The 131,501-nt window shown below is 38.5% G+C and overlaps 2 protein-coding genes across 2 annotated transcripts; one reads left to right on the top strand and one right to left on the bottom strand.

Moving 5' to 3' along the window:
* The first annotated feature begins 3,451 nt into the window (after nucleotides 1–3,451).
* RAB33A (RAB33A, member RAS oncogene family) lies at nucleotides 3,452–13,974 on the top strand. The gene is made up of 2 exons (XM_004437291.3): nucleotides 3,452–4,591; nucleotides 13,388–13,974. Exons 1-2 carry the CDS (start codon nucleotides 4,334–4,336, stop codon nucleotides 13,841–13,843), a joined length of 714 nt encoding a protein of 237 aa, XP_004437348.1. The 5' UTR covers nucleotides 3,452–4,333; the 3' UTR covers nucleotides 13,844–13,974.
* Nucleotides 13,975–29,557: 15,583 nt separating this feature from the next.
* On the bottom strand, nucleotides 29,558–89,892 carry ZNF280C (zinc finger protein 280C). Its single transcript, XM_087426855.1, is given in 21 exon segments — nucleotides 29,558–29,612; nucleotides 29,614–29,685; nucleotides 33,173–33,209; nucleotides 33,356–33,474; nucleotides 36,860–36,922; nucleotides 42,601–42,741; nucleotides 43,211–43,521; nucleotides 48,980–49,111; nucleotides 55,518–55,664; nucleotides 56,444–56,544; nucleotides 57,445–57,602; nucleotides 60,697–60,917; nucleotides 64,839–64,948; nucleotides 65,097–65,267; nucleotides 68,214–68,328; nucleotides 73,425–73,561; nucleotides 73,661–73,726; nucleotides 76,088–76,234; nucleotides 81,106–81,152; nucleotides 81,275–81,320; nucleotides 89,744–89,892. Coding segments are annotated over 19 exon segments (2,334 nt in total). The 5' UTR covers nucleotides 81,137–81,152; nucleotides 81,275–81,320; nucleotides 89,744–89,892.
* Nucleotides 89,893–131,501: the final 41,609 nt, after the last annotated feature.

The raw sequence follows: 131,501 nt of genomic DNA, 5'->3' as shown, positions 1-131,501 counted from the left end.
TCCCAGATTCGGAATGGGCTTCTGTCTTTTATAAATTGCTGACACTTTCCCACCCAACCCCTGTTTCCTGGACAAGTACTCATTCCGCGCTCTCTTTTCCCATATCGCTTTTATATTGTGCAGTTCTGTGTCCTAGATGCTGTACCAGGTGCTGCGAATAGTCTCCTACTATTAGGGCTTCCGTGCTTGAGAGCAGGATCCTGGCAAAAAGAGTTCGTGTTTCACAGACTTTCTGTGAGTGAAATCCTAAGCGGAACTTGCAGAGTTGGAGGAGTAGGATGAGGGGCTGAGTGTAAATAGGTGTTTTGACTCTATCAAATGTAAGCTAAATTGGAAAGAAATTTTTCGCTGTATGCAAAACATAACGTGCCTTGTTCAAGGTTTTGGGTTACATATTCATTTAACAAGTATTTATTGAGCACTTACTACTTGGCCTATACTATGAAAGGGGCTCGGGGGCATCTGAAAAGTATAGGAAGTGGTCATTGTCCAGTTGGGGAGATGACATATACTGGTTATTTAAATAATAAATAATATCTGATGTAGTGCCAGAGCAAGAGAACAGAGTATGGGATGGAATAGCTAAGGAAGGACTTCATGTAAGAAGTGTTACTTGAGCTGTCTTAAAGGATGAGTAGTAAAATTCAAGTAGACAGTGGAGGAGGAGGAATGATATTTCAGATGGTGAATACATTGAGACCAAAGATAATGTTTTCAGTGGTTAAGGACCGTTGACTTTGGATCCTGTCTGCCTCAGGTTGAATCCTGGCTCTGCCACTTGGGCAAGTCACTTAACTGTGCCTCACTTTCCTCATCTACCAATCTCAAAGAGTTGTTATGAAGATTAAATGAACTAATATTTATAAAGTATCTTAGAGGAAGCACCATGCTGTTTAAATTAAAAGGCTTGGAGGTATAAAACAAACAGAACCCAGCACACTTTCAGGGGACAATGGCAGCAAGTAAATAAAGGTAGGTTAATACGGTGGGGCCAGATTTGAACTGGCAAAAGAGTTTGGCCCTAATCTTGTAGATGATAAAGTTATTATTTTTTTTAGTGGATTAGGGATAGAGAATGAAATTACAAAGGCATTATTTGGGAAGTTTAACCCAGGAAACAGACTTTATTGGGTGAAAATGACCTAGGGTTCCCTTACTCATTACGAATAGATTAATATTCAGAAGTGCAGGTGATGGGTGACTTTTTACCCAGGGATGCTTTGGGGGATAAATATTGAAAATATCAATTCCACAATAAGGTAAAAATTATTTATATTTATTTAATATCTTAAAGGTCTTACAGACATGGATATCTATTGCTATTTCTAAAAGCCAATAATAAAGATGGATTGATTAAATACAAAGTTAATCATATCTGTTGGTGAAAGAGGCTTTGGAAAACACTGTCAAAATCATGATGATCAGGTACCTATGAAAACAACCAGCTATATTTGAAAGACATCATTTAATGATTCACAGCTAACACAAAGAACAGGCATTGTACTGACAATTTAATTTATTTTTGCAATAGGTGCAATGAGGTAGTTTCCTTGCCCTTTTAATTAAAAATTATATTTTATCACTTTTTTTGGCAAAAGCAATATACACACATCAAACTAACTTCAAAAATATAAATGGAAGTTCCACAAAATCTCACCCCACAGAGGTAACAAACACTTTTTGTTAGAGCACGGAGCCCATTCTGAGATACCACATTTCCAGAAATCAATGTTTCTACCTTACAAATATATTGTGAGCTCTCAGACTCAGTGACAAGTTTTTGGTGGAAGCATACATATAAATAATCTTACAATGTAGAAGTAATATTTTTTATATCTCTCAAGAAAGTTAGCATTAATTCTGGCTGTGAGTTGGCAAAACTTCTTTCCACTCTACCTACTGGATGTGCCTAATTAATAGTTACTCCCCTCTTTTTTATAGCTATTCTTCTGTAGATAATGACCACCAGGAGCATTAGCTTCAAATACAGAGGAGAATGATGCAGCAAACTATTATCTAGACATCAGCCAATCAAAAAACCAAAATACTGGGTCGGCCCCGTGGCTTAGCGGTTAAGTGCGCGCACTCTGCTTCTGGCGGCCCATGGTTCGGATCCCCAGTGCGCACCGACGCACCGCTTCTCTGGCCATGCTGAGGCCGGATCCCACGTACGGCAACTAGAAGGATGTGCAGCTATAACATACAACTATCTACTGGGGCTTTGGGGGGAAAAAATAAATAAAATTAAAAACAAAACAAAACAAAATACTGTATAATGATGATTGCTATTCACACTGTACAATGATAATTGGTATTCATAATTATGACCTTGGATTAGCCAAATAAGATTAAATCCTTCTCAAAATGGTTTTAATATTGAATAGTATAATCTAGGGTTTTAGAAATGTGTGACCCACATATACGCTAAAAGAGTTAGCTATAAATATATCTGCTAACTTAGCTAAAAGGCTTATTAACTAGAAGACGCCATTTTCCCAGTCATTTTGAGTAACTTGGACTTGGCTGAGCAGTGGCATTCCAATTTGCTTACAGAATTATCACTAATGCACTGAATTGTGTTTCTCACAGTGGGAATGGATTTAGTCACATTTGTCTCTTCTGCAGCTCAGCCTCACACATAAATAAGATGGCAGCTCACATGTGCTGCTGGAATCCCTGACCTTGATGGCATTAGCACATAATTCATATAGCACGTGACTCATATGTCAATGTTGGCATGTGCCAATATTTCCTTAGCCTATGAAATATGCGGGAGGAGAGATAAAGTCTTAAAAGTAAGCATAAAATGGGTGCATTTTATTGTATGTAAATTGTACCCCAGTAAAGTTGATTTCCAACAAATTCTGAACCTGCAAATCACTTTCAGGAGAAGGAATACTGGTCTTGATCAAGATGTGTGATGCTCAGTAAGCTTTGGGAAGCTGCCCCCTAATACGGTAAGAAAGTTCTGTTCATTTATCATCTTCCAAGCATAATCTAGGCTTCTGGCAAATTAGACCCAACCACTTTGTTCTACATTGAGTTTCAGAGGGGTGAACCTTCCTAGGGGTTTCCAATTCCTTTTGAAACTCCACCATTCTGGAAGGTCTTATTAGATTATAAGGAGGACTCGGAAATGCAAGACACTGTGAGGTTTATGCCATATTCCAAGATCCCTCCACCTGGGCCTGTAATGGTTAGCTCCGGAAACAAGGTCCCCTTTTGCTGGAGCTGCCACCGCTAGCTTCCCCCCTTCTCCTACCCCCTGTATGGCCCTCTCCCGTGGCAGGCCTTCCCCATTGGCCAGCCAAACACAACCGACTGCGGCAGCCAATGGGAGCCACTCTCCTGAACATTCAGAGGATGGGTGCTCGTGGTGTGATGAGAGGAGGTTGGCGCCTGGCACGCGCCCCCCTACATCTGGCAAGTCTGTGACAGAAACAGTAACTCCCCCTACACACGCACACCCGTGCCCCCCGGCTCCCTCTTCTCAGCTGCGCGGGCCCCCACAACCCACGGCTGGCAGCGCCCTGCCTGGCTCCTTGGGGCGCGCGAGTGCACCTGCTTACTCAAAAAGACAGAGCATCCTTTTATCCCAAGGCTTTGGAGGGGGCTGCGGAGGCGCGGCTCAGCTGGCCGCCGCTAAGGAGGTGAAGGAGGTATCTTCGCTCCGCAGCCCACCCCCGCCGAGTTGTGTTGCTCCGAGGCCGACGTGTTTCAGATGCCTTAGGGTGCAGCTCTCTTTGTCCTTCCCAGCTGTGCTCCCTGCCCGATGACCCCGTGCGCTCCAAGAAAGTGGGGGTGGGGAGCCCGAGACCTATATCATAAATGGGGGCAAGGAGAAAGGAAGACCATCCCGCGGTGGTGTGTGACGCTCTCCCCACCCCCTCCCTTTCCGCCTTAGGCTTCCTCCCTCCGGTGTGTCCCTGGGGTCAGGCAGGGGAGGGTCTAGGCAAAGGCGAGGCGGCGGCGGCGGCTTCAGGTGCATCGTAGGATCGCGCGCCAGAGCGTCCCGTCCGAGGGTACGGGCAGAAGGAAGCAGGCTCGCGGCTTGCCACGCTCCTCCATCTCTCCTCTCCTCCCTGGCTTTTGTGTTAGTGCCTCGGAGCTGCAAGGAGGGTGCGCTGGAGGAGGAGGAGGGGGGCCTGGGTGAGAGGCACCCCCTTCACGCGCGCGCGCACACGTTGCCGGCGCACGCAGACACGCGCGGACACACTCACAGACACGCATACACACACGCACAAAGCTCGCTCGCCTCGAGCGCACTAACGTGGCCGTTTTCTTTGTGTGGAGCCCTCAAGGGGGATTGGGGCCCCGGTCCGGTCCGGGGGAGATGGCGCAGCCCATCCTGGGCCATGGGAGCCTGCAGCCCGCCTCAGCCGCTGGCCTGGCGTCCCTGGAGCTCGATTCTTCGCTGGACCAGTACGTACAGATTCGCATCTTCAAAATCATTGTGATTGGGGACTCTAACGTGGGCAAGACTTGCCTGACATTTCGCTTCTGCGGGGGGACCTTCCCGGACAAGACTGAGGCCACCATCGGCGTGGACTTCAGGGAGAAGACCGTGGAAATCGAGGGCGAGAAGATCAAGGTGATCCAGACGGTCAGGTCCGGGAAGGGAGGGATCTGGAAGGGGGCCTTGCCTGAGGCACTGCTCTAGAGGTTGTAAACGTCCAGCGCATGGCTGTGTCATGGCTTGCTGAGCCCAAGAGCCTCGGCACCCCCTCATCCCCTTTGCCTCTCTTAGTGGCCTGGTTCCTACCTCACCCGTTTTTTTTAGGGCAGGTGGGAGTGGTTGCCTTCATGCCCTTTGCCCCTGCTTGACAGCTCCTGCCAGGAAAAGCATGTTTGATCTCATCCTTGACCCTGAACTGGGAGCAGCGGCACCTGTGGGCAGAGGGAGGCATGAGGCATCTCTTGGTCCTGGTCTGTGGGATGGATCCCAAAGCACTTTACACGTCTTGAAGTCTCTTCTACCCCTTGGGTGCCAATCGGCTGCAAAAACCCACTTTGGCTAAGCCCCGAGGTATTAGAGGGGAGGAAATGATGGAAATCCATAGAGAATGAAAGCCGCTTTATTTTAAATTACAGTTTATGGTTAAGATTAGGGCTGAGTTGGAATAGGGGTGGAGTGGGTGGTTCTGGCACAAAGCCATGAGCCCTTTTAAAGAAATTGAGACAGAGTCACCTGCCAGCCCTTCATAACAGACAAAACTTGTTCTTTTGGAACAGTCTCCCTCAAATGATATCTTCTTTATTTGTCTGGGGGTACCTAATAAATGAACTGCCCATTACTCATTCTGTTGGTATTGTCTTCAGCAGGCCTTTGTAAAAATGCAGAGAAACTTATCTGAGGGCCAAGGGAAGTGTTTCGGTCCTTCCCCCTCATTAGTTTATCAAATAGGCTAAGTACAGATATTCTTGTCTGACCATTCGTGCTCACTTTTGGTTCAGAAAAGGTAGAAACTCAATAGGGCAGGAATATTTCAATGTGCAGAGGATGGCGGGAGGGAGGACATGGCAAGGGCAGCTTCATGTGTCAGGGGAGAAGGGAGGGGCAGGGTTATGGGCAAGAAAGACACCTCAAACGGTGCTGGGCACTAAAGACCAACTCTGCTAGCCCCACAGCAGGCCTTTGCTTGAGGCTATGGTTGGACACTGTCAGGTGAACGTCCCTCCTGCTGGTCAAACAGCCCGAAATACCACAAGACCCCTCTTCTGAGTGATGTAGAGAGAAGGGCTGAGTAACTGGGGAGAACGTTGAAACACTCTAAACCGTGCAAGACTCCTGACTGCTTTGATTATTAAAATGAACGTGTTTTAAAATGGCTTCAGAAACCAGGCCAAGGCACTAGATGTCAGGAAGATGGGCAGCTAAGTACTGGTAAGGGAGAGCTCTCAAGAACATCTGAGCCTGAGAGTCAGGAAGATAGGGCACCGTTTTGAAATAGTGATCTTTTTTGCTCCTTGCATTTTGGGGGGAGTTACTACATTTCCTTTTTTAAGTCAAAGTAGGTCTCTGTCTCTATCCTTTCCTAGGGCTCTTATGTTGACATTTGCTTCGTTAAGACTTTCTCTAGTGTGCCTAATGTCTTTAATGTAAGGTTTTAAGATTCTGGAATTTCTAAAACATGCCTTTTTAAATCCAAAGTAGAAATATACTTATGGATGTGCTCTTAAACCCTCAAAACCCTTAAAATTTAATGCTATCACTTGTTTCAAATCAAGTGTCACATTGAGCCAACGAGTTTTTGGGATTTAGGAGAGAGGAAATAAATCCACTGGAAATTCAGATGGAGGAAAAAGGAAGTGTTTGGGAATCTGAGGGAGGAGGAAGGAGGGAGAACAGGGGAGGAGGAGAGGAGGAAGCTAGAAAGAGGGAAATGGGAGGTGAAAACGAGTGGAATCAGGTCACCACCCAATGGCCTTGGGGAACTTTTTAAAAGGTTCCTTCCCTTCTGACACCCAGTACTTAGCCAAACTGGATTTTACAGTCTGCCAAAGATTCCAGGCTTTTTCCCAGGGGGCAGAGCCTGTGACAGTGTGACTCACTAGAAACAGAACTCAGCACAACACCACGTGCTGATAAGCGCTTAATACAGGCTTTTTTGGGAAGATGATATTTTCAAGAGGGCAAAGCCTTGGACACTGCTCATGGAGGGGCCTCTGAGTGCAGGTTCTGAAGGAGCTCAGGGTGGGGTGTGGGAGTGGGGAGATGGTGACCCTGCCTCCTGTAAAGCTGCTTCAACCTCAGAGCCAAAGCCGGCAAGTGAGACCGCATGTCTGTGGGAAGAGGGCAGAGCATGGCAGCTAGCACAGGATCTAGAGGGGAGAAGATTTTGCCCCACACTCCGGCTGGCCTGGAGTTTCTCAAGGAACAAGTGCCAAAACCATGCCATGAGGTGACTGCCAAAGGTTTCTTCCTTTGGGGGAGGGAGAAAAGTCCAGTGTGACAGGCTGTGGTGGTCCCTAAATCACAGCCAGCAATAGAAGGCTGTCAGGCTATAAAATGCCAGCCCTCTCAGGAGAGTGGTCAAGAGGTCTCAGTGAGCAATTCTCGCAGTCCAAGGGTAGGGTGTGGCCTCTCCTGGGCTGCTCTGTGTGGCCCAGGGTAGCACACACGTCAACTCCTGCAGGGGGATGACAGATTTAGCGTATATGGAGCTACTCTTTTTTTTTTTTTTTTTTTTGGTAAGGAACATTAGCCTTGAGCTAACATCCGTTGCCAATCCTCCTCTTTTTGCTGAGGAAGATTGGCTCTAGGCTAACATCCATGCCCATCTTCCTCTACTTTATATGTGGGACATCTGCCACAGCATGGCCTGATAAGGAGTGAGTACATCCATGCCCGGGATCCAAACCCACGAACTCTGGGCTGCCGAAGTGGAGCACGCGATCTTAACCACTATGCCACCAGGCTGGCCCCAGGGCTACTATCTTAGTTACCAGGGCCATCCCTAGGGCTTTGAAGCCCTATTTGGTGTCTCCAATCAAAGTGTCCCCAGCCCCTCCCCATCACAACATGTATAATCCAGTGTTTCCTGGTTAACATGGACATCAAGAAAAGCCTCCAATGAGTAGGCAGTAATAACAACAACAACTTCTATTTATTGAATAAACAAAGACTCCAGGCTAGGCCCTTTACATGCGCTATCCTATTTGATCTTCACAGCAGCCCTATGAAATTAGGACTATTATTATCATTCCCAGTTTATAGATAAGGAGACCAAAGTTAGAGAGATTAAATGACTTGCCCAAAGGCACATGGATCTGGGCTTCAGTCTTTGACCCTTGAGCCCAAGCCCTTCTCCGTCTCACTATCCTGCCTTCCCTGTGACGGGGCTGGGAGTGTGCACTGGGTAGGTGGTGTGCCAGGCAGCCAGCCTTGTGGTCTCTTCTGGGCTGGGGGCCCAGGGTTATAGCCCCAGGACCAAGGAGCCTTCAAGACATCTCCTTCAGCTGCACCCTAGACATTGAACTGAGTACCTGGGTTTTGCACCCTGACGGTCTCACCTTGGGCGTGCGAATGTGAATGTTCAGAGATGGAAGAGACCTTAGAGAATCTCTAATCCAACGTCCTCATTTTACAGATAGGAAACTGAGGCTTAGAGAGGGAAAGTGACCTGCCCAAGATCACACAGGGCCAGGCCTACAACTCAGGTCTCTAATCCCCTTCCTGGTGCTCTTTCCATATAGATCCCCATTCTAGACTACTCCCATGGTCCAGCCAACCCATGCAGTTACCTGTGACAGGGACACGGAGGGACATCATATGAGCAAGCTGACAGTCCTTCTTGACATCAGCCTAGGAAGGGTGAAGGCATCCCCCAACCCCCAAAGGAAGGGTGGAGCTTCCCTTAATGACCATTATGTGTCTGTCTCCTGTGGGTTTAGCTAACTCATATTGAACCTGTCTCAGTCTGAAAGCACTGGAAAATGCCAGATAGGAGTATGTGGGGGTAGGATGGGGGAGGTAGGAGAGGGGAGGCTCAGAACTAATTTTTGAGCCATTCTTCATAAATTCTCATGGAAGCACCCCCTCCCGTCTAGTTTGGTTCCTCCCACAGGCTGGGCACCCCCTCTACCACAGCCCTCCAGACCAGGAAACTGCAGGTCAGCCATGGCTGTGGGCAGGTGCCGCCCAGGACTGTGGATTTCTCGTCCTCTGCTGATCACTTGGAAAAACACCTACCTGTGTTACATCACTGAGTTGACAGGGGCTGAGCTAAGTGTTCCCTCAGAAGCTGCCTGCAGTCAGGATGACATCATGTCTTCCTTAGGGCTTCTGAGCTTCCATCTTCTGCCAGTTAGCTTAATGGTTAATTATCCATCAGTGTGTGTTTCTCTGTCTGCCTTGCTGCCTCTCTTTCTGTGCGTGAGTTTCTCTTTGTCTCTATCCTCCTTTGCCAGTCTCTGTATCAGCCTTGTGTATGTATCTTAGACGAAGATGGGACAGTCCAGCTAGTTGAAAAAAGATTTGTCTTAAACTTTTCCCATCATCCACTCGGGCATCCTCCAAAGGTGACAGATGTATTTGTCTCCCTTTTTCCACTTCTACCCTCCCCCGCCAGCCTCCAACAAAAGGACATTCATGCCTCATCTGTAGAAAGATACCAGATATGTTCCCTAGGGAAAAGAAATACCCATGTCAGCTAAGAGCACGTGCAGGGTGTGGGGGACCTGCTGAAGCTTGCTCAGGCAGTGGTAGCCCCAGCAAAATGGTTAAAAAGGCTAAATTTATCTTTGGCAGCTCCCCACGCTGTGCCCTTCGACCCTCCTCCAGCATCCCCGTCACTTTGGGCCTGCCCCCAGCCACCTATGGCATGTTGCTGGCATTCTTATCTCTTCCCGCTGCCCACTGACTGCCTTTGCCTTGTCTCTGTCTCATCAATAAGAAGCCAAGCTTTCTGTGCTTTCCAGGATGAGAACCAATGGATCCAAGGAGCAGTGCTACCAGGACAGGGCTGATGGGCCTTCTGAGACAATGGCAACAACTAAGATTTGCAGAGCACTTTATATTTTGCAAAAGCTCTTTCTTGTGTGTTACTTCATTTGCCTAGTCATTTACTCAGCTACTAAGCCGGGGAGCTGGAACCCGGGTGTCCCAAATCCAAAGCTACTCCTGCCTTTTTTTTTTCCCCCAAAGCCCCAGTAGATAGTTGTATGTCATAGCTGCACATCCTTCTAGTTGCCGTATGTGGGACACGGCCTCAGCATGGCCGGACAAGCGGTGCGTCGGTGCGCACCCGGGATCCGAACCCGGGCCGCCAGCAGCGGAGCGCGCGCACTTAACCGCTAAGCCACGGGGCCGGCCCAACTGCTGCCTTTCTAACAGCACTGGCTCAATTAGTTGTCAGGCCAGACTTGATGGTGGAGGTTTCAGGCCAGGAGGGAGAGTGTGTATTAGGCACAGTGTCATGTACTTACAAGGAATGCTAATCCTCACAGCATCCCTACAAGACTGCTGTGGTTATCCACGGTTTCCAGAGGAGGACACTAAAGATAGAGTAAGTAAGTTGCCTAAGGACATGTAACTAGTACTACATGTACTAGACATCTAACATGTACTAGTAGTACATGAGTGGGCCGAGATTTGCACCCAAGTCGGTTTGATTCCATTACACGCCACTGGCCCTTGGAGAGAAAAGAGAATCTGGGGAGCGTGTATGTGGCTAAGGGGCAGTCGTCCCCCCTGGCCTCCATGTAGATGCAGTGCCCACAGGAAGGGAAGAATGGATGAGAGGAGAGCCAGCTGCAAAAGGGGAAGGAGATGCTTTCACTGTCTGACAGGAACCAGGGGTTTATGAGGATGCTAAGAAGAACATGTACACCAAAGCCCCAAACAAAATGAGGTCGGTTGTCTGTCTAGTGAGCCTGACTGCTGTGCTCCCCCTTTGTGATGGCTCTGAGGCCACACCATCGGTTCTTCTGATTTTCTGCTATGAGCAGCCTGCTTCCTGGTTCATCTCTGATCACAGACAGGAGCGCAAAGAACTTGGAGTGGGGTTTATAAAGAGCTGGAATGGGAGCAGTGCCTACAGTTTAAATTCTGAGCCTCAAAATAAAAGCTTCAAGGCTCCCCATGGCATTGGAAAGGCAAAGGTCTCCAGCAGAAAGGGCCCTCCCTGCAGTTCCGGCAGCTTGGGTGGTGTATACAATTCGGAAGCCAAAGAAAAGCCAAACAGCCAACCTACTCAGCCCCAAACACCTCACACACTCCCACCCGTGTTCCTGCTAGTGGCAGGTATTTTTAGAGTCCTGAGCTCATGGTGTTAAAGCATCTGCCACACGCCTGAGGGCTGGTAGGGATTCAGCCTTACTCAGAGGCAAGAGTTAGGACTACTGGGGGGTGGGGGTGGGGATCAGGAGCCAAGTGGTAATGATATTCTTGTGCTATAACTGCTTTCTTCCCACTGACCTCCATTCCATTCCTGGCCTGCTCTCTTTTTCTTCCTGCTCAGAGCACTAGAGAGGTGGAAAAAATCAAAATCTTTTTTGTCTCTTCTTGCTGAAGCAAATCAGTCTTCAAGGACTTATGTTTTTCTGTGTAACAAAAGCCAAATGTTTTCTCTGAAATTGCCGTGGCAGATACCTAGAATGCCAGACTGTTGGTAATTTTGGTGGCTCAGGCCAATACTGCTTTTTGATGATGATGATGGTGACCATGTTGACAACCATGATGACGAGTGATCTAATGCAGAAAAAGTCTGCTTACAGTTTAGCTGGAGAGATGCCAAGAGCACTGACGAAACAATTAGAGAACAAATAAATATATTCTAAATGGTGTGGTACAGACTCAAAGTGCAATAGAAATTCCTAAGAAAAGAGAATTGAAGAGAAGTTGCAGAAGGTTTTAGGTAGAAGGTGGAGGCATGAGCTGAGCCTTGAAAAATGGGTGAGATTTGGATAGGACAATGACAGGGCAACCAATTCTGTAGGAGAAGGGTAGATTAGCAGGACCAAAGGGACAGAGCAGGGAATGAACCAGGTATTGCTGAGTAGTTTGAAACCAGGTTGGTGGGGTCAAATTATGGCAAACAGAAATTTTTTCATTTGATGCTCCATACAGTAGAGGACTATCATACTTTCTTGAAGAGGAGGATGACATGCTGGTACAAGCAGGGATTTAGGAAGGCTAGTTCGAAAGCAGCATGCAGGAAGCATTGGAATGGGGACATCTAGAATCCAAAAAACTTTGCTGTAGTTCAGGAGTGAGAAGAGGAGGGTCTGGCCTAGGGACATGAATATCAAAATAGAAGAAGGGGTGAATCTGAAGGTTGTGCCAAAGGAACATGGCAGCCATGTCGATAGAGGAGATGAAGGGGAGCCTGGACACTGAAAATTGATGTTCAAAATGATGACTCTAGGGCCCTGTAAGATCTTCACTCAGCAAAGAGATTCAATTATATTTACTAGATTATACTTACCAACTGCTAACTCCAAATAAAGGCGATACTTCGTTGTAAGAGCCGTAGTAGTCAATTAGTGGCCATAATCAAATTTTCTTTGATAACAGAGAATTGTATACGGCCTTGGGACCATCATTCTGAGTATGAATTTCTCTTGTCCAAGACTTTGGATATATAAAGGGAAATAGATTGGGCTGAATGTGTGTTGACTCCAGAGTCTCCCTTGGGAATTTTGTCTCTGTATATGTTACTGATATCAGCGTTTTTCCTTTATAATTTGGCCTTTTTCCCAAAATCTGAGATGCAGAAGATAAATCCAATGAGCTAAATTACCTTTTACATAACAAAGAAGTGAATTTAAAGTAAATTGAGCTAAAAGATGAGACTTAACACTAACTTTGTTTTCTTTAAAAAGTCATGTAGGGGCCTGCCCGGTGGTGTAGTGGTTAAGTGCGCACGCTCTGCTTCGGTGGCCTGGGGTCTTTGCAGGTTTGGATCCCGGGCATGCACTGACACACTGCTTGTTAAGCTATGCTGTGGTGGCGTCCCATATAAAATAGAGGAAGATGGGCACGGATGTTAGCTCAAGACCAATCTTCCTCAGCAAAAAGAGGAGGATTCGCATTGGATGTTAGCTCAGGGCTAATCTTCCTCAAAAAGAAAAAGAAAAAAAAACTCATGCAAAAAACCCCCAAAGTAATGTTTCTTACAGTAGAAAATTTAGAAAAATACCAAAAAAATAGACGAAAATAAACAACACCTATAGTCCCACTGCCCATGAATAACCATTAATGTTCTGGTATGTACACTTCTGGTCTTTCCTATGTGTTTGTCTATGTTTAATATTTTTTTAAAAATTGGGACCATAGTGTATGAAAATTTTATATCCTACTTTTTTCGCTTACTTATATTTTGTGAACATTTCCTCCACCATTTGTTCTTTGAAAACATTATTTTTAATGGCTGCATAATATAGCCCATTGTATAGATATATACATATACTTTAGCTATTCCTCTCCTGGTGAGCATTTAGGTTGTTTCCCATTTTTTAAAAAGTATAAATAATCTTGCAATTAAGATCTTTGTACAGAGTTTTGACAACATCTCTGCTATTTCTTTTGTATAGATTTCTGGAAGTGGGATTATAGGCTCTAAGAGTTTTGAACATTTTTAAGGTTCTTGGTAATATTACCAAATTGCCTTCCAGAAAAGTTGACCAATTTACATTCCAGTTTTCAACTAAAAACCTTAAGATTTTTCACCTCAAGATTTTCAGCGTAAAATCTTAAGAAAACTTTATAAACCCTGAAAGAAACTTCTCTCTATACTTTGATAAGTCCATTCTGCCAATCTGTCAAAGAACCACTTCCTGTGTCCGGACTTGTCACCTCCTTTTTATAATGCCACAGAACCGTGTTTTCTCCTACCTATTCATATTTCCTTTTCTGACTCCAAATATGGGTTTTTGTATCTTCCAGGTTCAGGTGTGGGACACAGCGGGGCAAGAACGCTTCCGCAAAAGCATGGTGGAGCATTACTACCGCAATGTGCACGCAGTGGTCTTCGTCTATGACGTCACCAAGATGACATCCTTCACCAACCTCAAAATGTGGATCCAAGAATGCAATGGGCATGCCGTGCCCCCACTAGTCCCAAAAGTGCTTGTGGGCAACAAGTGTGACTTGAGGGAACAGATCCAGGTGCCCTCCAACCTAGCCCTGAAATTTGCCGATGCCCACAACATGCTCTTGTTTGAGACATCGGCCAAGGACCCCAAAGAGAGCCAGAACGTGGAGTCAATTTTCATGTGCCTGGCTTGCCGATTGAAGGCTCAGAAATCCCTGCTCTATCGTGATGCTGAGAGGCAGCAGGGGAAGGTACAGAAACTGGAGTTCCCACAGGAAGCTAACAGTAAAACTTCCTGTCCCTGTTGAAACCAAATGGTGTACATACAAGATCAATTATCACTGGAATTGTTTCTTTCCCTTTTTTCCGTGCCTGCATAACGCTGACACCTGCTTGTTTCCACAAAAAATTGATATTAAAATAAAATTTGTATAGATTATCACATGCCTTCATGTCTTGCTTTCTCCAGGAAGACGTTTCTGATTGTGACAAGTAGAAGAGGCAGTTTGCCCTACTAGAATGATATGCCCGTGCCAAGGCACACTCCATACCAGCCTTCTACGCCACCTGAAATTCTCATCGTTTGAGTCACTTCTTCAGGACTAATTCATTCTCTTATTCGGTGTGTCATCAGTGGACAGAAACACCCAGAAGGGTTGGGGTATAGGCCAGATATGTTTTTCTAGAGCACCAATGCAGGCAGCGGGATAGAGAAGTCTGGAAAGGAGATGTTGACTCACCAATATTTCCTAGGCTCCCTGGATGTCGAGAGTAGGCTGCTCTCTCCTTATCCCCCAAAGTTTTAAAATAAAAAGTATAGGGCTGGCCCCGTGGCTTGGTGGTTTGGTGCGCGCGCTCCGATGCTGGTGGCCCGGGTTCAGATCCAAGGCAAGCACCGAGGCACCACTTCTCCGTCCATCCTGGGGCCGAGTCCCACATGCAGCAACTGGAAGGATGTGCAGCTATGACATACAACTATCTACTGGGGCTTTGGGGGGAAAAATAAATAAATAAAATCTTTAAAAAAATAAAAATAATAAAAATAAAAAGTATAAGTGGCCCAACAGGCCCAGTTACTTCAAAGTGGTTAGATCCTGCTTCCCATTTTTCACCAAGCAGTCTCTGACACCAAAAGTGTTTTTTCCCTTGCCCTTTGTTGGAGAGGGCAGAGCTCAAGCTAACAAATCTCTCTTTTTTTTTTTTTTAAGATTTTATTTATTTATTTTTCCCCCCAAAGCCCCAGTAGATAGTTGTATGTCATAGCTGCACATCCTTCTAGTTGCCGTATGTGGGACTCGGCCTCAGCATGGCGGGAGAAGCAGTGCCTCGGTGCGTGCCCGGGATCCGAACCCGGGCCGCCAGCAGCAGAGCGCACACACTTAACTGCCAAGCCACAGGCCGGCCCTAACAAATATCTCTTATGCCCCCAGGTCTTTGCTGGGTGCTATGGAGGAAACATAACAAGAGGAGAATTCATCCCCTACATTCAAAGAACCTCTGATCCAGGTGTGGGAACAATGTACCCACTGAAACTACTGGAGAACAAAAATTAAACATTACCAAGTGCGAGGCTGTGCTATGGGAATTGAGAGCATTATGTACTCAACGTCAGGGAGAAGTCACTGAAAAATAATTGGACTTATTTTGTATGTTGAGTAAAGTGTAACATTTGGCTTGGTAAAGAGGAGGGGAGTGGGCAAAAGTAGGGAGGCAGGAATGACCTTGGGGTTGAGCCGGACAACTGGGAGTCTGGCCCACTGACAGCTGAGCAGCCCTAGTGGGGAGCCAAGGCTGGGGAGGCCCATGCATAAGGCAGGAAAGTTTGTTGCTTGCCGAGCCAATGGGAACTTTTGGTGGTTCTCCAGCCGGAGTCCTGTAAGTATTTCTTACATGTCTGGTCCTATGGATGTGAAAGTCACTTGTCCAATTGTTAAAGTAACTAAGAGTGTCTATGAAGGCATATCTACAATAGATGCAGGTAGACTTCTTCACTTGGGGGGTGCTCCTTAAGGCAGCTCTCTTGTTGGAAGCCCGTGGGGAGCGGGTCCCAGGTAGACAGCCCCTGAGCACTTTCCTCTGGTCTGCACCCTGGCCCCAACAGCAAAGGGTAGTATATACCAGATGCGCTTCTCACCCAAACAAACAGCCTGTCTGATACTGCCTGGTTGGCTCTGCAGCCCTCTTCCTCCAGTACTGGCTAATCCCCTACCCTACTCCCACCTGGCCTTGGGCTCAGCCCAGCCCCCCAGTCTGGTTCTTGTCGCTTGGCTTCTGTCTGGATCCCAGTCTTTGGAGCCTGCCTAGTACCCCAGTTAGGGCTGTGTTTTCTTACTAGTTGTCTCCACCCAATGCCCTGCTCCTGAATCTCACCCGAGGGGTGGGAGCCTATTGTCTGTTGGTGAGCTGCCTGCTGACACCCCTGTCACTATGCTTCTCTCTGATAGAATACCCTGGGGCCTTGTCTCCGACGTCAGACGCTGACTCCTTGCCCTGGACATGACCTGCTGTTGTGGCGTCTTTTGGCTCTTGTGATGTGGCTGCAGGGCTGGGCCCCCTCTCAGTGGCTGCAGGTACACTTGTCCAGCCTAATGCGTGCATTTCAATCCGAGTCCTGACCTGTCTTGGTCAGGGCCCCTTTTTGCTGTAACGGGGTTGAGATGACAATATTCCAAGTCATCTGGCCAGGATTGCCTCTGACCCCTTTCAGGCATTCAACAAACATTTACTGAGCACCTACTACGTGCCACCATTCTAAGCCTTGGGGATACGTAGGTGAACAGAGTAAAATCCTGCTCTCATAAAGGAGATAGACACTAAACAAGAAGTTAAATACATAAGTGAGATAACTTAAGACAGTAATAAGGACTCTAAAGGCCATAAAACAAGGTAAACGGATAAAAAGTGAGGGAGGTGGGAGGAGGGCACCATACTAGAAAGATAGGGCACAAAAGGCATCTTCGAAGAGAGAACATTTGAGCTGAGACCTGAATGAAGAAAAGCAACCAGCTGTGTGGTCGGGGAAAAGATAACCCCAAGCAGAGGAAAGAGCAAGTGCCAAGGCCCTGAGGCAGGAGTGAGGTTGAGGCCCTGAGGAGGAGCAGAAAGGAGGCTAGTGTGGCTGAGTAAGCAAGTGAGAGGATGTGGATGAGGTAGAGAAGTAGGTAAGGCCAGGTCTATTAGGTTGGGGTTTTGTTTAAGTGCAGTGGGAAGCCAGTGGAAGGTTTTAGCATCATCTAGACTCAGCAACCTTTGGAAAGATTCAGCAGGCTTGCTGACCTGCAAGAGGGAAAAGCCTCCACATTTCTTAGCTCCTCTGAGAGGAACAGACACCCCTTCCTGGGTGATTTCTGAGTGTGGGCCTCAGGGCTGCCGCTTCCATGCTGGCTGGCCTCTGCCTTAAAAACCAGGCTCTGAAAATTTCCTTTTGGTCCTGTTAAGGCTCTGGTAGTTTCACTGCAAATAACAGGCACTCACCAATTCTACCTGCCTCTATCTTCTGTGCCTGATCCTGTCCCTTCCTGCAGTATGACATTGCTTTCCCTCGGGTGCCTGCCGACATCTCCTCACTGTGGCCCCAGGAATCCTGAGAATCTCTGGGCTCCACCCAGTCTCCCAGCCCTGGAACTTCCTGCTGCCATCAGCAGGGTGGCACAATGGTGCTCAGGCCTCTCAGATTGAGCAAGAGGACGTGGGAATGGGCTGTTCCCAGAGCGCACCCACAGGAAGGGGACTCAGGAGGCCAGAGAACCGTGACACCCTTGTTGCCATAAGGGTTCAAAGGAAGAAGGATACAAAGGAAGCTGGGTGCCTCCAGGCTCCTCATTCAGCCTCACTATGTCTCTGGAACAATCCATGATGGCCAGTATCTCTCCTCTACAGCTCCTCCTCACTTTCCAGACCTGTACCCTTGAGTCTTCACCTGAGCTACAGACACAGGACCCGGAGAAATAACTACCAATATTTGAATGCCAATTATATGCCAGGCCCTGTGTTAAAACACTTTATATTCTTTGACTAGCTCATCTGATGCTCCTTCAACCCTGTGAGGTAGGGATAAGGATTTCCATGTTACAGATGAGAATATGGGTATGTTGAGAGATTCAGTGACTTGTCTAAGGTAGTAAGTGGTAAAGCAAGATTCGTCTTACTTCAAGTCTAGGCTTTTTTGATGATATTATACTGTCTTTCCAGTTAGTGCCAGGCTCCAGGACCCTTGCAGGGATTGCAGGCTTCCTCTAGCCAGTCCCCCTGACCCGTGGAGGTTTGGCGAGCAGGCCATTCAATACCTAGGAGGCCAGCCTGGGACACTCCTCCTTGAGTGGGCTGCCCCTGACCAGATCCCTGCAAGAAGCCCACATGGCTGATAAAGTGTCAGCTCTGGGCCAAAGGAGTCTCTAAGACGTCCTTGCCTTGGACAATAGCTGGGAACCACACAGCCAGTGGACTCTGCTGCCCAGCCTTTGGAGCTGTAGGATCTTGTCACTGGGCCCCTTAGAGCTACTCCTCTTCCAATATCTGGCATTTAGTAAGGCCCCCGGGTTGACCGGAGGACTTGCTCTGGCCGAGCTCAGTGCAGCTGAAGACAATCTCAGCAGGATCCTTCAGTCAGAGAGCCCAAGACCAGATGCTGCTCTGAGCACCACCACCTACAGCAGTGCCGGGGAGGGATATCCAGCCCAGAATAGCTGGACAAGCCCACCCCCCAAGTGAAGCTGACTGCAGCCCACACTGAGTGTGCGTGGGGCAGGGATGGAGGGCGCGGAGATGCGCTGAGAGCTCCCTGGAAAGCAAGGCTCAGCTTCTCTGGCAACTTTGAGTGGCATGTGCAGAGAGAGGCCTGTGATTATTCTCTTGTAACACCTGAGGGGAGAAAGTTGCTGCCTTCCTACAGAGGCCTCCCTACACCCACCATCCCTCATCCCCTCACTGGGAAGGGCCTTGCTCCCTCTGGAAGGGCTGGCCTTGGCTCCACTGGTTTCAAGCCTTGTCTGACTCCAAGTCCACCTGACTGTGCACGGCCCTAAGGACTGGTGCTGGGCACCAGGACTGAGGTAGGAGTCCCAGAGATTCCCATAGCTTAACAGTTCCTAAATGCTGGTTCACAGCTGACTGCATGAAATCAATTGGCAACTTGTTAAAGTACAGATTCCTGGGGCACCAACCCCAGACACTCTGATCTACTAGATCTGGGGGCAGGGCCCAGGAATTTGTATTTTTTAAAATGTCTGTAGTTGATCCTGATGTGCCCCCAGCTCTCTCTCTCACTGTGTGTGTGTGTGTGTGTGTGTGTGTGTGTGTGTGTATCCCTAGGCTTCCTGATGAACTCTCAAATCAGAAACTACCTTTCCTGAGCCAGAGCTTCAAAACTAGCAATCTGGGTAACCGTGGAACCCAGCCTCGGTGAGGTGGATTCTTTCAGGATCCTTTCTTAGGATAAATGAAACTGTTCCAGTAATACCAAATGTTCTTGGACTGTTTGTCTGAAACTACTAGGCAAGAGCTTCTTAACCATGAGAGGCAAATGAAGAACTAATCCGCAGTATAAACACCTCTACACTGTGAGGACCACTCTGGACACCCCACAGGATTGATACTTGAGGTTGCGTGTCTGCTGTGCGCCCTCTGCTGGTAAAACTAGTGAAGGTTGGAAAGTGTTGACCAGTAGGAGTTTTTCTGAGCGGTACTGACCATTTCCTGGGATGGAAACCCATACAGAAGGAGCTAATCCTGGTCCCAGTCTGGGCACTTAGACACCTGGAACTAGAAGGGTTACTAATTTTTTTAAACAGCTTTATTGAGGTATAATTGATATATAAAAAACTGAACATATTTATACAATTTGATGAGTTTGGACATATGCACACACCCATGAAACCATCACCACCATCAAGGTAATAAACATATCCGTTACCCCTAAAAGTTTCTTTGTGCCCCCTCCTTTTTGTAGTAAGAACACAAAATTTGTTAAGAGGGTAGATTTCATGTTAAAGGTTACTCTTATAAGTAAACTACCTCCCCCAAGTCACTGGGGCTTAACTCTCCTAAGAGAAATACGTGAATCCTGGTAGGAACTACTAGCATGGCAGCAGGGAGGGAGGGGGGACATTGAGAAGCACCTCACTTGCCTTGGGAGACAGATTTTGAAGCTGGGTAGGTAAGTAGCCCTGAGAGTCTGAAGAGAGACCCCTGGGGGCACAGGGAGATTCCCCTAAGCCATGACGCAGTTGAAATAGACCGAGAAATGGACCTGAGCTGACTCTGTGGTTGGTACTTGATCCCTTCCCCAGTGACAAAATAAGCATTGTGATCCACTGAATTTAATCTTCAAGTACTGGAGGAAGCGTCAGGTAAAAGCATGGATAAGAAAACTGGCCTACCTGATCCTTACCCAACAATCCCAGGTGGAAACCCTCATGCTTGAGATAAAGGGCAGGTACCCCAGGTGTTGTGGTCCTGCCTATCCTTCCACGGAGACCATTAGATGGGAAGATGATGTCAGACATAGCACAGTTTTCAACCTCTATACCTCCAACTGAAATCATGACACTTATTAATGGAAGCTAACATTTATTGTTTACTATGCGCTGCTAAGTACTCTGTTATGTGCTTAATTAACATGGACTCTCATGCTTAATCCTCACAGTAACATCTGAGGCCCAGGATGATCAAAGCAGCTTGCCCAGGGGCAGACCACTGCCCAGTGTCAGAGCAGGGGATAGCCCAGGTCTGTGTAACTGCAGAGCTAAAACCACAAAGCTAACTTCTCTTATTCTCTATTCCTCTCAAGCCTGAGAGGAGGATGTGCTCCTGGGTCTGAGACTAAGGGCTCCACCCCTGCTGCATTCAGGACTAAGTAGTGCATTCGTTGGGAGCTGATGCTAGATGCCAGGGCTTGAGCTGGTGAAATCACTATTAGCTTAGGTGTTGGCCCAGGACCTGGGGGTAGGGACTGAGTAGGCGCCTAAGGATCAAACTGTCTTCCCAGGAGGGGAGGGCAGGGCAGGGGTCTGGAAAGTCCAGGAACGGGCCAGCTCTAACAACTGGAACTTTTTTTTTTTTTTTTTTGCTGAGGATGATTCACCCTGAGCTAACATCCGTTGCCAATCTTCCTCTATTTTGTATGTGGGCTGCCGCCACATGGCCACTGAGGAGTGGTGTAGGTCCACACCCGGGAACCGAACCCAGGCCGCCAATGCAGGGCATGGTGAACTTAACCTCTAGGCCACCGGGGCTGGCCCCTGGAACTTTTTTGAAGACAGGTATTTTTGAGGAGCAAATTGTACCATTTGAGAGATGAGAAAAAAATGACCTTTGAAACCCTTTCCAGTTCTCCATTCCTATGAACAACAATAAATATAGTGTGATTTGCACTAGCTTTTTATCGATGGCCATATGCATTTAAGCCAGCTATAAAGATAATGAAATTTTAGGCCTCTGAATAAGGATTGCTTACTTGTCTACAGATCATAAGTCAGCTTTGAAATTGTGCAGATCATCTATTAAAGAAAATGCTCAGATTTGACTAAAACCAGTGCAAGGAGGAAGGTGCTTCTATAATGTGAACAAATGAGTACTTCCTGATACCATTTTATTTTCAGAATGACAAGTGCCCTCAGTTTGCTCATCTGTAAAAGGGGATTGAAAATCATCTTTACAGGATTTTTTTTTAAGATTTAAATAAGGTAATGTATGTGAAATGTAGTTTATGGATAAACATTTGTATATTATACTTTATTCAATTCCCCTGATATAAAGGGCACTAGGAAGAAATGAAAATGGAAGACCATTCAAGTTTTTCCTGATCATTCAGTTTTAATCATAAAGCTGCTTCAAATATATTCTTCTTTTAAATTATTCAGAACTAAGGGAATTTGACCACAAAGCCACTTGAAATTCACTAAGAGAACTAAATCAACTTTCTTTCCTTTTTTTTTTTTGCTTGAGGAAGATTAGCCCTGAGCTAACATCTGTGCCAATATTCCTCTATTTTGTATATGGGTCGCTGCCACAGCATGGCTGATGAGTGGTGTAGGTCTGCGCCTGGGATCTGAACCTGTGAACTCGGGCTGCTGAAACGGAGCGTGCTGAACCTTAACCACTACACCAGGGGGCTGGCCCCTAAATCAACTTTTAAAAATCACTTCAAATTGTGGTCTTTAAGACATTTGATTCACTTAATAAACAGACCAACTGGTTAAATAGCCTAGTTTTCTAAGCTCGAGATATTTACTGATTTACTCAAGGATTCTTATGCTCTGAGGCTCTGAAGATTTGCTAGATAGAAATATCCCACTCTAATCTCAATATTTTATCAAGAAAAAGAAACTTGTACAACTTAAAACATTCCTTCTATTCTAGTTATAATGAATCTATCCAGGTACATGTACTGGAGAAGATAGAGGAGGGGGAAGGAGCTAGGGGGCAAACAGATAGAGTAATTCTGAGAATGAGTGGCAACATCCTCTAATCTCTGAGAAAAGCAGGTACTTTTCAATCATTTCAATATCCTACAAAAGGAAAGGCCACTTCACTGCTGGTATTTACAATTACACTTTTTCATAAAATTAATAGTATTGGATTACTAGCTGAGATTCCTGGAAATGAATTCTTGGTAATAATTGCCAAAAAGTTTTCTGTAAAGAAGGGAGTCTCTAAGCACAAAAGGAATGTTTTCCTCCAAAGCAGATTGGATTCTGTACTAGTTTTCAACAAGGCAGTGTTGTGTCATAGTCTTCAGACAGGAAAAGCCAGAACTATGCTCATTTCTGACATTACAGACTTATACCACATGTAACTGAAGCACTGTGATAAGCTGTCACCCACCCAGCAGTTTGGAGGAATGTATTGCAAGACTTGGGAACTATAAGCCAAAGTCACAGATAACCACAGTGCTGATGGATTGCCACTAAAACTGTCAATGAGAAGATTCCACTGATGTGTAGTTTCCAGGGTCTCCTTTCGGCAGTAGTAATAGCAGTAACAGCCATGACAGCATTGACAGCATTAACAGCAGGGGCAGCAGCAGGAACAGCACTACCATTACTGGTAATAGCGTAAGCAGCAGCAGCATGTATTGAGTGCCCACTTTCTGTCAGGCCAGTGCCAAATTTTATACATGTATAAAATCTTTAATCCTTACAGCAAACTTGTGAGGAAATTATCATTATCTACCTTTCGCTGAAGAGGAAGCTGAGGCTTGACAAGTTTAGGTAATTTACTCGAGGCTACACAGCTGGTTAGATACAAAACTGGGATTTAAACCTAGGACTGTCTTACGTCAAGGCTGAACTCCCTTCACATCACTGTACATCTCGGATAAACAGATATTTTTCAGTGTGAAGAATGAAAAACAGTAGAAGAAATGCACAGTAGCCTCGTTGAGTTTGCTGACGACAGCAAATTTTTCCAGGTGGTCGAACAGCAAAGTGACAGGAGTGAGGCTGCAGAAGCATCTCAAAATCAGAGGAATGAGGGGTGTGAGCACGGGTGTGAGGTGAACCATGGTGCCGTCAAGTCTAAGGCAGTATAATTTAGGAAAAATATCCTACTGCTATTTATAAAAGACAGTTATGACTCGAACCCAGGAGCATTCACAGACATTCCCTGAAAACAGAAGTCTGTGAGGGGGCCGGCCCGGTGGTGTAGTAGTTAAGATCACAAGCTCTGCTTCGGTGGCCTGGGGTTAGCGGGTTCGGATCCTGGGTGAAGACTGATGCACGTCTCATCAAGCCATGCTGAGGCGGCGTCCCACATAGAGCAACTAGAAGGACAACTATGACAGACAACTATCTACTGGGGCTTTGGGGAGAAAAAAAGGGGAAAAAAAAGGAGGAAGATTGGCAACAGATGTTAGTTCAGGGCCAATCTTCCTCAAAAAAATAAAAAAAGTCTGGTGAGCTTGAGACACCAAAAATCTAATGGTATGCTCATCTTTAGTGCTATGTGCTTCAACAATGACTCTCAAGAAAGCCATAGTGGGTTAGGAAAAGAAAGTTAACAGGAATGATTGGGAAAGGGATGTAGGAAGGTCGGAATAAAAAATAGGGTGAAGATTAGGGCCATTCAATAAAATGAGGACAGAAATAAAATCAGTAAGGGTAGTAAGAGACTGACAATAATATTAACAACAATGACTTACACTCCTGTGTGCCAATCATTGTTCTAAGTGCTATATACATGTATTAACTCTTAATTCCCTCAACCCTATGAGTAGGTGCTGTTATTTGCATTTCACATGTGAGAAAACTGAGGTACATAGCCCAAAGTCACAGACATCTAGTCATTGGCATGGCAGGAAGTCCAAACCAAGCGGTCTGCTGCAGAGCCTGGGCTCTTAGCCACTCCAACTCTGCCCCTTTAAGGTACAGAGAGGGTCTGCTGTGGAGGTGGGTGTCAAAGCTCCTAATTTTAGTATCAAGGAAGATCTCTTGAAGCTGTTTAAGTGGGAAGTAAATTTTACAGAATAAGAAAGTCCTTAATAGGTAACAATAGGCTGAAAATAGTAATAGTTTCAAGAAAACTAGGTAAGTAGATAGACTGATAAGCTAAGCATGATGAGTTATGGCGAGAAGCTAGACGTAATTATGGTAAGAGTCTGAAGCTTCTTGAGTTTGAAGTAATGTACAGTGATCACATCCTCCAACACAAGTTACTGGAATGTTCCAGTTATGTATTTCTTAGATTTTACAGACGTAATAATGAACATACAACTTTTTCCTAATATAATTTATAAAAATATGAAAATGGTTACATACTCCACCTTACAAATGATTTATGAACATGAATGAAATGTTTAGAAGTTCATCTTAGTCAACACTCTCACTCAACGATTTTTTATTTCCCAATTCAGAAAATCTGACCAGTGATTATTCCAGGTCACTATTATCCACCCTGTATCCTATGGAGATGAATGCTTAGAAGTTATCAAGTTTTGGGGGGAAAATTCCAGGGTCAAATAAGTGTCTGCTAAGTTTTCTCTTAGAGAACCTTAGACCACATGTAGCATGAAAAATCCCAATAAAGAACCTATTTAACTGTAACCCAGCATTTCCTAAATTTATTTGACCATGGCACCTTTATTTTGCAGACCATTTATAAATTACACACATTAGATCTAGACCTAGATATCTTTTTTTGCAGAAATGGAAGAATATTACTTTCACAAGAGCATATGTAAGGAGTTAACCATGCCTAGCAGTAATTGAGGTGTTCCATTTTCTCAATGTCGAAAAAGTCCCTGTTTCTGCTATTTGGGATAGTGGTATGTGGCATTCTTTTTTTGTGTGTGTGACAAAGATCAGCCCTGAGCTAACATCCATGCCAATCCTCCTCTTTTTGCTGAGGAAGACCAACCCTCAGCTAACATCTATTGCCAATCTTCCTCCTTTTTTTCCCTTTTTCTCCCCAAAGCCCCAGTAGATAGTTGCATGTCATAGTTGCACATCCTTCTAGTTGCTGTATGTGGGATGCCGCCTCAGCATGGCTGGACAAGCAGTGCATCGGTGCACACCCGGGATCCGAACCCGGGCCGCCAATAGCGGAGCCCGCGCACTTAACCGCTAAGCCATGGGGCCGGCCCCCTGTGGCATTCTAAATCCATTTTCTCCTAAGAAGAAATTATAAGTGATGTTTGGGTATAACCAAAATAGAATCATAGAATCCAAGAACTCTAGAATAAGTTTTACACCCACGTTTTACAAATAGGACATCTGAAGTCAAGGACACTGCCACTCCCCTGGTGTTCCTCTCACATCACTAGCCACTCCTCAGTCTCCTCTGCTGATTCCTTCTCATTTCCCTAACCCCTTATTGTTGGAATGCCCCAGAGCTCAGTCTGTGGACCTTGTCCTTTCTCTACTCCTACTCTATACCTTGGTGATCTCATACAGTCTTGTGACTTTTAAAAGAATTATACATTACTGACAGCTTGAACCTCTCCTCTAAACTCCAAACTCACACATCAGAATGTGTGTCCATGACATCCCCACTTGGATATCTAGTACGCATCTCAAATTCAAACATGTCCCAAATCAAAGTCCTCATCTTCCCTCCCAAATCTGCTCCTCCTTTAGTCTTCTCCATCTCAGTTAATATCAACACCACCTTTCTAATTGTTTACGCTAATGACTGTGCTGTCCTCCAAAACACTTTTTCTCTCACACATCACATCCAAACCATCAACAGATTGTGTTGGCTCAAACTTCACAATATATCCCCAATTGAGCCACTTACCACCTACACTGCTTGCCTTCCTAGTCTAAACCCCTATCATCTCCCACTTGAATTATCACAACAGCCTCCTAGCTGATCTCCCTGATTCTTCCCTTGGTCTCCTACAGCTATTCTCAAGATAGCAGCTAGAGTGATTGTATTAAGACTGTATTTAAGGATTTTTGTTTTTCATTGAGGTATAAAATACTCCTCTATTCAAAATCCACTAATGGATTCCTATCCCAGGATAAAAGCCAAATCCTTTCAAGTGTCTATAAGACCCTATACTACATGGTCCACATCACTTCTCAGACGCCCTCTCCTACTACTCTCCCCACCACCACCAATTGCAGCCCCATCAGTCTTCTGGCTGTTCCTTGAGCCAGGCATGATCCTATTTTGGGGCCTTTTTTTTTTTTTTTTTTAATTTTTTGTTTATTGCAGTAACATTGGTTTATAACATTGTAAAAATTTCAGGTGTACATCATTGTACTTCTATTTCTGCATGGACTACATCATGTTCACCACCAAAATACTAATTACAACCCATCACCACACACATGCACCGAATTATCCCTTTCATCCTCCTCCCTCCCCCCTCCCCTCTGGCAACCACCAATCCAATCTCTGTCCCTATGTATCCGTCCATTGTTGTCACTATCTACTACTTAATGAAGGAAATCATACGGTATTTGACCTTCTCCCTCTGACTTATTTCACTTTGCATTATACGCTCAATGTCCATCCATGTTGTCACAAATGGCTGGATTTCGTCGTTTCTTATGACTGAGTAGTATTCCATTGTGTATATATACCACAGCTTCTTTATCCATTCGTCCCTTGATGGGCACTTAGGTTGCTTCCAAGTCTTGGCTATCGTGAATAAGGCTGCAATGAACACAGGGGTGCATGTACCTTTGCAAATTGGTGTTTTCAAGTTCTTTGGATAAATACCCAACAGTGGAATAGCTGGATCATATGGTAGTTCTATCGTTGATTTTTTGAGGAATCTCCATACTGTTTTCCATAGTGGCTGCACCAGTTTGCACTCCCACCAGCAGTGTATGAGAGTTCCCTTCTCTCCACATCCTCTCCAACACATGTTGTTTCCTGTCTTGTTAATTATAGCCATTCTGACGGGCGTGAGGTGATATCTCATTGTAGTTTTGATTTGCATTTCCCTGCTAATTAGTGATTTTGAACATCTTTTCATGTGTCTGTTGGCCATCTGTATATCTTCTTTGGAGAAATGTCTGTTCAGGTCTTTTGCCCATTTTTTAATTGGGTTGGTAGTTTTTTTGTTGTTGAGATGCATGAGTTCTTTATATATTTTGGAGATTAAGCCCTTATCAGATGTATGGTTTGCAAATATCTTCTCCCAATTGTTAGGTTGTCTTTTCGTTTTGTTGATGGTTTCCTTTGCTGTGCAGAAGCTTTTTAGTTTGATGTAGTCCCATTTGTTTATTTTTTCTATTGTTTCTCTTGCCCGGTCAGACGTGGTGTTTGAAAAGATGTTCCTCTCATCATTATGTTAGTTGCAGATTTTTATTTGATTAGGTTAAGGAGGTTTCCTTCGTATTCCTAGTTTGCTAAGTTTTTTTTTTCTTGTAGAAGATACACATACCATAAAATTAACCATCTTAAAGTGAACAATTCAGTGGCATTTAATACACTCACAGTGTTGGGTATCCATCATCTCTATCTAATTCCTAAACATTTTCATCACTTTGAAAAGAAAAGAAAACCCTGTACCCATTAAGCAGTCCTCCCCATTCCTCCCTTCCCCTAGCCCCTGGCAACCACCAATCTGCTGTGTCTATGGTTTTGCCTATTCTGGATATTACATATAATTGAAATGATACAATATGTGACCTTTTATGATTTTTTTCACTTAGCATCATGTTTTTGAGGTCCATCCACATTGTAGCATACATCGCTACTTCATTCCTTTTTATGGCCAAATAATATTCCAGTGTATTAATATACTCCAATTTATTTATCCATTCATTGTTGATGACATGTGGGCTATTTCCATTGTGGGAGATCAAAATTGGACACCCTGAAATATATCTCTTTACCTTGATTATTTTCTCTGACGGACATTTGACCTCCCCCAAACTGCCTAAATAATTTAACATAGAAGGCCTGTTTCAGGAAGGAGTTACTATCATATGATGGCTGTAATATAATGTAAAATAGATGTTACAATACGAAAGGCACCAACAAGCCCATCTTATCAAAAATTGTCTCTCCCAGGCCACATTCTCTAGGTGGCCCTTCAAACAGTTGCCAGACAAACATTTACAAGGGAAAACTCCATTTGTAAAGGTATCTCCCTCTCTGTATTAGGAAGAGGGGGGGATGGACTTATCTGTGGAAACTCTTATCAGTACAGAGGGAGAGGACTTAAATCTGCATACCCTTGCTTACTGTAATTTCTGTCTCCCTTCTGTCTCCCTCCCCATCCCCAACATCCTCCTTTGTCTTTAGCTGAAGATAGCATTTAAGATGAGAATCACTGCTATTGTGTTGAGAAACTCAGCTGCCTGGGTTTCTCCCATGTATACATGTTATTAAACTTGGTATTATTTTCTCCTGCTAACCTGTCTTTTAATTATTTGGCCAGCCATGGAACCTTAAGGGAAAGGGTGGAGGGGGATTCTCCCTCTTCCCTGACACCATTTTTTGGCTGTTGTGAGTAGTGCTGCTATAAAACATGCATGTAAAGTACCTGAGTCCCTGCTTTCGATTCTTTTGGATATATACCTAAGAGTGGAATTGCTGGGTCATATGGTAATTCTGTTTAACTTTGTGAGGAACTGCTGAACTGTTTTCCACAGTGGATGCACCACTTTACATTCCCACTGGCAGTGTAGGAGGGTTCCCATCACCCTTTCAGGGCTTTTGCGTTTGCTATTCTCTCTGGAATGCTCTTCTGGTAGGCACCCAAGTGGTTCACTTCATCACGTCCTTCAGGTCTTTAGTCAATTGTGATATTCTCATGGAGGCCAACCCTGACCACCAAATTTTTTTTTAACAATAGCTATGATTTACTAAATGATTATGTCAGACATTGTCCCAAGTACTTTCAAGACACAATGTCTTAATCTCCAACAACCTTGAAATGTGGCTGGTGTTATCCTCATGTATTTATTTATTTTTTCCTTGTGTGTCCATCTGTAATTTTCTTATTTATTTGGTGAAGACGACTAGTCCTGGGCTAGCATCTTTGCCCGTCTTCCTCTACTTTATATGTGGGACGCTGCCACAGCATGGCTTGATAATCGGTGCATAGGTCCACACCTGGGATCCGAACCTGTGAACCCTGGGCTGCTGAAGCAGAGCACCCAAACTCAACCACTACACCATCGGGCCGGCCCCCTACATTTATTTTTTATCGAGGTAACAATGGTTTAGAACATTACATAAATTTCAGGTGTACATCATTGTATTTCGATTTCTGTGTAGACTACATTATGTTCACCACCCAAATGCTAATTACCATGCATCACTGTACACATATGCCCTGTCACCCCTTCCGCCCTTCTCCCTCCCCCCTTCCCCTCTGGTAACCACCAATCTAATCTCTGTATCTATGTGTGTGTTTGTTTGTTGTTGTTGTTCTTATCTTCTACTTATGAGTAAAATCACACGGTATGGTATTTGACTTATTGACTTTCTCCGTCTGACTTATTTCACTTAGCATAATACCCTCAAGGTCCATCCACATTGTCACAAGTGGCCCTGACCACCAAATTTGAAATGGCAAACTCCCAACCCCCAACCCATACTCACTATCCTCCTTTCCTACTTTATTTTTCTCCACAGTATTGATTATCACCTAACATACTATATAACTTTCTTGTGTTCTATTGTCTGTCTTCCATCACTGAAATGTAAACTCCATGAGGGGAGAGATTTCATTCTGTTTTTCCAGCACCTAGAACAGTGTGAGGCACATAGTAAGTGCTCAATAAATATTTGCTAACCAAATAAATGAGGCCTGAAGAGGTGTTTGGGCAAAGTGTGACAAAAGAGAAAGAAACTAAGTCTCTGTAGTTTAGAGGTTATTTTTCTAATAATAGTGATGGATTGAAACTGAGCCAATCACACTTTTTATTTAGCTGTAACCAAAAAGCACACATGCGTGAGATGGCTATTTCTGAATCAGGTGAAAGAACTATTTAGAATAGCCTGAGGTAAAGGGATCAGACTATCAAGCTAAAAACTTATTAGCACCAATTAAAACTCAACTAACTGCCTATAATAAGCAAGCTTAACACTGATCGTCTGGAATGTTTTATTTAAACAAGATGTTTATTTAACAAATGTTTATTTAAACATTTAAATAAAATGATGCTACAGGACGCAGAACTTTAAGACTATTATACTTTTTAAGAAAATGAACCTAATATGTACTGTAAGAAATAGAATCCTATGGAAGAACCCCTACTTAAAATATTGCTATAGCAAGAATGTCGTTTATCATATTCGTGAACTATGACAGAGGCAGAGAAAATTTCTGTATATAAAAAGAGAACCTATGTTAAAACCTCAAAGAAACTATTTCTGGGCAGAAGTTTAAAACTTGGTGTAATTAATGCTGCTGAATCATTCACTTGAAAATGCTTAAAATGGCAAATTTTATGTTACATATTTTTACCACATTTTTTGAAAAGTAAAAAAAATGGTTAGAATGATAGTGGACGAAAAACATCCTAGAGACGGATATGGAAATAAAGACTAGAATATCGCCAAGTCCACCACTAAGAAACAAGCCACTTTTGGAGATTTTAGAAAAGCATTTATAGCAGAAATCAGTCTGGAAAATTAAAACTAGTGGATTCAACTCTTTTGACTATGAATTGCAAGGTGTAGACTACATAACAAGTGGTCAATGAAATTGGCTTTCAATATGTTTCTGCTTTAGACTGAATATTTGTGTCCCCTCCAAAATTCACATGCTGAAACCTAATCCCTAATGTTATGGTATTTGGAGGTAGGGCCTTTGGGAGGTGATTGGTTCATGAGTGTGGAGCCCTCCTGAATGGGATTAGTGCCCTTATAAAAGAGACACCAGAGAACTCTCTCGCCCCTTCCACCATGTTAGGACACAGCAAGAAGATGACCGTCTGTGAACCAGGAAGTGGGTCCTCACCAGACACTGAATCTGCCAGTGCCTTGATCATGGACTTCCTAGCCTCCCGAACTGTGAGAAATAGATTTCTATTGTTTATAAGCCACCTAGTCTACGGCATTCTGTTATAGCAGCCCAAACGGACTAAAGCAGTTTCAAAGTACAATTCAAGAAGTTCTGATATTAAGCAGAAAAACCACTCATGATTGAATCAAACAACTTCAGAACCTGCCCACCTTCATGGTTATTAAGATCACAAAGGGGCTCTTGCCAGCTTTTCAAGTTCAAGAAATTAGTAAAGTATAAATAGTGAGCTTTTAACTGTGCTGGAGGAAAAACTGCAAGATGCACTCAGTAGATAAAGCTCTCGGTCTGCAGGCTAAGTAATCAGGCTTCCATGTAAGAAGCAAAGCAATGCTCCTAGTTATATGATAAAATCTACATCTTTTATATGAAGTTACTTGTTAAAATAATTCCTGAGGCACTTTAACAATACAAATTTTATTAAAAAAATAAGTAATAACATCAAAACTGTTCAGCAAATCTATATTCAATGTAACCAAAATAAACAAACACCAAATTAAAAAAAATATACATCTATATATATATGGGCAAGAAACAAGTGCATTTTTTGGTCCCAATATTTTTTGAATATATTATCTTTATCCAAAGGAATTACATTAATGGCTAAGAAGATATGTATTAGATGTACAGAAATGTAACTTTAAAACTTCTTTTAAGGTCTGTAGGAAGTGTTTTTGCCAATTCTTTATGTCTTTGAACTCACAATCACTAAGATAATGATAGTCCCAAGATAGACAGAAGATATAGTAACATCTAATGGTCTGAATGATTATCAAATTAAGAAGCTCCCAATAGGTAGCTACATGAAATCTGTAGAGAATTCTAAGGAATTTCTTGGGGTTCTTAACAAAACAAAACAAAACACAAAACAAAAGTTTTAAAGAGAAGAGATTAAAGAGGACATAACAAAACAGACATCAATAAATTTGGTGAAGGATAACATAAAACCAAGATAAAATTAAATTAAACTTTAAAAAAATTAAAAAAAATTTTTGAATATTAGTATTGCTGAAAACTGCTAGGGTTAATACTGGATAAAACTTTAAACGACAGTACAAATAACTGTAACTTTGGAACTGTAATTTTAGAAACTTGTTTTCCAAGAACATGAAAGTAACCTTGGTTCCATACACAACCAGTTTTTATATCCTTGGACTGCATGCATGTTAGAGGAAGGGTAAAGGGCAGCAGCCAAAATGATTAAACTTCAACTTGAATGTTGAAGCATTGATTTGATGGGCTTTTCTTGGTCAGAATCGACCCATAAGCTCAAGATCGAGAACCAAAGCCCCAGTGGGAAGTTGTGCTCAATTTGGCGGGCCTTGAGGTCATCTCTGGTCAAATTAGCATCAGCCTTATGGGAGGCCAGTCATGAAGGAAGGGACTCTCCCCAAGATCTGATTTCTTAAGGCCACAACCTAGAGGAGGTCTCACAGTCAAATAATTCACATTCCTTGGAAAGAGAGAACAGGCATCAGTTGTGTCCATCGAAGGGGGACACTGCCCAGGAGTACCCTGGACATTATTTGAAATTTCTGTGTTGCTTCTGCATCTGAAAAATAAGAAAAATAGAACAATGACAGACAAGGAATGAGGAGAAAGACAGCTATCTGACCTAAAAATGTAAGACTTAGAAAAAATTAACTAAGAAACCAGACAAAACAGACAAAAAAAGATGAACAGCCATATTGTTTGGAATGCATTATTCTGAAGGCAAGTACAGCAGAGAAAAACACAAATTATTTGAAGCAAAGCAAGAAAAGACCATAGCAACAAAAGTTATTTTTGGAGAGAGCCAACTGGAGAAAAAAAGCATATGTTAAGATATGTTAACCTGACACAAAGATAAGGTGGAATAAGAATCTAGTGCCATCTGAAAGCTGAAAAGAGCTGAATAATGAGCGCTAGTGTCATGAACTTGGCTGTTTAACCGCCTTCGTGTGAGAAAACACTTCAGAACTTTGAACTTAGGAAACTGCCTTTGTGTAAGAAAACACTTCAGAACTTTGAACTTAGGAAATTCCAACTTGTCTTGCACCAGGTTGCACGAGCTCCATAGAGCAGGAATCTATGTCAACAAGCGGCTTTAAAAACAAAAACAAAAACAAAATACTTTAATATTTTTCATTTCTGTTAATGATACATTTAAACAATGCAAGTGCTAAAATCTATCAAAGAAAAATGCACTGAATAAAAATAAACTTACTCAGAAGTGGGTTCAGAAGTTGAGGTACTTTCAGGAGCTGAAATTAGAAGAATTCTACATTTAAAATGGCATATATGATGAGTGAGAGTATCAATGTAATACATAAGAGCCCATATGGTGGCTGATCAAAAAATACTGGAATAAATATCAGAGATTCAAAGTAACGCAGTTATATATACGTACCATTCTCTATTATAACTTGGCAAGTATGAGTTTTACGTTGACTTAAGTGTTTAGCCATATGATCTAAACCAGAAGAATCACTTAGGAAATCACATTTAAGGCACACTAGAGTAATGCCCCTATGAAAAAAAGAAGACAGAAATAAAAGGTTTTTATCTTTTATGAAAATCTACATACAAGTTCAAAAATTATTTTTCCATGCGATAACTCTTGATTTGCTTTTTATGTGTCATGACCATCATTTCCCAATTTTGTTATATAAGCCCAATATATCTGGAATGGTACTTGTTCACATTTAGTGCTTTATGAACTGTTCCCTCTCATACCATTTGCTAAAAGATAGGAGTCAAGGGACCTAAAGCCCAGTCATGGCTCCACTAACAACTTGTATAACTTGTGCAAGGCACAATCTTTCCAGCCTTTGCCCACCTGCAAAACAAGGCTATAATATTCATCCATTCAATATACATTTGCTGAGGACTTTCTTTATACACTCTGTACTACTAGGTGTTAAGGATACAAGAGTGAATGAAAAAGGGTACACTCTGTGGAGCTTACAATCTAATGTCTTATTTAAGTGACAGTAAAATCAGAAAATAAATGGGAAGGCTTTAAAAATAAATCATGTAAGTATTGTCATTATTAGCTTATTAACAAAGCATAAATATACTTTTGCAGTTCATTTTAAATTTAAATACTTTTTTGTGAGGAGATCAGCCCTGTGCTAACATCTGCCAATCCTCCTCTTTTTTTTTTGATGCTGAGAAAGACTGGCCCTGGGCTAACATCTGTGCCCATCTTCCTCCACTTTATATGGGACGCCCCCACAGTATGGCTTGCCAAGCAGTGCGTCAGTGCACAGCCGGGATCTGAACCGGTGAACCCCGGGCCGCTGCAGCGGAGCACACGCACTTAACCGCTTGCACCACCGGGCCGGCTGCTTAAGTACTTTAAATTTAAGTATTTCACCTGTAGAGGACTAGAGACCAGCTGCATACCCTTCACTGACTTCTCCCCTGCAGCTCTAGTCCCAACAGCCTGTTGTGTATTTACACCTAGCTGTCACATTGGCACACCAAAAACAATCCTCCTCAAACTGAAGTCCTGTGCTTCCCTCCCCACCCCTGAAAATCACTCATCCTGACTGGGCTCTCTTATGACACCATGTCCCCAACACAAAGGCTCAAAACTGTAGCTATCTCTGACTCATTTTTTCCTTAAAACAGTCAATATTTCAAGTATTTTATAATATTAACAAATTATTGAGCACTTACTCTGTGTCAGACTGAGAGTTTTAGACATATCATCTCATCAAAGACTTATAACAACCCAAAGAGGGAGGTGCTATAATTATAACTTTTTTATAGAGGACAGGGTCAGGTTTAGTAACCTACAAAGGCCAGGAGCAGGTTGGAATCTGAGCCCTTTGATTCCAGAGCCCATGTTCTTAAACAAGATGGGATACCACCTCGCCACCTTAACTCGCCTTCTTAGTCAATCAGTCTTAACTACCACAATAGTCTTAACCAGTCTATGTGCCTCATGCAGCTACTACTCACCTTGTATATCCTTCCAAACTGACCTTCCTTTAGTACCCTTAATTCTACACAAAACACCAATGGTCTCCCCAATGTCCTCAAATTACAATTAAGTCCAAATTCCCTAGCTTTTTTCAAAGATTCCACAATCTGGATCTAAGCTCAAAATTATTCCTCCAGACTTCGATCTTAATACTATGTTATATGAACTGCATGCTCCATCTAAACTGGACTACTAGTCATTCACTGTGTATGCCTTCTGCTTTTTTCCTTTCCGCACTTTCATTCCTGCTTTTTCTTCCAACTAGAATGCCTCTGTGCCTCTTATTACAAACAGAAACCTCTCCTCTCTTTGAAATCAGTAACTCTCATTGCACTTATTACAAAACTCCCTGTATTACTGTAGTTATTTATGTTCACGCCTTATCATAAACATTCATGTACATTCTTTGAAGGTTGGTACCAAGCCTTCTTCATCACTGTCATCTTTACAGGACCTGCTACATTGTGTTACACATGATAGGTGCACAATAAACAGCTAAAGAATGAACACTGTATTTTAACAAAATGGTAATTACAAAATTTATTTTTTTAAAGAATTATGAATGTGCTAAGTCCTATACACAGAAATTAACCAATTTTACATTTAAATTGGAGACCCACACTAGTTGAGAAGAAAGCATTTCTGGTCTTTAAAGTCATAGAATTAATTTAAGCACCAAGTGCACAACCGAGCTTGACAACACTGAGGTAAAAATCAAATTTAAGTTTCATCGTTGGAATTAATAAATCCCTTTTCATTCTTATAAAAATTTTCAGTAAAGGTAATACCTAATATAGCTTACTCTTTTCTAATTCCTTGAGTTTATGAGCTGTTGGTCCAACATTATCCACATATGTCATTTTCAACATATACATTAAGTTACCTAACAAATATTTACGCAGTGCCTACAATGCACCAGGCACTATTCAATGCCCAGCAAATGTCTGGCATAGACAAATATCCAAACTACACACATTCTAGTGAGAAGACACAGACAATAAACAAAAGAGTGAAATATATAATATGTCGGACCGTAAAAAGCTGCCATGAAGAAAAGTAAAGCAAGAAAGAGAGATAGAGAGTGCTCAGGGTGGGGCCCAGTGGAAAGGATGCTATTTTAAATGGAGTGGTCAAGGAAAGCCTCACTCATTGGAGTAGAGACCTGAAGGAGGTGAGGGAGCTAGTCATGCATATATCTGGGGAAGAGCAAACGAGGCAGAAGGAATAATAAATACAAAGATTCTAAGACATATCATCCCCTCTTCCACTTTTCCACTAACCCAAAGCATCAAAACAAGTATGGGCTAAACTTAAGTCTATGTCTTAGCCTGGTGCTACAAAGATCTTGACACTGATATTTCAAATAGCAATGATAACATGGGCAAAATAATTAAACTAAGGAAGATGGAGTCAAAAGAATCAGAAGAATGTGGAAAAAAATGATGCTTAGTGGATTCTGAGCTAAGTGTGTGTGGTATAACCAAAATTAATTATCAACGCCTTTAGAAAGGTTCATCAACAATTCCTTCTGTATAGTAACAAGTTGTGTACTTTTCTTCATTTCAAAAAGAAAAAAAACCCAAGAATTATGAAGGCTATATATTGATTAAAACCAAAGAAGTGTTAGTCACTTTACTAGGTATCCTAAACATCTTTTAAATATTCAAATATGTTTGGAGAGCCTTATTTTTTTTATTTTATAATGCAAATCCATGAAACTTTCATCTTAATGCCTAACACCACCGAAACAAAGTTTAGCCAGAGAATATAGTCTATCCTCTCTTTGATCTAAGGATATAATGAACAGAACTCCATGATGTCCAGTACCAATCATTTCATTTTCCAAACTAGGAACTCCAGCATCAGGTTAAAAAACGTTACTACAATTTTTCAAAAGAGAATGGAAAAAGATCAACTAGTTACCTGAGAGTTCCAGAATGCTTCTTAAAAATATAAAACCGTTTACTTGGATGGTTGCTATGAGAGCTGGAGAGACAAGAGACAAATGAGATTTTATTATATAAAATAAGTCATATTAATGTTATGACCATATTTCAATCTATGCTTAGTTTCCTAGTTTTAAATAAAAGATCATTAAATTATAAAATTCTATTAGTCATCTCGGTTTAATTCAAGATTTTTACCTTACATTTCATTTTACCTATGTGTTTTCAAACAACATATTTCCCTGTGAATATTCTAAAATAAGCAGTATCTCACCAGTATAAAGACTCAAAAAGCTAAAACTGCAAAGGGCATCAAATTAAATATTTTCAACTATTAAGAGTTGAAAACAATTTAAAAGGTATTTTATAATTATGTATTTTGCTATAATATAAATTGTTTTGCTATAATATAAATTATGAATAATAATTATTTATCATTTTCTAATCTTTTTTTTGTGTGTGTGTGAGGAAGATCAGCCCTAACATCTGCCAATCCTCCTCTTTTTTTTTTGCTGAGGAAGACCGGCCCTGGGCTACCATCCGTGCCCATCTTCCTCCACTTTATATGGGACGCTGCCACAGCACGGCTTACCAAGCAGTGCGTCAGTGTGCGCCCGGGATCCGAACCAGCAAACCCCAGGCCGCCGCAGCAGAGTGTGCACAACTTAACTGCTTGCGCCACCGGGCCGACCCTCTAACCTTAATATACTTAGCAAGGGGGGAGAATCCTTGAAGTAAATGCTACTTGGGCTAAATGGCATTACTTACCATTAGTAAAATGACATATATACATATATTTTTTTGGTGAGGAAGATTAGCCCTGAGCTAACATCCATTGCCAATCCTCCTCTTTTTGTTGAAGAATATTGGCCCTGGGCCAACATCTATGCCCATCTTCCTCTACTTTACATGGGATTCTGCCACAGCATGGCTTGATAAGCAGTGTGTCAGTGTGTGCTCGGGATCCGAACCTGTGAACCCCAGGCTGCCGAAGTGGAGTGTGCAAACTTAACCGCTACGCCACCGGGCTGGCCCCAGTAAAATGAAATATTTAAAGAATCTTTTGCAATTACTAAGAGAGATTTTAAGGAAAGCGCATCAAAGGAAGCAGAGCTCATGAGTTAAACCGTACTTCCTCTACTCACAGAACAGAAAACTACTAACCGAATTTTGCAACCAATGGCAACAGCTTTTATATAACCTCTAAATCAATAGTTTTCCTGTATAAGAAAGCCAGGCAGGATTAGCCAAGATTAGCACAGCACAGTATTACTCAAAGTGTGGTCCATGGACCAGCAGCATCTGCATCACCTGGGAACTTATTAGAAATGCAAAGTCTCAGGTCCCACACCAGACCTACTGCATTAATCTCTGGCAGTGGGGCCCGGAAATCAGTTTCAACAAGTTTTTCAGGTGATTCTTATGCAAGCTAAAGTTTGAGAAGCACCAGCCCTAGCTTGCACTGACAGACCCAAACCAGCCAACACCCCAGGTCAATGGTTACCCTTAGACACAAGGTAACTATCATCAGCATACCATATATGCACGGGAAAAGAAAGATTCTGGCTAGCTATAATCCCAAGGAAATATCCTCAGAATAGGTGCCCTGGTGAATACAAAGAACTGCTCTCTCACGTAGATAAGACAGACACATAATATGAGGTAGAATGTCTGAATGGTACAGAATTCAAAGAAAGGAATGATTCCTATGAGTAGCTGTGGTGATCATACTTCATAGAAGAAGGTGAACTGAGAGGGAAGGAGAGGAGCACTCCAAGGAATAACAAAGAATAAGGAAAAGCCCCTTAGATATTGAATATGAGACAAACTATGTGTTGGGCAAGATTAATTAATTTGGGGGGCCTGACTTCTGGTTATAGAGTTGGTATGAGCTGGGAGTAAAGGTACTCAACTTCTGAGAAAACGAAGCTTCTGTACATATAGAGCGCAAGCCTATGACAAAAGTCTACACTGGGTCAGAGTGAGGGTGTACCATTCAGGGGGAGGTACCTGAGGCAACAAGGGAAGCAAGGTACCGCTAAAGAAGAGGAAATGCAAAGAGACCTACAAGGCCCTTAAAAGAGTAGAACTGGAAGCTTTCAGTTCTATATGAGGCTAATGATGAGTAAACGCTCAGGGTGTGTGATGACAATGTAGCACAGATTTGGGGCTCACTGAAAAATAGGAGAAGATTATGAAGGAAGCCTGGGGCCATTTTGGAATATTCTGGGATAGAATGAGACTGGAGGTCCTACAAGACAGTTGAGGAGATTATGGAAAATGGGACAGGGGAGGCCAGAATGACCCATGGGTTTAAGAAACACCAAAAAGATTTTCCAATTTAATCTCCTATAAATTAGGGGCAGAATTAAAGCCCCATGGGGGGAGCCATACGTTTGGCACAGAATAAGAGACTAGCATTCTTCCCAGCAGTATACTAAGAGAAAGGTTGGCTGGGGCCTGGTTTAGAGCAACTGATGTGTGGATGCAGAACCACTGTAGTAGTTGGGAGGCAGAGTGGTAAACTGCAGAAGGTGAACCCTCAGGAAGCCATGATGAATGGTGGTAGATCAAAAGAACTCCACAGGCTTCAGAAACTTGAAGTGTGTTATTTTCGGCTGATGCTCCACGTTTATGCAAATGACACCTTGAAAAAGACTGAGTTTAAAGGGTATTGGGGTGATAGTAGTTTGTATCCTAGAAGGACAATAATGTTTAACTTATTTGTGTTCTTTATAGATGCCAGCGAGTCAAAGGTGAAAATATCTATCAAATAGTTTGAGATGAAGAGTTGGATCTCTGGAAAACTCAGCATTGAAATTGGAGGATTTACAATTAAGAGGTAAAAGATAAAACTCTGAGAGTGGTTAAGGTACCAGGAACCAGAATGTAAAGAGGCAAGAAGAGTTGAGGAAAGAAAAAGTAATGAAATAGAGGAGTAGCCAAAAAGGAAGAAGAAATGGTGTTAACAGTTTAAGAGAAGTTGAGGAGAAGAGTTTCAAAAGTGAGTGATCAAAAGGATCAAATACTCTAAAGAAGTCACAAAGGAGTAAGAATGAAAAATAGTACATTTAGTGATTAGGACATGACTGATAACATTTAAAGGGGCAGCTTTAACTGATAAGTGGGGGTGATACTCAAATTACAAAGGGTAAACAAATGACAAGACAGTAAAGAGGGGCCGGCTCTGTGGTGTAGTGGTTAAGTTTGGTGCACTCTGCTTCAGCAGCCCAGGTTTGCGGGTTTGGATCCCGGGTGCAGACCTACACCACTTGTCAGCCATTCTGTGGTGGTGTCCCACATACAAAATAGAGGAAGATGGGCACAAATGTTAGCTCAGGGCTAACCTTCCTCAAGCAAAAAAAAAAAAAAAAAAAGACAGTAAAGAATACACCTTACAGAGCCAGCCCTGGTGGTCTAGTGGTTAAGATTTGGTGCTTTTATGGCTGCGGCCCAGGTTTGTTTCCTGGTCATGGAACCAGGCGACTCACACAAGGAATTAAACTAACAAATAGGAGGGGCCATCCCAGTGGTGGTATGGTGAAGTTTGGTGTGCTCTGCTTCAGCTGCCCCAGGTTCACGGATTCAGATCCCAGGCGCAGACCTATACCACTCATCAAGCCATGCTGTGGCAGTGACCCACATACAAAATAAAGGAAGATGGGCAAAGATGTTACCTCAGGGCCACCCTTCCTCACCAATAACAAAGCAAACAAAAAACTAACAACTAGGACACAATCATGTGCTGAAGCTTTTTTTTTAAGGTGAGGAAGATTGTCCCTGAGCTCACATCTGTGCCAGTCTTCCTCTATTTTGCATGTGGGATGACACCACAGCATGGCTTGATGAGCACTGTGTAGGTCTGCACCTGGGATCCGAACCTGTGAACCCTGGGCCACTCACAGCAGAGCTTGCAAACTTAACCACTACACCACCCGGTGAGCCCCCACTGAAGCTTTAAAAAAAAAGGATACTCCTTACAAATATTGACAGTAAAAGGAAGACAAGAAAATATGCAAAGAAAAGGCAAATCTTCCTTATCCCAAAAAAAAAAATACCTGAAAATATTTGCAGGCAGAAGGAATGTGGTAGACAGAAAGAGATGAAATGAAGGAAATGAGGGTCAGGATAAACTTGGAAAAAGTAGGACATGACTTTTTCTGAGATTAATGTCTGGATGAAGGGGGAAAAAAAAACTTGTAGAAAAATATTAATCTTGGAAAAAATGAAAAGGATGACTTCTGAGTATTTAGTAGGCAAGGTTAACAACTGAGATACTAGAAGAAAATCTTGAGGGTACTGAAGAGGATTTAAACAGATGTTGTAGATAAAAACAAAGGGGTGTTTTTAAAAAGACAGGACCAAATTAAAGTTAAAGGTCATGAATTCAGAGCTGACTGAATCAAGCACAGTTTGACTGTCTAGAACTGAGCATAGAGAAAGATCAAGACAACAGATTCAAGGATAGCAAGGTTGAGCATGACTGAAGATATAAAGGATTCTAGAACAAAAACAAAGCAACATTCAAAACAGATGACCTTGAAAGTGAGATTGACTATAAAGTTGGATTGGTGCTGCTAGACTGAAAAGAGAGGTCAAGACTCTGATAGTCTGAGGATATGAGAGTTCAAAATGAACGAATATTGTATATGAAGAGGTAAGTGGCATGGTGGTAAGGAAGGGGGTACAACACGTCAGAGGTGGATGTGAATGCTGGCATTAAAGAAGTCAAGGTACCATGAGATCAGGCTGATCATCAAGCGTAAAAAAACTCTGTGAGCCAAGTGCTGAAGCCATAAAAAAAGTGGGCAAATCTTTGAAAGTGGTAGTTGACTATGAACAAAAAGTAACAGAGAGGTCTTGATATAATCTGCAAGTAAACCACTTTTATTGCTTATATTTTATTTCTGACTGAAAATAAATGGAACTACCTTAATTTCAATAATCAACTTAGCATACTTATATCTGAACAGTTTTTGTGTATTTAAAAAAATCCATCCTGAAAGAATAAAGTAAGCTCCTATTAATGAGGTCCAAATGAAAGTAATGTGGGCTCTAAAGTCTTTCTCTAGCATAGAGTACATGGTAGGTGCTCGAATAATGTAAACTGAATTGATGTATGAAAAGAAATTCCAACAGAAGCATGACCGGAATATCCCTGTGGTCTCTCATTTCATATTTCAATGAATGAATGCAAAGATGGATGGCTTGAAAGATAAATGCATTCAGATGGATGAGAGAGAGGGAGGAACGGAGGGGAGAGGGAGAATGAGAAAGAGAGAGAGAGAGCGTGAGCACGTGAACACCAATAATGTCAATAATGTTCTTAGCATCTTTGACAAACCTGGAGTCTCTCAAAGTGACTGCTTCAAAGAGGATAACACTCATATGGTTACATGTACGTATTTGATAAATATTTTGAAAACATTTAAAATTTTATGTTTGAAAATAACTGCTTTTTGAAAGACAGTAAAACAAATTTCCCTAACAAACTTATTCTAATATCATTAGTCTAACTTTTCTTAAAATTTTTATCCCACTAATTTTATGAGTTATTTTGCTGGAAAATAGCACTGGGTAATACCCTAGAAGTTCCCTATTGCTAGATCCTTTTAGCTCCTTGATGTGACAAACTGGCTTCTAATAAGACAATTTTGTTTTCAAAAGACAAACATCTTGAATGGCAATTTTGATTGGCAGTGTACATCTTTAACTCACCTCACCATATGATTTATAAAGGCTTTGTTACAGTTAGTGTTGTATTTGCAAAAATTACAGTGAATATATATTGAAAAGTGGCTTGCAAAATCTTTTATTTTGGAATGACATTCAATGCACTTGTGAACTCCCCGACGACACCTTATGGAGACAGAAAAAATTATAAAAATATATTATAAAACAAAAATAATCAGGTAAAGCCTTATTAATGTTTTATTAATTGAAACCAAGATGTTTAAATTAACATCTTTAAATAGAGACTTATAATTTGAAAGTTTGCTTTGAAACAACAAGCTAGAACAAGTGTAAAAAATCTAACACCAGTTAACGTTTCCCTGGAATAAAAAGGATCACATTAACCAGTTCAACTATCACAAGATAGAAGCATAAAATGTAAGATTAATGTAAAAGAGGACAATTATACAATAAACACAGTAATTCAAGCTCTGCTCACCAGTTGTAAAAAGTACCTTTTTATTATCTGCTTGACCTTTATGCACATATCATGGAAATGTGCAAGAAAGTTCTGTGATTTGGTAGATTATATTAAAATAAACTTTTAATATTCACTATGAAAGTAGTATTGTATATCAGGAATAAAAGATATTACCTTAAGTTCTTCAAAGCTATGCTGATTTTATTTTTTCTGTTGCGTTGTTTCTTTTGCTTGTAAGAGGTTTTCGCTTTGCATTTAGATGTACCTCTACCTTGCTTACTTGCATTAGGTTTACTTGCAGTGGATGCAGTTGCATGAGGCTTACTTGTTTTAGATTTACTTGCATTAGCTTTTGTGGGATTTTTAGCAGTTGTACTTTTCGACTTTGGAGGTGAGACCTGAAGAGAAGAAGTGCTTGGAGTACTACTGGAAGATGTAGTTGACGGCCTCGAATGAAGAGGTCCAATTGAAGCTCGAATAGTAACCTATAAAAATGAAGGCAATATATATTTTTAGAAAATTAATCTCACATTAATATTAAAAAGATCACAGCAAGCCCTCACATTATGGTCAATTGGTTTTTGACAAGGGTGCCAAAACAATTCAGTGAGGGAAACAATTGTCTTATCAACAAATGGTGCTGGGACAACTGGATATCTATAAGCAAAAGAAGGAATTTGGATCACTACCTCATTCTAGATACAAAAATTAACTCAAGATGTATCAAAAGACCAAATTATGAGCTAAAACTATAAAACTTTTAGAAGAATACATAGGAGTAAATCTTGGGTTAGGCAATGATTTCTTAAATATGACACCAAAAGCACAGGCAACCACGGGGGTCAGCCTGGTGGTGTAGTGGTTAAGTTTGCGCACTCCACTTTGGCGGCCTGGGGTTTGCAGGTTCAAATCCCAGTTGTGGACCGATGTACCACTCAACAAGCCATGCTTTGGCGGCATCCCACATACAAAATAGAGGAAGATGGGCACAGATCTCAGGGCCAATTTTCCTCACCAAAAAAAAAAAAAACAAAAAAAGAAAGCACAAGCAACCAAAGAAAAAATAAATTAGACTTCATAAAAATTTAAAACTTTTGTGCTTCAAAGGACACCATTAAGAAAGTGCAAAGACAACACACAGAATGAGAGAAAATATTTGCAAATCATATCTCTAATAAGGGACCTGTATACAGAATATATAAAGAACTCTTAACAACTCAATAAAAAGACAAATAAATAAAAATGAGCAAATAATCTGAATAGGCATTTCTTCAAAGAAGATATACAAATGGCCAATAAGCACATCAAAGGTGCTCAACATTAATAATCATCAAGGAAATTGCAAATCAAAATTCCAATGAGATATTACTTCAGACCAACTAGAATGGATATAACAAAAAAGACAGATAATAACAAGTGTTGACAAGCATGTGGAGAAATTGCAATCCTCATATATTGCTGGTGGGAATGTACAATGGTGTAGTAGCTTTGGAAAATAGTCTGGCAGTTCCTCAAAAAGTTAAACATAAGACTTATCATATAACCCAGTAATTTCACTCCTAGGTGTTCTACTCCTAGCAGTTCTACCCAAGAGAAATGAAAAACTATGTCCACACAAAAACTTGTATGTGAATTTTCATAGAAGCATTATTCATAAAAGCCAAAAAGTAGAAACAACCCAAATATCCACCAACTGATGAATGGATAAATAAAATATGGTCTACCGATACAATAGAATAATATTCAGCCATAAAAACGAATGAAGTACTGATACAAGTTACAATACGGATGAATCTGAGAAACATGCTAAGTGAAAGAAACTAGTCATAAAAGACCACATATTCTAAGATTTCATCTACATGAAATGTCCAGAAGAGAAAAGTTCTGTCCATAGGGACAGAGAGTAGATTACTCAAGTTTGCTTGGGGCTGATGGAGGGGAAATAGGGAGTAACTGCTGATGGGTATGAGGTTTCTTTTGGTGATGATGAAAATGTTCTAAAATGGATTGTAGTGATGTTTGCACAACTCTCGGAATATGCTAAGAATCATTGAATTGTATACTTTAAATGGGTGAATTGTATGGTACACGACTTATATCTCAATAAAGCTGTTACAAAAAATCACTGCAATACAAAGAGTTAAACACCACTAATTTGAAAAGCGCAAGGATAAACTACAATCAGATAAGTCTCCCATTTATTCTATATGGTCATACCAATCAAATAAAATTTACCTTGATATTTATTTACAGTTATAATAATTTACAGTTATAATATTACAGTTTTATATTGATAGCATTTATATGTTAACACAGATATTGACGGATAATTAGAAGTTAGTACAAATTATATCAATGTCAAAAGAGCACATTCCATGGCTGTTTTATGCTCTGATATAACTAAATAGTTTTCACAAATATAGAGGTCAAAATTTAAATCTCAAAGCCTGAAATAATAACTCTGGAAAGGCCTGAATTACTCTTTGGTAACTATAAAACAGATCTCCAGTAAATGTGAACTGCTCTCTCTGGGGGCTCACTGGGCAGGATTTATGGTTCCAAAGGTTATTGTGCAGGTTACATCAATTCATCATACAGCATGGAGAGTCTAATAATATTCACAATTTCCTTAAAGGGAGCTAACATAAAATTTATCATCTAGGATTCAGAAAAAGAAAATGTTTGATTATACTCATTGGTTAATAATGGATAACACAGTCCCCTATTAACAGTCTACTTATTTATTTATTTATTGGGTTTCAAGTGCTTTTTTTGTTAATTGCAGTAACATTGGTTTATAACATTGTATAAATTTCAGGTGTACATCATTATACTTCTATTTCTGCATAGATTACATCACGTTCATCACCCAAAGACTAATTACAATCCATCACCACACACATGTGCCTTATCATCCCTTTTGCTCTCCTCTCTCCCCGGTAACCACCAATCCAATCTCTGTCTCTATCTGTTTGTTTGCGGTTGTTTTTATCTTCTACTTATGAGTGAGATCACATGGTATTTGACCTTCTCCCTTTGACTTCTTTCGCTTAGCATAATACCCTCAATGTCCATCCGTGTTGTCACAAATGGCTGGATTTGATCATTTCTTATGGCTGAGTAGTATTCCATTGTGTATATATACCACAACTTCTTTATCCATTTGTCCCTTGATGGGCACTCAGGTTGCTTCCAAGTCTTGGCTATTGTGAATAATGCTGCAATGAACACAGGGGTGCATGTATCTTTACACATTCGTGTTTTCACATTCTTTGGATAAATACCCACCAATGGAATAGCTGGATCGTATGGTAGTTCTACCCTTAATTTTTTGAAGAATCTCCATACTGTTTTCCATAGTGGCTGCACCAGTTTGCACTCCCACCAGCAGTGTACGTGAGTTCCATTCTCTCCACATCCTCTCCAACACTTGTTTCCTGTGTTGTTAATTTATAGCCATTCTGACGGGTGTGAGGTGATATCTCGTTGTAGCTTTGATTTGCATTTCCCTGATAGTTAATGATGTTGAACATCTTTTCATGTGCCTGTTGGCCATCTGTATATCTTCTTTGGAGAAATGTGTGTTCAGGTCTTTTGCCCATTTTTAATTGGGTTGTTAGTTTTTCTGTTGAGATGTATGAGTTCTTTATATATTTTGGATATTAATCCCTTATCAGATATGTGGTTTGCAAATACCTTCTCCCAATTGTTAGGTTGTCTTTTCGTTTTGTTGATGGTTTCCTTGGCTGTACAGAAGCTTTTTAATTGATGTAGTCCCATTTGTTTATTTTTTCTATTGTTTCCCTTGCCTGGTCAGACATGGTACTTGAAACTATGCTGCTAAGACAAATGTCGAAGAGTGTACTGCCTATGTTTTCTTCTAGAAGTTTCATGGTTTCAGGTCTTACATTCAAGTCTTTAATCCATTTTGAGTTAATTTTTGTGTATGGTGTAAGATAATGGTCTACTTTCATTTTTTTGCATGTGGCTGTCCAGTTTTCCCAACACCATTTATTAAAGAGACTTTCCTTTCTCCATTGTATGATGTTGGCTCCTGTGTCGAAAATTAGGTGTCCAGAGATGTGTGGTTTTATTTCTTGGTTCTTTATTCTGTTCCATTGATCTGTGTGTCTGTTTATGTGCCGGTACCATGCTGTTTTGATTACTATAGCTAATCAGGGAGTGTGATACCTCCAGCTTTGTTCTTTTTTCTCAGGATTCTTTTGGCTATTCGGGGTCTTTTGTTGTTCCATTCAAATTTTAGGATTCTTTGTATTAACATTTTCTTTAATCATTTGACTATACTATCTCTATATACTTGAGGAGCAGCCAATATGGAAGTCCTATGAAATACATGTGGTTTGGTATCATACAAAACACCAAACCAGGAGTTAAAAGACCCAAGGTTAAATCTCACTACTACCTCTTTCTAGCCATGTGACCTTAAGTAAGTAACTTATCCTCTCTAAGCCTCCTCATCTATAATATGGGAATAACACCTGCCTTGTCTACCTCATTGAATTGCTACATGGATTAAATAATAGAATGTATGAAAAAGCACACTGAAAAGCTCAATTCTAAAGTGCTACAAGACATTTAGCATTATTATTATTACAACATACTAATTATTACTATTATTATTAATAAGAGAAGATATGAGAGAGGACTGCACTGTTTACATTAGTATTCTGCATGTCTAGTCCCTGCATGGAATGAATGGATTCCAGGAAAGGGAATAATAGGTGAAGGAGACTGGATAGCTTCTCTCACTCTAGATCTTCAGAGCATTGCTTTACATTATTTTAAATAATTCAAATAGCAGACATACTCACATTCAAAGATAAGTCCTCAAAGCCAAATATAAATGTTTGGGAATTATTTCACTTTGGATTATGCATCCCTCCAGTGGAGCAAATAGTCAAGAGCTGACTTTACATTAAAAAGTCAGAGAAAACAGACGTACATAAGGCCAACAGGAAAAAGGAAATTTGTAGTCAGATGTGTGTTTGCTCACTTAAAATAGCAATGCCATTCAGGAGCAGAACTTGCTTCTCTGAGAGTAGACTCAGCAATACCAATTTCCACAAACTATGGCATTCAAGGCACTATGATAGATTCTGCGGGTACAAAGATAAATTAAACATGATTCCTGACCTTATGGTCTAGCAGCTGAAGCAGACATATATGCTGCCAACTGGACTAGCTCAATAGCCTATAGAATATTGAAATAACCTGTTGAGTCAGTCTACAGTTAACCTAGTTGTACTCACGACAAAGGAATACGCTCCAATGTAGCACACATCAATTAACTTAAAAAACAATGGATGAAGTTTTTCTTGCCACGCATAAGAGTGGTAAAACCTTAAATTAAAATCTTTATTTTTATTTTTTGCAAGGAAGATCAGCCCTGAGCTAACATCCATGCCAATCCTCTTCTTTTTGCTGAGGAAGCCTGGCCCTGAGCTAACATCCATGCCGATCTTCCTCCACTTTATGTGGGACGGCGCCACAGCATGGCCTGACAAGCGGTGTGTTGGTGTGCGCCCGGGATCCGAACCCAGGCCACCAGCAGTGGAGCACGTGCACTGAACCGCTACACCACGGGGCCGGCCCCCTAAAATTAAAATCTTGATGACAATCAGAAATGAACTTTTTTTTTTGGTGAGGAAGATTGGCCCTGAGCTAACATCTGTGTCAGTCTTCCTCTATTTTGTATGATGGGATGCTGCCACAGCATGGCTTGATGAGAGGTATGTAGGTCCATGCCTGGGATCTGAACCCGTGAACACTGGGCCACCAAAGCAGAGTGCGTGAACCTAACCACTATACCACCTGGCCGGCTCCAGAAGTCAATTTTAATATTATATTCAGTAGATAAAACCAGGCAGGCATTTATTTCTATTATCATATAAAATGTTAAAATACAACATATTTAAAACTCACTTTTGTACCAGGAGGCAATCCTTCTAGCTCTTTAGGCTTTATAAATGTCCGATGCTGGGTCTTGTGATCCATTTTCTCCTTGCAGGTCAAAAATTGTAGTCTGCATTTTGTACAACGATGAACTCCTTTTTTCTGTTTACAAAAAAAATATTAGAAATAATCATTTCTACCCCCACGAATCCTGAGACTTAAAATTGCTCTTAATTCTAATAGCTAAATAATTTCACAACCAGTATTTTACCATATCCCATCATAAATAATATCAAAATATTATTTCATTCTTTAAAAGCACTTCTTGCATTAAGATTTGGGTTTCAAAAGTATTTGTTACCACTTGGTAATCAACATAAAAATTATATCAATTAGGTTTCAATGGGAAAAGTCCCATATCATTTGTAGTGTGAAAGCTTTTCTAATTATAAATTTGAAGTATAAAATATTCAAACACATGATACTGTAAAAATGAGCTATATTATATTTTTATCATTGAAAAGAGCAAATTCTTTTTAATTTTTATTTCAATTTGTTGTGTAAGTTGGCACAATAAACTGAAATTTCTAGAACCAAACAAATTTAACCAGACACTCCCCAAAAAGTTATGTTATAGAAATGGTTGTATAAAGCAGTGCTGTCCAGTAGAACTTTCTACAGTGATGATAATGTTCTATAGCTGACTGTCCAATATGGTATCCACTAGCCACATGTGGTTATTGAGCACTTGAAATGTGGTAACTGCAACAGAAGAACTGATTTTTAACTTTTATTTAGTTTTAATTAATTTAAATTTAAATAGACACATGTGGCTAGTGGCTATGATGTTGGACAGCATGGGTATAGAAGCATAAATCAGAGCAACTGATCCCAATCTACTATTTGACTGTGTCCCTTCTCAAACCCGGTCCTATTATTTTGCCAATGGTAAATAGGACCCAAGAGAGATCTAAGTCACTTGCTCATAGCTAGTTAGTGTTCTTTCCACTCTTTATTATCAATTGTAATCTTTATGTATATGCTCTCATTAGTTAAAAAATATATTTTATATTTATGTGTAAATTTAGAACAACATACAAATACAAAAGAATGTTTTCCCTAAAGCAGTACCTCCACAGGCCCGTCACTATTTCCATTTAAAGCACGAATAATCATTTAGGACAATCAATTGAGGTAACATATATGAAAGCACCTAGAAGTTACTGGTGTATAGCAGGCATTTAATAAATAAAAGTTCTTTACAAAGTTCAAAGCGCTATATAAATATAACATGTTTGTATTACTATTTTAGTTTCATCTTAAGACTATTTTAGAAGTTTGGTGCATTGGATCATATCATAAGTACAGGCAATGTAAACAGATTCACCTATATGTGCTCACGAGAGGGGGAAAGAGGGGAAACAAAAATCTCAGTCAAGAAACAGATAGCAAGCGAATAGGACAGATAGAAAGTTCCCCAGAGTACAGTTCCCAGAAATCTTTTCTCTACCTGTGTCTGTATCTCATCCAGTTTCATGATTTTAAACAGCATCCTTCCAACTGCCTACTCAACATCATTTCTTGCTGTCTAATAGGCATTTCAAATCAACATGGACAAAACTGAACTCTAGATTTCCTCCCATCCACCTGCAAAATAAAATGCGTTCCTTCCTGGGGCTGGCCCAGTGGTGTAGTGGTTAAGTGCGCGCACTCCGCTTCGGTGGCCCGAGGGTTCACAGGTTCGGATCCCGGGTGCGCACCGATGCACCGCTTGTCAAGCCATGCTGTGGCAGCATCCCATATAAAGTGGAGGAAGATGGGCACGGATGTTAGCCCAGGGCCAATCTTCCTCGGCAAAAAGAGGTGGATTGGCATCGGATGTTAGCTCAGGGCTGATCTTCCTCACACGCAAAAAAATCTGTTCCTTCCTTAGTCTTCCCAATATTGCAGTACATGGGAATGCCATTCTTGCAGCTGCTCAGGACAGAAGAGCTTGGTCACTCTTAATTCTTCTCTTTCTCTCACACCCCACATCCAATCATTAATAAAACCTGTCAGCTCTACCTTCAAACACATAATTTTTCCACTTTTCATCACCTCCAACCAATGCCACCATACCAGTCCAAGCCACTCACCTGGACTCTGGCAATAGCCTCCTACCTTCTCCTTGTTTCCACCCTTTCCTCCCAACAGTCTATTCTCTCCATAGCTGCTGCAGTGATCGCTCACATGCTTACACCCTCTAATGGCTTCCATAACACTCCAAAATCCTGACTTTGGCTTACAAGGCCCTACACCATCTGCCCTGCATTCTATTGCTACAACTTCATTTCCTACTACTCTTCCTCCCACTTGTTTATCATCCTCCAGCCACACTGGCCTCCTTGCTACTCCTTGAACATCTAGATATATGCTCGCCTCACTGCCTACTTACTGTTCCCTCTGCCTGGAACATTCTCTCTCAGATATCCACATGGCTTACTGCCTTATTTCCTTCAGAGAGGCTCTCTTTGACCACACCATATAAAAAACAGAAATTACTCCTTCATCTCCTAAGCCCTGGCACTCCCAATCCTCTCATATTTTCTTCCCATGGTACTTATCACCAACTGGCAGACATATATACTCAGACACAACACACACATACACCCAATCCTTCTCCACCATAATGCAAATTCCAGAGGACACAAACTTTGTTTTGTTCACTTCTGTAAAACAATCTCTGGCATATACTAGGCACTCAATAAATATTTGTTAAATAAATAATGGGGCAGACAGCAAGAGACTGACAGAAGCACATGAGAAGCAGGCACAATTTAACTAGTTCAAAATGTCTGCCATTCCATTCAATGAGCAATTGTCCAGAGCCCTGAGATGGAAGACATTAATCTACTATTTCCTCAGTTGGACTTAAGTCTTGCATATCTCTCTCATGCATGTATGCTTGTGATGCAGTAAGGATGATGACAATACAGTACATTTTTTAATAACATCATGTTCAACCAAAAAAATGGTAATCTGTTCCAAGGATAGAGAAAAAATTGTCTGTGTTAAACCTTTTGACAAGTATACTATATTGTTTGGGTGATATGAGAGATTTTCTTTCTTTCTTTTTTTTTTAAAGATTTTATTTATTTATTTATTTTACCCCCAAAGCCCCAACAGATAGTTGTATGTCATAGCTGCACATCCTTCTAGTTGATGTATGTGGGACGTGGCCTCAGCATGGCCAGAGAAGCGGTGCGTTGGTGCGCGCCCGGGATCCGAACCTGGGCCGCCAGCAGCGGAGCGCGCGCACTTAACTGCTAAGCCACGGGGCCGGCCCTCGATATGAGGAATTTTAAAGGCTAATTCTGACTATCGGTAATATCTGCCGTTAGAACTAATGTTAGTGAAGAATATGACTCTGTGGTAAGAGCTTGGGCTCTAAGTCCATTTTTGGCTCTGCCATTTATTAGAGAATGTGACATTGGGCAAGTTACTCTCTATAGAGCATTGTTTCCTCATCTATGAAATGGAAATGATCACACATCTGCTTTGTAGGGTGGTTGTGAGGATTAAATAAGACAATGCAAGTAAAAGCACTAGTGACTGTCATATGGCAAGTGATTAGTTTAGGTTAACTGCTTATTATTATTATAAAGATTTAATGAGGATATTTAAAACATCTAAAATACTTCATTCTTTCTTAAAAGTTGTACAAACTATTTTGTTAGCTCTAAAATCACTTAAGGCATAATAATATATTTTTTTAGGAAAAAGTTACAACCAAAGTCTTCAAAAAGAATAAAATGAGCCATAGGTTCAACAATTCTTATTGTCTAAAATCACACTAATATCATCTCAATTACATGTTTATAATTCTGCTCAGCTATGGTTTTTGAGTCTTCTGTGAACAATTATACAAATTGCATATACTTTAAAGGATGCCTGATGATCCTTATTAATAGATTCTTTCCTCTATTGACTGCTGACTGCCTACCTCTTAGGCACTCCAAACTTAGCAAAAAAATTGGGCACCCATGGTGTGTCAGTAGTGTCCAAGACTACGCCCAGGTTTGATGATTCAGTAGAAGGACTTATAGGACTTAGGAGTTGTTATACTCACAGCTATGATTTATTACAGTGAAAGGGCACAGAGCCAGATTGGTAAAGGAAAAATGTGCGTTGGGTGGAGTCTGGAGGATACTGGTGTCAGTTTCCAAGTCCCATCTCCCAATGGAGTTGCATAGGACATGCTTAACCAATCTCCCAGCAACCAACTGCAGCAACATGTATGTAGTGTTTTTTTGCCAGGGAAGCTCTCTTGAGTCTAAGACCCCAGGTTTTTTTTATGGGGTTCAGTCACCAAATCATGACTCCCAGAAGAAAAGCAGGTATTCACCATAATCATTTTTTTTTTGCACAAATGATCTGGAAAAGCTGGTACAACATGGCTCAAGGTTCTAAGCATGTAAAACATTCATCAGTTAATAACAAAGGCTCAGTTTCTAGGAGTTAGCCAAGGGTCAGTTATGCAAGTAGACTCTTCTGACAATGAGCATGATTTGAGCAACTCAGACCTACTGGGCTAACTCTCTCCTACACATGTGGCAAGTTCAGACATACAACTCAGGGTACAAACAGTGACTACAGATCAGGTAAACCACTAAGGAGACACAATCCACAGAGCAGGTCCATTCATCTCTTTCTTACCTTTCTAAGCATATATCACTCCCTCCACATCTATACCTCGCTCCAGAGCTTAGTAAAGCACTGGAGAAAGAATTATGTTAACAGCTTCAAAATGAAATAGTCAGAGCTACAGCTTTATATCTCATTCTTCCTTTCAAAATCAAAGGTCAAAAGATGAAATATACAGCACCAAGACCAGTGTTTCCCAAACTCTATTCCTCAAGAAATGTTAATAGGTATTGTGCAAATAAAGCGTTCGACGGTCAAATAAGTTTTGGGAACAATATATACAATATCCCTTGCTTGGAGATTTGTGATGTTTTTCAGCATATTAAAAGCTCTGGAATGTCCTATTTAAAAAAAATAAACAAAAAACTATGAGTTTTGTAAATCCAGCCGTTTACTGAATTTCTCTTTCCAGGAAAAATTTTAGAGCAGAACATCTATTAACATCTGATAGAACACTGTTTGGAAAACCCTAGAATAGAAAGATTTTGCCAGAGGTTCTTAAGGGTGAGGTAGCATACCAAGATAAAAAAATAAGCATATTGGTACCATCCTAGTCATAGCATAGGTGATCTTGAAGATATTTGGATATTCTACTTTTATGATTTTTCCCAATTATCAGCTACAAGTTGATTTCATGATTATCTAATGACTGGAACTGAAAGAAATGTTAGCACCAGTGCTGAATAAATTGGCCGTGACAATGCAATCAATAACAAGAAAATGCAATGAGCTGATTAGCAAGAAGACAAAACTTGATTACATAATCAGATTCAGTAAATTTATTGACTTCTGACTTTGACACAGGTACCATTGCTCTTTCAAGCACTTAAGAACAGGCTTATTGTTTCCTCAAAGTTTTCAGCCCAAATAAAGGATAGTCTAATTGTGTCAGGAAAAGAACCAGCAAGCATCAAATGAGAATTCAAGGGAAAGGTGCAAGCACTAATACTGATATTCTGGAAATTACATAGCAGAACTGGCAAAAGTCATCCGGGAAACAAGTTATAACCTAAATGTAGTTCTCTGGCATAGTTCACATATCTAGAAATATGTCATTGCTGTTTCCTTTGTCATTGGCTGCTACAAAAGATCATTCTGAGTCACTGATGACACCCATGTCTCCTCATAATAAAAAGTAGGCTAGTGGGGCCGGCACCGTGGCTTAGCAGGTAAGTGTGCGCACTCCACGACTGGCAGCCCGGGTTCGGATCTCGGGCATGCACTGACACACCGCTTGTCTGGACATGCTGAGGCGGTGTCCCACATAAAGCAACTAGAAGGATGTGCAACTATGACGTACAACTACCTACTGGGGCTTTGGGGAGAAAAAGGGAAAAAAAGAGGAGGATTGGCAATAGATGTTAGCTCAGGGCTGGTCTTCCTCAGCAAAAAAGAGGAGGACTGGCATGGATGTTAGCTCAGGGCTGATCTTCCTCACAAAAAAAAAAGTAGGCTAGAAAGTGGAAATAAAATTTGAACAGAAAGAGGAAAACAGAAGATTATGAGCTCAGTTCAAGCTTATCCTTCTACCGCTGTTGATTAACTACCTTCAATATTATTCCCATTCTCACCACTCTTAGACCGCTGAAATACCCAGCCTAAATATTTCACTCATCTTCCCACTTCCCCTCCACTCTAGAGTTCCTATTTCTACCTATCTTTCAGAATTTTCTCTGTTCATGAGCCTCATCATCACCAGGAAGCAGACAAGGAAAAGAAGTGGAAGTTTCACAAGTAATTCAGCATAAATTATAAATTAATTGTGTTATTTGGAACAACTTTGTTTTCCATCTAGAATAAATCTAACCAATGTTCTACATTATACATATATATATATATCTTTTCACTAAGACAAAATGAACAAATAAGAACTGCTAAATCTCACCTGATGCTTCATGTAATGATTCATGTAGGGGGTTGCCATTCTACTAACTTTGAGGCAAAATGGACACAGCAAGTTCTTAGTGTTTTCATGGGATGCTCTAAAGTGAGTTTCTACATCAGAAAATGTTGATGATCTAAACTGGCAAACCTAGAAATATAAAGAAGGTTTAGGTTAACTTGAAAATTTATAACTGATATGAAATTACGTCAAATTAGCAATGATGAGTCATCTGTTTAGAGGAACATTATGTACTATTAATTCAGCTCTGCTGCCCAGACAACCAAGAATCCTATTATTGCAAGTAATAAAGATAATCTTTGAAACATAAGTTATCTTTCAAAGTTTAGGAATATATTCCTAAACATAACTAGAGTCCTTTCTTCTTTTCAGATCTACTATCCCCTACCTTGACTTGAATTTTCAAACTTTGACCCCTCTTGTCCCATAAAATTTTTCATGCTATATAAAATGGAGTATTCTCTTTGTTGGATTTTAAATAGCATGCAGCTTATGACAGAGGCAATTTATCTTTATCTTGCTATCTTAATGGGAACCACTTCAAATTCTGGAAAAATACTGGCTCCAAAGCATTTAGTTGAGTTCCTCATAACTAACAGCATTTCCTATTTCTCTGACACGTCTATATTCTTCTCTACATGGTAAGAAAGTCCATATATTTGTCTTTCTCCAGCAGGTCATTTTGTTTGTCTAGTACAGGGGTCAGCAAACTATGGCCTGCAGGCCAAATCCAACCCACCACCTCCACACACATGAGTTAAACCAAGAGAGTTTCCACTATTGAAGAGGGTCTTCAATTTTAGTAACTCGTTTTATTTAAATGGTTAAAAAAATCAAAAGAACAATACTATTTCATAGCACGTGAAAATTAAACAAACACCTAAGTACATAATAAAACGTATGCATACCTGGCAAATATATGGCATTTCCCCGGGTTTATGAGTGTCCTTCATATGTTGTAAAAGAGTATGTTCTGTTTCAAATGATAATTCACAGATTTTACAAATAGCTGAAAGTGGGAAAAAAACACATTACACTATCTTAAGGATGTATATAAATAAAAGATTCATCTTGTTCATCCATAACAACAGCAACAAGAAGTAATAATAGTAATAGTAGTAGTGATGATGGGTCTAACAAATCTATAGTTAACTCTGTGATGCTACTTTATTTATATTAATTAGCTTACTTAATTCTCATACCATCACTGAGAAGAGGTACTGCTATTTTTATCCCCATTTTTCAGATGAGGGACTTGAAGCACAGAAAGAATATGTAAATTGCCTGATATCTCGCAGCTGTACTAAGAGGCAGAGCTGGGACTGGAATCCACACTGTCTAACTCCAGCCTCTGTGATTTTAACTCTTATTGCAGTTACTTTTCTTATTAGAGTATAAATCAACACCATTGATTTCATATTTGCAAACCAGGTAATCTGAGTTTTCAAATTTAGCCTCCTACATATAATGCATGAGTTATGCCAAGAAAGTTCCCACTTACAAGAGGGACTTCAATTTTAATAAGTAATTTTATTGAAAAGTTTATACAAGTTAAAACTTGTTTTTCAATTTTGCCCTCAAATTACAAAATTCATTTCTTTTTTCTTTTTTTTTTTTTGGTGGGGAAGATTGGCCCAAGCTAACATCTGTGCCAATCTTCCTCTATTTTGTATATGGGATGCTGCCACAGCATGGCTTGATGAGCAGTGTGCAGGTCCGTGCCTGGGATCCAAACCCACGAACCCCAGGCCGCCAAAGCAGAGCACGCAAACTCAACCACTATGCTTCTTGGCTGGCCCTCAAAGTTCATTTCTTATTCTTATTTTTCTATCAGAATTCTTAAGGACTCCTCATAGTTTAGATGATCAAAATTGTTACCGTTCAGGACTTCACTGAAATTGTGACTTACTAGAAAACTCATGGGGGGTGTGTGTACTCTCAATGTGACACTGCAGCTGGAATGGTGTAGGATACTGACGGTAGCAGTGCTGGCAGGTGGTGTGGCTCTCCCAGCTCTCACTGTTCTGCTTCTCAAGTTCCAAATGGTGTTTCATGTGGTTCATAAACCTGTACATGATTGTCAACAGGTGCAAAAAGTCAGATTTATAACCAAAGAAAAATCTCACACATAAGTATCTGAACCTAAATGTTAAAAATGCATTTGTATTACTCAAAATAACATCTCCAAAGCCATAAAGTCATCTAGAAAAGTGTGCACTTTAGATAATCACCTTCGTTAAGTGGCTCAGTAAACATTTCTCTTTGCATCTTTGTTTTAAAATAATCCATTTATATATTTAATATGAAATACCACTAATTTGCTATAACTCTTCATCATCATTTCAGATTAAAAAAAATTCTTTGTAAAGAAAAACAGCATGTTTCTTTTCCATACATGAAACATTATTTATATTTTAAAATAAAATACTTAAAGGAAGGAAACCCTACCAACAAAAGCAGCTACAGACTCATGAGAAAAATCTTTTGAAGGCCTTGAGATATACAATAGGTCTTGGCTGCTTGAAAGACAAATTATTAGTGTTTTTATTTGTGTCTTGGTTTTTGAATGCATGTAATAGCAATTTTAATACCTATAATTACAAGAACCTTTTGTTTTATTTAAAGATATTGGTTTACTGTTAGCACAAACAGTTCATTTTAACTCAGAGACTGTGCCCTTTGTAGCCCCATCCATTTTTCAGTTCTACATTCTGCTATGTCACATTCCCTAAAAGGCTTCTCATGAGAAGGAACTATGACCCTCAACAGCAGAGAATAGAATATAAACAGGCGCATCTATTTCAAAGGGCTTACTGAAACTTTTTACTGAATTTTAAAGTTATTCAATCAAAATAATAATTTTAAGACTGGGTCAAATATTAACAGTCATTCACCATGAGTCCCTAAAGGAAATAATCTTGAAGTGATAATGTCACCAACCTAGATAGCGATCATCATAGATGTTTTAACATTTATCTTTTCACATTTCCAAAACACAACTTCTCTTTAGAGCTGCTTACGGTACACTTTGAATCTTTTTTCCTCCTTTCATTTTAACATCATCTCTATTAAAATCTATTTTTAAAAGTCCTAGTCTTGCCTAAATATTTACATATAAAGGTCATGAGCCACTGAACTTTCAACTCATAACTTTAAGTAATAAAATCTATCTGTATAAAATAATCTCTTACCCAACTGGCTATCTCTCAATTATTGCACTGCCTCCATCAGCAGCTCATACCAGTAGATGGAGATGTGGGAAAAAGCAAACCCCTCACAAGGCTCTTCTCAGAATACAACAGCCCTAACTGGTTATGGTGAGAGTAGGAAAAAAAAATACCCTGCAATATGTTGACATGGCAGAGAGTAGAAATCTTCAACTATTAGCTTCTACCATCCTCTAAAACCACCAATTTGCCATCCTAGTTTTTACCATTAAGGTAAAATGTTGTTTAACATATAAAACATCTTTGATTATCCAGTGTTTACTGTTTGGGTTTCATTTACTAAATAATATGTCAAAAAATGCTAGAAAATTCCTAGATACTATAAAATATGGTTAGCCTAAAATTTCTAGATAGTCTGATAATCTAGAAATCTGTAACAAGTCTTTTGAAATAAAAACAAAAAAAATTCATGTTTAATATTAAATGGGCTAATCTTAAAGAAAAAGCCAAAAAGCTATTGCTGAAAGAACTTCTAATGCCATATGTAGAATACTTAAGTATAACACGAAACTTAACCGGTGAACCACTTTTCTATGAATTTTTCCAAGTTTAATAACATTTTCTGATGTATTTTACTGTGAAAATATGGAAGGAGGTCACAGAGTTCTACCATAACATTGTTTCAGTGTTACATCTCTTAAAGCACAATTTCTCTTCTGTTGAGCTACTGGGATCATTAGCAATTGACGGCTGTCAGGGGTTGATAAAAGGAGGAAAAGAAGTGTGAAAACTCATATGAATAATATATATGAAAGATCTTTGAAAACTATAAAGCACTAACCATAAACATAGCAATCATAATTGTTTTAGGCTTATATTATAGTAAATCTCAAGGTTTTTCAAATGTGATTCATTTTAGACCCAAGAATTCAGCAGAAAATAAATGCTGGGCTTAGAAATGACCTATAGGATGCTTAAGAATGCTAGTTACAAATGATGGTTATCAATGGTAAATATTTTTAAAAGTTTATATGTTAGTAGTGTGTATGTATGTCACAATTTAGGTACATAAACATATACATACAGACATCTAACCTAAGTGCACTGATGTCTGCAATTTATTCTGAAAAGTATCAAAAAATCTGACGGGTCTGTGGATGAATAGATACGTGGTAACAAAAGCATAGTAAAATGTTAATGGTAGAACTATGGTGGTTAATATACAGATGTTCATTGTATAAGTTTTTCAACTTTGCTGAATATTTGAAAATTTTTATAATAAAATGTTGGAAAAACGGTGTCAGTCTATATAACCAATGAAAAATACTCATCAATAGGTCTTGTTACTTTGTTCTTGTTATTATCTCACTTAGGATGACAGATATGTAATATTCCATATAACTCAAAGACTGCAAAGTACAAGTTCCTAAAATTTAAAGCATACATGTATAAATCTTCAAAATTCCATTGAGAACTAAATCTCTACTTTTAAAATGTGTTAAGTTATAAAATCAAACAGGCATGTTTCATAGAACTGGTACTTCTCTAAAGAAGATCACCAAAAAAAATCACTTTCTCTGCAAGGTAAATGTGCTAAAAATTATAAATGTGAATTAAAAATTTAGAGCATTAAATATGACTAGTATGGGGAGGTCAAACTGGATAAAGCAGTTCTTGTGATAGGAAAAGTAAGATTCAAAAGCAGCTATAAAATAAAAATATCTTGTGAAAACTCCTACTTCTATGATAAATATAGAGAAAAGGAGTGATTTTTCCCCTAGGTTAAAATAAATTTTGTCCTTTATTAAGCTATCTGAAAGAAATACAACTAAGTAGATCCAAGTGTCAAACTTTTCAGCATGGTAACCTGCCTTTGTTCTTAGTGGAAAGTGTTAAAATCGCTTATCTCGGACAGCACAGAAAAATAAAGATACAATGTTTACATCTGTAGCATTCCAATTTTCAAACAGAAAGAGAAATAAGTATTTACATACCTAATATTATTTTTAAGAACTTTCAAGCAACTGAAGCATTTAAAGGTTGTGTAAGTCTTCTGTTCATCATCAACAGCTCCTTCATGTCTTCCATAGTAAAAGTCACTAACTAACATGATCAGTTTTCCTTTCTCTGCACCAGTCTTATTTTTATTTTCAGTACTTGAAAGTTCTACTTTAATCATTTCCAAAAATTTATTTACCATGTCTGGACAACAACGCTGAAAGAGAAAAAATCTATAAGCCTTACTTATATTTTTTAAAAAAAGCAGATACCAAAAAATGATTTTGTGTTTATAAACTAGGGCCAGCTCATGTAAAACTATATTTGGCAATATATCTGGAAAGACAGTCACCAAAATGTTGGCTTCTTTCTTTAGATAGTCCAAAAAATTCAAACAATAAACACCTATTATCTTAATAAAGAAATAACTTAGAAAACAAATGGAAAACTTTAAGATCATGGATGGCTACACAGTCATCCCTGGGTATCCGAGGGGAATTGGTTCCAGGACCCCTGCAATACCAAAATCTGCAGATGCTCAAGCCCCTTATATAAAATGGCGTAGTATTTGCATATAATCTACGCCCATCCTCCTCTATACTTTAAATCATCCCTGGATGACTTATAATACCTAGTACAATGTAAATGCTATGTAAATAGTTGTTATATTTATATACTGTATTATTTAGGGACTAATGACAAGAAAAAAACGTCTGTGCACATTCAGTTACAGACGCAACCATTATAGGCCTTGGGATCTGCAGTTGGTTGAATCCGCGGATGAGGAACACGTGGATACAGAGGGCTGACTGTATATCTAAACCTTTTTCCTTGCAATTAAACTTCTCAGATGTGAACATTTAACAATAACTTGTTCCTTGGCCAAAAATCATACATTTCATATCTGTGTCAAGATATAGCTTAAAAGGAAAGATAGTTTTTTATGCCATTATGTATATGCTTAACTATCAAATAATACAGTAGTATTTCAGTAAAGCCTGTTGGAGCTGGACTTTGAGCACAAATAACCCGCCATTCTCCAGACTCAAGGTGCTAGAAAATGTATGGGACACAAAGAGAGAGGCATTAGTTACACCTTGAACACCTCAACACATTCTGTCTACAGTGCTGAAATATCTGAAGGGGAAATTGACCTCATGAATAAAATTTAGACCTCATATAAACTGACCCTAATGTGGAATATTTTCATACATGAGCATTTTATTTTCAATAAGATAAAACGAATTCATTTATTGTACACACTTTTCAGTTGTAGAATTTCTCTAGAGGAATTCTTTAAGAATAACTAGAGAGCAAAAATATAAACTTTCCTAAAAACCCAAACAACATACACACAGTGTAACTACAAAGTGAAAGACATAAAAGTAAAGAAAGCATAACAAAAAATTGTTACAGAATAAAGACCAATTAAACCTATCAGGCCAATTAAATCTATCCTATCAATGAATACAAATGGGTTTAACTCAACTACTAAAGAAAAGAAGTTTCATGTAGGATCACAAAACAAAAAACAATTCTGGTGAAAGCAAGAAACATACCAAAAATCAAAGTGATTTGGAAGGGTTGAAAATAAAAAGATAAACAATGAATATAACAGGCAAATGGAAATAATAAGAAAGCAAGGGTTGTGAGTTTGATATCAAACAAAATAGAATCCAGGCCAAAAAGGGAACACTTTATAAAAATGCTAAAGGGTACATTCACAATGAAGTTAAAAGAGACGGATCCATCTGTACCCTAAATAGTAACAACCATAAAACACAACTGGAAGATATCAAAGAAAATAGTGGTAATGTGAGACTTGAAGACCTTTCTCAAACCATGACAGAGCAAGTAGACAAATATAAGTAAAGATATAGGAACCTAAATAACATATTAGTATGTTAGATCTGATTGATAACTATCAAATTCCATACCCTAAAAATGAATAACACCCCTTATTTTCAAGTTTCCATATAATATTCAAGAAAATAGCCCTTACAATTTTCAAAATGGGGAGAAAAGTGTTTGTGGAAACCTGGGCTTTGCCATCAGAGAGACTGAGGTTTCAATCTTAGCTATGCCAATTAATTGGCTACAAAAGTGAGAAAAAGATCTATCCTAAAAAATTTTCTGAGGATTAAATGAAATAATATTTGAAAGCTTAGTACTGAGTCTTAGATCAATAGGATATTTGACTTACACTCTAAGTATTCTTCTTTTGGAAGAAAATATTATCTCTGTGGTATTATAATCTACTTATCTATAACAGCAAAAGATCATTCACAAATAAACTAAAACTCACGTTTTTTCCAAAATGGAAATCCTCACTGTCATACTATAAAAATTTAATTGATAAAGATGTATAAGCTAAAATGTAAAAGTCTCTAATAGTTTTACACTTGATCCTAGCAAAAAGGCCAAGAAGTGATAAGTCTCTCATAGATTTTTGTTTTTGTTTTTTTTTTGGTGAGGAAGATTGTCCCTGAGCTAACATCTGTGCCCATCTTCCTCCATTTTGTATGTGGGATGCCGCCACAGCATGGCTTGATGAGCGGCGCATAGGTCCGCACCTGGGATTCGAACCTGTGAACCCCAGGCCACCAAAGCAGAGCTTGCAAACTTAACCACTATGCCACCGAGCTGGCCCCAGTCTCTCATAGTTTTAATCACAAACAATGCTCCAACAAATAAACCTACATTTTAGAGAATGTTTGCCACTTTCTCCAGGTGCAGAAGTATATATAACATACTATAATTTGTGTATAAAACAGATGGAAAATAAGGACCTTCATGTATGCCTGTATATGCAGAAAGAAATTCAAATAGGATAGAAAACAAATCAATAAAAAATTATTTCCTTTGTGAGTCATATTGGGAACCAGGCAAATAGGGGACAGGGGTGAGATTTTTCACTGTATGCCGTATACTTTTTGAAGTATACTTTTTGAAGTGACTATATTACCCCCCAAATTAAATAAACTAAACATAACTAAAAAACTCAGCCCTTTCTTTTCTCTCTCCATCGATAATGTAAAACATAAAAACATCAAATATCTCTACACAATGTTACATAAATAGGAAAACTGAAAGCACTGTAGAAGGTACTCCTTAACTAAAACCAAAACCCCAAGTCCAGTTAACAGGAGTCACATTCAGGGGGTTTGGAACTAGCAATAGATCAAATATACGTTTGCCCAGCAATCAAGAGATTGTATTTGGAATTTTAGAATGCTCCTTTTCTTTCTACATTTTTTGTAAAAGGCTGAATTTCAATGAGAAATTTGCCAATCTTTGAAATAGTGAGCAATAACTTTTCCTAAGTTGCTCCTTTGCTCTGCACTCTTCTCATCCCTTCTTTCCTGCATATAATCTACATTGCCTTTTTTCTTGCCTCCTTTCCCCCTTCCTGCTATTTATACTGGGCACGCAAGAAGAATGCAGACTATCTTTTCACAGGCACACAGAACACTGTAATAGCTACTAAAATATTTTAAGTGGAGTGATGCCTAAACCTCATACTCATTAGTACTTTGAAAATTACCTAAAACCTAAATTTAGGAGCTTCCTACACCAATATAAAGCTAGAATTAATTTATAATAACTACACTAACTATATTCTGGATTGAGTTCAAACTATTTCATACAAAATGCTCCACCATTAGGAGTTTACGTCTGCGTGTTGAAAATTAAAATGCAAGACTAAGATTTTCATTGAGTAATGTGACATGTATATGTCACCGTGGACAAAAAATAAGGTATAAAAAAGGAATTTTTAAGTTATATGAAAGATTAAGCACCTAATAAAATGCCTTCTTTGTAAGAATTTTGAAGAATGGCAGGACCTAGTCAATAAAATATTCTGATTAATTCATTATTTTCATTAAAAATTAAAATACAATATGCAATACTACAGTATATATAAACTTAATTTTTAAAATTTGATTGGGAAGGGTTTTAAAATCTTGTATAAAGATAATCATTATGAATATCAATTTTTACTTAAGTAACATGAAAACACCAATGAGAAGATTTTTTATCTAAATATGTGGACAAACTAGCATTTACTATATATCAATCCTTAATAGTACAGAGATTTGTGAAAATTTTTAAACATCAAATTTTGAAAAAGTTTTACCTTCATGTGATATTTCAAAGGATCCAAAAGATTGAACTGAACATTGCACTTTGGACAAGATCTTAGAAACGGCGTTCCAGTTTTACAGTGAGTTGATGAGGTATTTGTACCTAAAATAAATTAAGGACATTTATGACTCAAATTCTTCTTTTTCAAACCTTAAGCAAACAGTAATAATAGCTTTAAAATTCATCACAATTTCTAAAATTTATGTATAAATAATACAATTCCTTTTTTATATGCCCAATTCATATTTACCTTTTGATATCATAACATGGGAGGGTGTCACTGAAGGAGAGTTCACTGAAGACAATGAAGAGCAAGGATTTTTTTCAGGAGTACCTTCACTGGTCTTTCGCTTTTTTGGACTAACACTGTTTACTTTAGAAGCAGAAGGACGTTTTAATATAGGCAGAGTTTGATCCATACCTACAATGATTTAAATAATGGGAAAGATATTTGTAAATGCTTTAATTTAGAATACTACTTACAATTGCTACAAAAATGGCCTTATACTTAAAATTAAGTAAAAATACTTTGGAGCTAAATTACAGGTAATATAATTAAATTATGATATCATACAAACGACAGTAAAGAATGATCAAAATTTTGGTGATCAATAGGTAGAAAGACAGTAGGTAGAAATAGGTAATAGCACAACAGCTATTATGGATTACACATATATGGACAATTCGTGAAATAAACTGTTTATGCAAGAAAATTCTAAAGATGCCTTCAATTAAAGAAATACATAAATAGGTATCATGAAGGAAGTCAGACCAAAAAATCCCAAGCAAAAAAAATTAAAGCACAGAGAATATTCTAAGCTCAGTTTCAAAAATGTATTTAGATGCTTAAATACATTTGAGTTTATAAACAAAAACAATTTCTATTCTAAAAATATAGATAAATCCTTTAAAATACTTTTAAAAAACTTAAGATGTCTAATGGAAATCTCAAGTTGGTTCTTTTTCCACTTAACAACCTGAAAGGTGGTTTAAATTATCTGTTTATTCCCTATGTACAAAGCAGCAACAACTAATCTTGAATGATATTACCTCACTCATTCATATGAAACGGTCTGGAGTTAGTATAATGGCTTTCAAACTATGTTCCCCTAAGCCTAATGGTTCTGTCTTAGGGAATAGAGTGGGCATGTCAGATAGAGAAACTCCTTTTACCTTGTTTTTTAAATTAGACTTTTACATAAAATTTTGTTTGAATAGAAATTTCATTGATAAAAATAGTTTTTAGTTTGAAAACTATCAGCTTAAAAGCTAAAGGATTATGTAACCTAGGGCATTTGCAAGAGAAATGGTGCTATTTAGGCTATAACCAGATGCAGCAAAAGTCCTTTTGAAAATAACACACAATCATACTTTGTGATAAAGATTCTAAAACTGCACATCATATTTTAATGCTCCCATATGTACATGAATAGGAGAAGCAGTAGAATAGATATATGCCAGGAAAATAAGAGTTTTACATCAGTGGGCTCCTCTGTCAAATCTGTGTTTCATTCTTCAAGATAACATGGAAATGATTCTTTCCATCTTCAAGCACATGATTACTGACAGCTATACTGCAGGCACTTGGGACTGATTTCTGTGTAATCGCGCCAACATTCTTCTCAGATGCTTAGGTTACTTGAACAATCAATGAGTGCTGGTATTTTGGACTAGGCAACTGATTATCTAGCAGGCTGTATAGTGAAAATAGACTGTGTTATATACAATTTTTAAAAGCACAAGTAAATCTCCATCTTAAAATCACTCTGAGCTCATGAATTTTAAATTCCGACTCTTTCTTTTTCTCTGCTGCTTTTGGCCTGTGCTGTTCACTGTCCTCAACAGTGCCAAGAGAAATCCTATTCTCATTCTTCAAAATCAAGTTCAAATCCAACCTTCTCCAAGAACCTTCTATGATCATCTTAGACAGGAGTCCATTAATAATGCTTCTGAACACATAGCACATATTATCATTCTAACAACTGTTCATTGTCAAGTCCTTTAAAGCTTTAATGCATTTTTTCACTTCTCACTTATCTCATTTGAGCCTCAAAAAAGCCCTGAGATAAGCAGAGCAAGAATTAAAATTATATCTCCAAATGGCTGATTCAGGTCTAGAGAATGAAAGCATTAAGTGAGAAAAATAAAAATAGCTATATTAATAATATGAGAAAATTGAGGTGTAAAGAGGTTAGGTAACTTGGTAAAGGCCACAAAAATCTTTAGAATAGAGGCTCAAATCTATGTCTTCCTAATCAACTATAGCCCTATTTATATTTACCATCAGGGCAAAGTTCCACTCCCTGCAGTATAAACAACTTAAAGAGAGAGAGTAGGAGTCATTGTCTTTCCCCTCAGAAGCTTCAAGAATTCAGACTTTGTCTATGAATAAAGACCATGTGCTTTATAAAATCAGGTTTCAGACGACTCTTGTACCTCCTTGTTTATTTGGTTCTTGGCTATCTTACTAACTAGGTAAGTGACACCTAGGTGGGTGGATATCAAACAAAGTATTATCAAAAATTGGAAAATATTTTTGGAACATATATTACTACAAACATCTTTCTATTTTGGTTTGGTAAATGCAGATTAACTTATTAGTAAACAATTTAAACAGTCAACAAAAGTCTTTTGTAGCTCTCTCCATTTAGTGAAATATATCAAATTTGCTAATATAGAAACAGTAATTGCTTTGATTATAGGGAATTTTTCAACTAGATAAAATTCCTTCATGGCATACTAATTTATTTCAGGTTAATGAATGAATGAATGAATGAATGAATGTTATGGTATATAATCAAAGAACTGTAATTCTTCAATTGGCAATTTTCATTTCTCCTTCAACGGATATTTACTGAGTACTTAATATTTGCAAATCACTGTTTCTTTAGTACTGCCATTTTATAACACTACTCTATAATCATATGTAACTATCACATCTACATCATTTATTTGAATAGAAAGACACTAGCCTATTAGGAAGTCATTGACAACTACACACTTTTTCTCATACTAATGGCCTTCCAAATAATTAATACTTTTTTAAAACCATACTATTAGGGCATCAGGGGACGACTTCTCTGACTCAGAAATTATATTAAGATTTTTCACCCTATGGCTGGTTCCAAGTGAACATGAACTCAAAGAATACATGTTAGCCAACTTAAGAGAAAGAAATAAAATATTCTATTATCAAACACACTTTTATATAAAATCACCAAAGAAAGGCATTCAAGAACTATTAGCTTCTATCTGACAATATATGAAAAACTTAACATGAAGGTATGGACTTCAAAACAGAAATTCTTCCACGTGTATATTCATCAAGTCTCTTTTTACTATATTTATAAAAAGTGCTAAGCCAAACCTTCTATATAAATTGTTGATCCCTCTTGGGACAGTGGTATTGTATCCTGGGTCAAGTCAAAGAGTAAATCTGGAGAATCATCCGATTCAACTTGTGATGAATTCTTTGTAAAATCCTGTAAAAAGTGATAATTATTTTGTTTCATAAAGTTTTGTAAAGATAAATTTAACTGTATGCCAATACTATAAAGATAACCTTAATGATTCAATTAGTAATGTTATAAAACACAAAGGTAATTATTACTCTCCATCAAAATTAGCAACTATTGGGTAAGAGGTATATGGGAACTATCTGGATTAGTTTTGTAATTTTTCTGGAAATCTAAAATTAGTTTGAAATAAAAAGTTAAAATTAAAAAATAATGATAATATTATTGGCAAAGTAGAGGCTATATTTTGGTACACTTTTCTGCAAGAAAATTTTGGCAGTATCTATCAATGGCTTTAAAAAATTCATATCCTTCGATCAAATTAGTCCAAATATTCCACTTCCAAGAATTTATGCTAAGGAAATGAAAATATTTAATGGAGAATTATTTATAATAGCAAAAAATAAAAACCTGTATGTCCAACAATGGAGAGATGGTTAAATAAATTAATTGATAGATTAACATGCAACATCATTTTTTGAGAAATATCCAATGACAAAGAAAAATGTTTCCAATATAAGGTTCAGTGAAAAAAGAGGAACCGATACCTGTGTATAAAATATAGTCCTGATTGATATACTCTATATACCACACTAACCATCTGCAGAAAATAAAATCAAAATACAGTATGTATTCTCTTCTGTTTCTTTTCTAGCCTCCCCCTCGATACATATTACCTTTATAATGGGAGTATAAGGATCTTGCTTGCGTGTTTTTGCTTACAAGTTGAGACACAATCAGGTTTTAAGAATTTTACTTTGCTACTAAGTTTTCTGTTGACATGGGTCTGTTAAGAAGTTATGGAGACAAATATTGAAGGGACCCAAACCATCCCATTCCTAGATTTTGAGGCATAAGAAGTAGATTTCTGCATTTGAGCCTTAACGTGTATTATATAAGGTCAATGCGGCTATATGACTTCATTGTAACGAAGCACAATCTTACTGCAAAGTAAATATTTTCTCCAAATATTTGCACTTAAAAATGGAAGATATTCACTAGCAATTTCCAAAATAGTTCTATAACAGAAGTTCCTCCAAATAAAGTGAATACTTTAAACCCTTTCTAGGTGATAACTCTGGTCAATTAAGTACCACCATTTCAGAGAGTAGACACATTATTCAACAAATAACTTGTTAAAGTAATTCTCCAATTGGGAATTTTTTATATCTCTTGACATAGTTCAGAAAGATAACAAATACAATGGTAAGGTACAATAGGCGATAGACTGGGATTCAGATGACCTGTCCATTTATTTAGCTATGGAACCCTGGACAAGTCACTTCTGAGATTCAAGTTATTCACCTTTCCAACTGAAATAATAGCCACCAACTATTGTCTATTTAAAACGTACTTGCCTCTTTCACAGTACATGTATTCTATCAAGCAGTTGTCACAGTATTACTAATAAAGGCCTAACAGTATCTCCCACTTTACAAATAAGTAAACTAAAGTTAAGTATGATGAAGCAAGTTTCCCAACACAACCCAGCTTGTTATTTATGATGAAGCTCGAATTAGAACCCAAGTTGGACTGATTATAAACCCTTAAGCTATATCACACTGACTTTAAAAGGGATAATAATAATCATTGTCTCCCTGCCTGCCTGAAAGAGTTGTTGAAGAAAAGAGAATGAAAAAGTTTAAAAATTACAGAGAAAATTCCCTTACATAGGATTCTCAATTCATCCGAGAATATATGTCATTCTCAACCCTGGCTGCACATTAGAATCACCTGGAGAGTTTAAAAAAAATCTATCATGCCAGGCCTCACCCCAGACCAACTGACAAAAATCTATTTCTAAAAAGCTCCCTAGGATTGGGAACCTGATGGAGGAGCTTTGATTAGACAACCACGCCCACAGAAACAAAAAATTCTGAGTTTGAATGAGCTCTAGTTTCTAACTTTTCTAATACAAAAAGATACCCCCCCATACCCTTTGTTATTCTTTCTCCCCAGGTCCAACTAGGAATGACTTTCATCTATTTGCATTTAAATAATGCGCCCTTTTTTTTTCTTAGATATCAAACAGCTTATGATAGCATGAGAAAACCACTGAATTAATCTGATTCCAACTAAAAATCAAATAAGTTTTGCATTTCTGGTAGCCTGTGTGCACAAACTTTTGGGACCCCTCTCCCTGGTCTAACAGGTGAATCTAGCAAGCGAGCTACATAGGGTTAAGGTCAGTACAAAAATCCATGCTGTCCTGTGAGGCAGCCACGCAGGCCATCGTAAGCCTGTGTTAGAATGACCTTGCAGCCCCACACCTCATGACTGAAGACACCAGCTGGAGAGTTCCACAACAGGAAGATAAAAGGTACCTCGCTGTCACATTTCCCCAGCTGCATTTCTTGGAGACTGAAGGAAAATTTAACAACCCTAGCCTTGCCGCCCTCCACACAGACAACAACAACATTCCAAGCCTCGTTTGACATATAACCAAAAAATTCTTGTTTATGTCATCGTTGAAGTATGTGACTATTAGATGTGTAAGCCCTTTCCTGCACATGCACTGCCTTGTTAAAAAGTATATAAACTACACTCAGATCTGTAGACCCTGGAGCAGTGCCTCAGAATACTCTGTTGGACTATTTCCCAGGACTCGAGTTCCTCACTTTGATTATCGAATAAACTCCTTCATTTATTTCCTAGACTCTTTATTTCAGTCAACACCCGCCATCTTCAGATACACCTATTAAGTTTCTAAAAACATTAAAGCAGCCTGTGGATGCTTAGGGGATCCAAGTTTGAGAACCAGTGGTCTGGGTAAAGGTTTTTTTTTTTTTTTTTTTTTTTTAAAGATTTTATTTATTTTATTTTTTTCCCCCCAAAGCCCCAGTGGATAGTTGTATGTCGTAGCTGCACATCCTTCTAGTTGCTGTATGTGGGACTCGGCCTCAGGATGAACGGAGAAGCGGTGCCTCGATGTGCACCCGGGATCCGAACCCGGGCCACCAGCATCGCAGCGCGCGCACTTAACCACCAAGCCACAGGGCCGGCCCTGGGTAAAGGTTCTTATTTTAGAAATGAAGAAAGTGAGGCCCAGAGAGGTTGTGACAATGCTCTAGTTAGGAACAGAGACAGAATGAGCACTCAAGGCTCTCATTTTCAATCCAATTTCTTAGACTACTAGTCCAGGGCTCACAGGGCTAATTGTTTCAGAACACAGATACAGGTTTTCCAAAATTCAAATTTTTGCTTGAAAGTTCAAATTTTATCATTGGCAAGATTACTATCAGTTGTTTTTTTTTTCCCGTGATAGGCACACTTGGTACATTTTTGAGGACTGTAAAACTGTGTGTGGCAGACAGACTCTAAAGGTGTCCCCCACGATTCCCTCATGATATTTAAACCCTTGCGTAATCTCCCCTGGAGTGTGGGCAGAACCCGTGATTGCTTCTAATCAAGAGAATATGGCAAAAGTGATGAGGTGTACATGATTATGTTACATAGCCCCTGTTGCTGGGGCTCTCTTTCCCTTGCTGGCTTTGAGGAAGCAATCATGTTAGGAAGGCCTACAAAGCCAGGAACCCAGGGTGGTCTCCAGCTGACAGCAGGAAGAAACTGACGCCCTGAGTCTGACAACCCACAAAGAGCTGGATACTGCCAACAACCATATGAGCTTGGAAGCAGTATTAAATGACACTGCAGCTCTGGCCAACACCTTGATTACAACAACCTTGTGGGACCTCAAAGCAGAGTAGCCAGTTAAGCCATGCCTTGACTCTTGACTCACAGACACCGTGAGATAATAAGTGTACACTGTTTTAAGCCGCTAAGTTCGTGGTACTACTGTTATGCAGCAATAAATAATCAATACATAGTGCTTTGTCAGTCATCCTTTCAAGCAAAAATGGCATTGCATTAAAAAAAAGCAGCTAGTTCAGCTTGCAATTCAATCACATGAGTGCTTTTCCTCAAGCTAACCTTCACACTGCGGATAAAGAAATGTTTTATGCATACTACCCATTTCATCACACAGACTATTTAAAAAGAAATGTATTTAAGGGTTGAGAGTTAATAAAATTAGCAACAATTTATTACTTCTTCAAGGATATTCTTAAGTGAAAGTGAAATTTTTCTACTGTGAGTGCTTGGTGGTCACCAATACAAAAATTACTAGCACAGTTTGGTGCCACTGCCTTGATTCACATTCAGTGCACCAGCAGTTTTACCGTCCACTGCTTTTCCATCACCAGTGCAAATGTAGACAGATCCAAAAGCACAAATGTCTTAGTGTTATTATGACAACAATGTTAACCTCACCAACCTCTGAAAGAGTCTCAGGGAACCCCAATGGTCTGTGGACTATACCATTGCTCTAAGGCAATGCTTCTATTTTAAAAAGTATATACTTAAATGAGTGGATAGAAGGGTGTGTGTGCATATTTTAAAAACCCTGGGCTAACTTGGATTGAAATCCCAGATCCATCCTTTACCAGCTGTGTGGCCCTGAGTGAATTATTTAGCCTCTTGGAGCCTCCGTTTCCTCAACTATAAAATGCAGATAATAACCGTGCCTACCTCATGGGGAAGTCATAAGAATTAAATGAGATTAATTTATATATAGCATTTAGAACAAAGCCTTACCCATATTATCAGATTAAGAAATGTTAAATATTAACCATTATCTATTATTTCTGTTAAACATTTTAAAAACTAAACTATGAAGGTATGTTTTCAGAATAAACAGCAACAATGACCTCAGAACAATCTTCCCAATTAAGAATACCTGGTTCAGTTTTCCATCTTAAGAATTTTGCCATTATGTAATATTTATTACTGATTACACTTTTTTACTCACCTTTAGATAGCATAGTTTTCAATACTATATCTACTGAATTTAAGCATATGACTTGATTTATAAACAGGATGAATAGTTAGTTCCTGCAGTTATTACTTTGGATGTTGGTTGAGCTATCATAAAGATGGTGACATTTTCTGATAGTGATTATGCTTCTACTGGAACTGTGACTGGCTATGATAGTCCACGGTTATAACTGGGTATTATAATATTCAATGTGTCCCTGAGCTAATTGTGTAGTTTCAGACACACTTACAGGTTTAGACACCGTCCGAACAATAACAGAACTTGGTGAAGATTTAGATTCAGGACGAAATCTAGGCAAGGCATCCACTGGATTTGATGTTGGGTCTTTGTAGTGTTGACTAGTAGGCTTGAAGGCATCAGTAACACCTGTATTTTAAAATTATATAATATATGGTGTATATTCCTATACAACAATTTTGTCAAAATATTTCACTTTACAATTAAAATAGTACAATAATACTGTACCTTGACTGAGTGTCTCATTCTTTATTCCTTTTGAAGATGAGCTGGAATTACCTCTGTTCAAAATATCTATAAAAATTATATTTATTTTATAATTTTGTATTTGAATGAAATACATATTAAGATAGAAAAAACTTTCCAAAAATATATCTATACGCAACCAATAATTGAAGTATATTTCTTTCTATTCCATATGCAATCAATAATTGAAGTATATTTCCTTCTATTAATGGTGACAGGATTGTATATAGACTTGGGTTCCTATGACTTGAAATCAAGCCCTTCTCCAATCTCCATGCCACATTCCTACCCCTAAAATTCTGGAATTTTCATTATGGGCAAGCTGATTGGATTATATCTGCCAATTCTCTTGAGTTCTGAAAGGGACACTATCAGAGACTGCAGACTAAGTTGAACCTACAGTTTACCAGAGTATCTCAAATCTACTACTATACCAAAAGTCAATTTGAGCCTGACATGACCCTCTGGATAGATTTAAGATTGCTCACTCTTAGCCCCTGTGAACCCATAACTTCTGGGTTATTGAGGAATCAAATGAAAATTTGGAAGAGTAGAGATTTGCCTTAAACTGCTAATCAGGAAAAGGTACAAAGCATAAAAAAAATCCCATAAAACCTCAAAAAATTTCCTTTTTTCCTCTCCTAGTAGAAAAGAACCAGATCTCATAAAATAATTCTATGAAGGGCCACACAAAAGTAGAATTGTTCTATGATAAAAGAAATGCAGTGCTCTATGACTAAGCACTACAGAAGTCTTCTAGGAGAAAAATCTGCTTATTTAAACAACTTGATATTGTTTTCATTCAGAAATTCAAGATAAGTATTTACTCAAGCCATTAAAGAGCTATTTCTATAGTACTTTTTGGTGACTACAGTCTATCAAATACAAGTTTTTACCCACTCTCCCCTCCCTATGGTGGTGCTATGTAAATATTTAGCTCATGTTCCATATGCTAAAAATATTTTGTGGCTCACACATAAAACATCAGTAAAACCATTTAAATTCCAAGTTATTTTAGAAAAGAAATTTCACTGGAGTCAACTTTCGTTTTGATAGAATCACTTAAAACTAATACACATTGTTCTAGTTGAGTACTGTTAACAGTCACCTACAATTGATATAAATCCAACTTGAACTGTCATTCTTTCAATAATAATTTTGAAATATATTTCAGTATAAAAATAATCACAGTGACTAGGAAATAATAATTAAGAGAATATACTATTTTGTTCCACTATCAGCAACAAACACGCCAAATGTCTAGTTCATTTTATAATTGAAGTGGCATTCCACTTAGCACCTCTCAATTTGCCACAGGAAATGATATTGAGAATTAAATTTAATTAAATTCTTCTACTTCTGATAAAACTAAATAGAAGTGCTCTTTCAAATTTAGCTCCAAGAGAAGCAAGAACAAGGCATTCAGAAAATTAAAAACTCGTCTCATAACCACACTATTATGCCCTGCCATGTTAAGTAAGAAAACACTGGTATGCTGGCTATATTCCTTGGTATGCTGGTAAATTCTCCTGGCTTAAAAAAGGCAAATATAATGGAAAAGAATCTGTTTCCTCTTTCTCCCCTGAAATTCAGTATGTTGTTCCTCTGCACTTCGCACATGTTTGATCGGACATTTTAACGAGTATCATCAGTATCTTCACTTTAACATTATAACAACGTCAAGTCTAATTACTCTAACATAAATTTTACAATCCACAAAGGTACTGGACACATTCTGCTAGAAACCCATGAAGATTAAGTATGCTGATTGTCTGCATCGTCCAAGTACAGCGGCTGAAGACCAGGCCCTCCCTCCTTCATGAATATAATCAGTAGTTGCTGGAAGATGGGTACGGCCAGAACTACAGCCTGTGTTAGTACACAGACCAGAGATTCTATAGTCATGCAGCGCCTATACGTTTTGTAGCCATGAATCAAGATGACACTGTGATGAGGCAGTTGCCTGGATGTGAGAGCCCCCATCAGAGGCTAACACAAACTTATTTAGTATTCTGATATTTTAAGTAAAGCATTCCAAATGCTTCCTTTTCTAGGTACATTTGGCTTAAGGGAGAAAAAGAAAAATTAACAAATAAGCAGGTAAATAGGCTACTTGGCTCCACTAAAAAATTATGATTTACAATCTCAGAAGGTCTACAATGTCGTTAGGTAATCTTAACCATTAGTTAACTTAGTTAACATTTTTCTTTTCTCTCATAAGATATTTTAATCTCTCATCTCCTTATTCAAGTCCCCAACCACCTCCTTCCTTTGAGTCTCACAAATTCTTACTGATCTCTATGCGCTCTCACCTCCAACTCGTTACAGAGTAACAAGGACATATAAGACAGCCCACAGGTTTTGCCATTAGAAACGTCTTACAAAACTTTAATGAAATTAAGCGCTTACTTGAAATGGCTGGTTTTGATCTTGATATCTCTCCAACAAAGATCAGCTCATCATCGTCTTCATCCTGAATTTCTTCTACTTTCTTCTGCCATGGTTCCAGCTCTTCTTCTTCACATTCCATAAAGAGTTCTGCCATTTTTGTATTATCTAATTTTCAAAAGGAGAGAAGTAAATCTTATTTTTTAATACTTTTTTGCAATACATAGTATGATATTTAACATGTACTTTAGTAATCCTAATAGCAGTTACTGAATTGATATTTATAGTCAGTACACGATAGCAAAAGTAAGAAACTCAGGGCCAGCCCCAGTGGCCTAGTGGTTGAGTTCAGCACGCTCTGCTTCGGTGGCCCAGGTTCGGTTTCCAGGCACGGACCTACACCGCTCTGTTAGCAGCCATGCTGTGTTGGCAGCCCACATTCTAAAAAATAGAGGAAGACTGGCATGGATGTCAGGTCAGGGTGAATTGTCGTCAGAAAAAAAAAATCCATTTCCTTCAATAAAACAATATACTAAAAAAAGAAGTAAGAAACTCAGAACTCCATCTCTAAGATCTAAACGAGTAAAATTAAGCTAGCTAGCTAGATAATGGATAACAGTAATTATTTATAGTGGCCAATAAATTACAGGAACAATCAAATCCAATCAAAGTGAGTTTCAGTTTTATAACTGGAATATACCTATGAAAAGGATTATACCTATTATCTGAAAAAAAACCCACAAACCTCTGTACTAACAAAAGGGAAATAAACTAAGAATAAAGAGACAACAGATGGGAGATATACTAGAAAAAGTGAACCAGATTCAGGGATATCAGGCACAGAGCAAAGCAGGGATGAGGTGCTAGAATGAAAACAGGGGAATTGAGTGAGGCTTATTCCCTGCCAGGGCAGATTAGACATTTCTCACCTGAAGAAACCTAGCAAAGAACATACTGTGAATACCACCAGCCTACAAGGGCTGACCAAGCACACAGAGCTCATAGGAAGCATTTTAGTGCCTCATTCTTAAATATGGATGGACAACCAATGAGCACCAGAAAGAGTAAAACCTTCAATGTGAAAGACCAAAGCAATAAAACAGGTTAAAAGATCTTAAAGAAAACAGAGATAATACAGAGGGCAGGAGAAAATATTAGAAAGAATGTAATTAGCATTTTTAAAGAGATTAGACAAGAATGTTTCAAGAAAACAGAAAAGATTAAATGTCTTTTCAGAAAACAAAAAGATGAAAAATAAGATAGCCAAAAATCAGAAAAAAATCAAATGCCAAAGTTGAGTAAATGTCCCATAAGTGGAAGTAAAAGACAAAAAATACATATATATATATATATTAACTAGAGAAAACAAGATTGTTAGAAAATCAATTTCAAAGGTACAACTCACTTAATAAAAGTTCCAGAAAAAGAATAGAGAAAAAGGAGAGAGATGAAATCAAAGAAAAAATACAAGAAAAATTCCCAGTTCTAAAGGACATAAATATCCAGATTGAAAGGGCCTACCAGAACCCAGCACAATGATCAAGAAAAAGACCTACAGTAGAGGGGCATATCATGAAATTTTAGAATGCTGCAGATAAAAAAAAGTATCCTAAACTCTGAGAGAGAAAGAGAGAGAGACAGAAGAGTTAGAATAATGCTTTCAAAAGTCTTAGTAAAACTAATTTTAAATTTAGAATTCTATACCCAGCCAAGATTTTCTTCAAGCATGAGGGACATATTCTTTCATCAAGAATAAAGACCTCCCGTTCTTCTCTCACACAAAAGTTACCTCCCGTTCACCCTTTCTTTCTTAGGAAGAATCCACCAAAATATGAGACTTAAGAAGAAGGAAGACACAGGATGCAGAAAACATGACATTCAACACAATACAAAGACAAAGGAAAGTCCCAGGACAATAGTTGTTCAATAGGTCTAGAGAGCACTAAGACAGAGTAGAGCAGAACATTACTCCCAGGAGGAATGTCTCCAGGAGACCAGACATACATACAAAAGATTAAAAATTAAATTGTTAGATTACCTGACAAGTTTTGCCATGTAGAAAATTGAGTGAAGAGGCTACAGAAGGGTGTGAAAAGACTTGGCTATAGATTTTAATAAAATATAGCAAATTTTTAAAAATGAAAAATTTAAATTGCTGCATATATAAAAAGAGAAAAAAGGAAATGTATCCATAACATATTAATTTCATAGTACTATGCTCATCAGCAAACAATATTTATTATGGCCATCATAATAAAAATCATTAAAAAATGTGATTTAACCAAAAATTGAGACACAACTACATTGGGAGATGCTTGGAGGAGTAAGTGTAAGAAAACTAAAACCCTCATATTCCTTGATAGAAAAATTTTTACATAATGGCAAAAATTGATGATTCAAGAGATGGAAGTATGTATATGTGTCTTAAAAGTTTAGAAATATGCAAATAATTATTACAAAAACAGCTAAACTAATGAAAGTGGATGTCTTGAAAAAATAGGGAGCACAGAGGCGCAAAACACATGCACACTCATGTGCACATCCCCCTCTCTCACTCTTTCTCTCACCCTTCAAGAAACTGTGGTTATGCAACCTATAACTTTTAGATTATTTGTCTTTTTAAAACTATGCATGTAATGGTTTGGTCAAAAAAAGTACTGAGGGAGCACCTAAATTAAAATAATAGCAGTGGGAATGGATACAAATGGTACTAGATATGTGGAGTGAGACGTGGATGGAGAAACTAAAAAAAATAATAAAAACAAAACAAAATAATAATTCCAGAGTTCTGGCTTAGACGATGATATCTTTTTATTTTTAGACTGATATCTTTATCTTTTAAATGCAGTAATTTCTAAAGGTAACTTTACTAGATCAAAATAATATCATTTCTACTTTTTACTCAAAATTAAAAAGTACTATGGAAAACAATGATTTGGGGATGGCATGCAAAAGAAACACTTTAACAAATTGGTGCTATTCATTGACAAAATTTTAGATTTAATTTCCCCTCTTATACAGGTATGCTAAAATCATTTCTTGGCATAATGTTGTTTAATGTTTCGTAGTCCACCTACCACAAAACAAAACAAAAGACCTTCCCACCTTCCCAAATGTAACCAATTTTATGAACTGATCCCTTTCTTTTCTAAACTATACTTAAAAATATATATACAAAATGTTCTAAGTCAAATAATTAAAAATGTAATTCATAGTTTAGAATTTCCGTATTCTGAATACTTGAAAACACCAACCTCATTGTGTCCCTTGGAGCCCTCATTTGCACTGCTCCTTCTACCTAAAATATCCTTCCTCCTTTCCTTAAACTGTCCACATTATTTGAGTGTAGTAGAAAGAGTATGGACTTGACATGAAATTGAATAGTTCAAATCCTCATTACACCATTTCAAATCATGTGACTGGAGAAATTACTCGAATCTGTTTCCTCATCTCTAATACAGGTACAATATCTACCTAATAGAAGTGGTAATGTAGATTCAGGAAAATGCCATCTAAAGTACCTAACTTCAAGCGGATACTCAACAAAATATTAATTCCTTGCCTCTTCCCAACTCTTGGTTCAATTATAACTTCCTAAACCATGAGACCTTGTTTTTCTTTTCTCTCTTACTACAGTGACAGTCTATGCCAAGCAATTCAAGATTTACTATATATGATCTCAAACTGCTATTTTTGTGTGTGTGTGTGAGGAAGATTGGCCCTGAGCTAACATCCGTTGCCAATCCTCTTTTTGCTTGTGGAAGATTGTCCCTGAGCTAATATCTGTGCCAGTCTTCCTCCCTTTTGTATGTGGGTCGCCACCACAGCATGATTTGAGGAGTGGTGTAGGTCCGCACCCAGGATCCGAACCCGCAAACCCTGGGCCACCAAAGCAGAGTGCGAGAACTTAACGGCTACACCACCGGGCCGGCCCCTGCTCACTATTTCTTAATGTGTCTTAACTGTACATGTCTAACTTCAAAGTAAGCTCCTTGAGAGTGAAGAACATATTTTTTTCTTTCTTTGTATTTCCTCCTACACACAGCAGTCTACTGGATATGCAGTCTACTGGATATGCATTAACATATGATAATCTATGGGCTAAGAAACTAGGCAATGCCAAACTTTAAAAAATGAGGGTTACCAGGGGCTAGGGGGGTGGAGGGTGGGCACAAGGGGTGGAGAGATGCACTATATGGTGACTGATAAACAATAATGTACAACAAAAATTTCACAATTAAAAAAAAGAATAAAGTAGGAAAGGCTATGCTGCCCCCCCAAAAATGAGGGAGTCCCACATATACTGATAATAAAAAAAAAATCATCCATATCTATGTTGATACCATGGTTTTGATACCATGCCAACACATAGGTCTTCCTCCTTCTTTTTAACTGGTACTGCCACTGTTAGTATATTCAAGATAAATTGTTGAGTAAAAAAATTTTAAAGGCACAGAATAGCATATATAGTATGATCTTATTTAGAAATAATTTAGGGGCCGGCCCAGTGGTGCAAGTGGTTAAGTGCTCGCGCTCTGCTGCGGTGGCCCGGGGTTCGCAGGTTCGGATCCCGGGTGCACACCGACGCACCGCTTGTCAAGCCATGCTGTGGCAGTGTCCCATATAAAGTAGAGGAGCATGGGCATGGATGTTAGCCCAGGGCCAGTCTTCCTCAGCAAAAAAAAATAGGAGGAGGACTGGCAGATGTTAGCTCAGGGCTGATCTTCCTCACACACAAAAAAAGAAAGCAATAATTTATTTTTTGTCTAAGCATATAAAAAAGTTTATGATTATGTATACCAAGCAGATAATAGTAGTTATCTCTAGAGACGAGGAAGAAACACTTTATTTCTACTTTACTAAAATTTTTTATTGTATACTGTTCTTTTTTTTACTATGAACATGTATTACTTTAGTAAATTTAAGTATTTTTTTTTTTAAACTGTGCCCACCTCCATCGCTCTCACCTTTTCTCATGAAGCAAGGTTATCAGTACAGAAGCCAAGCATACTAGCATCACTTACAGGAGTAATACTTACTTTTTGGTTGAAAAGGGTTGTCGTCGTCCATCAAGTTGCAGAGTCACCTAAGCACCAACATATGACATCAATCAATTTTATGAATCACTTTAAGTAACACCAAATATTGAAACATGAAACTTGGGATTCTGAAATCTTTGGGTCTAATTTCAATCTCCAGCAAACTCACCATGTGACTCCAGACAAGGTAGAAAGTTAAGTTTCAGTTTTCTGCCCTATAAAATAAAGATACCTACCATTAGGGTGGATTTGTTAAATTAAATGTACACACATTTAATCTTTTTCTCCTACAAAAAGCTTACATTTTGAGTTTGATTTGTTTGATATACACGTGCTACTCACTTTCCATAATTGATTCATTCCTGAATGAATGCAAATTTATTAAATAAAATTCTGTATGTATTAAGCATTTATTACTTGAAGAAATCTGATGAATTATTAAATTACAAATAATTTTTGAAAGGCATCTTTTTGTAAAAATGAGTAACCACCCTGTAATATATGTTTTAGTAAATCTGAATTTTGAAATGCTAAGTGACATTAAATGTTACTTATCCTTCACATTTCAAAAATAGATATAATTATTATAAGAAACCATTCAAAGAAATTTTTTGTTTATTTTTTTTTCATTTCTTATCAATTTTAACTGAGAGGAACAGAAAATTAGTTGGATAAACTTCATCATAGATTAATTCATTAATAAATAATTACTGATTGCCCCTGTGCTCAAGGTAATTAATGTGCTCAGTTCTAGGGAAAAAATTAGGATGAATAAATTATAGTCTTTGCCTTCAGAATTTTATAATCTGTCTATGGTTCCTAGGGCTTTTAAAAAAGATAGTATATTAAACATTATCACAAAAACCTTTGAACTGCTTTCTTTAATACAGGAATTTGTATACTGAATTCTCATGCATATACCATATTTTTTACTTAAAAAATAACTGTGCCTTAAAAAAAAACTATTTCAATTATTAAAAAAAAGTGAAAAATTAGACATCAGAAACCTAAAGTATTAGGATAAACAGAGCTAATTGAGTCTTCACATTTTTCTTTATCCTCAGACTGGCAAAAGCAAGCTTTCCTGCTTTTACCAATTCCGAACCATTTAGACTGATTTAGACCAATGGAAAAAAACTACTTTAACTCCAGAAGAAGTTACTGGTATAAATGTTTGAATTACTATTACAAGAATCTCTAGCGAATTCTGTCCTTAAGTAAATTTCCCTAGTTCTGAGGTTTAAGTATTCAAATCTCTTTAACTCAATTATTTGAATAGTTACTGCTTGTCCCTAAAGTAGAACTAAGGTAATGTATATGTCAAGTAGATAAATCCATGTCAATTCTTGCTCAGCATTAAGGACCTACTGCTACCAAGAATATAGAAAGGTTTTTAAGGCTCACAACCACACAGCCTATGAGATTCATATAGGACACTTTTATTAAATGATCATATAAAATAACTATTGGCACAAATACCCTAAAATTAGTATTAAATGTACAAGTAGTCTATATAAACAAGTCACATCCACTGCCTATGACTCCACAGATGACTTTTGAGGCCCATAGCAGGCCTCAGTTGGTACATTCACAAACACTCTAAAAAAGTCAGAAATCCTCAGATGCTGTTAGAACCAGAACTTCGGTCTAAAGCTGTGCTATCCAATAAGGTAGTCAAGCCCTTCAAAACTATCACCACAAAAAACTCCCAAGTCATCACTTCTGAGTTTTGGTGGCAAAGCAAGGAATTCTATGGGAGATTGAGTCATCTGTCAGAGAAATGGAATCTCCACCAAACATGCAGTGAGGATCTTAGAACTCCTATAATAGCAATTCCAGAGTGCCTCTAGGTTCTGCAACTCAGAGTTGGCACCAAAATAGGCAGAAGAGAAAAGAACTCTCCACTTCAGCTATTGACTCAGGTAGAGATACTATGCCCATGTTTAACACATTGCTCCTATGGGGGGAAAATGAATCCCAAGTAACTGACAAATAAAAGACCTCTTGGAACACAACTCATTCAGTTTTTGGAGACTGCCTGTATAAATAATTAGAATTACTATTTAGATATTTTTTTTGGTTTCAGACTATCTTTTAAGAATTCATTCTACAAAATTTTCAAAAAACATTAATCGATTAAAATTGTTAAAAAGGTAAATTGTATGTTATATGTATTTTACCACAAGAAAAAATATTTTAACAATTAGTAGATACCATTTCACATCCACTAGGATGGTTGTAATAAAAGAAAATAACAAGTGTTGGCAAGTATATGGAGAAATTGGAACTCTCATATACTGCTGGTAGAAATATGAAATGGTGCAGACACTGTGGAAAACACTTGGGCAGTTCCTCGCAAAGTTAAACATAGTTACCATATGACCCAGCAATTCCACTCCTACTGAGAGAGAATTGAAAACATATGTCCATCAAAAACTTGTACATGAATATACATAGCAGCATTATTGATAACAGCCAAAAAGTGGAAACAACCCTAACGCCCAAATGATGAATGGATAAACAAAATGTGATATACCTATACAATGGAATAATATGCAGTCATGTAAATGAAGTATTGATATATACTACAATATAGATGGACGCTGAGAACATTATACTAAGTGAAAGAAACCAGTCAAGAAGACCATATATTGTATAATTTCATTTATATGAAACGTCCAGAAATGGCAAACCCATAAAGAAAGAGAGTAGAGTAACGGTTGCTTAGGACTGGCAGGGTTGAGGGGAAATGGGTCCTAATGGATATGGAGTTTCTTTTTAAGGTGATGAAAATGTTCTAAAACTGATTGTGGTGATGGTTTCACAACACTGTGAATATATTAAAATCATTGAATTGTACACTTCAAATGGGTAAATTGTATGTTGTGTAAATTACATCTCAATAAAACTGTTAAGAAAATAATAAACTGGTAAGATATAAGCCTGGAAGTGAGGGAGTCACTATGTGGAGAAAGACTGCCTAAGAAAAAAGTCAACAAAGAGACTAGCAAAGCCATAAGATCTTAGGGTAGATAAAAAGAGGGTGGGGAGACAGTCAAGTTCTGATCCCATTTAAACACTTGAAGCTAGCCATGCTTGAAGTACATTCACTACTAAGACTTTTCAATTAAGAGTGGGGATAATTTTTCATTTCTGATTTAATCTACTTTGAGCTGTTTCTGGTACTTGCATTCAAGAGCAGTAATACACTTACCAATGGATTACCCCAACGTTTTTCAAACTAACAGACCTCTGGGGAAAATAGATATATTCCAGATGGTGCAAGAGAACTCTGAAACAATATATTGTTTTGCTGTCTGTCTAAAAAAATTAACATAAGCATACTCTTGGGATCATCTGGATGGCCACCTTATAACTAAGCTCAGTCACATAATTTCAGTACTCATTTTTTTAAATTGAGAAATAATTGACATATAACATATTAGTTTTAGGTGTACAAAATAATGATCTATATATGTATATATATCAAAATGATCACCACAATAAGTCTAGTTAACATCCATCACCACACATAGTTGCAATCTTTTTTTCTTGTGATGAGAACTTTTAAGATCTTCTCTCTTAGCAACTTTCCAATATACAATACAATCTTATTAATTACATTACATCCCCAGGACTTAATTATTTAATAACTGGAAGTTTGTACCTTTTGACTACCTTCACCCAATCTGCCCACCCCCTACCTGGCAACCACCAATTTGTTCTCTGTATCTGAGTTCAGTCGTTTTTTTTGTTTTTTTAGATTCCACATATAAGTGAGTTCATGTGGTATTTGTCTTCCTCTGTCTGACTTATTTCACTCAGTGTAATGCCCTCAAGGTCCATCCATATTGTCACAAATGGCAGGATTTCCTTCTTTTTTCTTTTATAGCTGAATATTCCATTGTATATATACACATCACATTTTCTTTACTCATTCATCCAATGATGGACACAGGTCGTTTCCACGTCTTGGCTATTGTAAATAATGCTGCAGTGAACGTGGGGGTGCAGATATCTTTTTGAGTTAGTGTTTCTATTTCCTTTGGATAAATATCCAGAAGTGGAATTGCTAGATCATATCAGTACTCATGTTTTTCTCTGTATTTACTACTGCATTGTCATCAAGTACTATCACCTTTACTGCTGCTGGCTACTAATAAAAGAACAGAGGGAGAGAATATCCAAATGGTGCATTTGCACTAAATGAAGGGCAAATGACGATATGGTTAGCTATAAAATGAAGGTATTGAAAAGGTTCAAATGGAAAAATCTTGCTATGATAGGTCTTCCTATGAAAAATCTTGTTTAGATAGGTATGAAAAACTCAATACAAGTAGGCAGTGACTTTGTTTCATCAAAATATGTTATTCATTCACTGCATTAAAGTTGATTAAAATAGCATTGATTTTGTAGTTTTATTTGATTATTTTGTTTTATGGTTGTGTAAGAGCTCTAAGAATATTTTAAACATTTTCAGTAGAAGGGTGTCTATGAAAATGTTTTTCTTATAACAAGAATTAATTGGTACAGTATTCAAATCCAAGAAACATTGGATTACACCTTGGTTCCTTAGACAATTTCACTGGTACCTAAGCAATTCAAACTCTCAAACCAGATTTTGGGAACAAATCACATAATAATAGAAGGAAAACATAGGCTCACCATCTTTTCTTTGTGCAAGAAGTTTTTATATTGTGGAAATTATACATTTTTTTGAAAGTTTGAACACACGAAGTCCAGGTACATTTTGAGAAGATATTTCTTTAATAACTTTACTATTCTCCCCCTAAATTTTTTTAGGTTTTCAATTTTCATCACTGTTGATTTTCATACTTCATGTATTTGTGGAAAATAACTAGTTGACACTGAGATTTAAAATTTATTAGCATAATACTTTGCAAAGATTCCCTAAATTTTAAAACATTTTCTTTTATACTAAGTTTTGGGGATGGGGCACTATAATAAAATTTACATTCTGCAAAGTAATTTTTGTATCATATTCAGGGTAAAGACTTTATCTATAAAAATATGCTTTTATTGTAATTCATATGTAAAACACATGACCTGGAGAAAAAACTAATGCATAATTGGCCTTTCAAAGCCAAACTATATAATAAATATTTTATAAAGTTTCATAAGATATTCTATAATCACTAATTTCTAAAGTAACACAAAGAAGTATGTATTATTAATTAACTCACATTTTATAGGAGTAAAACTTACCCACTAGGGAAATGTCAAGTAAAGAAGTGGAGTACAATAATGGGAACACTGGACATAGGGGCTGAATAACTGAGTGGGAATTTGGAGTCTACCACTTGCTGGTTGCCAAACCTATAGGATGTTTAATCAACCTCTTTGAGCTTAGCTTTTCTGCCTGTAAGATGAAAACAGTAATACCTTCTTTGCATCACTACTGGGAAGATTAAATAAAACACATGAAAAACTGTTGTACAGTACTTGTATTATTTTGCTCAACTTTTCTTTCTTTACTGGAAGCCATACTACAAGTTGATCAATATAAGCACTAAAAAGAAAATAAAATTCTAGTTCACGTAAAGAACCGTCAAAATATTTCCACAAATAAAGCACACCAGATCAGTAGTTCTCAAACATTTTGGTCTCAGGATCTCTTCTTATTCTTAAAACTTATTGAGAATCCCAATGAACTTTTTGCTTATGCGGATTATATCTACTGATACTTACCATATTAGAGATTGAAACTCAGAAAAAAATAAATATGTATCAATTTATTTAAAGTAATAATAATAAGCCCATTATATGTTCATATAAATATTTTTAATGAAAATAACTATTTTCTAAGACAAAAAATTTAATGAGAAAAGTGGCATTGATTTACATTTTTGCAAATATCTTTAATATCTGTCTTAATAAAAGACAGCTGGATTCTTTCATCAGCTCCTGAAATTTTTGTTTTTCTATGTATAAAGTTGAGCATCGTAGATGTTGGTATATGTAGGGGGTCCCGGAACCAACCCCCCACAGATACTGAGAGATGACTGTACAAGAAGCACACCATGTCTAAATCTTATTAAATATATAATAAAGTTGGTTTCACTATTTCTTTATTCTTTTTTTTTTTTTTTTTTTGTGAGGTGATCACCCCTGTGCTAACATCTGCCAATCCTCCTCTTTTTTTTGGAGGAAGACTGGACCTGGGATAACATCCGTGCCCATCTTCCTCCACTTTATATGGGACGCCGCCAAAGTATGGCTTGCCAAGCAGTGCATCGGTGTGCGCCTGGGGAAACCCGGGCTGCTGCAGTGGAGCATGCGCGCTTAACAGCTTGTGCCACGGGGCTGGCCCCTCTATTTCTTTATTCTTATATAATTTATAAAATGACTTAAAACAAATAAAAATGGTCCCTTGGACCCAGATGGTACACAGTGATGGCTATTTTTCTAGACACATTGAAAGTTAAGAAAAACACTCCTTAAAAGAAAACTGCTTTGCAAAGAATGAATCAAAAAAGTCTGGACATACATTTTTGACACAAATTACTGAATAAACCAAGTCTTCCTGAGTCATTATTTAAAACAACCTGAAAACCAAATATTTTTAAGTCCCTCTCTGAAGCAGGAAGACAGAAAAAATTATCCAGTATTATATCCTGAATTAATGAATATGTCATAAATACTTCTGATCTTTGAGAAGTTACTTTTGAAATAACAAAATGTTTTCAATATAAATTTCCAACATCCTATCTGTCACTGAAACTATGGATTACTTTCTATTTACAAAAATTGCTATTCATTTAGATAGTTCCCCTGTCCAATTAGTATAACAACAGCAACCAAAAAAATTTGATATGGTTCTAAATGTCCTCTTGAATAAAGAAAACAAGTGGGAGAGAAGAGAAGGTAGAAAATTATATATTCCTTTCCCCTTACTCTCCTTTTCTACTAAAAAATGCTCATGCTGAGTAGTAAAACAGAAGAAATGGCTGAAGAAATCAGATTGGACTAGAAAACTTAGCTGGGGAAAATGGTTTGAATAGGAGAAGCTGAAATTTGTTGCTCTTCAACATCAGGTCTTTTTTCAATGGGCTATTCTTCAACTTTTCAACAGGCTTGGAAGTAAAAACAATATTATTTAAATACTAAAAAGTTGAAAAGATATGCAAGCTTAAAAATAAAAATATAACGGAAAGGAGAATTGAAAAATATTTCTTATATTTTTCAGATGATCCACCTTGCTTATTCTCCTTGACCAACTCACTCCCATAAAAAGTGGGGCATAATATAGTGAATTGAGCATTGGGGGAGGCATCAGTAGATCTAGGTTCAAGAACTAGTTCTATCACTTCCTAGCCTGTACATGACCTCAGTAAAGTCTTCTCCTTGAGGCTGTTTCCTCGCCCTCTAAAAAGTTCTATAAATGCCCCACAGCCCACTTCAAAAGGAGTGATATCAACGAAATATACAAGTGCAAGATATAATTATAGTGATATTTGTACTGATGTTAAAACATCAAGGGCACATAAACCTAACTTAATTTTATAAGCAAACCAGTGCCTTCATAGGCTCAGTAAAGTTTCTGCTTAAGGAGACAGTTTGAGTTTTCACTGTAACTCCCAAAGCAGAACGTCTCACAAATGCTAACAGGAGACTTCTGTAGTTTAAAACTCTTAATCCTTGGTTTCAATTTTACGTTTAATGGCACTAAAAGACATTAAAACACACAGTCCAAACCTGAAAACAATAAAAGCAAAATTTAAGTTCAGAGTTTAAAAAAAAAAAAAACTAAAAAATCTTTGCAAACAAAGAGAATCCCTTGGAGGAAGATCTCCCGTGCTTGCAGAAGCTGGTTCACTTGACATTTTCTTCTCTGATTTCTCCTTTAAAAAAGCATTAAAACTTGAGATAAGTTAAAAGGAACTCCCTCCGTGTCTAGAGAAGCATAAAACCTCAGAATGAGATAATTTTCTCATTAAGTGAAACCTGCAAATCTCACTGGTAAAAAATTGTGTATCTAACTCCACGTTTCTCCTCAGGGCTCCTCTCCTCTAGACAATAACGGAATGGAACACGATTTCTCTGACGGAGGATCGAAGTCCCTTTGGCAAGAACAAGGGTGTGAGCATTGAATGACCAGTAACCTGGGTGGGGGAAACTGGACAGAAAGGAGGGGCCCAAGGGGCCCTAAAGCCAGAAAGTTCGGAACCTTCTCTGGTGTCTTTTCCTATGACTGAAGAGATTTGTGGGTGGGCGGGTCTCGCCAAACATCAGGCATCAAACATACAAAAGACCAAAGGGAGTTGCCTCCAGAAAGTAAAGCCAAAACCGGGCTGGGGACAGACACACGCACAGGCCCTGTGAGGTGAGGAGGAGGCGGCGGCGGCCCGCGCGGCCACGGCCTGTGCGGGCCGCTAAACCCCGCCGCCAAGCAGCTACCTTTCCGAGATCCCTCCCCCGCCGGGGCTGGCGCAAGATGGTGGCCCACCCGCCACGGCTCTGCCAAGCCCGTCCCCTCCCCCGCGCCCTGGGCGATCCCAGCGATACACGCCGGCATCCAGACCCTCAACCTGCCGTTCTCAGAGCAAGGCGGGCACCGCCGCTCGGGAGAGCCCCTGGCTGCTTCCGCGCGGCACAGGCGGGGGCGGGGGACACTTACCCCGAGCGGAGAAGGTGGAGAAGGTGGAGAAGGTCGGCCTGACTGGGACTCAGAGAAGGAGGAGAAAGAGGAGGAGGAAAGGGAGGAGCGCGAAAACACTAGGCGGCGATCACAGCAACTGTAGCGGCCTCAGCGACTCCGAGCGAGGAATGAGCGCCTCAGACGAGGACAGAAGTATGTAACTACGCGCGCTGCCTCATGGGTAAACGCCAGCTCCTCCTCCTTCTTCCTCCCGCACATCCGGGTTTCTTTTCTAACCGACCAGGAAGGGCGGGCGGGGACATGTGCGCGGCCTTACACATTCTCGAAGGCAGCGCCACTCTCGGGTGGGTCGTGGGCCGTGAGCCACGGGCCGCGGGGCCATGGGGCCTGGGGCGGTAGGCCACGGGCCCAAGTGAGGGCTTGGCGCCAAGACTAATCTCAGTGAGCCTGTTGTCCAACCTGGGTTGCAATCCCGAAACTGGAGCTGCACACTGAAATTTAAAACTTGGAAATCTACAGCCCATGAAGGGGAGTTTTCCCCTAGATCCATCCCTAGAGACTAGAAAGTCCCAGTACCCTCCCTCTGCCCCTCTCTCAAGGCTGCCCAGACTTGTTTGGGCCCCCTGCTCTTCCCCGGGTCCTTTGAGTAATAAAATTTCTCTCAAATTCGCTCAGTGTATAGAGTGTCATGAGCCTCCACATCCGAACTAAAATTGGGCAGGGGGAGGGTCAATCTGCCTTGGCAGGTTGACCAGAAAACATTTGTAAACTAAACCAAAATTCCAATCCAATTTATTCTTTTTTCATGAAAAATGTAATGGCCAAGAAGATCAGAAGATTGTGGTAAGCAAATTTTCTCTGAAAAGAAAATGTACAGGAGAAGCTAAATTATAATAAAAAGAATGCCTGGTGAGAATGGAATCATCACATGGAAAATTGTTTGGATGGTTGACAGCTCTATCCTTAAAACTCCTCTTCCAGGGCTGGCCTGGTGGCACAAGCAGTTAAGTGAGCATGCTCCGCTGCGGCGCATGGGGTTCGCTGGTTCGGACCCCTGGTGCTCACTGACGCACTACTTGGCAAGCCATGCTATGGCGGCGTCCCATATAAAGTGGAGGAAGATGGGCATGGATGTTAGCCCAGGGCCAGTCTTCCTCAGCAAAAAAAGAGGAGGATTGGCAGATGTTAGCACAGGGCTGATCTCCTCAAAAAAACAATCAAACAAAAAAAAATCTCCACTTCTCCTACCCAAGTTCCAACTACATTTTTCAAGGAAATAGAACAAAGAATCCTAAAATTTATATGGAACAAGAAAAGACCCTGAATAGCCAAAGCAATTCTGAGAAAAAAGAATAAAGCTGAAATCACACTCCCTGATTTCAAAGTATACTACAAAGCTATGGTAATCAAAACAGCATGGTACTGGCAGAAAAGCAAACACACAGATCAATGAAACAGAATCAAGAGCCCAGAAACAAACCCATACTTTTATGGACAGCTAGTTTTTGACAAAAGAGCCAAGAACATACAATGGAGAAAGGAAAGTCTCTTCAATAAATGGTGCTGGGAAAACTGGACAGCCACATGCAAAAGAATAAAAGTAGACCACTATCTTACACCACACACAAAAATTAACTCAAAATGGATTAACGACTTGAAGGTAAGACCTGAAACCATAAAACTCCTGGAAGAAAACATAGGCAGTACACACTTTGACAGCAGTCTTAGCAGTATCTTTTTAAATATGTCTTCCCAGGCAAAGGAAACAAAAGAAAAAATAAACAAATGAGACTACATCAAACTAAAAAGCTTCTGCATGGCAAAAGAAACTGTCAACAAAACAAAAAGACAACTTACCAATTGGGAGAAGATATTTGCCAGTCATATATCCAATAAGGGGTTAATATCCAAAATATATAAGGAACTCATACAACTCAACAACAAAAAAACAAACCAATTAAAAAATGGGCAGAGGACCTGACCGGATATTTTTCCAAAGAAGATATACAGATGGCCAACAGGCACATGAAAAGATATTCACATCACTAATTATCAGGGAAATGCAAATCAAAACCACAATGAGATGTCACCTCAAGCCCATCAGGATGTCTATTATTAAAAAGACAAGAAGTAACAAGTGTTGGAGATGTTGTGGACAAAAGGGAATCCTTGTACAGTGCTGGTGGGAGTGTAAAATGGTGCAGCCTCTATAGAAAATTAGTATGGAGATTCCTCAAAAGGTTAAAAATAGAACTACCATATGATCCAGCTATTCTACTTCTGGGTATTTATCCAAAGAACACGAAAACAGTAATTTGAAATGGTATATGCACCCCTATGTTCATTGCAACATTATTCACAATAGCCAATACTTGGAAACAACCTAATTGCCTGTCAACGGATGAATGGATAAAGAAGATGTGTTGTGTATATACAATGGAATACTACTCAGCCATAAAAAATATGAAATCTTGCCATTTGCAACAACATGGATGGAACTTGAGGGTCTTATGCTAAGCAAAATAAGTCAGATAGAGAAAGCCAAATACTGTATGATTTCACTCATATGTGGAAAATAAAAAAACAAAATGACAACAACAAACGAACATGTAAATACAAACAATAGATTGGTGGACCAGAGGGGAAAGGAGTGGGGGAGAGAGAGAAAGGGGTAAAGGGGCACATGTGAATGGTGACAGATGGCAGCTAGACTTTTGGTGGTGAACATGATGTAGTCTATAAAGAAGTTGAGATATAATGATGTACATCTGAAATTTATATAATGTTATAAGCCAATGTTACCTCAACAACAACAACAAAAAAATAAAGAGAAAAAAACCCCTCAAGCTTCTAGAAAACCACTCTCTTGGTTCTGTTGACTAACTGGCCCTGTGTTCTTTTTTTTTTTTTCAAGACTGCCATTAAGTAAGGATTTACTCCAGTATAGCCTTTTTTGGCAATTGTTTTTTTGAGATAAATTCACATAAAAATTCACCATTTTAGAGTGTACCATACAGTGGTTTCTAATATATTTGCAATATTGTGTAATCATCACCACTATCTAATTCCAGGACATTTCCATCAACACAAAAAAGAAACTCTAGACTTATTAATAGCCACTCCCAAATCCCTCCTACCTACATCCCCTGGCAATGTTTGATCAACTTTGTGTCATACAGATCTGCTTGTTATGGATGTCGAACATAAATGGAATCATACAATATGCAAGCTTTTTGTGTCTGGCTTCTTTCACTTAGCTTAATGCTTTTGAGGTATGTTCATCCATGTGGTGGCATGTATCAGTACTTCATTCCTTTTTCATGGCTGCATATGATTCCAATGTAATAGATATACCACTTTTGTTTATCCATTCTTCAGTTGGATTTGGGTTGTTTCCACTTTTTGGCTGTTACAAATAATGCAGCTATGAACATTGGTGTACAAGATTTTTTTAAAAATAGCTTTATTGAAACATACTTCATATACCATACAATTCACTCATTTAAAGTGTACAATTCAATGGTTTTTAGCATAATCACAGATATGCATGACCATCACCAAAGTCAATTTTAGAATATTTTCATTACCCCCAAAAGAAATCCCATACACATTGACTACTATTCCCCTACCCACCCACCCCCCAGCTACCCATGAGCCCTGGCCTACCACTAGTCTACTTTCTGTCACTATAGATTTCCCTGTTCTGGACGTTTCATATAAATGGAATCATATAATATGTCATCCTTTGTGACTGGCTTCCTTCCCTTAGCATAATATTTTCAAGGGTCACCCATGTGGTAGCATATATTTCATTCCTTTTTATGGCCAAATAATATTCCATTGCATGGATGTACCACATTTTGTTTGTCTATTTGTCAGTTGATGGGCATTTGGGTTGTCTCCACATTTTGGCTGTTATGAATAATGCTGCTATGAACATTCACATACACATTTCTTTGTGAAAATATGTTTTCCATTCTCTTGGTGTACATCTAAGAGTGTAAATGCTGGGTCAGATGATAACTCTGTGATTAACTTTTTGATGAACTGCCAAAATTTTCTACTGTGGCTGCACCATTTTTCATTTCCACTAGGGTTTATTATGATTCCAGTTTCTGCACAACCTTGCCAACAGTTGCTCTCTTCTGTTTTTTTGTTCGTTTTTTTTTATTATAGTCATTCTAGTGGGTGTAAAGCCATCCTAGTGGGTATAAAGTAGTATCTCGTTTTGGTTTTGATTTGCAATCCCCCTATGCATGTTGAGCATCCTTTCACGTGCTTATTGGTCATTTGTATATCTTCTCTGCATGAATATCTGTTTAAATCATTTGCTCATTTTCTACTTGGGCTGTTTATCTTTTTGTTGTTGAGTTGTTAGAGTTCTTTAAAGATTCTGGATACTAGATTGTTATAGATATATGGTTGGCAAATATTTTCTCCCATTCTGTGGGTTATCTTTTCACTTACTTGATAGTGTCCTCTGATGCAAAAAAGTTTAATTTTGATGAAATCCAGTTTATCTTTTTTTCCCTGTTGTTCATGCTTTAGGTATCATATCTAAGAAACTGTTGACTAATACAAGGTCACATATATTTACCTATGTTCTTCTTCTAAGAGTTTTATAGTTTTAGGTTTTACATTTAAGTTTTTGATCCATTTTGAGTTGATTTTTGTATAGCGTGTGACATAGGGAGCCAACTTCATTCTTTTGCATGTGGCTATCCAGTTGTTCCAGCACTATTCTCTGAAAATACTATTCTTTCCCCGTTTAATGGTCTTGGCATTCTTGTCAAAATCAGTTGACTGTAAATATATAGATTTATTTCTGGGATCCTAATTCTAGTCCATTGATCTATATGTCTGTCCTTATGCCAGTACTACACTGTCTTGATTACTGTAGCTTTGTCCTAAATTTTGAAATCAGGAAGTGTGAATCCTCCAACTGGTCTTCTTTATCAATATTGTTTTGGCTCTTTAAGATCTCTTGTATTTCCATATGAATTTTAGGGTCCATTTATGAAAAAAAAAAGTTGGAACTTTGATAACATTGCATTTAATTTGTAGATCAATTTGGGTAGTATTGCCATCTTAACAATGTTAAGTCTTCTAATGCATAAAACCAGAATGTCTTCCCATTTATTTAGGTCATATTGAGGATTTTTTGAGTCTGTATTCATAGAGATATCAGTCTGTGGTTTCTTTTTCTTTTTCTTGTTTTTTTCTTTTCTTGTGATGTCTTTGTCTAGTCTGGGTATTAGGGTAATACTGGCCTCTTAGAATAAGCTAGGAAGCGTCTCATCCTCTTCTATTTTCTGGAAGCATTTGTGAAGCATTGATATTAATTCTTCTTTAAACTTTTGGTAGAATTCAACAGTTAGTCCATTTGGTCCTGGGCTTTTCTGTGTGGGAAATTTTAGATTACTAAATAAACTTCTTTACTTGCTATAGATCTATCCATATTTTCTATTTCTTTTTGCATTAGTTTCCATGGTTTGTGTCTTTCTAGGAATTTGTCCATTTCATCCAGATTATCTAACTTGTTGGCATACAATTGTTCATAGTATTCCCTTATACTTCCAGATATGGTGGTAACTGAAATTTGAACTATGTTGTTTTGGACTGATGTTCTTTAAACCAAACTCTGGTAAGTGGAGTGTGTGCATATCAGAATCATGCAAAGGGAGAATGGATCCATTGCTCAGAGCTGGAGAGCAAAATCTAAATGGGTCTATGTTCTCTCTCTTCCATGCCTCCTTCTACTTCCTACTTTCTAGTAATTTTATTTCTGCTAATGTTGCCTCCAGAGAGTGACAAGGGGAATATACACTGCAACCTAAATCAGTCAGTTTTGCTACTGATGGTTTTCATTAAAAATATTGGCAAAAATCGGAGGAGGTTTTACGATTATTGTCAGTCATATGTTTTTCATCTTGTTCTTATATTTTATAATCATAGAGCACTGAATTAGCATTGCTTTCATGATATTCTTCCATGAAGGCTTTTTATTATAATAAATACCCTGTTATTCAACATTCTATTAACCGTCATCATCTGTTGATTCATTCACACAATAAATATGGATCTGATACCAGGTGCTTGGAATATACTGTATCACTGAACAAAACTGGCAATGATCTTTGCTTCTGTGGTTCTTACATTTTATGTGACAGTAGAGGGGGTTGTGAGGGAATGCATAAGTCAATAATAATGAAGTCTACTACAATATTTAAGATAGCCTTGCCAAACTGTAAGGAGAAGCTTACAGATATTTAAGTGTACACTTAAAAAATATCAATCTTGTCCAGATGATTAAAATTAGTATCATCAATGAGGCACAGATGGACATTTTGTACCTCCAGGTGTGATGCCCTGAGAAGGACACAAAAACCCAACATCACTTATGTATTCTGGCCAGATACGTATAACTTGAATCTAATCAGGAGACATATCAGACAAACCCAAAATGGTGAATGTTCTACAAAAAAAAAAAAAAGATTGCATTATTCAAAAATGTCATTGTCGTAAAAGATAAAGAAAGGCTATAGGAATGTTCCAGATTAAAGGAGACTAAATTAAATGTAATACCTGATCCTAGACCAGAACATGTACTGGAGGGTAAATATTTTTAAAAGATAGTATTGGATTAATTGACAAATGGGAATACATATGGTATATTATTATGTTATAACAATGCTAAATTTAATGAAGTTGATAACTGTATGGTGGCTATGTAAGAGGATATTCTTAGTCTTAGGAAGTACATACTGAAGTATTCATGGGTGAAGGAAGTATATACTGAAGTATTTATGGATAAACTTACACTCAACTTATTCTCAAATGTTTCAGAAAAAATATTACATACATATGTACGTGTGTGTGTGTGTGTGTGTATACCTGTGTGTGTTGATAGATAGGTAGATAGAGAGTGTCTTAGTCAGTTTGGGCTGCTATAAAAAATACCATAGACTGGGTGGCTTAAACAAAAAGCATTTGTTTCTCACAGTTCTGGAGGCTAGAACGTACAAGAACAAGGTGCTGGCAGATTCGGCTCTAGTGAGGGCCTGCTTCCTGGCTCATAAATGGCAGTTTTCTCTTTGTGTTCTCAAATGGCAAAGGGAACCTGAGAGCTCTCTGAGGTCTCTTTTTTAAAGGCACTAATCCCCTTGATGAGGGCTCCACCCTCATGAACTCATCATCTCCCAAAGGCTACATCACCTAATATCATCACTTTGAGGGGGTTAGGATTTCAACATATGAATTTTGGGGGGACACAAACATTCAGTCCATGATAGATAGATAGATAGATAGATAGATAGATAGATAGATCAAAGCAAATGAGATAAATTACTGATAATAAGTGAATCTGGGTAAAGAATATAAAGGTATTCTTTGTACCATTTTTACAACTTCTATGTAAGTTTGAAAGTATTTCCAAATAAAAAGTGGAAAAATGTGTGAGGTAAGGCATAAGTTTTGTACCTAAAAGTTATTCTGAAATAAGAATAATAAATTGATATTTGATATTAAAATAAATTGATTACTGTGTCATTTTAGTATCTACCATAGCTTTATGTAGTTACTTTTTTCTATTTTTTATGCCTGTGCCTTATCAGTTTCTAAGTATCACATTTTTCAATAAAATTCAATAAGTATTGAATTTCCTAATACTAACAGTTGAATTATCCATAGTCAACTGAGTTCTCTGTTTTGTAAGTCTACAATCAACTTTTCTAGAAAAATTCAAAACCTTTAGTTAATTTCACTTCAATTTGGTCAATAATGTTGGCCTTTAGTCTACATCTATGAAATGACTATATGATATATATGTATATATACACAAACAAACATAATATACTCTTTGTTGATTGATATTACACATCAAGAAGCTATTGTTTTGGAGTTTTAAATTGATTTCTTAATATATTTTTTTCTGGTTATTAAAGAAACACAGGTTCCTTATAGAAAATTTTGAGTGTATAGGAAAGTTTAAAGAAAGACAAAAATGCATAAAGCCACCACCAGAGGCAACCATTGGTTAAATTTTATTTCCTTCAATTCTTTTTTCTCTCTATTTTTACAGAATTAAGGTTAGATTGCATATACAAATTTGTATTCCGCCTTTTCCAGTTAGTTTTATAAGCATTTAAATGTTCATTTTTATCACAAATTTTCAGGCTCTTTATTGTCAAGAATTCTTAGTTTTCCCAAAAAACAATTATTCACATTTTTGTATCTGCAGCAAATGTCTTAGCCTGGGCTAAGTAAACAGAGTTCTATAAAAACAGAGCTCTAGAAACCAGAGTCTGAGAAAACTTGAGAACCAGCACTATATTGGGAGGTGCAATATCAGGACATTGAAAGTGTGGGGATAGAGATATGAGGCAAATGAGGTAATGCTTAAGTGTTGATGCTTTATTTAATTTATTTACTACAATCAATGACTTTATTGAGTGCCTACTGCCTTAGTATCAGAGGTCTACTGGGAGTTTATATACAAATCACTTAATTTACAACCTCATGGATATCTTTACACCTTGTGTTGAGTTTGTCTACAGAAAAGTCCTTTCAAACTCAAATTACCCACTTTCGTCTATTAAGATGAGCCAAGCGAACAGTTTTATTTCTATATAGGAGGGGCTTAACTGACACCATTAGTTGGAAGAAGGTTTTAGAGCTTGCACTCTACATAAGGATGAGAAATGGTCAGTTGTCCATACCAATGGAAGGGGGTTGCTAACAGGCAGACTGGAGATTATGGAAAAATTAAATATCATTTCACCCTAAGCTGTCTTTTGGGCACTGAAATTGTGAGGGAAGTGTATATATCACACTGAGAAAGAATGGTCCCTTGATAACATGGAGCGGGGTTGCAGGAAGTAGTTGCATAGAAAAACAGGATAAGAAAACTAGTTTCTCAACTTCTCCTGAGTCGTTTTATATTTACTTTGAAGAGAACTCCTACAGATGTATATTGAAATGAAAATAAAAAATAATTCCACACTGAAGTAGAAAAATACGTGTATTGCATGTTTTTTTGGGACAACCTTGATTCCATTTCCCTTCTCTGGTTGAAAAAGGCCATTTCTAAGCAAAATGGTGACATTGTGAAAGACGTTTATCTGCTACTCTTTTACCTTCTTCCCTTTCCGTGTCTCTTCCCCATTGCCAACACGCACAAGTACCCCAGAAACTCATGATGCCCCTTGTGTGCCTATGACACTCACCCAAGCTAGCCTTCTCCAGAGAGCGGAACATTCTATGTCTTTTTATTCTTACCTCTTGACCTAATTTTTCTCTGAAATCTCACCAACCTCTAGCATAACCCTCAGGGACTTGCTCTTTACTAGGTAGCTATTGTAACTACCTGATCTGGGCTAATGGACTAGTTTTGCTGTTAAAGAGTGATTGCACACAGGAAAGTATAGCAATTCTTATCTCTTGGATAAGTTTGAAAGAACTATTTTTTTGATTCATCTGCCAGAAATCTATAATATAGCCATCAAGCATTGCTGTCCATGCTCAGCCCTCTGTCCAAGCATTTGCTAAATGTGGACTCAGTGACCCAGTGACATTGCTGGCGTGTACTTTTTTGGATTTTTAATCATTCATTGTATTAATGGTGTTCATAGAATAGGCTTAAACTAGGAATGGGAACAAAGACATGGGAACGGTAAATTCTAAAGTTGAATTCCAGTTCCATAAATAATTTATAATCCTAGAAATGAATATAATAATAAGTCCTATACTATAGTGATTTGAGAAAGTTAGTTAAGATTTGTGTATTGTTTGGAAATATGTTGTGCCAGTTGTCAATGTATTGCCTCTCAGCTCCAAATTCATCCTTCAGTGAAGTGTGCTCTGTGATAATAGACTAGATTCTTTAAATATTTATCCCTTACAGTGAGCACAGTGTTAAACTTTGTCAATAGAGAGTACTGGAGAGACACTGCAGGAAGAAGAGGACTTTTTTTCCTGCTCCGTGTTTTGCTTTTTCTTGCCACTGCTGCACAATCCATCAGTGATGCATGTGTGTAGGAGGGACATCTCGTGGTGCTCTGCCCCAGCCACAAACCCAGAGTGCACAGTCCTTAAGCAACCTCACAGTCCCAGCCCAGACCCAGTGACCAGCTCACCACGGTCCTCCCAGTACAGACACCACACACTCTGAAGCTCGTACACACAGCAGGACCTCAAATTCCTCTGCACACATGCTCACCAATCTTGGCTCACCTGCATCTAGGTGAGTCAAATTACCAGTTAGGATGTTCTTGCAAGAGACCAGACAAAATATAATGGCAGTGTATACTAGGGTTATTGATCCGGAGGTAATGAGAAATAGTTGAATTGAGGATGTAATTTGGAGTTAGAATTGATAAAACCTACTAATGAATTGGATGTGGGGTGTGAATTAAACTGAAAGTATACTAACCTAGAGCTCAGGAGAGAAATAGGTTGAATATCCATTGCTCTGGATAAGATTGCTCAGAGGGAGTCTAGATAAAGAAGAGAAGAGAGTAAAAGAGGAGAGGAGAGGGGAATGGAATGGAGAGGAGAAAAAGGAGAGGAGAGGACTGGATACAGAGCTTTGAGATAATACATTTAAAGTGGGGAAGAGCAGGAAACTCCAGCAAAGGACACTAAGAGAGAGCCGCAAGTGAGGTATGAAGAAACTGTCTTCAAAGTGGTGTCTTAGGTACCTAGATAAAAAAGTGTTTCAAGATGCCCCTTCCTCTCCCCAGAGGTCAGTTGTGATAAATGCTGCTGAAGATAAGAGTAAGCTTAAGAGAAAGAATTAAACATTGGCTTTGGTATGTCATTGGTGGTCTTGGTAAGAAACCTTTCAGGGCACTGGTATAAAAAAGACCAGTTTCTAAAGTTCATTACATTTGTTTTATTGAAATTAACTGTACATGTAGTATGCTGAGGGATGGATAATGAAAATTTGTATAGATTAGAATAGGAGCCAGTTATGTTCTGTGATCAATTTCTTTCCTGCATTGATTTCTTCTGCTTTGAATTTAAAACAGTGTTCTACAATCAGAAAGTCATTTTCTATTTGCATGAAAAATCACTTGATTCAATTGATATTGTTTAAGGTGAAATCTTGCTAGCCTGATTTCCTCATCTCTTCAAAATAGGTGCTTCTCTTCCTGTTCAAGGCAAATCTCTTGCTTTTGATTCCATCTCCTCTCACCTCCTTGGGAATTTGCTCCACGAATGAGTCTGCCTCCAAACAGTTTCTTTTACTTCTTTCCGTTGTCTCTTTTTTCCTCCAGCATATAAATGTGCTCAACATAAAACTCTCCCTCAAGCATACTCACCATTGTCTCTCAGGGCCTAGCATAGAGCTTGGTGTATGGTAGACCCTCAATGATATTTGTGTAATGAATAAATGGTCTTTATGTCCTCATCACTAAAGGCAGCTAGGAAACTGCCTACAGCAGCAAGCAATTGTACATGGAATTCAGGGGGAGCACAAGTTCTGGTTAAAGCCTAGGTTCTAATCCTACTTTCATCACTTGCTAGCTATGAACCTGGGTAAGCTACTTAATTTTTCTGTACCTCGGTTCGCATCTGAAGAGAGAAATACAACTCTTAACATGGTGAGTTATTGTGAAGATACTTAGATCAGAATAGTGTCTGGCTCATAGTAAGAATTCAGTAAGTTTTAGCTACTATTATTTGCTATATGTGTAAGGGCTTTCCAAATGCAACAGCTATGTGGGAACCTGATGAGCTACAGTAAACATCTCCCACTCTCAGACTAACTCAAGAATTTTGAACACTTAAATCATTGCAAATTTATATATTCATCATTCACTCACACAAATGGGTATAGCATGGGTTGCAAAATAAACATACCCATAAATCAAGTGTCCAGAATAAAATGTGACTTTTTTCAATAATTACACTAACCTTCCATAGCCTCCACTCAAAATTTCCAGTAAAATAATAACCAAATCCAATATGATTAAGACTTAGTCCAATTTGATAACTTAAATAGTCCCTTAAGCTAATGTTCAGGCCTCTTAAATAATGTTCAATTTTCAGAAGGTCTCCTCATCCCTGACTTTCTTCTAGGATAGTGTCTGGGTGTATGAATGGAAGAATGGAGACCCATAGTAAGTTTTTCTCTCTATTCTCTTTTCTTGGCAATGACCCTGGTCCACCTGGGTGCTGGCTGCCCTGTGAGCATTCAAGGCTGAAGTCCGTGGCTGGTGAATCTGGTGCTCTAGTCTCTTTTGATTTATTGAGGTAGCATTTCTTGGCTGATTTGACCTCACCTTGGTTGCCACTTGCTCCAATCTCAGAATTTCTGTCACTCCCTATAGTCATCCCACTGGCTTTGGGGGCTAGATATGCCGTGGTAGGTCCACTTGCTCTCCACTCAACATCTAAGTCACATAGAAACTGATAGCAAGTCAGGGAAACTAAACCTCAGACCTGCCATCTGCCTGACCCTGAGGCTTGTCCAATTTTCATTTTGATACAACTGTGCTTCGGGTTGGTACAAGGCAGCCCAAGAAACAGCCTCCTTCCAGGGCAAGATGGCAGGGGAGAGGAGGAGGAGGAGCTAAAGGCAGATGAGAGAGGTAGAGGGGAGAAGAGTGAGGAGAAAAGGGAGGGGGATGAGGAGAAGATGGAGAGAGGGAAAGAAGAGAGATGAGAAATGCTGGGGAGGAAGAGAAAATTATTTGAAGCCTGAAAATCTTTGAACCCTCTCTTCTAGCTCCATTTCCAGTTTCTTTCCTGGACTGAATTTGGGCTGAGCCTGATGCCTAAGGTAGGTGTTCAGTATACACATGTCAGCTATAATATTCCCGAACACAGAGACATTTGAAGCAGGTCACACAGAAATATTTATTTGGCTGCCCAGGGAACTCCATGAACTGGGCTGACAGATTATCTGCGCTTTCAATTTACTCTAATTACTATAAACTTACATATGATTTTGTTTTGTTTTCTTTTTCTCGATAGGACTGTGGCTCCTTAGGTTCCTCAATGGCATTTGGTCAACTCATTTTCCTTCTGAATGTGGAGAAAGTTTTTGGAGACAAATACATAAAATGCTGAAGTCCTAGTCCTATGCCCTCAAAGCTGACATTGACAAAATGTTAAACCTAGTGCCCTTTATCTTCTCTTTTAAATATTTCTCACCATCTGGCAACCATGACCAAACACCCTTCCCAACATTCTGCATACTCACTCAAGCCCCGAGTGCCCTAAACTCTCCCTGGCCAAAATCTCAAAGTCCAAAAATGCTGGAGATAATTGAGTCCAATGATGTACTGGAGTTGGCCCCTACTGGCTTAGGAGAGCTGATTGTGCACATTTCTTCTCAACTTGTTCAGTGACGTCACATTGGTAGGTTGAAATTGGCCATGATGGAGTATTAACAGCATGAGAAATCAGCAAACGCTACTAATCAGGTCTTGTTTGTTCTAGGAGAGCTGATTTACCAGCACACCACTGATTAAATTCTATGGTTTTAACCTCTATGGCCCAATGCTTAACTAAAAGGTGCTTCAGGAAGCTCCTCATCTTCTTTTTGACCAAAGCAGCAACTCCATGTTTACATTTTGAGCTTCTACCTAATATTTATGTGAAAAGTTTCCAACGATATAAAATAAATAATAAACATTTGAAAACTATTGTTCTAGGCCAAACAACTAATTTAAAGATGAGTCAATGGAAACCTAGAAAGGTTAAAAGAGTTGTCCAATATCACACAAGGGACAAGAGAGAAATGGCAGGGAAAGTACTAGAACCTAGTTTTCCTTACTCACAGTCTAATGTTTTTTCCATTTGTACTCAATGGTTCCACAATAAAATTTTCCTGTTCTGTTTCTCATCCTATCAAAAACAAAAATGTCAAGTGGTACATCTGATAGAGTAACCAAAGTGCCCAGGAATGTGTGTTTATTATGAGTGGGGCCTTCAAGAAGATTCCCCCTCAGAACACTTTAGTGAATGAAGAAATTGAATGTGGGAAAGAAAGGAGAGGTATCAGTAGAGACACTGGGTATATAGTGGTGATTACAATTGTGGCTAAAAAATTATATAGCACTTATTGTGTGCCAAGCACAGTTCTCAGTACTTTATAAATATTAATTATTTCATACAACAACTCTATCAGGAAAGTACTATTTTTATCGGCTCCATTTACAGATGGCACAGAGAAGGTAAGTACTTTGTTTGCAGTCACACAAATAGAAAGTGTTAGAGCAAGGATTTGAACCCAGGAATTCTGGTTCTAGCATCTGGAATCTTAGCCATTATACTATCCTATCTCTTTAGCTGTTCAATAAATGGATGTTGAATGAATGAATGTATAGAGAGTATGAAAGACTGGGATCATAGATTCTTGGGGACATATCAAATAACAGGGGATATCAAACAATACTACCCTCATATAGAATAAGTGCAATAGATTGAGTAGCTAGTAGAATGAATCTCCCATTAAGAAAAGTCACTATGTCATAAATTTTGGTGGAAAAAATACCTTTAATGACTTAGGTCTCTAAGATTCCAGTTAAAGGCTTTTCTATGCTCCTCACATTTCTGATTAAACTACTTAGCAGTAGAGGGCTCTTGAACAAGTCTCAAGGATGATCAGCCCACTTATATAATTTCTAGGAAAAGAGAGTTTTCACATTCCTCTGGTAACTATATGCGGAGATTGACTTAGCCCCTCATAGTTGAAAGGTTTAAATTTTTGTAATCACTTGTTTGCATTATGCTATTTATTAAGGGGGGCACCAAGAAGATACAAGATAGACCCTTCTCTTAGGATATTAACATCTAATTGGCAAGCTAGGCTCAACACCCCAGAAATGGTTAATGAGCATATATCAAGTACTAGCTTTGTATGGTTCAGACTGTCAAGTGCAGTGAGAATTCAGAGAAACGAGAAATTAGAGCAGATGGAAGTAGACATGGAAGGCCTAGTCTTAAGCTGCGTTTAGACTAAGCAGGGTCTTGAAGGATGAATACAACTTGATAAGGCAAAGAAGAGGCATTTTAGGTAAGAGGAGAGACATGAAGGAAAGTAGGGAGACATAAATGAAAATAATATTTGTATGAGACAATAAAGGGACAAGTTTGATTGTAGCAGATGTTGTATATTAGGCGTAGGGGACAATGAGTTTGGGTATTCATTCATTTATTTATTCCTTTACTCCTCATTCATGTAACAAATACTTATTGAGCACAATGTCAGGTATTGGGAACACTGAGATAAATGGGACCCAGTCCTTGCCTTCAAGTTGATTATATTCAAGTGGTGGAAACAGATTCATAAAACATATAAGTATTGTAATAGAGGTATGCTCCAAATGGGCTCCTGACTCAGCCTGGGTGCGTTAGGGAAGGCTTCATGGAAGAAGTGATGGCTGAGCTTAAATTACTGGTAGGAGTCAACCAATCAAAAGTGGGATGGATATTGTGCGTGGTAGATAGAATAGCATGGGCGAATACTGTAGGGGTAGGAGCACGTAGCAGCCATGGCAATACCCCACTCAGATCTCCCTATGAAAGAACTCACTGCAGAGATCATTGATGATTGACAGACTCCAGCTACATCACCTTTGAATCCATTGCAGCATTCTAACCAGGTTATGCTTCCCCCCAGGGAATTCTCAGGCAATGACTGGGCTTGGCAGGGTCACTAGTACCAGGCCATTCTTGCCTTTTGTGCAATTCTTCTACTGGGCAACATTTGCTTGGGTACTCCCCATCAGGCTTGTCCAAGATTTTCTTAGAACTGCATTGCAGTATGAGGCTCTTCCTACTCAATCCTTTTTTCTTCTCTTCTTTCACAAGTGTCAGACCTGCATCATGGTTTCAAGACCCCTCCCACCTATCGCTGATCCCTTCCTCTTTATCCTTTACAGGTGGTTCTTTCAACAAATGTTTTGCACCTCTAATCCCATCTTGACATCTGCTTCTCCAAGAAACTGAACTGACACAAAGCAGTAAAGTATATGCAGGAGAACAAGAAATCATGCAGTATTATTTGTGGGTAAGGGCCAGTGGAGGAAAATTAGATGGGGAGGTAGATGGGGGGTGGGGCAGACCACAGAGGCCATTGAATACCTTGCCCAGGAACTTGGACTTTAAGCCTGTGGATATAGGGAACCGTTGAAGAATTCAATGGAAGAATGAAGTGCAGATTTGTGATTTAGTTTGATCTTTCTGGACTCTAAGTGGAAAAGAGACTTGAGGGAATTAAGGCTAGATGCAGGGAGACCCATTAGGATACTTCTGTGTTAGTTTAGAATGAAATAACAAGGAGAGTGACAATAGGAAGGGAGAGGAGAAGGTGAATTTAATTAATATTTAGACAGAAAAACTGGAGGCACTTGGTGATTGACTGGCTGCAGGGGTTAAGTATGAAGGTGGAAACTAGGATGTGGCCCAGTTCTCTAGTGTGGGTAGAAAATATGTGAGGAGTAACCAGTTTCAAGTTCCATTTAGGACATGTTTGGGTTGTCTGCTCTATGGGTCATCTATGAGACATTGAGATATCCATCAGGTTGTTATATATGGAAGTCTAGACCTCAAAGAATAATTCTGAGTTGGAGATAAAGATTTCAGATAGGTTAATGTGTGCATGAATTCTCCTGGGGGAATGTGCCAAGTGAGAAGAGGAATGAGCTGAAGATGAATATAGAAGTGGTACCATTGTAGATACAAACATATGTTACAAAATAATACTCTTTGAAATATATCCAACGGAATCTGAATTCAAGAAGGGTTTTATATTCACCACCATCCATTTAAAAAATACCAGGAGATCCAGCCATTCCAATTCTAGACTTCTAAGAGCAATGAGTATATATATCCACCACAAGATATGTACAAGAATACTCATAGTATTTTATTCATAATAACCAAAACCTAGAGAAAAAACAATTTTCCATCAGTAGTAGAATGGACTAAAAAATAATGGTATGTACATACACTGGAATATTATACAGCAGTGGTTCTCAGAACCTCTTAAAACTCATAATTTATTGATGACACGAAAGAGTTTTTATTTGTGCAGGTTATTTATAACAATATTTGTCATATTAAATATTAATACTGAGAATTTTCAAAATATTTATAAATCAATTTATTTCAAAAATAATAAATCTATTACATATTAACATACATAACATAACACATATATAGTAATGATCATAATTATGGCTAAGAATTGTCACCACAGATCCTACAGACATTAAAGGATAATAAGAAAACATTATGAATGACATTGTAAACAAATTCAACAACATAGATGAAAATGCACCTTACCAAAATAGACACAAGAATCAAAATATCCGAATATTCCCATATGTATTAAACAAATTTAATTTGTTATAAAAAATCTTCTCCAAAAGAAAACTGCAGGGCCAGATGGCTTCACTACTGAATAATACCAATCTTACAAAGATTTTTCAGAAAAAAAGAGGACGAGAGAACACTGTCCAGTTCATTTTATGAGGCTGGCATAGCCTTAATACCAAAATATGAGACAGATATTATAAAAAAGAAAATTACAGATCAATTGCCTCCATGAATATGGAGGCAAAAATCCTTAGCAAAACATTAGCAAATAAAATAAACAGTATGTAAAAAGAATAATACTTCAAGACTGGGTAGAGTTTATCCCAGAAGGCAAGGTTAATTTAACATCCAAAATCAATCAATGTAATTCAACATATTAACAGGATAAAGGAGAAAACCCATATGATCATTTCAATAGATGCAGAAAGAGCATGTGACAAAATCCAATATTCATTACTGATAAAAATTTTCAGGAAATTAGAAATAGCAAGGAACTTCCTCAAATGAATAAAGGATATCTATAAAACACCTATAGCTAGCATCATAATTAAGGGTGTCAGATTGAATTGCTCTTTCCTAATATAGGAACAAGGCAAGGATGCCACTCTCACTTCTATTCAACGTGGTACTGGAGGTCCTAGCCATTGGAAAAAGGAAAGAAAAGAAATTGAAGGCATTAAGATAAAAAAAAAGAAGTAAAGCTATCCCTATTTGTAGATGTTATGATTATTGATGTAGAAAATCCCAGCGAACCTAGAAAACAAATATGAGAACCAATAAATGAATTTAGCAATGTCACAGGATACAAGATCAATGTTCAAAATCAATTGTATCTTTATATACTAACAGCAAACTATTGGAAAATGAAACTCAAAAAACAATTCTATTTATGATAGCACTAAAATATAAAATATTTGTGAATACAGTCATGTTCTGTATAATGATGTTTCAGTCAATGACAGAACGCATATATGATGGTGGTCCCATAAGATTGGTACCATATAGCCTAGCTGTGTAATTGGCTATACCATCTAGGTTTATGTAAGTACTGTGGGAGAGGAAGAAATTTTCCTCTACCCTTCTAGGTTCTTCTGGCTGGTCTAAGAATTAAGTTGACAGAAGACAGATTAACAGGAGAAAAACAAGCAAAACTTTAATATGTATACATGGGAGAAACCCAGGAAAACTGAGCAACTGGCCAAAATGGCTGAAGCCCTCACCTTAAATACCATCCTCAGCTAAAGACAAAAGAAGATGTTGGGGGTGGGGTGAGCCAGGGACTTCAAAAGGAAGGCAGGAAATTCACAAAGAGGTGAAAAGGAACAAACATTTGGAAAACAAGTGTTTGTTTTGCCAAACAGAAACAGAGAACACAGAGGGAAGCCTGACAAATAGCCTTTTCTAGGTTCCTCCTTGTCTACCACCTAGTTCATGTGATGCTAAGGTGATAGCTGGCTGCCAGAGACAGGTTTTTTAATCGGAATTCTTTTAGGCAATTGAGGGAGAGGTAACAAGAAAGATTTTCTGAGTCTTTGTTTCTTAAAAATAGTCAGCCTATTAGCAGTTAAGTGCTCTAGCTCAGCTACTGGCGGCCCGGGTTCGATTCTGGGCGTGCACCGACACACCGCTTCTCCGGCCATGCTGAGGCCACGTCCCACATACAGCAACTAGAAGGATGTGCAACTATGACATACAACTATCTACTGGGGCTTTGGGGGAAAAAAGGGAGGAGGATTGGCAATAGATGTTAGCTCAGAGCCGGTCTATCTCAGCAAAAAGAGGAGGATTAGCATGGATGTTAGCTCAGGGCTGATCTTCCTCACAAAAAAAAAAAAACACTCAGCCTAAAATAATCTTCAAGTTAAAGAGACACATTTTGGGGTGGTAAATTTTGTTTCCCTTCAGTACACTCTCTGACGTTCGCACAACAATGAAATCACCTAACCACACATTTCTCAGAACATATTCCCGTTGTTAAGTGATGTGTGAATGTAAATCTAATTAAATTCCTCTATGTGAAAACTACAAAACGAAGCTGAGAGAAATTAAAGAATACCTAAATACAGAAACATACCATGCTCATGACTCAATATTGTTAATGTGATGATTCTCCCCAAATCATCTATAGATAAAACACAAACAGAAGAAAAACTCCAGCAAGTTTTTTTTTTTTAATTTTTAAAAAGCACAATTGAGAAAATGAAAAGGCAAGCCAGATACTGGGAGAAAATATTCACAACACATATATCAAACAAAGGGCTTATATCCAGAAAAAAAATATATATATATATACAGACATACACTCAATAATAAGAAGACAAAATAATAATGGGCAAAAGATTCAAACATTCACTTGACAAAAGAAGATATGTAAATGGCCAATAAAGTCATGGAAAAAACAATGTCATTAGTCATCAGGGAAATGCAAATTAAAAACCACAATGAGATACCACCACATACCCATTAGAATAGATAAAAATTTAAAAGTTGACCATACCAAGTGTTAGTAAGAATGTGGAGCAACTGGAAATCTCATACTCTGCTGGTGGGAATGTAATATGGTATAACCACTTTGGAAAACAGTTTGATAGTTTCTGAAAATTTTAAACATGAACCTACCATATGACCCAGCCATTCCACTTCTAGGTATTCACTCATAAACAATGAAAACATATATCCATATTAAGACTTGTACACAAATGTTCATAGTAGTTTTATTTGTAATAGCCAAAACTGGGAACAACCCAAATGTCTATCAACAGATGAATGAATAAACAAATTGTGGTATACAAAGGAAATTGGGGGATATCCATACAATGGAATACAGCAATGAAAAGGAACAAATCATTATTTTTTAAATTATTTTATTGAGGTCATATTGGTTTATAACGTTGTGTAATTTCAGGTGTACCTTATTATATATCACTTTCTGTATAGAATGCATGGTGTTCACCACCAACAGTCTAGTTTTTATCTGTCACCATACATATGTGCCCCTTTACCCCTTTCACCCACTCCCCCACCCACTTTCCCTCTGGTAACCGCTAATCTGTTCTCAAAAAGGAACAAATTATTAATACATGGAACAATATAGATTCATCTTAAAATCACCATGCTGAGTGAAAGAAGCCAGAAAAAAAAGAGTACATAGTGTGCAATACCATTTATATAAAATCCTAGAAATGCAAACTAATCTGTAGGGACAGAGCGAACAGAATCAGTGGTTGCTTAGAGTCGGGGATGGAAGGAGAGAGGCACAAGGTTGAGACATGAGAAAACTTTTGGGAGTGATGGAAATGTTTTATATCTTTCCTTTTTCCCCTTGAACTTATATTTCCATTCCAGTTCTCTACAGAATTTTATCCTAATGAAATATATTTCTACATCTGAAAGTGATTAATTAATTAAACATCCTCAAATATGTCTATGTAATAAAATCGTAGGCATATTTTCAAGCAGATAAATTTTAGGGAAGAATTCATAATGAAGCAGAGAATCTGGAAATTCTAGTTTGAAGATGATGGACTATAACATTCATTGGCATTTGCTACTTTAAATTGCTAAATAACTTATTACTTATGTATGTCTCATTTGACTAGATGATTAGTTCCTTGAAGGCAGAGATGCATCTCAGATCTTCTATAGCAGAGGATCTGGTGCACAATAGATGGCTCATTTTTTCATTTTCTCATTCATCTATGCAACAAAGATTTTTTGAGTATTTATATGTGAGGTACTTACTAGGCCTTGGGCATATAATGATGGGTATATTATATGCAGAGCTCAGTAAATTCCTCTTGATAATTGATTGATAATTATCAGGTATATTTCAGAAGGAGTGTCATTCTCTTTTCTCCTGTAAGTGCAGGTGCACTACAGGTCCTATTAACACTGTTGTAAAAGCAAGGACACCAAGACGCAGAGATTAATTAAGTGACTCACTTGGGGTCATGCACTTTGTTGTGAGTGGAGTGAAGATTAAGGTCCTCACAGGTTCTCTCCTGAACCAAGATAATAGGGGAATTTATTCAAATTGACTGAGATTTATATTTCATTTAAATGCTCTCATTTCACTTCTGCTACATGCACCATCTTAGACTCATATTTCTGAATTGGGTTACTTCCACTTTAGACACTGTCAGGATAAATTAGACACCAAGGGTCCATGATGTCATCTGAAGCAGAACTACTATAAGTAGAAAATATAAAAAAGCAGTTTTGTATTTCCACATAGTATAGCACTTTTTGGGGATTTTTTTAATTTTTTTACTAAGAGCAAAAATGGGAATGATAAACTTGGGTGAATTTTGAAATGTAAAAAAAGAAAATAAAATTCTATTTTACTATATATCCTCCAGCAAGAGTAGCCAAAGGAGGGCAGGTAACAGTAAATATTTTATCTCTGGACAATGCATCTACAAACGATTCTGCTGAATAATCTGATAGATTCCTGACTATAAGCAGAGAAAGGGTAACAACTCTGATGATACATAAGCTTAAATCAGGTACGGGCTCCCTTTTTGCTGTAATCATCCATTAATAGCCTAGCCAACTCAGCTGAAAAGGCATGCTGTTAATAAAGCATATTGTACCACAAGTACATTGCCCAACACTGTGTTTATCTTGTTGGAAACTGTAATTGTGTGAAACAACCATCTCAGTGAAAAACGTGATATTTTATGAGTTGTATAAAGATCAAAATGATTTAGACTAATAATAGTAGCTGTTTGTGAAGGATTAAAATATGAGTTATACTGTATGAGTTAATAACTCAGCATTACCATTAAGTTTTGTTTCCATTCTGGTCCCTGTGAGAGAGCCATCAATTTCAAGCCAAGCCTTGTTAGAGAAACAAAGTTCTCCCGCCAGAATGTAAGCTCCACCAAGGCAGGGAACCTTGATTCATTCACTAATGTCTCCCTGGCACCTTGTTCTTGGAACCGAGTTTAATATTTGATGAATGAATAAATACATCAATGGGAGTGTAGGAAAGAGGAACAGGTTTCAGGTTCAAGCCAAGTCATTCTCAGATTTCCTCCAGGATGGGACACAGAAAATTAGAATGGAACCCAATTTCCAGGGGATCATGGCTGGTGGGGGATAGAGGGGGCTTGGAAGCAGACCCCAGCCAAGTGGCTGAGGATACCACGTGGCGCTCCTATATCCCAGAGTGGGACAGAGAATCCTTGGGTATAGAATCCTGATAGGAAACCATAAAGCATGCTCTTGGTCCTTGCCTTCCTGACCTCACTTCTGCCCCACCTCATAGAGTTTGAAAGTGTTCCTGCATCTTTAAATCTGGATTCTCCTGGGACAAAGAAAAGAGCTTCAGATCTCCTTTGATTCTCACTATTGGAGTACCAGGTTGAACAGCTTGCAGGTGTGGTTCAGGGAACACCGTGAGGGGCTAGGACAAGAGCAAGGTCAAGGATCTATCAGGTAGACAGATAGAGGGCCAGGTCTTGAAATGGAGGGGAAATTATCTCTCCAATTGAGATAGTACAGAATTTGAGTGAACATAGAACAATTTAGAAGTGATGAAGAGGTGTTTATACAGAAATATTTTGCAGTAGAGAGGACTACGTACAAACATTTTGAAGTAGAGGACAGGGAAGGCGAAGGAAATTGTTGGGGCCTAAGCCACAGCCACATTCTTTCTTTCTTTCTTTCTGGCAAAATTTGATGTTGTTTGAAGCCTACTCTGCCACATGCTGTGGGAAGGTGATCTTCCTTCTCAGCATGAGGGGTGGATTATGATTAGCATCATTCCCTTTGCCAGGAATTAGTTTAGGATGGGTGTGTGACATAATTTTGGCCAAGGGGACACAAGGGAAATTCTGCTAGAGGCTTCCTGAAAGGGTTTTCCTTCTTTTGTTGAGAGAGATAATGAATCATAGGTATGGGAGGCAACATCCCTCTTCTTTGCTGGATACTCCCATTTGCATCTGATGCCAAGGAATGCTGAAGCCATGGTGCAGCCTTGACAGGAGATGACAGGAAATACAGGCGTACCTCGGAGATATTGCAGGTTTGGTTCCAGACCACTGCAATAAAGCAAATATTGCAATAAAGTGAGTCACATGAATTTTTTGGTTTCCCAGTGCATATGAAAGTTATGTTTACACTACACTGTAGTCTCTTAAGTGTGCAACAGCATTATGTCTTAAAAAGCAATGTACGTACTTCAATTAAAAATATTTTATTGCTAAAAATTGCTAACCATTGCCTGAGCCTTCAGTGAATCATAATCTTTTTGCTGCTGGAGGATCTTGCCTCGATGTTGATGGCTGCTGACTAATCAGGGTGGTGGTTGCTGAAGGCTGGGGTGGCTGTGGCAATTCCTTAAGATAAGACAACAATGATGTTTGCTGCATCGATTGACTCTTCCTTTCAGGAATGATTTCTCCACAGCATGTGAAGTTGTTCGATAGAATTTTACCCACAGTGGAACTTCTTTCAAAATTGGAGTCAATCTTCTCAAACCCTGCTGCTGCTTTATCAACCAAGTTTATGTAATATTCTAAATCCTTTGCTGTTGGGGCCGGCCCCGTGGCTTAGTGGTTAGGTGCATGCGCTCTGCTGCTGGCGGCCCGGGTTCGTGTCCCGGGCGCGCACCTACGCACCGCTTCTCTGGCCATGCTGAGGCCACGTCCCACATACAGCAACTAGAAGGATGTGCAACTATGACAGACAACTATCTACTGGGGCTTTGGGGAAAAATAAATAAATAAATAAAAATTATAAATCCTTTGCTGTCATTTCAACAGTCTTCACAGCAACTTCACCAGGAGTAGATTTCATCTCAAGAAACCACTTTCTTTGCTCATCCATAAGAAGCAATTCCTCTTCCGTTAAAGTTTGATCATGAGATTGCAGCAATTCAGTCGCCTCTTCAGGCTCCACTTCTAATTCTAGTTCTCTTGCTTTTTCCACCACATTTGCATCTACTTCCTCCACTGAAGTCTTGAACCCCTCAGAGTCATCCACGACGGTTAGAATCAACTTCTTCCAAACTCCTGTTAATGTTGATATTTTGACCACTTCCCATGAATCACAAATGTTCTTAATGGCATCTAGAATGGCGAATCCTTTCCAGAAGGTTTTCAATTTACTTTGCCCAAATCCACCAGAGGAATAACTACCTATGGCAGCTATAGCCTTACAAAATGTATTTCTTAAATAATAAGACTTGAAAGTTGAAATTACTCCTGACCCATGGGCTATAGGATGCATGTTGTGTTAGCAGGCATGAAAACAACATTAATCTCATTGACCATCTCCATCAGAGCTCTTGGGTGACCAGGTCCATTGTCAATGATCAGTAATATTTTGAAAAGAATCTTTTCTTATGAGCAGTAGCTCTCAACAATGGGTTTAAAATATTCAGTAAACCATGTTGTAAACAGATGTGCTGTCATCCAGGCTTTGTTGTTCCATTTATAGTGCACAGGCAGAGTAGATTTAGCATAATTCTTTTTTTTAAATTATTTATTCATTTATTTTTTCTCCCAAAGCCCCAGTAGATAGTTGTATGTCATAGCTGCACATCCTTCTAGTTGCTGTATGTGGGACACGGCCTCAGCATGGCCGGAGAAGCAGTACGTTGGTGCACGCCCGGGATCCGAACCCAGGCCGCCAGCAGTGGAGCGCGCGCACTTAACCGCTAAGCCACGGGGCCAGCCCCTTAGCATAATACTTAAGGGCCCTAAGATTTTTGGAATGGTAAGTGAGCATTGACTTCAACTTAAAGTCACCAGCTGCATTAGCCCCTAAAAAGAGAGTCAACCTGTCCTTTGAAGCTTTGAAGCCGGGCATTGACTTTTCCTCTCTAGCTGTGAAAGTCCTAGACAGCATCTTCTTCCAAAAGAAGGCTGTTTTGTCTACATTGAAAGTCTGTTGTTAAGTGTAGCCACCTTCATTAATTATCTTAGCTAGATCTTCTGGATAACTTGCTGCACCTTCTACACTAGCACTTGCTGCTTCACCTGGCACTTTTATGTTATAGAGATGGCTTCTTTCCTTAAATCGCACGAACCAAACTCTGCTAGCATCAAACTTTTCTTCTGCAGCTTCCTCACCTCTCTCAGCCATCACAGGATTGAAGAGAGTTAGGGCCTTGCTCTGGATTAGGCTTTGGCTTAAGGGAATGATGTAGCTGGTTTGATCTTCTATCCAGACCACTAAAACTTTCTCCATATCAACAATAAGTCTGTTTCACTTTTTTATCATTCATGTGTTCACTGGAGTAGCACTTTAATTTCTTTCAAGAACTTTTCCTTTGCATTCTCACCTTGCCTAACTGTTAGGCACAAGAGGCCTAGCTTTCAGCCTATCTCAGCTTTCGACATGCTCACTAAACCTAATCATTTCTAGCTTTTGATTTAAAGTGAGAGACATGTGACTCTTCCTTTCACTTGAACACTTAGAGGCCACTGTAGAGCTATTAATTGGCCTAATTCCAATATTATTGTGTCTCAGGGAATAGGGAGGCCCAAGGAGGGGGAGGGAGATGGGGGAATGGCTGGTCAGTGGAGTAGTCAGAACACACACACAACATTTATTAAGTTCTCCACCATATACGGGTGCAGTTTGTGGTGCCCCCAAACAATTACAGTAGTAACATCAAAGATCATTGATCACATATCACCATAACAAATATACTAATAATGAAAAAGTTTGAAATATTGCGAGAATTACCAAAATGTGGCACAGAGACACAAAGTGAGCAAATGCTGTTGGACAAATGGCGCCCACAGATTTGTTCAACATGCGGTGGCCACAAACTTTCAATTGGTAAAAAACACAATATCTGTGAAATGCAATAAAGCAAAGCACAATAAAATGAGGTATGCCTGTATTACCATCATGCTGAGGATTGCAGCGCAGAAAGAAGAAATCCACTTGGGTCTTCGATGACATACTTGAGCTACTCAATTAACCAACCTTGGAACCATCTTCCCCCAAACTTATTTCCTGAGATGATAAATTTCTTGTTTTTAACGTCACCTCCAGTCAAGTATTCTGTTGCTTGCACTTGTGTTGACGCCTTGATCCTTTGTAGTAAATTAAGAAGTGAGAGCACATGTGATACATATGAAGCGTGGGATTTGAAAAGCTGGAAACAGATATTTCAGCTTTCACCTATAGCTCCCGCTCCCTCTTCTTCCCCCTCACTCTATCCCCACCCCACCTCCCACTGGACTCAAACAAGGGCCAAGAGACACAGGACTGGACTCAGAGGATCTCTCCCTTCTGATGACCTAATCTTTGTTTTTGGCTCAAGCTTATCATGTTTGGTTCCTTCTTCCTTGAGGAAATGTTCTCTCCCAGGAGGCTTCTCAGTCACTGGAGTAATCAGACATGTCTGAACCCTAAGGCACAGTTTAGGCTCGGGGGGCAGGTGGGGAGCAGGGGGCAATTTCAGCACATTTTGTGCCTGTATCTAGAATGCTCCGCTGCCTTTCCGTATGAATAGAGGGAGAGTGAAAATGGCCCCGACTCAGGGTTGGGAACTGACACAGGCATGAGAGAAAGCTAGAGTATGCAGGAGTTAGCGTGGCTCCACCAGATGAAAAGGCCATACAGCACACAGCCCAGAATGCTGCATATACAGAGTTAGTGCTCATCGGATGTGTATTGAATTTAATTGAAATGATTGGTTTCTAAACTGAAGGTCAAATGGTTTCCTTTTATTGAATCTTCCATTCAGAGAGCGCCTTTCATCAGCCACTCTCTTTGCTCTCAATACAAAACCTTCAATATTTTCACCTCAATTATCTAAGTTTATTTTTATGACATATTTGTGAGATAGAGAATGGTAAGAATAGTTTAATTTAACTTACCAGGAAGGAGCAAAGACACAAAGAGTTGCTCTAACTTGGCCAAGGTCCCAGAGGGTGTCTATGGCAGAGCTGGGATGGCCCACTAAGTCCTCAGGCTCTCAAGCCATTGTTCTGATGTCCCTGTATATACATGTCTTGATAGCACTTTCTTCGTTCTCTTTTACTAGCCTGCTAATTACCCATGCCAATCATATTCAGGAACACCATGAGCCTACAGGTCAGCCACAGTTTCAGGAGGATGTAATGCAAGTGAGAGAACAAAGCACAATATAACATTTTCCTCCTTCGAACGTGTATATTAATTGTGGCCTCCTAAGTCTGAAAATGTGTGCAGGAGGAAGTAGTGGTGTTGTTTTCCATCAGATATAAAAGAAAAAGATATATCAAGAGCTCTCAATGGACCACAGCTGAAAACCAAGTGAGAAATTCACCAGTTTAAGATCCTCTTAATAGAGAACACTCAAGAATGTTGAAACAATTCTCCACCGAATCTCGAAAGAATCAGGAGAGATGCACTCTTCCTTCCTCCTCACTGAGAAGTCTCCGAGGCATCGCTGTACAGGCAGTCTGTTAAGCAAGACTGGACGGAAAGCTGGAAGGTTTAGTATAAACTTTGACAAAAATGCTAATTACTAGGCTTTTTCCTCATTCATTTTCACTTTAGAAAGAAACATCAATGTGTTCAGAAGACGGCGTCCAAACCTGGAGAAGGTTCAAAGGAGAGACGCGGCGGAATGAAGAATGCCGGCTGGGAAGGGAAACGTTCAAGGGGGTTGAGGCTGCTCGTGTGAGGCAATTCTGGATTAGCCCTAGGCTAATCTCCGGCCACTCATCCCTGCAGACAAGGGCGCTGGGGCCCCAGGTCCTTGGACCTGCCGCTGCGTGGGACAAATAGTCCCTCCTTTGGGGATGCTTGACTCCCCAGAGGCTGGGGCGGAGGGAGATGAGTGATCTGAACCATAGCTCCTCTCCTGGAGCCACACGGGTGGATTGACTTCCCCTGGGAAAAGCTTTCAGTCCTCTACTGTTAACTATGATGCTCTATCGCTGTTAAATATAATGTTAGCTTGTAGGTTTTGTAGATGTTCTTTATCAAGTTGAGGAAGTTCCAGTCTATCCTAGTTTACTGAGAGCTTTTATCATGAATGGGGGTTGGGTTTTGCCAAATGTTTTTCAGTCAGTTGATGTGATCATAGGATTTTTATTCTTTAGCCTGTTAATATGGTTAGTTACACTGAATGAATTTTAGGTGTTGAACCAGCCTTTTGTACACGAAATGAATCCCACATGGTCGTGGTGTATATTTCTTTTTATATATTCTTAGATTCAGTTTGCTAGTATTTTGTTGCAGATTTTTGTGTCTAAGTTTATGGAAGGTATTGGTCTGTAGTTCTTTTTTTGTACTGTTTTTGTCTGGTTTTTGTATAAGGGTAATACTGGCCTCATAAATTAAGTTGGGAAATGTTACCTCCTATTCTATTTTCTGGAGGAGGTTGGGTAGAATTGGTATTATTTCCATTTAAATATTTGGTATAATTATTCAATGAAACTATCTGAACCTGGAGATTTCTTTTTGAGAAGGTTTTAAATTACGAATTAACATTCTTATAATAGTTATAGGAGTATTCAGAGTATCTATTTAGTCTTTAGTGAGTTTTGTTAGTTTGTGATTTTAAAGCAATTGGTCCACATCTAAATTCTAAAATATATATGTGTAGAATTGTTTGTAATATTCTCTTTCTATCTTTTTGATGTCTACAGGATCTATAGTGATATTCCATGTTTTGTTCCTGCTATTAGTAATTGTGTCTTTTTTTTTCTTTGTCAGACTTGCTAGAGGTTTGTCAGTTTTATTGATCTTTTCAAAGATCCAGCTCTTCGTTTCATTGATTTTTTATTGTTTTCCTGTTTTCAATTTTGTTGATTTCTGTTCTTAGACACAGGCCTTTTGGGAACTCAATATATAGCAGAAGAAACTTGTGTAACAAATAATTATGATTGTATGATCCTATTTATTTGAAATGGCCAGAAAACGCAAATCTATAGACACAGAAAGTAAATTAGTAGTTGCCCAGGCCTGAGGGTGGATATGGGGATTAACTAACTGTAAATGGGCCTGAGGGATCTTATTGGGGTGATGAAATGTTCTAAAACTGGATTATGGTGATGATCGTGCAACTCAGTAAATTTACTAAAAGTCATTAAATTGTACACTTAAAATGGGTGAATTTTATGATGTGCAGTTTGTACTTCAATAAGAATGTAAAAAAATAATTATGAAAGAATGTGAATAAATGCAATAGTAGAATCATTAGCTTGCCCCCCTTTAACAGCCAAGGAAACAGAGACTAAGTGATTTGCCAGATATAACTAGTTAGTGATAGGGTTAGCATATGAATCTAGTCCTATTAAGCCAAGACCAGTCATCACCAGAGGTAATAATGAAAGAACGGACATAGAGGTGTATGCCAGGAGATAGAGACCCTTCTCAAAAGTGGAGGTTGCCCCTCTCTCAGAATGGTCCTCACCCTGTGAAGAAAAATCACCCTGAGTGGTGACCTAGATGGCATCTCACACATATACTGCTAGCTGATGTGGCTGTGCAAGACAGCTAGCCTCTGGCAGACCCTTTGGCTTGATCAGAGTTCTTAGTTTCAAGCAACAAGTATCAATTCTGAGTGATTGAGGTAGGAAAGGAATTGAGCAGCTCACAAAATCATTATGAAGGTTAAGAACCAAGCTCCGAGCTTGCGGCTAGGAACAATGCCTAAAATCGTGTTGTAGCTTCAGCCCAGTGAGAAGACTACTGGTACTGATGCTCCTGTGCTGGACTCTGCCCCTTCCGCCACCACCACCACTGCCCCGGGAACTCAATTTGGCCACAACTGCGGCTGTTGCAACATAGACAACTCACTGTTAACATAGTTTTTATGTGTTACTATTTCTTGACTCAAATTCCTGTGCAGGTGCTTCTGATTGGCCCAGTGTAGATCACCGAACTAAATCCAGGCTGCAAGGCAAGCTGGTAAAATGAGTATTCGACACCTTCTATCAGCTTCCATAATGGGAACCAGGCTCTACTTTCCTTGAAGAATCATACATTGGTGAATTCCCTACACGCAGAAAGTGAGTTCAGATGCTGGGCAGTGAAAACACACACACACGCACACACACATACTCAAGTTTCCACTACAGCCTTGCTCAAACTGTGGGCCACAAACCAGCATTATTCGCATGAACTGTAGAAATGCAGAACTTCTGGTCCTGCTCCAGATCCTCAGAATCGGAATCTGCTTTTTAACAAGCACTCTAGATAATCCGTATGTACATTAAAGCTTAGAAGTGCCTCTCTACATTATACAATCTGTAGTCCTTTTTAATGTTCAAAGATCAGTCACTATTACCCTCTAACTCATTTATGGGATTGTCAGATTTAGCAAATAACAATAGAAGACTCCCAGTGAAATTTGAATTTCAAGTTAAACAATAATTTTTTAGTATAAGTATGTACTGTATTTTATCTGGCGACTCTACTCATCCACATACCCTTCTCCCCACAATTAATAAAATGAACAAAAAGAAAAATTAACATAGCCTACAGGAATGCATGCACATCAGTTTTCTGTTTTGGCATAGTAGATTATAAACAGCATGACAGCAGAACATATAAACTCCACAGTTTCAAGCACACTGAGTTCTGCATGAACGTTCCATGCCTGAGATCTCTATAATTTGAAGGGTGAGTGGTTTCCCCTATTAACTGTTCCACAGAACAAAGTTTTTTTTCAAATACACCTATGAATTGTGGCTACTTTTACTTAATGGATTTTAACCAACAGCACCTTTATCCCATAGAACCTCACTTACATTCTTTTCAAAATATGGATGAAATGTGGGGCCGGCCCTGTGGCCGAGTGGTTGAAGTTGTGCATGCTCCACTTTGGCAGCCTGGATTTGTGGGTTCAGATCCCGAGCTTGGACCTACTCCACTCATCAGCCATGATGTGGAGGCATCTCACATACAAAATAGAGGAATATTGGCAGGGATGTTAGCTCAGGGTGAATCTTCCTCACTAAAAAAAAAAAAAAAGGATGACATGAGTCTTAAAGTAAATATAGAAAATATGTGGTAAAGAAAATAGGTGCTGGCTTCCCTCTGGCAAATGCTTCATTTTCTTCCTGAAGAAAAGAGTTATTGCCCATGTCCAGGAGCCTTAGAAAAATAGTTTTCAAACATTCTGTTTGAGAAAGAGGTAGCTTGTATGATGTATCAGAATTAGAAGCATCATGTTCAAAAATTAAAGAAAACTTTTAGTACTCCAAAATATATACCAATTGCCTTGGTATATATACCAAGTATAAGATGGCTTAATTTACTCTATTTCAGCCAAAACAAATATAGCCAAGCAACCAGCTAGGGAATGTTGGGTGGTTGGGAGAGAATGACTTTCTGTTTATAATTCTTAGGAGTAAGGGAGCAGTTTTCTAGATAAAAGCTTCTTGCATAGGCAAACAAGAAGTGAGCCACCTCCAATGAAGCTTAACAACAAAACCCTTTCAGTTACCATATTCCCACCAAGTCTGATCCTCTTGGCTGGTGATGAAATGTCCAGGGACTGTCAGGGGGATTATAGATCCAGGAAGCAGAATATCCTCTGGGGCTAATGAATATTAGGGACTAAATATACACACTTTTTCCTCCAGAGGTTTTTTTCATGTTTGCTGCTGCCTTTGTTTTTTGCTTAATTTTTTTGCTACCACTTTTTGATTCATTGTTTGCAAGCCCCACTCTAGAGGCAGATGTCTCTGATAGGTGAATGATGCACACACACTAGTTTGTGGGTCAGGCCATAAATGGATCAATTGACTAGGCTTTCGTTAAATATGAAATAATAGAGACAACATTTATAAGCATACCGTCAGTCACTTGTATATACTATTTCTGTAAAATAGCCAGTATTTAATTTATAATACAGAATAGTTAGAAACTATCTAAAACTGTTTCCCTCCAAATAGTGGACTGATTAAATAAATAATAGTATATTCATAAGATGCAGCCATTAAAAGTCAACTTTCTCAGGTTTCCTTGGAGATATAGCTGACTCCAGGATTGGAGCAGGAAATTACAAGATGATCCTGGAACATCTTGTCATATCAGAAGTTAAGTATCGAACACCACTGGGTCATGCTAAAAAGGACTCAGGAGCCAACTTGATCCTCCTGCTGTTCAAAGAGGGGACAATTTGAGTATCAATGAGCATAATAACTGTAATGGATTGAAACATATCAAATGTATTTCAATGCATTAGGTCAGATTGGTACTCTAAAACGACGCTAGGGAACCACCTCATTATTTTAAAAACTGGAAAATAGAAGAGAATGAAGGAAGTATTTATGTCACCTTTCATATGCATATTGTACCTCAGGGTAACCACAGAGTTAACAAGGGGACGTTTCTCTTTACAAAAGTAGTTCAACTAATAAATGGAGAAAAAATGATAGAATTTCATCATTTTATTATCCTTAATGAGACAATATAGCTGAGAAAGGATCTTCAGTGTCTGTTAACTGCACAAAAACAGAGACAATCAGACATTATTTGCCTCCTGATGGCATGTATACAACACCACATATGAAGCATTCTTGTGAAAAATCAAACTAAAATCTGATTAAGCTCTAAATCTAAATAATAATTTACAGAAAATACAGAGGATAAATAACAAACTAAATGATGCAATCAGAAAACCCAGACTATGGAAAACTCTATGGGACAGACAACCCGGTATTGCTTCAACAAATAAATTAAAAGAGAAAGACGGAGATGTTCTAGATTAAAAGACACTTCAGACATATCAAACAACTGTAGTGTGTGGAACTTATCTGAATCCCAGTTTGAACAAACAAACTGTAACCAAAACATTCATGATACAGTTGGGGGAAATCTGAATACTGACTGAAAGGCTGATGCTATTAAAAATTATTATAAAAATTGTAAGTATAATATTGGCATTATTGTTATGTTTTTAAGAAGTATCCTTATCTTTTAGATATGTATGCTGAAATATTTATAGATAAAATGAATTGGTGTCCAGGATTTGCTTCAAATTAATCAGGAAGTAAGGATGAAGTAAAACTGGCCATGAGTTGAATATTTGTTGATTCAGATGGTAGATTCACGGGGCTTAACTATGCTGTTTTATCCATATTATAAAGGTATGAATTTTTCATAAAATATAATTAGGTTATAAAATTGTATTTAGAATAAGATTTCACTTTCAATTTTGAAATATATATTATATATGTATATATACACATGCATAGATTAGAGGGGCCGGCCTGGTGGCACAAGTGGTTAAGTGCGTGCGCCCCGCTGCGGCGGCCCGGGGTTTGCTGCTTCGGATCCCGGGCGCGCACCGACGCACCGCTTGGCAAGCTAGGCTGTGGCGGTGTCCCATATAAAAGTGGAGGGAGATGGGCATGGATGTTAGCCCAGGGCCAGTCTTGCTCAGCAAAAAGAGGAGGATTGGCAGATGTTAGCTCAGGGTGGATCTTCCTCACAAAAAAAAAAAATTAATTAAAAAAAAAAGAACATAGATTAGAAGGGAAAGAAAACATACCAAAAAGTCCTTATTGGCAATCTGTTTGGTGGTATTAGAAGTGAAATATAATTTTTGTACTTGTTTCTGTATTGCTCGTTTATAGAAAACATTTTTTGTGTGTATGAGGAAGATCAGCCCTGAGCTAGCATCCATGCCAATCCTCCTTGTTTTGCTGAAGAAGACTGGCCCTGAGCTAACATCCGTGCCAATCTTCCTCCACTTTATGTGGGATGCTGCCACAGCGTGGCCTGACAAGCGGTGCGTCGGTGCATGCCTGGGATCTGAACCCGGGCTGCCAGCAGCGGAGCACACGCACTTAACCACTATGCCATGGGGCTGGCCCCTAGAAAACATATTTTTAATTAAGTTGTAGTTCACATACCATAAAATTAACCACTTTTACAGTGTACAATTCAGTGGTTTTTAGTATATTCAAAATATTGTGCAGCTATCACTAATCTAATGCCAGAACATTTTCATCACTCTGAAAAGCAAACCCATACCCATTAAGCAGTCACTCACTGACCTTTTTTCCCCCTCAGCCATAAGCAACCTCCATTCTACTCGATGTCTCTATAGATTTGCGTATTCTGGAGATTTCATGTAAATAGAATCATGCAATGTATAGTCTTGTGTCTGGCTTCTTTCATATAGCATAATGTTTTCAAGGTTCATCCATGTGGTAGCATGTAGTAGTAATTCATTCCTTTTTATGTCTATATAATATTCCATTGTATGGATATACCTCCTTTTGTTTATCCATTCTTCGTTTGATGGACATTTGGGTTGTTTCCACTTTGCCTATAATGAATAATGCTGCTATGAACACTGGTGTACAAGTTTTTGTGTGAATATGTTTTCCTTTTCATAGGCTTTGTATCTAGGAGTGGAATTGCTGGGTCATTGAAGTGTTTCCCACAGTGACTGTACCATTTTACATTCCCACCATCAATGCATGAAGGTTCCAATTTCTCCTCCTCCTTGGCAACACTTATTTTCCTTTTAAAAACAATTATAGCCATCCTAGTGAGTGTGAAGTGGTATCGCATAGTGATTGTGATGTGTATTTTCCTAATGACTAATGATGTTGAGCATCTTTTCATGTGTTTATTGGCCATTTGTATGTCTTCTTTACCAAAGTTGATTATAGCACATTTTCATCACTTCAAAAAGACACGCCCTACACTTTAACTGTCATCACCTTCACCCCCAGGTCCCCCAGCCCTAATCAAACACAAATCTACTTGGTGTCTCTATAGATTTGTCTATTCTGGATGTTTCATATAAATGGCATCAGACAATATGTGGCCTTTTATGTCTGGCTTCTTTCTCTTAGCAAAATGTATCCAGGGTTCCTCCATGTGGTAGCATGTAGTGGTACTTCATTCCCTTTTATGGCTGTATAATGTTTTATTGTATGGGTTTACCTCATTTTTTACCCATTCATCAGTTGATGGATATCTGGGTTGTTTCTACTTTTTCTGTATTAAGAATAATGCTGCTATGAATATTCATGGGCAAGTTATTGTGTGAACATATGTTTTCAGTTCATTAGGCATATAACTAGGAGTGGAAAGAAACTGTTTGCCTAATCCAGGATCACAAGGATTTGCACCTATGTTTCCTTACAAGAATTTTAGATTTTTAAGTCCTACATTTAGGTTTTTCATCCCTTTTGAGTTAATTTTTGCTTATGGTATGAGGTAGGGAACAAAATCCTTCTTTTGCATGTGATATCCACTTCTCCTAGAACCATCGTTTGAAAGGATTATTTTTTCTCATTGAAAGGTTGTGGCACCCTCACTGAAAATCAATTGACCATAGATGTGTGGGTTTATTTCTGTACTCTCATTCGATTCCAAGTCTCTGTTTCTATCCTTATGGCAGGAGCACACTGTTTTGATTACTTCAGCTTTGTAGTAAGTTTTGAAATCAGGAAGGCTGTGTTCTACATTGTTTCTTTTTCAAGACGATTTTTGCTCTTCAGGGTACTTTTCAATTCCATATGAATTTTAAGATTAGTTCTTCCATTTCTGCATAAAAGGCAGGTTTTGATAGGCCTTTCGTTCAATCTTTAAATCATTTGAAGAGTTTGCCATCTTAACAATATTACATTCTTTAATCCATGAAACTGGAAAGACTTTCCCCTTATGTCTTCTTTAATTTATTTCAACAATATTTTGTACTTTTCAGTGTACAAGTTTTGTACTTCCTTGGCTAATATTAGTCCTCAGTATTTTTTATCAGTTTTGATTCTATTTTGAATGCAATTCTTTCCTCAATTTTGCTTGCGATTATTCTATGCAAGTATATAGGAATATAGTTGTTTTATTGAAAAGCAGCTTTATTGACATATAATTCACAAACATACAATTCACTTGTTTAAACTGTACAATTCAATAATTTTTAGTATATTCATAGATATGTGCACCATCACCATAGCCAATTATAACATATTTTTGTCACCTCAGTAAGAAATCCCATAGCCTTTAGCAATCATTTTTCTATCTCACGTGACTTTTATCCATAATAAACAGTTAATCTTCTTGCTCTCTCTTTAGATTTGCCTAAACTGGACATTTCGTATAAATGGAATCATATAATAAGTTGCCTTTGTGTCTGTCTTCCTTCACTTAGCATGATGTTTTCAATATTTATCCATATGGTAGCGTATGTCAGTTCTTCATTCAATTTTTTGGCTATATAATATACCATTGTATGGATATATCTCATTTTGTTTACCCACTCATCAGTTGATGGACATTTGGGTTTTTCCACTTTTGGGCTATTATTAATAATGCTGCTATGAACATTCATGGGCAAGTTATTGTGTAAATATATATTTTCAATTCTTTTGGGTATATACCTAGAAGTAAGGTGTTTGGTCATACAGTAACTCTGTGTTTAACTTTGTGAGGAACTGCTAAACTGTTTTCCATGGGGACTATTCCGTTTTATATTCTCACCCACAATATATGATGGTTCCAATTTCTCCACATTTTTGCCAACACTTGATTTTTAACTTTTTAACAATTGTAGCTATCTAACAGATGTGAAGTGACATCTCGTGATTTCAGTGTGCATTTCCCTAATGACTAATGATTTGAGCATGTTTTCATGTGTTTATTGACTTTATATATCTTATTTGTTGAAAGGTCTGTTCAAGTCCTTTTCCTATATTTTAACTGGGCTGTTTATCTTTTTGTTGTAAGTAAGCGAGTTCTTTATATATTCTTTTTTATGTATTTATTTATTTATTTATTTTTAATTTTTTGTTTATTGCAGTAATATTGGTTTATAGTTCTTTATATATTCTTGATACTACCTTCATATGAGATACATAATTTGCAAATATCTTCTCCCATTCTGTAGGTTGTCTCATCACTTTCTTGGTAGTATCCTTTGAGGCACAAATGTTAATCTTGATGAAGTCCAATTCATTTACATTTTCTTTTCATTTGTGCTTTTGGTATCATAATTAAGAAACCATTGCCTAATCCTAGGTCACAAAGATTTAACCTATGTTTCCTTCTAAATTTTTATAGTTTTAGGCTACATTTCAGTCTTTGATCCACTTTGAGTGAATTTTTGTATATGGTATGAGGTAGAGGCCAAATACATTCTCTTGCATATGAATATCTAGTCACAGAACCATTTGCTGAAAACACTACCCACTGAGTCAGTGTGTCACCCTCGCTGAAAATCAATTGACCATAGACATATGGCTTATCTCTGGATCTCATTTTATTCCACTGCTATATATTTTCTTTCCTTATGGCAGAAACAACACTGTTTTGATTGCTTCAGCTTTATAGTAAGTTGTGTAATTGAGTAGTGTGACTCCTCCACCATTGTTCTTCTTTTTCAAAATTGTTTTGGCTATTTGAGGTCTTTTGGAATTCCATGTGAATTTTAGGATAAGCTCATCTATTTCTGTAAAAAGGGTATTTTGATAGTTCTTGTATCAAACTGCAGATCGATTTGGGGAGAATTGCCATCTTAACAATATTACCTCTCTAGCCTGTCAAACTAGTTTGGCTTTCCACTTATTTAGGTCTTCTTTGGTGTCTTCCAAGAATAGTTTGTATTTTCCAGTGCACAAGTCTTGCATTTCCTCGGTTAAATATATTCTTAAGTATTTTTGTCCTTCTTGATACTCTTTTGGGGTGATGATGAATTTTTTAAACAGCTTTATTGAGATATAATTCACATACAATGGATTTGCTCATTTGAAGAGTACAATGCAATACTTTTCAGTATATTACATAATTCTTTTAAATTGTTGCAAAATATGTATGTACCATAAAAATTTCCATTTTAACCTTTTTTTTTAATTTTTTGTTTATTGCAGTAACATTGGTTTATAACATTGTAAAAATTTCAGTTGTACATCATTGTACTTCTATTTCTGCATAGATTACATCATGTTCACCACCAAAATACTAATTACAACCCATCACCACACACATGTACCGAATTATCCCTTTCACCCTCCTCCCTCCCCCCTTCCCCTCTGGTAACCACCAATTCAATCTCTGTCCCTATGTGTTTGTTTATTGTTGTTATTATCTACTACTTAATGAAGGAAATCATACGGTATTTGACCTTCTCCCTCTGACTTATTTCACTTTGCATTATACCCTCAATGTCCATCCATGTCGTCACAAATGCCTGGATTTCATCGTTTCTTATGGCTGAGTAGTATTCCATTGCGTATATATACCACATCTTCTTTATCCATTCGTCCCTTGATGGGCACTTAGGTTGCTTCCAAGTCTTGGCTATTGTGAATAACGCTGCAATGAACACAGGGGTGCATGTACCTTTGCAAATTGGTGTTTTCAAGTTCTTTGGATAAATACCCAACAGTGGAATAGCTGGATCATATGGTAGTTCTATCCTTGATTTTTTGAGGAATCTCCATACTGTTTTCCATAGTGGCTGCACCAGTTTGCACTCCCACCAGCAGTGTATGAGAGTTCCCTTCTCTCCACATCCTCTCCAACACATATTGTTTTCTGTCTTGTTAATTATAGCCATTCTGACGGGCATGAGGTGATAGCTCATTGTAGTTTTGATTTGCATTTCCCTGATAGTTAGTGATTTTGAACATCTTTTCATGTGTCTGTTGGCCATCTGTATATCTTCTTTGGAGAAATGTCTGTTCAGGTCTTTTGCCCATTTTTTAATTGGGTTGGTAGTTTTTTTGTTGTTGAGATGCATGAGTTCTTTATATATTTTGGAGATTAAGCCCTTATCAGATGTATGGTTTGCAAATATCTTCTCCGAATTGTTAGGTTGTCTTTTCGTTTTGTTGATGGTTTCCTTTGCTGTGCAGAAGCTTTTTAGTTTTTTAGAAGTAATAAACGAATATGGTAAAGTTGCAGGATACAAAATCAACATACAAAAATCAGTTGCGTTTCTGTACACTAACAACGAAGTAGCAGAAAGAGAAATTAAGAATACCATCCCATTTACAATTGCAACAAAAATATTAAAATACCTAGGAATAAACTTAACCAAAGAGGTGAAGGATCTGTACACAGAAAACTATAAAACATTTCTGAAAGAAATTGAAGAAGATGCAAAGAAATGGAAAGATATTCCGTGCTCTTGGATTGGAAGAATTAACATAGTTAAGATGTCCATACTTCCTAAAGCCATCTATAGATTCAATGAAATCCCTATCAAAGTTCCAACAACATTTTTCACAGAAATAGAACAAAGAATCCTAAAATTTATATGGAACAACAAAAGACCCCGAATAGCTAAAGGAATCCTGAGAAAAAAGAACAAAGCTGGAGGTATCACACTCCCTGATTTCAAAATATACTACAAAGCTATAGTAACCAAAACAGCATGGTACTGGCACAAAAACAGACAAACAGATCAATGGAATAGAATCGAAAGCCCAGAAATAAACCCACATATCTATGGACAGCTAATCTTTGACAAAGGAGCCAAGAACATACAATGGGGAAAAGAAAGTCTCTTCAACAAATGGTGTTGGGAAAACTGGATAGCCACATGCAAAAAAATGAAAGTAGACCCTTACCTTACACCATACACAAAAATTAACTCCAAATGGATTAAAGACTTGAATGTAAGACCTGAAACTGTGAAACTTCTAGAAGAAAACATAGGCAGTACGCTCTTCGACATTGGTCTTAGCAACATCTTTTCAAACACCACATCTGACCGGGCAAGAGAAACAATAGAAAAAATAAAAATAAACAAATGGGACTACATTTTAACCATTTTTAACTTTACAATTCAGTGGCATTAAATGCACTCACATTGTTGTGTAACCATCACCACTAGCTATTTCGTAACTTTTTCCTCACCCCAAACAGAAAAAAGACTGTAACCATTAAGCAATAACTCTCCATTCCCCTTGTCTCCCAGTGCCTGGTAGCCTCTCTTCTCCTTTCTTTCTCTATACATTTGTGTATAATAGATACCCAATATAAGTGGGATCATATATGTGTCCTTTTTTGTGTAGCTTATTTCATTTAGCATTATGTTTTCAAGTTTCATTCGTGTTATAGCATGTGTCAGAATTTCATTCCTTTTTAAAGCTGAATAATATTCCTTTGTCCATATATACCACATTTTGTTTATCCATTTATCTGTCAATGGACACTTGGGTTACTTCCACTTTTTGGCTATTGTGAATAATGCTATTATGAACTTGGGTGTACAAATACCTGTTTGAATCCCTGCTATCAGTTCTTTTGGGTATATACCCAGAAGTGGAATTGAGGGATCGTGTGATATTGTTTGTGTTCCCCCAAAATTCATGCGTTGAAGCCCTAACCCTCAATGTGACATATTAGGATGTGGGGCTTTGGGAATTAATTAGGTTTAGATGAGGTCATGAGGGTGTAGCCCCCATAATGGGATTAGTGCCCTTATAAGAAGAGACAGGAGAGAGATCTCTCTCTCTCCCTACCATGTGAAGATACAACAAGAAGGCGGCCATCTGTAAGCCAGGAAGAGGGCTCTCACCATGAACAGAATTGGCTGGCACCTTGATCTTAGACTTTCTGCCCTCCATAACTGAGATAAATAAATGTCTGTTGTGGGGCTTGCACCGTGGCTTAGGGGTTCAGTGCGTGCACTCTGCTACTGGTGGCCCGGGTTCGGATCCCGGGCGTGCACCGACGCTCCGCTTGTCCGGCCATGCTGAGGTGGCGTCCACATACAGCAACTAGAAGGATGTGCAACTATGACATACAACTATCTACTGGGGCCTTGGGAAGAAAAGGGGGGAAAAAGGAGGAGGCTTGGCAATGGATGTTAGCTCAGGGCAGGTCTTCCTCACAAAAAAAACAAAAATTCTGTTTTTGAAGCCACTCAAGATGACTGAGACAATAATTATATGTTTAACTTTTGAAGAACCATCAAACTGTTTTCCACAGTGGCTGCATCATTTTACTTTCTCACCAGCAATGCACAACGGTTCCAATTTTTCTACATCCTCACCAACACTTGTTATTTTTTCTTTTTCTGAATACCCATGATAGTGTGTGTGCAGTGGTATCTCATTGTAGTTTTGATTTGCATTAGAATGATGTTGAACATCTTTTCATGTGTTTATTAGCCATTTTTGGAGAAATATCTGTTTAAGTCCTTTGCCGAATTTTTAACTGGATTGTTTATCTTTTTGTGGTTGAGTTTGGAAAGTTATTTCTGTATTCTGAATACTAGACCCATATGAGATATATGATCTGCAAATATTTTCTCCAATTCTGTGGGTCGTCTCCTCACTTTATTATTAGTTTCCTTTAAGTCACAAACATTTTTAATTTTGATTACGTGCATTTCATCTATTTTTTCCTTTTGTTAGTTGTGTTTTTGATGTCATATTTAAGAAACTTGAATAATCCAAAGTGAAGATTTATACATATATTTTATTCTAAGAATATCATAGTTTTAGGTCTTAAAATTAGGTCTTTCACCCATTTTGAGTTAATTTGTGCATATAGTATGAGAGAGGGGACA

The sequence above is a fragment of the Ceratotherium simum genome, chromosome X (assembly GCF_057802395.1).
Source record: "Ceratotherium simum simum isolate JZ-2026a chromosome X, ASM5780239v1, whole genome shotgun sequence".
In the NCBI taxonomy this organism is placed as follows: domain Eukaryota; kingdom Metazoa; phylum Chordata; class Mammalia; order Perissodactyla; family Rhinocerotidae; genus Ceratotherium; species Ceratotherium simum.
Note: the sequence above shows the minus strand (reverse complement) of the source record. Positions and strands in the feature narration are given on the sequence as shown.

Excerpts from the sequence above, each read along its gene's own strand:
- RAB33A (XM_004437291.3), top strand. The coding sequence starts at position 4,334 with ATGGCGCAGCCCATCCTGGGCCATGGGAGCCTGCAGCCCGCCTCAGCC. Across the intron at positions 4,592-13,387 it reads TCGAGGGCGAGAAGATCAAG|GTTCAGGTGTGGGACACAGC; the intron begins GTGATCCAGACG and ends TGTATCTTCCAG.